Source organism: Cupressus sempervirens, chromosome 3 (genome assembly GCF_028749045.1).
Source record: "Cupressus sempervirens isolate cs-2001-9-10 chromosome 3, ASM2874904v1, whole genome shotgun sequence".
Lineage (NCBI taxonomy): Eukaryota > Viridiplantae > Streptophyta > Pinopsida > Cupressales > Cupressaceae > Cupressus > Cupressus sempervirens.
Window position 1 is genome coordinate 1039611760 of NC_143120.1, and position 144179 is coordinate 1039755938.

A 144179-nucleotide genomic window follows, 5' to 3' on the forward strand; every position below is an offset into this window, starting at 1 on the left:
CCATTCCGATAATTATTCATGCAAGGTCGGCTAAACACAAGTAAACAAAATATAACTAAGTCAGCCAAATGGTAAAATAAACTCGAGTTCTTCAGACAAACTTGATGACCTTCTGATACGTGGCATCCACTATGTTACTCAACATCATCATGCAGTCGGTAGAGGTAGGGGCTCAGTTCATACTAGTCATACAACGTTGCTTGGAACTCAGTAACCATTGGTGACTCGGTAGATATAGTGTCACTTGGTAGAAACTAACTTCTTCGATAACCTCCTGAGCTCGGTTATCACTGAGTGCTTCCTCACTCGGTCATCACTGAGTGCTTCCTCACTTAGTTGATACTATGTGTATCTTCACTCAGTCATTACTGAGTGCTTCCTCACTCGGTCATTACTGAGTGCTTCCTCACTTGGTTAATACTAAGTGCAACTTTACTCGGTTAAAACTGTATCTTGATGCTTGGTTGAACTATGTCTTCAGTGCTCGGTTTGAACTGTGTCTCCAGTGCTCAGTTTGAACTGTATCTCCAATGCTTGGTTTGAACTGTGTTGCCATCATTCGGTCTGCACTGTATTACTCAGTGTGAACTGTATTACTCGATGTGAACTGTATTACTCGGTTAGAACTTTAAGATGAGTGTTGTCACTAATGGCAAATAACTTTATGCCAATAGGCTTGAGCAACAAAAAAGTTTAAAAAAACTTGTCTCTAAGGTAAAATTAAGCCTCATTGAGTTGGATATGGACATGAGGAGGAAGTAGAAAACTACTTAGAGAGCTAGTAAATGAATCCAAATGGAAAAATTTGAGTTCTCCCCTAAATAGGACTTTAGCTAGTAAATGAATCCAAATGGAGAAATTTGAGTCCTCCCCTAAATAGGAATTTATCTCTAAGTCTATCAAGAGTGAGAAAAACCCCACCAAGAGGAAGAGGCCAAACTAGGACACTAGAAAGAAGCCTACCTCTAGCCCACCTAGTCCCTCACACATCTTAGATACCTTGGAAGCCATCAAATCCCCAACTAGAAGTGGGGGGTAGGACATCACCTCCCCAATTAAAGGCACTTCCAAAGGTGGTGGGAAGAAAGGGAAACATAGGCAAGGCCAAAGCCAAAGCAAGGCTTGGCTCAAGAGGCTAGAGCATTTGATGAGCGAGATGGTAGATAACCACATTGGCATTTTCCAAAAATTTTACACCTTAGCTGAATTCTCCATGAAGGTCATGAATTCGGTTGCCACTAATCTCTATTTCCTATAGGTGAATAAGAAGGAGAAGGATTTGGGCAAGGGGAGTGAAACTACTCACTCTATTTATGACTTCTTGTCAAAAGATTGGCTGACGATGCTCTTGGAAAAACCTATCAAAGAGGAGGGAGTGGACTCAAATAGGGAATAGCCTAAGGAGAAGAAGAATGAGGAACTAGGAGAGAATGTGGGCAAATAGCCCTGCCTATGTTTTTTTATAGTTTTTATATTTTGGATGAGCCTAAACTTGGTGCCCTATGAGTTTTTTTATATATGTATATGATTAGGTATTGGGTTGATAGCAAAAATATGTCCCCTTGTTGCATATGCTTTTTCATTTTATTTGTTGGTTAGTAACAAGACTGATGGTAAAGATTTATCTATTTTGGAGCTTTTCTTTATTTATTTTTTGAAGTATAAAACTAGTATCGGTTAGATAAGTGGGAAGTAACCTATGGCTAATCCTCAACCTTTTTGTACTTTGGGGTCAGCCCCCCTTTCTTCTACTTACTATTTAATACTTCAAAAACAAAATTAACTATATTAGTCTACCCTCTAATTTAACCCCAATCTTAAGGATGTCTCTAGATTGGGCTTCCTAGCTCATAGCCACTTCATCCTCTTCCTTGGAGTGCACCCCTTAATATTCTTCTTGGATGGTACTTCCTCTATCCAAGGCCAATTACATATGCATATTTTGACATCATTAGAATATTTTGGCACATGTATATTATCCATTGGTTCTAGGCCATGTTGTTCAAATGGAGATCTTAACATCCCACATACCCCATGCTTTGCATCTCATTAATTTCCATGGCGTTAACTCCATGAGCTAACACAATATTATCCACAAGTATGATTCATTAATATAAATAAATTCATAAATATGATTCAACAAATATAATCTATAAACATACCTTTCTTACCTTCTTCTTTTCTTGGTCCATGTGGCTCTATCCTTAGTTGGCCCTTCAAAGAATTATCCCTTCTAGATTATCTCAAATCCATGGTTACTTTCTAAAATTCTTCATTTTCTAGTTATAAGGAAAGGATAAAATATATTGTTTATTCTTTTCAAAGAGTCACAATCTTACATTATACAAATCCTTTGAAAAGAACCAACACTTCATAGTTGTAATCCTTTCAAAAAGTCACAACACTTCATAACAAAAATACTTTAGAAAAATCTCAATACTTTATAATCACAATATTTTTGAAGAGTTGCAACAATTCATAATTATGACCTTTTCGAATGTTTACATCCTTTCAATGTCATTGATACCCTTTTAGAAAGTCACTTCCTTATTTTTTTCATATTACTTTGTTCTTCCATTTTTTGTTTTTGAACTCTTATCTTCTCCTCTTCATTTTCCTCTCTAAAATAAACTCTCCTCCCTTTTATCTCTTAATATTTAGGAGTCGTGTCTATTTGTTAAACATCTCTTGACTTTTCATCAGATTTAGTTAATCTATAATATTTTATGTTATATTATTTATTTAGTTACGTATTTGTGTTTATTATTATTTTATATTAAATTCTATTTAGAAAGTTAACATACTTTCTAGAAATTTCTCTTGTATTTAATTTTCTTTCTTTATTTACTCATTGAAATTTTATTATTTTTTAATTATTTAAAATATTATACAAAATATTAGTTCAATGATAATATAGATTAAATAATAATTATTTCTTATTTTTATATTTTAGTATTAGTTTAATATAACTTTATTATCATTATTTATTTAATAACATTGTATTATCTAATTATTATTAAAATTCTATCTTAAAATGAGGATATGACAAGAAGAAAACCAGAAGTTGAGAACTTCATCTTCAAAAGGATTCCATGAAATTGAGTTGATCCTCTCATTTAAGAATTGAAACTACCCTTCTTCAATGGTGGGGGAAATTGCACTAGGGACCCTTTAAGAATTGATCCTCTCATTTAAGAACACCTTGAATGGTTTTACTTGCTAAATTTGTGCAACACTAGTTAGGGCGAAGGCCTTGCCTAGTAGCCAAATGGGTCTTTTGTTATATGTTTTCCATACACTTAATCCTATCAAAGTCTAGCAATCAGTCTAAAGACATCATTCAAGATAAAAGTCCAGCAACTGTCTAGAGACATCGTTCAAGTCTTCAAAGGAAGATGGTGAGGGACTAGGTGGCGACGATGCACAAGCCATATGTTTTTGCCAAGAAAAAGTAAAGAATAATAATAATTTGTTTTTTCAACTTATTTAGCATCTTCTTTTCTTTACCTTTTTATGGACTCAAAATTAGCAATTACTTTGGAAACACCCTTTAAGTCTTCAAAAGGAGGAGGAGGAGGTGGTGTAGCACAAGCCATATGTAAATGTGTGCAGCAAGGAGAAGTGAAAGATAATAATAATGTGATTTATTTGCACTTATTTATTGTCTATGTCACTTAACTTTTTTTTGACAACTTGTATAATCTCCAAATATGCATCTTCCGGAAAAAGGAGAAAGGATGGACAATGCATTTACAAACAAAATGTGTGGAATGATGCCAAAGTAGTAGTTCTTTAGTATTTAGTACTTCTTTTGTTAAATTCCTTTCTTATCTCTAGTAAAGCATTGAATTTCGTGTGTTCTTCTTTACTTGTATATCTCAAACTAATTCTCTCATTATGCTAAACAAGGTGGTGGTGTTCTCAATTATATGTCAAAAAACTTCCTCTCAAGCAATTTTCTATTTACTTGTCATGATTTTGTTGTTATTACCCATGTCTACACTAATTATATGCTTTTATTGTCAATTAAGAAAGGAATAAGATAGACATAATAGAAAATGAAAAAGCTAAATAGAATAGTCCTACAAAGGAGAGTCAAGAATAAAGTATTAATGGTTAAATTTAAGATTCATTATTAAGCACAAGTAAGAGAAATTAGAGAGGAATATTAGTATTGTAAAGAAAAACTATTAAGAGGGTGTATATAATTATAAATTAATTTAAATGAAAATAATTTAAGAAGATAATATTACAATAAAGTAGGTATTGAAAATTATTTATATTGAATGAATGAATTTTTTCAAGATTTTATCGAGAGTTAATCATTGCATTCAAAATTCATTTAAGAGTTGGTTGTTGCATTCAAGATAAGATCACTAATTGACAAGGAAAAAATGAAGTGATTATAAAGAGAAACAAAATTGCATCAAAGAGTCATGCATATTCGCATGAATTTTCTATGACATGTGATTTGAGTATATTGATTTTGGAAATGAAATAGTTGAAAAAAATTCTAATAGTTGATAAGATGCACATGAACTTGTCTTTGGACAATCCTTCTCTAATACAAAAGTAGAACAATTCTTCACTATTCAGCTAAATGTCTGTCTAGACAAAAGGTATGGGATGGTGCCCTATGTAAACTAAAGAAATTGGACATCTCATGGTAGTAATATTACTCCCTTTCTTATAGGATCTTGCATTATGTTCTTTACTTGGATATCTAAAATAAATTATTCATTTCATTATGCTAGAGAAGTTAGTTTCATTCTTATAGTTAAATGTCAACAATTTTTTCTCAGGCAATGTGTTGTTCACTTGTGGTGCTTTCCTATTATTACCCATGTCTACACTAGTTGTTCACTTTTGGTGCTTTCATGTTATTACCCATGTCTACACTAATTATATGCTTTTATTGTTAAGGGAGAAAGGAATAAGATAGAAATAATAATCAAAAAAGAAAATGCTAAAGGGAATAGAATAGAATAGTACTATAAAAGATAAAAGCTAAGGAGAATAGAGTAGAATAATACTATAAATGAAAAAAGCTAAAGAGAATAGAATAGAATAGTACTATAAAAGACAATCAAGAACAAAGCATTAATGGTTAGATTAAAGATTCGTTATTAAGAACAAGAAAAAATAGAGAGGAACATAAGTTTTTTGAAGAAAAATATTTTTTTATTAACATGGCATATATAATCATAAACTAATTTAAATTAAAATAAAATTAAGAAGATAATATTATAAGAAGGTAGGTATTTTAAAAAATATTAATACCGAATGGTTTTAATCATTCAAGATTTGATCAAGAGTCAATCATCATATTCAAAATTAAGTTAAGAGTTGGTTATTACTGTTGAAAAGAGATTGTTGAAATGAAGAAGATTGATGAACCTATCATGGAACAATCATTATTTTGTCACTAATGTCAAACCTACTACTTTTTGGTGAGACAATTGCTTACTTTGGTCTGAGTGCTATCATTTGTTTGATTGATGAAGAGGATTTGAAAAGAAAGGATAACAAGAGAACCTAGAGAAAGGTTGATTTATATAGTGTATAATAGCAGCACTAAGACCAAGAAAGACTTTGATGATATAGTGTATTATTTATCTACTAAAGGCTAAGTAAAGAAATGTATTTTCCAAGCTTGACAAAGCAAAAAATGCAAGCTGAGAAAAGCTAGTGCAGGCCGAGCAAAAAATTAGTTGACATTAAGCAAGAGAAATCTAATTGGTGCTAATTGAATAAAGTTAGTAAGTGTCAAGCACTAGTAAAGACTTAGCTGATGCTAAGAAACCCAGTGTTGACCAAGCATCAAAAGACAGTGTTCTCCAAGAAAACATAGTGTTATTGTCGAGTGATAGTAAAATGTGTTAGACCAAAGATTTTAAGAATTTGAGCCAACAAAGTTGATTTCTTGAATTCTGTGAAGCATGTGGAAGATAACTATGATGAGCTAGTGGCACAAAATTTAAGATAAATAATCTTGAGGTGAATTCAAAGAGGATTTAAGAGGAAGTTTCTAGAAGGGAACAAAAAGGAAAGATGGGTAGATTCAATGAAACTGACCTAACCATAGAATGGATGATTGTGGTTAAGTGACAAAAGACCTAAATTATCTATATAAGGAGATAGAAAGCTCGAAGAAATTAGTGTCATGTGCGAGAACCTGAGAAAGATAAGAAGTCTAGAGTGTTGCTTCATATGGTGCCCAAATGAAAGAGTCTACAATTGACATACAAAGAAAGAAAGCTTAAGGTGATGAATGCTTGAATGATGAATAAGTTGTTAGAGACAAAGAGGATGAATACCAAGCAGAATGGGGGACTGAATGTGAGATCTATATTGGAAATGATTGAAAAGCTCATGAATGAAGAGTAATGGAACTGGTAAAGAATATCCTCAATCATTGTTTTTTCATTGATGTCAAACTTGCTACTTGCAGGAATGACAATTACTTTAGTGATCCAAATACTATAAGTTGGTTGATTGACAAGGAGGTGGCAATCAATAAGATGTAACTAGAGTACCTAGACAAACGTTGAAGTTATGATGTTGTAATGAAGTATAAGGATCAGCTAAGACATTGATGAAATGGTGTATTGATGACATACTCTAAGACACAGAGGATGGACACACCAAGACATATCAAAGATGTAAAGCCTAACTAAGTTCATTAGAAAGAGTCGAGCAAGCTAGTTAGTGCCAAACAGATTCTTAGTTGAAGCTGAGCAAGTTCAACTTAGTGTGTGCTGAGTGATCTTCAAGTGCCCGAGCAGTCTTTAGGTGCCAAGTGAAGATTAGGTTTCGAGTAGCAAAAAAGAAATAGGTGTCAAGTAAGTCTTCAAGTGCTGAGCAAGATATAAGTGCCAAGTGATATTGAAGTGCTGAGTTTCACAAAATTTCTTCTAGTGTCGAGCATTAGTAAATTAATAATGCTGAGTTGCTACATTATTTTGAAAATTGAAGATTTGTTAGATTTGAGCTAACATGGTAGTTATCTAGAATTCTATGAATCAGATCGAAGATAAGAATGATGAGCTAGTGGCACAGAACACTATGTAAACCATCTTTGACAAATACAATTGGATTCTAAACAAAGTTTCTAGATAAAAGCAAGATGTGGGATAGATACATTGTATCTTACCTAACCTATTGAAACCCTAAAGTTGGAAAGGGAGAATCGAGTGGAAAAGGTATTCCATATTTCTATTTAAGGAGTCATGAGGTCATGAAGCAAAATGAAGAGGTCAAGCATGAAATTATGAAGTGCTAAAGAAGGTGCTAAGGTAGAAGAGAGCATAGATACTCTGCTTCAATAGGTGACCATAGATATGATTGCAGTGGTATGATGAGTAAGAAGACTCAAGATGATGAAGCTTGAGATGACAAGCTTTCAGAGCTACAGTGATTAAAGCCAAGCAAAGGATTGAACTGAAGTGTGATCTATAAGCTGCAAGATATGTTGTAAGTTGTATTAGATCAAAAGCCATTGTTGTTACTCTTTAGAAATTGTAACAGTTAAGATAAATCCTATGGACTTAGGTTGGTTTAATAGCCATGTTTTAAATCCTTTAATAGGGTGACATTCCAAGTGAATGTTCCAAAGTCCTTTAACCAGACCCATTCCTAACAATATGGTGAAATCCTCTAACAAGGTCACATTTAACAATTTGTTGTAGCCTTTAACAGGGCAGGTCTTTAAGAGGGCAGACCATCAGAAGTGGTTGAAACCAATTGTGCAGTTATTTTGTGGGTATCATCCCCACTCCAATTTTACCTTCTTATTCCTAGAGGCTTTTTGGGTTATCAAATTATTAGTGTTATGGTGTGATGCATGTTTACTTTTCATAGTTGCTTAAATTTTTAAATTGCATGCATGATAGTTTCAGTTATGTGCTATTAAGGATTTGGAGAAAAAAGTGGCATTAGACCTTGGATAACTAATTCACCCCCCTCCCCCCCCCCCACCCCTTAGTTATTCTAAAGAATTATAAAAATTTGTAATTAGCAAGTGAGTTGCTATTTTTATGAAATCAAGTCCTCTAACAAGGTTCACTCCTAACAGGGTAATTGATATCATTTAACTAGGTCACATTTAACAGTGTACATTGTAACCTTTGACAGGGTTGGCTCCTAAAAGAGATCACTTCAAAAGACAAAAAATTGGTAGCATGTTACTAGTGGTTTTTCCCAAATTGGGTTTCCACATAAAATCTTTGTTTCAAAATGTGTGATTGATTTTGTGGTATTCCATGTTTACATTTCTACAAATTTATGTTGACCTAGGACAACAATATGCATATATTTAAGATATGAGTGATCAATGCATGCATAAGTTGAGGTACTAAATTTTCTTTTTGCACATTTAGACCTTGGATAACTAATTCCTTCCCCCCCACCCCAGTTATTCTAAAGTATTCCAACAATTGATTAATTGTATATTATCTTTGATGTTATAGAAAATGTCATATCATTCCTAGTTAGTGTATGTTGAGCTCACTCAAGAATTAAAGGTATTTTTCTATAATTGCTAAGAATTCTTGTGTATGCCAAGTATAGAAGTTAGTGTCTACCGAGATCACTCGGGTGTCAAAGGAAAGTTAATAGAAGTCAAGTGTTAACCAAGCTCACTCACTTAAATGAAATCAGTGTTAACTAAGCTCACTTGGTTACCAAAGGAACTTTGTAGATATGCAGTGTTAACCGGGTTTATTTGGTTAATGAAGGACAATCAATTTTGGTTAGTGTCTACCGAGTAGGGTCAGTTAATGAAGGATTTTCTTGTTTTAGCATATTGAGTTCAATTGATTAATTTGTTGGTTCTAGTTGATAGAGGAGATGAATATTAAGTATTCTAATTTGTATTCAAGCTGACTTGACAATGTGTAAGATATAAATATAAGGTCAAGTTGAGGATTTAATTAGTGCAAAAAAGAGAAGATTTGAAGGATGCTTAGAGAAAGTGAGTTAGAAGGATAAGAAGAATATCCTTGTGGAGCTACAAAGATAAATTTGATAAAAAGGATCAAGTATACAAGCCAAAACAAAGATTTTTAATCAACAAGTCAATTGCATCAAAATCAGGTAATCTCATTGTTACTTTCTAACCATTGCAATAGTGATCTAAATCTCTTAACAAATTTGTCTTAACAGATATTTATAAATCCTCTAACAAGGTGGTATTTCTAGATTGAAGTGTCTAGAGACCTCTAACAAGACCACTCCATATAGGGTGGTCAAATCCTCTACCAGGCTCACACCTAACAGTTGTAACACCCCAAAATTGGCACATTTCCATGCTAAGCCAATTATGGTCTATTTAATCAATCTCAAAGTCCTATTGTACTAGGAAATTCTAATTTTAATAATCTCTAATTGACCTAAGTGTCAAATGTAGAAAGTCCCTAATCTGTATTAATTATGTATTCTATTTAATTCTTAAGTCTAATCAAATTAGCAAAGGTAAACCTATTAATTAGTTTAATTTAATTATGAGTCCTAGCACTTTAATTTAATTAAATTTATCCCTTTTGCTAAAATACACATTAAGGAATTAAATGTATTTAATTTAATTAAATATATCCTCATTTTAATTATTGAGTTTAATTATTTAATTAATTAAGAATATCCATTTATGAGGTCATATTCAATTTTATTAAATTAAATATATTCTCCAAATCCTCTCTTTAGTTTAGAAATTGAAACTCTGAGTTGATTGAAATCAAAAAAGGAATTCAATCAATTAACTCCTTATTCCACTCAAAAGCAATCAGTTAACTCCTTATTCCACTTGAAAGCAATAAGTTAACTTCCTTTTCATAAGGAAACTTTCCATTCTAGCTTAATCTTCTTCAAATCTCAATCATTCATTCAATTTGATCTCAACTGTTGATCAAATTCTTGGATTCTATTTAAGAAGCCCTCAATTCCTCATTTCAAAGGTTGGCAATTGGATAGTATCAAACTTATGCTAAATTGTTGACTCAATTACTCTTGCATTCTTATATTAGTATTCTCATATTTTCAATCTCATATAGATTAATCATTTATTTATCTAGATTAATCTATTCTTTACTTTCTTAGATTTACTTGCATACATCTAGCTTAATCTTGCACATCATATAGCTTAAAATCCTTCATTCTAGATGTCTAGTTGCTAGCTTCTCGGTCTGACAACAATTAGTAAAATCATTCTAGTTAGGAGGAAATAGATCGACCTATTGGTTATTTCAGATGAACAATCCCATGTTCATTATGAGATGATTCATCATATAATGATCATGTTGAAGTGTGTGTGAATACAAAGGCCCACATTTAGCACTCACATTTCTAGTGCCCATTGTGGGCCAAGAAATCAAGTTTATGGGCTCATCTATTCTTTATTCCACAATTTTTTAGTGTTTTGTAGCTGTCGTCCGTACAATACCTCTATTTCTTGCACAAAAAATCTCATTCTCGTGTGAAGAAACTAAGATTTCACTCACTCATCTATACTTCATCACGCCAAAAAGTGTATAATTGCATGGTTTCTCATGTAGTACACACCATTTTCTCATGCGGGTCTATGAAGAATTTCACATGAAATTTGGGATCAGTAAATGTAAAATGTAGTTTTCAAATTATGTTTTTATTATGATGATTTAACTAATGGTGGTTTCTGAAGCTTTTCATTTTTGGTTTCTAATTTTCAACAACTTAATAGTGGTTTATGGAATGCTTGTTGAAGACACCTTATTACAAACCCTTAAGTAGTACTGACAATTTGATTTCAAAACATTTTGTCAAAGATGAGCATGTGAAAGAATATATTCAAACCCAATAAAATGTCATGTCTTCTTTAGTGCTTTCTTACACATAGTTTAATAGGGCTTGTGAACTTCATAGGGCTCTAGAAAAAGGAATAGGGGAGTATGCTCTTTGCTACTTGGAAGTGATGCCCAAGAGTAAAAAAGAAACCTAGCCAACTTTGGAAGATGGTAGCCAAGGGAGGCAAGAAAGTTAGTGGTTCTCCCAAGTAAAGTCTTTGATGAAGAGATGATGATTTTCTTTTAGGGGATTATAGTATTGGAATAGGAAAAGTTGGGATTGATAAGCTAACTCAATGATGAAAATTTTTGTGTGTTTAGGTAAGGTGATGAGGTAGAGGAGTATGCTCTTTCCCCTTGCACGAAATTAGAAACTTAGACCCTTAGATCTAAACCACCAATCCAAGTCAACCTTTAGAGGGTCTAGCAAAGCAATCCAAACTCTAGGAATGACCCAAGTGAGCACACACCTTTTGCTAGTGATTCCAACTCACTATAATAAAGAATCTTTGTAGACTGATAGACTCTAAATCCATGTTAATTTCTTCCTCTTGATTCCTAATATCTCATATCAAGAGGAGGCTCTGTCTATTGCACTAGTCAACACTAGACCCAGTCTTGCTAGTCAAGTGTGTGCACTTTTAGATGCTAGTGTGGGTTTATGGCCTTAACTTCATTCATGAAGCCACTGAGGATTAATATGAATGGAATCCAAGTCAAAACTTTTAGATAGTTTCTACCTAGATCACCTCCGAAAGGGGGCATAATCTTTGTAATAGGAGGGGGAAGAATCTCTCCTATACATACTAACCATAGGCATGTACCTAGATGTTGGAAGGTGGTATACATACTTGACCCCTATGAAAAGGGTGTTCATTTAGTTTATATGTTATTGAGTACTTGGAATACACCAAAAATATTGGTGCCCTCTAGTGGGGTGACATGAAAATGTGAGGTGAACACATGAACATAAGTTGTGAGACAAAGGGTTTTCTTCATCTACCATTTTTTTTTTATAGGGATAAAACATTGCTTTTTCAAGTTTTTAAACTTTTCCAAATCTTTAAAATAAACAAAAGGTTAAGACTCTCATGTCCCTCTAAGTTTCTTTATCCTCTGTTGGATTATTTGCAACTATTGCTTGCTTCCTATGTCTAAAAACAATTGTCTACTTGAAAACCAAAATGATGTCCAAAACTTTAAAACTATACTGGTATCTTGTTGAAACTTGTAAACACAATAAGTCTTCAATTAATAACTATTGAAACCATTGAAAATCTCTTCAAGTTCAGTCAAAAATTGTCAATCTATCCTTTTTCTCGCACCCAATTCTATGAATTTATGTATGAGAAAACTCTCTATCAGCACTTCCTCATGGGGTTCTTTGTTGTTCCTCACATGACTATCTATGAATCTCTATGCAATATTATGCCTTATGTTTTCTTTCTATGCCAAAATTCTATCTTTTTTAGTTAACCTATCAAATCCTCATGCGGTTCTATGCAAGTCCTCGCATGAGAAAACTAGTCCAAATTTGTTCTAAAACTTCTCGTAGTTTTTTGTGCTTTTTCACATGATTCTTGATGAATCTTCATGTGGGATCTTGTCTTGAAATTATCAAAATTGCTCTACCATTTGTATCTACTTGCATGGTTGTCTAGACTTCCTTGCCCCGAAGTCATTTCCTCAAATGAATCTGTAAAAAATAATGAGCTATTTTGAGCTCCTTTTTCATAACCTAATCCAAGTCTAATATTCTCTAGAATGCTTAGTCATTTCTCTATCTACAATATTGTCAAATAGTGACTTCTTTCTTAGTTGATAACTTGTGATCTATACATGAACTAGTCTCCTCACTTTGTTAGATCTTATTATATCCTTTTTTCTTTGTCATACTTTGTATCACGATATAAATCTTGGCTATTCTATCCATTACTCATATGACTTGTACCTAAGTGTACAACACTCTTATCTCACTTTGAGGCTACATTCTAGTGTGGTCCTTATCTAGGCTTTTTCTTTTCATCATTTTCTATGGCTATTGCAACAAGGAGTGGAAACATGTTTCATCCCCATAGACTTAGATGAGGTAGAGCTAGGGGTCATAATCATGATAGAGATCACTTCTTAGTTTATACACACTCTATATCTAGTGAATCTAGTTAGGAATCTTTTTGATCTCTCTCACCTATTAGACTATCTCATGTCCAAAGAACATTTTCCATAAACTTACAGAAAACTAGGAATCCTTTATATCAAGAGGATCCTAAAACTAGCAAAGCACATACATCTCGAAACAACATAGCTGAATTCTTATTTAGGAGACCTTTTCAACCAACATACAATGAAACTTATCGTATTCCTGACATGGTTGATCAAGACCAAGAAAATGGAGAACATAGTAGAGAACAAGATCAACAAAGGAATGAAAGACATAAAGAACCTTTTACTGATTAGCATGAGGAAAATGAAGAGATACTTCTTGAAGATCTTTAAAGATGTCATAAGGATAAAAACTTCCATAAAGTCATAGAAATCTTGCTTAATGAAGAGAAAGAGAAATACTTTCTCACACTCACTCAAGAAGGAGCCAAACTACCTCATCACTTTAATGTTGAAACAATCATTACACCTGAAGAGGAAATTAAAACATCTAGGATGCAAAAATAATTGAAGATCATACAAGAATAGTTAGCCAAAATGATGTGTGATAAGGACAAATATACAAAAATATACACCTTAGACACTCTTTGTCCATTTCCTTTTGATAAGAGTATAGACATGCCTCCTTTTCCAAAAGTAGTTGAGTTACCCAAGTATGACAAATACTTCAGAACTTCCAATCCCCAAGATCATTTGTGGGAATTTGGTGCTTTGTCTATGGAATTTATTCATACTTAGACATATCTCATGCATCTATTCCCATAAAGTCTAGCTGGTCAATCCATGGAATGGTTTTCATGGTTGCCTGTTGGTATCAAAACATTTGATGAGATTACTAACCTATTTGTTCAACAATACTCACACAACATACAATTTCTAGTTAACATATATGACTTGTGTAACCTTAAATAGAAGGTTGGGGAACCTTTCCTCGCATTCCTCCAAAGGAAGTGACAACTTTACACCAAATATTCACGAAAGATTCTTGAAATGGAAAAACATAAAATCTTCATAGATAATCTTTTACCTCACTTTGGGTATAAAGTTAAACTTCAAGGTTCGTACACCTTTGAAGATGTGGTCACACAAGTTATCTAAATAGAGGAATTCATGGTCAAAAAGGGTGAGATAACCCTTCAAAAGGACACTAAACAAGGATCAACCTCTAGTAAGGGTAAGTCCAAGTATGTGGACAAGAATCAAGAAGTAGTACATGATGGAGTCATCAATAACATTACTCCCAAACCTGCTAAAGTATCTTTCAATCTTATAGACAATTTCAAAGAATCTAAGAGTGTTGACAAACCTCCTCCTAACAACAAGACATCTGGAAAAAAAATGAAGAACTCATCTTGGGTTACACACCAAAAATGAGAATATACACCTCTTGTTGAACCTCTAGATGTGGTCTACAAGACCTTGCTACAAATCAAGATCATTTCTCCATTGGATAACTCTCATGCTTATGATTCACAACCACAATCCCCATGGTGGAATGAAATTGCATTTTACAAATACCATCAGAATAAAGGTCAAAAAACTAGCAACTACATCAACCTACATCACAAATTCAAGACTTAATTGATGATGGTGATATTTTTGTGGATTAGACATAATAAGAACTTGGATCACATGGCTTTCAAGGAACCATTCCTATCTTATGAAAAAGGAGAAAACTCTAAACAAAAAGATCATAACAAGGTCAACTATACGTACTCCAATGATGATGATGTGATCAACATGGTTGAACCTATGGATTTTGAGTATTATGAAATCATCACCATCAAGGGAAAATAAGACAACACTAAACCTAAGACACCATTTGTCTTAAGGGGCACTACATCCACTACATCTAACAAAGAACTGTCACAATCTTGTGCCAATGTTGTTACACATTCTCATGCCAAGGTAGTTCTTGAAGGCCCTACACCTTCTATTCCCGAGTTAGAACAACACAAAGATAAACCTCTTGCTGGTCCATTTGGCAAAGGTGCAAAAATTGCAACATCTTATGTGACTACTAGCTATAATATCCTCAATCAATTGCAACAAATAAGTGCTCAAATAATAATCTTTGAATTGCTCAAAATCTTGCCTACTCATAGGTAGATTCTTGACAAAGCCCTCACTAAGGAAAACATACCTCAAGATCTTGATCTTGATAGGTTTCAATCTATGGTAGGTCATCTGACCTCACCTCACTATATGTCCTTCTATGAGGAGGACAACAATTCACTAAGTCATCTACATAACCAACCATACATATTGAAGTCATGATACACTAGAAGCATGTCCATTGTGTGCTTATTGATAATGGAGCTGGTTTAAACATTGTTTCTACTACTATGCTTAGACAGTTGGGCTATTATGAAGAATCTATTGATCCTCATCATAGGATAACCATCATGGAATATGATGAAGTCAAGCATAAATCATTAGGTCTCACTGTGTTTCCTTTCTGATTTGGTCCTATAGAAAGGGATGTCACTTGTCAAGTCCTTGATATCCCATTAGCATACAACATCCTGCTAGGGAATCTATGGATACATAAAATGCAAAATGTGCCTTCAATTGACCATCAATATGTCAAGTTTTCATTTCATAGCTTTGAAGTCACCATACCTGCAAATACTAGTTACACCTATAACATGCTGAAATCTATTGAAATCTTTGTACCTACTACTAGGGAATCTATATACCATCATGATGATAAGCTAAAAAAAATCAAGTAGTCACTCAAGTTGAAAGAAACTAGGATGGGTGAATATCACATAGAAATGGTTTTGTCTTTGACATCTCTTCCTGAGTCTTCTCATCATTATGGGAGACCATCTGAAGCAAAGAGACCTTTTGTGATGTCACCTCAAACTAAATAAAATGGTACCTTTGTTAAAGATACTATACCTCTAGAGGAGGAAGATGAAAATAGAGCCGTTGCTACATGGATATATAAAGAGGAAACTCTAGTTGACCTCACAGAATAGTCTCGTGAGATTACTCCTAAAAAGTATGGTCTAGATCTTAAACTTATGAAATGCTTTGGCTATAAGGGGATTAGTCTAATTGATCCTATCAAAGTGATATCTAGAAGGTCTCGAGATACATTTGGTCTAGGCTTCAAGAAGATTCCCTTCCATCTAGGGATTAACAAGTTTATACTAGAACTTGAAAGTTCATCTGACCATGAGTCACAAGATGATTCAAATGACCATGAGGATGATGTCGATGATGAGGATCCTTATCCTTATCAAATTCCTATTGATCTTGCTAAATTATTTGTAGAACTAGATGGGTTTGTATCATGTGTCAGCATTATGGATGGTGATATTGATTCTCCTAACAACACTATTGATTCTCCCTGTATCCAACAAGAACAAGGAGATTCCAAACATGCTTTAGTCATTGAAAAACTTTGTAAAATCTAGATGATGAAGGAGAATGGGTCCCAATTACTGGTGTGGAATTCTATAATATGCTTCTATGGAGTGCAAATTCTCAAGAATATGAATTTGATTCTATCTCAAAAGAAACTACAAAAAAATATATAGATCAAGTTCATGTTTATGAAAATTAGCTTGAAGTAGGCAAATCATCTAGGGTTAGGTTGGATGAGTCTCATCCAAATAGTGGCATCAAGTCTTGGATTAATGATAGTAGAACTCAAAGTTATTCAAACACACTTGCAGACAAAACTGCTCTAGGTCTTGGATTGCTTGCCCAAGCAATTGATGATTATACTATGAACGCCATCAAACCTGCCACATCTCTTTCACTCACCTTTTCCAAGCTCATAGACTGCAATTCCAATGCATCTAGTAAAGTACCTACATTTAAGAATGGCCATGCTCTTGCTTACTACTTGAGCATTGTTGAACATGTAACATCTTCCACTAGCAAACAAAGCATCAACATGACTGAAGTTGACATTAAATATCTTAGTCACACAATAAAAATGAAAAGAAATAGAAGGTATGATGGTGAAAACCACATAGTCATAGTAAAAATAAAAGATGTATCCAAAGGTGAAAACCTCTCTGAGGCACCTACAGATGAGATATTTGATGCACTTCCTAGTCACTTTCAAGAAACATCATCAGTGTTGATTGAGCCAACACAACCAATCAACTTGGGAATAGAGGATTAGCCTCACGTGATACATCTTGTAGAGTCATTATCTCTAGAAGAATAAGAGGAATTTATTGCCTTCTTCCAAGAGAAAAAGATAAATTTTGCATGGACATACTTAAACATGTGAGGCTTGGATCCTAATCTCATAAGGCACCATTTATATATTACACCAGGAGTTAAACTGGTCAAATAAAAACTTAGAAAATGCATCCTTATGTTGCATTACTTGTTAAAGATGAATTGGAAAAGCTTCTGAAAGTTGGTTTCATTCACACTATCGACTATCAGAATTGTATAGATTTTTGAGATCTAAATTTAGCATGTCCAAAGGATGATTTCCTACTCCCTAACATTGATATGATAGTGGATATGATAGTAGGATATGAAACGTACTCACTCATGGATGGATTTTTTGGTTATAATCAGATCAAAAGTGCACTAGAAGATCAAGAAAAGACTACTTTCACTTGTGCATGGGGAACCTTTTGTTGGAATTTAATGCCATTTGGCCTAAAAAATGTTGGTGCCATCTATCAAAGGGCAGTTACTACAATCTTCCATGATATGATGCATAAGAAAATAGAGGACAATGTCAATGATACTTTGGTTAAGAGCACAAAATGCAACACTCAACTTTAAGATTTGGGACCCATCCTAGATCATATGGAGAAATTTAGTCTGGGACTCAACCCCAAGAAATTTGCATTTGGTGTAACATTTGGGAAATTACTTGGTTACATTATGTCTATAAAAGGAATTGAGGTTGACTCAAAGAAATTTCAAGAAATCATGGACATGCCTCCACCTTATAATATCAGTCAGATGAGGAGCTTATAAGGAAGACTTCAATCCATTTGTAAATTCATCTCATAGCTGGTGGATAGGTCACAACCTTTTACTAAGACTCTACATAAAGGTGTGAAATATAACTGGAGCCAAGATTGTGATTAGAGTCTAACACAGATAAAGCAATACCTTTCTAATCCGTCGATCTTGATGCCTCGTATCTACAGGGAGACTCTTATTTTATACATTTCAGCAACATAGTCATCTCTTGGTATCTTTCTAGCTCAAGAAGACAATGATAACAAGGAATGAGATATCTAATATCTCAATCACATGCTAATTTCTTATGAAATGAATTATAGCATCATTGAGAAAGCTTTTTTGGAAGTCATCTTTTCTTCCCAAAATTTGAGACACTACATGCTTGCTCATACTACATGACTGGTTGCTAAAATTGACCCACTAAAATATTTACTTAGCAAGATAGCTTTGATAGGAAGGTTAGCTAAGTGGGTCATGATACTAAGAAAATTTGATATTCAATATGTTGAAAGAAAGGCTATCAAAGGATAGGAAATTATTGATCAATTAGTAGAAGTGCCAATGTAGAGTCTTCTTCTACTAAACATTGACTTTTCTGATGAATCAATTTTAATGCTAACACACCAAACTTGGGCGATGTTCTTTGATGGCTCTTTTACACAATAGGGATCCAATGTTGGGCTCTTATTCATAATACCACAAAGGTATTTACTGCCTAAGACATACAAGATTCTATTTCCTCATACAAATAATATTGCAGAATATGAAGCCCTTATTCATGGCATGAAGATTTCAATCAAATGGAGAGTGGATGAATTAAAAGCCTTTGGTGATTCACAACTCATAATCAACTAGATCAATGATGTGTGTTAGACAAAAGATGATAAATTGGTACCTTATAAATGCATGGTGGATGACCTAAAGAAATACTTTGCTCATATCACTTTTCAATGAATTCCTTGGGTAGGTAAAAAAGTGGTTGATGCAATAGCTAGTCTCACTTCCATGTTATAGATGCCAGAGAATAATCTTGAAGAAGAGTTCTTTGTGGAGACATTACTCTATCCTACCTATAATTCTCCTGAATCTTGGATGATTTGTTCTATTGTAGGACATGATTCATCCCACTACCATCATATATACTCTTATTTGCATGACCAAACAATTCTAGACAATCTAACTTGGAATAAAAATATCACCTTATCCATAATGCTTCATAGTATGTTATTATTGTTAACAAGTTGTTTAGGAGAGGTCTCAACAGAACACTCCTTAGGTTTCTAGAACTCAATGATTCTAAATGGACATTAATTGATGTACACAAGGGCATTTGTGGATCCCACTCTAATGGCTTGATACTAGCTTGTAAACTTATTAGAATTGGTTACTATTGGACGAATATGGAGCAAGAGACAATCAAATATGCCAAGTCCTACAAAAAATGCTAGCTTCATGGAAATTTTCTCTAGCCAAGGAGCTAATTCTGTCCATCACATTATGGCCATTCCAAAAATGCGCATTTGATCTTGTGGGTTAGACTCACCTATCCTCTTCAAATGGACATAAGTTCATTATTATAGCTACGGACTACTTCACTAAATGGGTAGAGATAGTCCCTCTCTCTATAGAAAATGGAAAAACTATATCTCCATTCATTATGAATTACATCATATGTAGGTATGGTGTACCTTCGTCCATCATTACTGACAATGGAGGATAGTTTAAGAATAAGGATCTTAAAGAATTGTGCAAAAAAATCAAAATCACACATTATTGGTCTTCTATTTATTACCCCTAGGGTAATGGTCAAGCGGAAGCATCCAATAAGGCTATCCTTAAGATCTTGCATCACATAGTTACTAAATCTAGAAGGGACTGACACCTTTAGATTAATCCAACTATATGGGCTTATAGAATTAGTATCAAAACTCCAATGGGTACAATGCCCTTTGCTTTGGTATATGGAGTGGGTGTTGTGCTTCCAATTGAAGTTGAGATTCCTACTTTGAGAATCTCCATGAAGGGCCTCATTACTGATGATGACTACAAAATATCTTAGCTTCAAGAGCTAAAATTTTTAGATGAAAATTGACAAGTGGTGTGTGATCATCTTCAAGCCTATCAGTAGCATATGTCTAGAAGCTACAATAAGAAAGTTAAGCCATGTGACTTCCAATTGGGTGATCTCATTTTGAGAGAAAACCCTAAGAATCAACAACAACGGGTATAGAAAGGGAAGTTTAAAACCAGCTAACCTGGTCCATACATAGTTACCGCAATGTTTGGATCTAGTGCTTACCAACCTTTTACAACTGAGGAAGAGGCACTTAAGGAGCCCATCAACACCCTCCATCTAAAGTGATTCTATGGCTGACCTAATTTTAAAACCTCTTTGTATATACTTAAAATTCCAAAAAAAAAATTATTATCTTGGTGAAAACCTAGCAATAGGTGCCTTGGTAATAACAAAAAAAATATCTAAAAGAGAAAAACATTTTAAAATTGAAAAAATAGAAAAGTGTCATTGATGAAAACCTTGCAAAAAAGCATCATGGTAGCAAAAATAGGCACCTCTTATTTCAAATTCTATATCTCACAACATATCTTATGGCTTCTTCTATAGTTTCTTTATTTAGTTAGTTTTTTACTTTCACTCATGCATCTCTGGATTGAATCTTATCATAAATTAGGGGCAACACCCTACAGTGTCATAAGAATCTCTTCCATGTTAGTCACTAGTTGTTCTAGCTACATCTGCCTACTATCACTTGTGTCACTTTTCAAATTCCTCTCATGGAAGATCTCTTAAGTCAATCACCAGTTATTCTTATAACTACATTTTTGTATTGTTTCTTGTGTCACTTTTGAGATTCCTCTCATAAAATATCTCTCTCATCAGTTAGTAGTTGTTCTAACTATGTCTACCTATTATCTCTTGTGTCACTATTGAGATTCCTCTCATGGAAAATCTCTCTTGTGTTAGTCACCAATTGTTCTAACTAAATCTTCCTATTGTCGCTTGTATCACTTTTGAGATTCCTCTCATAGAAGATCTCTTATTTCAATCACCAGTTGTTCTAACTGCATCTTCCTACTATTTCTTGTGTCACTATTGAGATTCCTCTCATGGACAATCTCTCTCATGTTAGTCACCAATTGTTCTAATTGCATCTATCTACTATCACTCATTTTCCTACTAAGGTTCTTTTTGCTGAAGATTCCTCTTTTACTGTAGTCACCAGTTATTATAACTACATCTATCAACTATCATCACCCTACTAAAGAGATTTCTTTTATGTATGTTCTGAACATTGGCACTTGACATCAATTCTATAACACAAACATTGAAATGATGACATTCATACTAGTTTAAAATATGTTGAGCTTTTCTTTATTTATTTTTTCTTTCATTTTATCATGTTCTTTTGAGCAACTCAATGAGGTCTCTTTCAACTAGAGAAGTGAGGACTAGAGGCATGATATTTTCTTTTCTTTATGTTTGATGGTTTAGCTCCAATGATTTGCAAAACCCATATAAAAGGGGTGTCCACTATAAGAGCTTCTATCTCATATTTGATGGTTGTGTGTACCTTGACTCTTTTTATATGGATAATTTAGTGAGGTCAATTCTTCTCCTTGCTTGTTTGAGTGAATTGTCTATGCTACAGTAAATATTGATACTCATCCTACTAAGTGAACGTACAGGTCACTACAAGTATACCTAGCACACTTTTGTCTTAGGTTATGAATGCAAGGGTTGTTATGGATAGAATACATATTGATTACTTAGCATAAGAAGGATCTCTTATGTGTTTGGTGTGTCTACATATAAGAAACATTCTATTCATCCTAGTGTTTATGTTTTGATGCTTATGTTTGCTTTCTATGTAAAAAGGGATAAATGTTCTGGTCATTCTAGCTTCTTGTGCCTCAAATGCTTACATTTAATCCTAACAAAACTAGAACATGTGTCACATTCATATTCCCATGATTGCAATATTAGTGAGAATTATATGACACTTGGGATTTAGCTAAACACTCAGTGATGATAATTTTATAAGCTTGGTAACCAAACTTAGGGTTGCATCTAGCGTAGGGATGCATTGCATAAGCACATTGTTCAATCACTAATTTACTTACATCCTTTGTGATGTGGGATTGTTGGTTTCTTCAAAGTATCATGTCTCTTTACAACTACACAAGAGTTTGGTTCTTTGGTTCATCCTATCTATCTTCATGCGATACCTACCACTATCAACAAAATGGAACAGTGCATGACATGTTAGTTCATTCACATTTTGCATTTCACATACATACTTTCATGATTCATCTCATCTACACTACATTCATACATCATATCATAAACATCAAATATATGACATACTACAAAAGGCAAAAGATGACACATGTGAAGATACTCGAATCAAAAATCTCATATATGTGTGTGTGTGTGTGTGTGTGTGTGTGTGTGTGTGTGTGTGTGTGAAGTTGACTATGTACATCGGTGCAAAATTGAACACTACTTATGTGCTGCCAATCTCAATATGATATAAATGGTGTTGGCACACCAATCACTACATAGCTAGAATCCAAAAGTTGGAAGTAAGCAGGTCTAACTATTCCCCTCTCCTTCATCCCTAGGTGGAGGAGAAGGAGGAGGGGTATCTAGTCTTGCTAGTCATTAGACACCATTTTATGCTCTCACATACTTAGAAAAATGAAGCATCTGATCTACAACCTCAGGCACTGTTGTGATATATCCTACACAATAGTATGTCACTCTGGCACTCTGTAGTCAAGTCTCCTTACGTTGATGCTCTAAATCTACACAAAGATCCTAGATTTCTCACTCTTGATCTCTGAGATGAAAATCCCCCACTATCAATTGTATCTGCATCTTAGCTTGTTGGCATTGGGCTACTTACATTCGCTCTCTAGTCCTCCTCAAAACATCCTATTGTAGCTCAAGAGTGGGCTGATCTTGCATCTCCTCATCACCCATCTCATGCTCTACCTGCTAAGTTGGCTACTCCTCTATATGAGGCCTTTGTGCCTCTCCATTGATAGCTCCTAGGGTGCCCATCTCACCATGAGGACATCTATGTCTTGTACCACTACCACCAGCATCTGGATCCAACCCCACCCAATGAGGAGTAATAGGCACCTATTATGTCCTTTGTCTCAATTTCTCCTACTATGACTGCTATGGTGGTGGCTATGGTGCCCGCACTGGCTCCACTATTGCTATCATCCATACTAGGTCTGTGAACCATGGAAAAGGGTGACTCATAATGTATGCCTAGTATGCTAGCATCATCCCCCCATCAACTACTTTTGCCATGTAGTCCCACTATATCACCACTAAGGTACACACATCAATCATTGATCAACATTTATCTAACCTAATAGATCACCCACGATCCAAATCTATGGAAAAATGTGCATATGAGTAATACTCCTATGAGATGTCCTAAGGTCAACCATACTATCACCAGACACAAGTCAATGGGAATCTCTCAATAACCTACATGGAGTAACCAATCAGTGGTCAAGAAGTAAACATGTATCCTAGCTTTTTTAGTGCATTGTCCCATACCTCCATCTCTCTCCATGGTCTCCACACCACTACTACTAGATCATTCGGTCAACCTCTCCACTGCTCATTCTTCCCTAGAGTTGTCTAGGTCAACTATCCTCGATATCTACATATGTATGGCTCCAGAGCCTATCTCTCATCAGCAAAAATGGGTCTCGTGATGGTAAAATGCTCCCATGCCCACACCTGAAGAACATAGACCCCTGTGGCCATGCTCTTCCTCTCATGATAAACTATCTTGTGCATCCCATGGAATGTATGTGTGAGCATGCACCAAACCCATCCATAGAGTACGTGCTCATCCAATATCTACTACAACATCCATCCCCATCTGCACTCAAGTCTGTGTTGGCCTTTGTTAGGCATCCAGAAGAAATTAATAAATATTCGTAATATTATTGCCAACCTGTGGATAGGACCATATGTATGCACTACCTCATCCCACGTGATGGATATGCCCATGATGAGGTCCTCCTAGAATATGACCATCAGTGTTATTGTGCCTATCCATGGCACTATGTCATACATTACTCGTAGCCTGTGGAATGGGATCCATAGAATCTTGTAGATGTCCTCTAGGGTAATAGTCATCTCTGCCTAGGGCAAGTGAAATGTGTTCATCTCTGAATGGAAATGCTCAACTAATGCTATTAGTAGGTCATGATTCACCAGCAATGCGGGAATCTAGCATTGATATGATAGACCGAGGGCATTAATGTGTGCCATGTCGACATCATCTAGCTATTGAATCAAAGCTCTGTAGGGTGGATAATGTGATCTAAATCTAACATCAAGAAAGCTAACCTACAAACACAAAAACAACATGGACACAATTAGTCTTAGATAGGAGAAAATGATGAATGAAAGTGAAAAAAATTGTAAGAAATGATAAGATTGACCAAGGAACGAGAAATAATCCAAGTAAGTTAAGTGTGAAACAATGTTACCATGAGATAAGAAAAATCCAAGAGCATACACCAAGATGGTTCAACAATGGAGACAAGGATTTATAAGTGGAAAGCAAAGAAAACCCCTTGTGAGTATTATGAATGAAGGCAAATGCCTAGAGAAGAGAGAGAGAGAGTGTTGGAGCAAAATAGCTCAATACAATAACATCAAAGTGATAAGAGTAAAGAAGAAAGAAGGAGGAGCATCTCTTATAAAGAGATGATAAAGGAGTTGCATGTGTAACTCCCATTTCTATGAATGCCACATTCATAATAGGTGTGTGCAAAGTGTCACAATCCTCTTAAGGAGGATAAACTAGATTCCTTAATAAAGGAATTATAAAAATGAGTTGTCCTCACATGTGGAATAAAGGATAAACAATGACATGTCCTCCACATGTGTACAATAGAACAAACTACATTTAGGGATCCTTGGAATATCCCAATTAAATACATCCAAGGGAAGATTAACCTTTCTAACACCCCCCCTTAATCTTTACTTGGGGAGTTTACATCAACGGGTTGTAAATCCAAATTTTTACAATGGAATTGAAATCTCTCTTTAGAAAGTGGTTTGGTTAAAATATCAGCCACTTGATCTTCACCTTTACAATAAAGAAGAGTAATTTTCTTGTCTTCAACTTGTTCTCGAATGAAGTGATGTTGAAGTGAAATATGTTTGGTCCTTGCATGAAAAACTGGATTTTTTGCCAAGGCAATAGCACTTTGATTGTCACAATGTAGAGGGGTAAGTTCTTGTTGAGGTAGACCCAAATCGTCAAGAAGTCTTCTAATCCATAAAGCTTCCTTAGCTGCATTGGTACAACCTTTGTATTCAGCTTCAGTTGAGCAAAGGGAAATAGAGTGTTCTTTTTTACTTTTCCAAGAAATTGCACCTGAACCAACAAAGAAACAATAGCCACAAGTGGATTTCCCATCATTGGGATCTCCACCTAGATCAGAATCAGTATAGCCATGTAAAATAAATTCATAATTGGCATCATAGAATAATCCCATATTAATAGTTCCTTTAATGTACCTTAAGATTCGTTTAGCAACTTTAAAATGAGTTTTTTGAGGTTTAGACATAAATTGAGAAACTAAACCAACACTATAAGCAATATCAGGTCTAGTAAGAGTTAAATAATTTAAACTTCCTACCAACTATCTATACAAAGTTTCATAAACAAAAGGAGTATTCATATCAGCCATTAATTTAGTTCCTAATTCACACGAAATTGAAACATGGTTAGAATCATTCATCTTAAATTTTTCTAAAAGATCATGAGCATACTTGCTTTGAGAAAGAAAGATACCCTTAGGAGTTTGGCAAATTTGCATACCTAAGAAGTAATGTAAAATACCTAAATTAGTCATCTAAAATTTTTGTTTAAGTTGAAACTTAATATCAGAAATCAAAGCATCTAAACTAGAAGTGAGAATTAGATCATCTACATAAACAATAACAATGATAATATCATCATTTGTATGTTTAATATACAAATTAGGATCATTCTTACTTCTAGAAAAACCTTGAGAAATAAAGAAAGAATTAATTTTAGAATACCATTCTCTAGGTGATTGTTTAAGACCATAAATAGATTTTTTCAATTGGCACCAGATTTCCACTACCTTTCTTAACAAATCTAGGAGGTTGAGCCATATAGATTTCTTCATGTAGATCACCATTTAAGAAGGCACTTTTAACATCCATTTGATGAATGGGCCAATTCATTTTAGATGTTAAAGCAAGAACTAATTTGATAGTAGGCATTTTAGCAACAGGAGCAAAAGTTTCATTATAGTCTAATCCTTCAATTTGTGAAAAACCTCTAGCAACTAGTCTAGCCTTAAATTTACTAATTTCATTATTAGTATTAAATTTTGTTTTGTATAACCATTTACATGAAACTATATTCTTTCCATGAGGTAACTTGACTAAGTCCCAAGTTTGATTAGCAATTAAAGAGTCATATTCCTCTTGCATGGCTTTTTGCCAATGAGGTTGAGAGTTAGCTTGATCAAAAGACTTAGGATCGTTAGAATTCATAATAGTACTCATCAAAGAATAATTACAATAATTAATCCTTCTATGTTTAATTCCACCAAATCTAGAAATGTAGTCATCACCTTCATTGATTAAGTTTTGAGCCCATTTAGGTTTACGTTTAGTTGTAATGGAATTATCACTAGAGGAAGAATCATTAGCAATAAAAGCATCATTAGTAGCTACTTGAATATCATTACTTGTAGGAGCAGAAATAATAGGTGGTTCTTGAGTTGAAGGGTTAAGAGGAGGAGTAGGGTTAAGAGAAGGAGGTTGGTCCTCCACCAGCACAATTTTAGTGCCACTAAATTCTGCATCATGTGTAGTAGAACAATCATGGACTCCATTTTCTGCAATACAAACATCTCTAGCAACTTGAACTTTGTTAGTAGTGGAATAATAAACACGATAACCCTTAGTGTTTTCATCATAACCAACAAACATATAAGGAGATGACTTAGCATCTAATTTATGCCTTTTCTATTTAGGAGTATGAACATAAGCAACAGATCCAAAAATCTGCAAATGATGTAAATTAGGTTTCCTACCAGACCAAGCCTCTTCTGGAGTAATATCCTTGAGAGCTTTGGTAGGAGTCCTATTAAGAATATAAGTTGCACAAAACATGGCTTCAGCCCAAAATTTATAATGCAAATTCTTAGAATGCAACATGCTTCTAGCCATTTCAACAATGGTCTGATGCTTTCTTTTCGCCACACCATTTTGCTGTGGTGTATAAGGAATAGTAATTGGTCTATGTACCATCAATTTTGGAACCGATCTCATTTCTTGATCTATGCTTCATACTTCTAATTTCTTCGAATCAACATGTTGCTTGTATATTTATTCAAAGAGGGGCAAATGTAATACTCCAAAATTGGCGCATTGTCATGCTTAACCAATTCTGGTCTATTTAATCAATCTCAAAGTCCTATTGTACTAGATAATTTTGATTTCAACAATCTCTAATTGACCTAACTATCAAATCCTAAGTCTAATCGAATTAGAAAATGTAAATCTACTAATTAATTTAATTTAATTATGAGTCCTAGCACTTTCATTAAATTAAATTTATCCCTTTTTCTAAAATACACATTAAGGAATCAAATGTATTTAACTTAATTTAATATATCCTCATTTTAATTATTGAGTTTAATTATTCAATTAATTAAGAATATCTATTTATGAGGATAGATTCAATTTTATTACATTAAATATATTCTCCAAATCCTCCCTTAAATTTAGAAATTGAAACTCTAAGTTGACTAAAATCAAAAAAGGAATTAAATCAGTAAACTCCTTATTCCACTCAAAAATTGATTAACTTCCTTTTCATAAGGAAAATTTCCATTCTACCTAAATCTTCTTCAAATCTTAGCCATTTATTCAATTTGATCTCAACCATTGATCAAATTCTTGGATTCTATTTAAGAAGCCCTCAATTTCTCATTTTAGATGTTGGCAATTGGATAGTATCAAAGTTATGTTGAATTTTTGACTTAATTACTCCTACATTCTTAGCTTAGTATTCTCTTATTTGCAATCTCATATATATTAATCATGCATTCATCTAGATTAATCCATTTTTTACATTCTTAGATTTACTTACATAAATCTAGCTTAACCTTGCACATCATATAGCTTAAAATCCATCATTCTAGATGTCTAGTAGTTAGCTTCTCAATCTGAGAGCAATTAGGAAAATCATTCTAGTTAGGAGGCAACAAATTGACCTATTGGTTATTTTAGATGAACAATCTCATGTTCAATATGAGATGATTCTTTAGATAATGATCATGTTGATGTGTGTGTGAATACAAAGGCCCACATTTAGCACTCACAACAGTGTGTTTTGTAACCTTTAATAGGGTTAGCTCCTAATAGGGCTCACTTCAAAAGACTCAAACTCAGTAACTAGTTGTAATTAGTGGTTTTTCCGAAATTGGCTTTCCACATTAAATCTTGGTATCAATTGTGTTCATGCTATTTATTTAATGTGTATGCAACTAAGTTAAATAAGGATAATCACAAATAATATCTTAAGATTTTCATGTCTAGAATTTAATGAGATATTTTAGTATTTACCGAGTTAAAGCATTTGGAAGTGTAAACCAAGTTCGTATGTGTTTTTCGAGTAACAACAGTATTCAATTTAATCAAAGTTTTGATTTGTATTGACATCTAAGGGATCTAGATTTATTTTTTTTGTATTTGATTCACCCCTCCCCTCTAAGTTACTCTTATATTTCCAACAATTGGTATTAGAGCTTCTTGGTGCTTGTAGAAAAAGGTTTCATGGACCTAAGCTAAAGATTAGGATGTCCTATAGAAGGGAGATCCCTAAACTGAATAGAGATAACTTCAAGGCATGGAAATAACTCATGAGGCTACACTTGGCAACCATTGGAGATTCAATGCTAAACTATCTAGATGTCAAATACACTACACCTAATAGAACTATGACTATTGAATAAATTATAAAGAAGAAGAGTCATAACATCATGATGATTGATATTGCTTCATCCCTCAACTATGATGAATTTGATTAGGTCAAAGATGGTGGAACTGCTCATAAAATGTGGATCAAGCTGAAAACCACCTACAAATGAGATGATAATGTAAGAATAGCTAAATCTAAAAGTCTCAGAGGAAAATTTGATAAAATAAAGATGAGAGAAGAAGAGAACATTGCAAAATATAGTGAAAGAATCAAAGCCGGTGTTTGTGTTATCAAATCTTCTGGAGGAAAGATTGAAGATGAAATAGTGGTAAGTAAATTTCTCAAAATAGTTCTTCCTATATATGCAATCAAAGTATCAGCAATTCAAGAAATGAGATACAATCCAAATAATGATATAACATTGGATGCAATAGTTGGAAGATTGATAGCATTTAAGCTAGATAACTATGATAATTATGTTCCTAGTTCTAGCAATCTTGAGTCTGCATTTGAAGCCAAGAGGTCACTCAAGAAGAAAACCAAAAGATCAAAATCAAAACAATCTAAAAGTGAAGAGGAAGATAGTTATGACAGTGATATTGAAACTATTTAGGCATTATTTGCAAAAAAAATCCCAAAGACAAATTAAAATACAAAGGAAAGATTCCTTTAATTTGTTTCTCTTGTGAAGAAGTTGGACACATTGTTGCAAGGTGTCTAAATAGAGAAGACAAAGATGAAAAGAAGCACAACAAGTACAATGGCAAGAAGAATTTCAAAAACAACAAAGACTACAAGGAAAAAGGTAAGAAATATTGTTTTATGGCTAAAAATTCACATAGTAGTGAAGATGATGAAATGGTATTTATTGCAATAAAAGATGAATTTGATGATGAAGGAGAAAAAATGGTACTTACCTCTCATGTTAGCAAAAATGATACATGGATTATTGATAGTGGTTGCTCACATCATATGACTAATGAAAAAACAAAGTTTGAACATATGGAACATTATGATGGTGGTAGTATGATATTTGGAAATAATGAACCTTGTTGCATAAAGGGAAAAGGATGTATCTCACTAATCAATGAGCTTAGATGTGATAGTTCTTATTGGGTTGAAGGACTAAAGCATAATCTACTGAGTGTGACAAATTTGAATAACATTAGATTCAAGGTAGAAGTCATGAGTGGGAAGACCAAATTTTTGGATGGAAAAGGAAATCTAGTTAGGTCTAGCAAACAAATAAAAGGTAACCTATTCTACCTAGATCTCAGTGAAAGTTCATATTTTATTGCTCAAGTAGAAGAAAGATAGTTGTGGCACAAAAGGTCATGTCATGTGAACTTTGATAACCTAATCAAGATAAGCAAGAATAAAAGAGTAAGAGGTATTCCTAGCCAAAGGAAACCTAATATGGGCCTATGCAAAAATTGTCAAATTGGTAAGATGGAAAAGACAGGTGTAAAAAGCAAGAACTATCATTCTAAAGAAGAATTGGAGCTAGTTCATACAAATTTATGTGGACCTATTGGAATCAAGATTTATAGTGGAGATAACTACTTTATTCTTTTTGTTGATGATTTTTCTAGAATGATGATTGTAATGTATCAAAAGGAAAAGTCCGAAGCATTTCAAAAATTTAAATGGTATCTGGCAAGAGTAGAGAAAGAAACTAGAAAGAAGCTGATGTCTTTGAGATCACAAAGAGGTGGTGAATTCAGTTCCAATGAGTTCAATGAATTCTGCATTGAAAGAGGAATTAAAAGACAAGTATTGGCCCCTAGTACACCATAGTAGAATGGTATAGTTAAAAGAAGGAATGGATCCATCATGGATTGTGAAAGATCTTTGATAATAGGAAAGAATGTTGCAATCAAATATTGGAATGAAGTAATCAGCACTACAATGTATACCTTGAACAGAGTATAGTTGAAGAAAGACTCAAATCAAACTCCTTATGAACTATGGTATGGCTACAAACCTAATTTAAGTTACTTGAAATTATTTGGTAGAAAATGTTATATCTTGAAGGAATATATTGAAGGTAAATTTAATGTCAAAGTTGATGAAGGTATATTCCTAGGATACTCCTACAAAAGAAAAGCATATAAATGTTTGAATTCATCCACTCATAAAATCATAGAAAGTGAACATGAAAGAATTGATGAGTTTACTGAAAAGAGTGAAGAAGAAAGCAACAAAGAACTTGAGGATCAAAGAAGGTTTATCTACTATGAACTTGATACATTTCCAAATCTATCTAGAAGTTAGGAAACCTCACCTTCCATGTCCCCAAAATGTCCAAAAGCTACTAAGTTGTAACTACTGCAACCCAAGTCACGTTCTAAAGGACCTATTAGTGCTCAAAAGTGCATCTCCATTTTGCAACATCCAAGAAGGAGAGTTTGACATTGAAGAAGGCTATAGGATCAGCATGAAGGGAAAATCCCATAGAAAAGAAAGAAGGCAAGGTAGCATACAGTTAGGTCTCTATGGCATAAAAAGAGAGAACCCCACACAATGAAGAAATGTCCAAATAGCAGCCCAATTTTGAAGGCAAAACTGAGCATCTACACCAAGGAAGGATCTAATGTGTGGAGGAGTGTAAGACTATGTAGTAAAAAAATGTGCAGTGAAAGGTGGAGTGAACTCCATGCACAGGGTGGCATATGTTAGAGGCCTATCAAAGTTGTTTTATCCCACATTGGGGATGTGGTGATTTAAAACAATATTCAAATAACCCAAGACACAAAGGTTAAGTGTCTTTAAGACATAATGTTTTCTAAGGGACATGGAGGGGCCTGTGTGTGTGGCCAACTAGAATAGAAGTCAACATATTTTGAAAGAGGACGTAGGTTGAAGTATGCCATGTGGTGTTTCTAGGAGCCCCGTCATGAGGTCATAAAACCAAATAAGGAGGATCTACGATCTTACAACCAATCATAGGATCACCAAGAAAAATTTGAAGGGCCCCAATTTTATGACTATTCATAGGGTTAGATGGCCAAAATTGAAGCCCTATGATGTTATGATATGTCATGAGATCAGGGGGCAGTTTTTAAAGGGGCTATGATGCCACGATATTGTCGAGAGATCAGGGAAGGTAGGAGAAAGAGCTCCAATATTACAATTAGTTGTAAGATTAGAGGGGGAATGATGAGGTCCTATGATCTTACGAAAATTGTAAGATTGTAAAGTGATTTTCAATGTTTTGCAATGCTATGACAGGCCTCTTGTCATGTGGTTGTGAGGAGAATTCTTGGGGTCTACAATGCTACAGCTGACATAAGATCAGGAAAGTCAAAAAAGAGGAGTGCTACATGGCAACCATTGTGTGGTCAGAAAGAAAATTCCATGGGGCTAAGATACTACAATGAGTCCCCTTGCCATGATATCATATAAGGTAAGAATGTTGATCTCCAATGTTACAACTAAAGCGCCAATTGCATGATCACAAACCTAAGGATGTGGCCTTACAATCTTACAAAATTGTAAGATTGTGAAGGTCATAATTTGGATGTAAGATGCTATGATAAAAAGAGATAAAAGGAGTTGTCATAGGATCGAAGGCATTTAAAATATTTTGAATTCAAAGTAAATAAGGGGACATATAGAGTTGTGGGGCCTACTTGGGCATTTCAACTAATGGAGAATGGACAAGTGGTAGTGGTTGATTGGAAAAATGAATAAAAATTAAAAGTTCAAAGATATTCAATGTGCAGATGTTGAAAGGATTATAAATGTAATAATATTATATAGTTTTGAGTATATAGTTTTATTTTTCATTTTAAATGCTCTGTTCATAGTCTAGGAGCAAGATTTTTGAATCAGTCTTAGGGGCACAAATTTCATCCAAAATATGAAGTATGATATACCATTGGAATTGACAAACAATGAACTTTTCATTTCTAGTATCAGATTTTGTGCAGGTATTAACTAGAAGTAGCTATAGGGGGGTTTGTAATTTTTAGGGGCTTCTCAGTGAAAAGTGTAGATTTGTTGTTGCAGATGAAATTGCAATCATATATGGCTAGTTTTTCATCAATTTTGATCTCATTAGCAACTTTATGGGTGATGTGATGGTTGCAAATGATGTTTTTTGCCAACAGAATAGATGAACTTCATGACAAAAGTAGATGTGACCAGCTAAATCAAATTTTGAGCCTCCAACTTAGATTTGATTTTTACCTGATATTTTCTCTATTAGATATTTTGTTGATTGCTTTAGTGAGAAATATCAAATATTTGGTTGCATCATTTATGCTTTTAATGGTAGGCAGATGAAGGAAGTTCAATTTTAGCAACTTCAAATTGAAGATATTTTTAGTGGGACACATGTCAAATTCAGCTTCCAAGGCCTAAAAATATCGTCTCTTCTATATTTGCTTCCTCTTTTCTCTTCGTAAAGGTTCCAATTTTTTGGAGATTTTCTGAGGATTGTGAGACCAAATAAGTTCCAAAGTTAGAGAATTTCTTGAGAGTTATGATACCATTTCCTTAGTATTCCTCTATTATGAATAGTAGTATTGTATTTCTTTTGAGACACTTTAGATATACAGTCATTTCTTGGTGTTTTTTTCTAAATTTTGGCATACAGATGATGTATTGGTTTCAAGGAAATTAATGCAAGAGTTTCATTTTCCTTAGTTTCATTTTGATTCTTGTCTCCTTCTTCTATTATCTACAATATTTTTTGTTTAAGAACTAAGAGCTTAAACTCAATTGCAATCCTTTAAGGTTGTATGTCAGGATAAATTTGCTATTGGAACAAAGATCCAAGTAAATACTTGTTTACATTGATAGGATTATGGGTTACACTAGGAGGATATCACCATAAGTATGAGAGTTTTTATGAAGATTGATGTCTATTTGCAAGTCAAATAGATAGATTAGATGTCTAAGTGTATGAGTATATTAAGATGTCCATCTATATGTGAAGGTTTAGTTGATGCCCAATGGACAAGGGACTGGTCAGCTTGGAGTTTATATGTTCTCTATTGTTGCATACCCGGGTTATGCTGAGATATCAAAAATTCAATAGAATATCTTTCCCTTTATGTTTAAGAGTTCAAAGAGTTTTCCCTCACTTAGTTTATTAGGTTCATGTGCTTTGTTATTATCTATTTCACCCATGAATGATTTCATAAACATAGAAGATGAAGAGCTTTTATCAGTTATTGAGATTCAGTTATATGCCTTTACACTAGTACCATATAAGGAATCTGAGGTCCACCTACCTAGGTCTTACAGAGCTTGAAGAATAAGGAATTATCCTTAGAGTTGGCCCAAGACTATAGTCAAGTGCATCCATTATAGGAATTTGATAACCTTAAATGTATTGGTTTGGTTTCTTAGTTATATCAGATGGAATAATGACAAGAAACAAAATGAAAGATACATGTTTACTTGCTAAATTTGAACCTAGAAATGTTAAAGATGCTTTAGATAATAAAATTTGGATTGAAGCTATGAATGAAGAAACTAATTAGATAGAGAGGAATAAGACTTGGACTCTTGTTTCTAGATCCAAGGATAAAAATGTAATTGGCACAAAATGGGTTTTCATAAATAAGCTAAATAAAGATGGAGAAGATTCCAAAAACAAAGCAAGGTTAGTATGTAAAGGTTATTCTCAAGAAGAAGGTATTGATTATGGTGAAAATTTTGCTCCTGTTGCAAGATTAGATGGTGATAGAACTTTTCTTGCTTATGTTGCACATAAAGGATTTAAAGTTTATCAAATGGATGTAAAATCTACATTCTTGAATGGAATTCATGAAGAGGAAGTTTACATAGAACAACTTGAAGGTTTTGTGGATCCTAGCAAAAAGGATATGGTCTATAAATTACACAAAACATTGTATGGTCTCAAGCAAGCTCCCAGAGCTTGGTATGAAAGACTTCATAACTATTTGATAAAGATTGGTTTTTAAAGAACAAATGATAACAACTGTCTATTTATCAAAGAAGTACCAAACAAGAAAATTGCATTGGCAAAAATCTTTGTGGATGGCAATTTACTTATAGGAAATGATGACTTATGCAAGGCATTTTCAAAAGATATGAGTAAAGAATTTGAGGTGTCCATGTTTGGAGAGATAAAATTCTTTGTTGGATTACAGATTCAATAGAAGAAAGATGGTATCTACATTGCTCAATCTAAATATATCAAGGAGATACTAAAGAAGATTGGAATGGAAGATTCAAGACTAGTTGGAACACCTATGTCTACATGACATAAGATTTCCAAAAATGATGATTCTAAAAAGATAGATCAAACCACATATAGATCAATTATTGGAAAATTGCAATATGTATTTCACACAAGGCCTAATATTACATTAGTAGTTGGTATGGTGGCAAGATTCTCAGAAAATCCCAAAGAAAATCATATGATGGCAATCAAGAGAATCTTGAGGTATCTGAAAGGTACTAAAGAATATGGAGTATGGTACAAAAAAGGAGGCAATTTAGATTTAAAAACATTCATAGATGTTGATTGGACAAGAAGTGTCGATGATAGAAAGAGCGCCAATGGTGGAGCCTTCTTTCTTGGTAAAAGGCTAATGCCTTGGACAAGCAAGAAGTAGAATTGTATTCCTCAGTCCACAAAAAAAGAAAAAATATGTGGTAGCAATAGTTAATTTTTTAAATATTATTTGCTTCAAACAATTGTTAGTAGGTATGAAAATAGAAATCAAGGATCTAGTGGTTATATTCTGTGATAACCCCAGTGCAATTAATATATCAAAGAATCTTATCATGCATACCAAAATCAAGCACATTGCTATAAAATATCATTTTTTTGAGAGAATTGGTGCAAGATAAAGAGGTAGGATTGGAATATGTGACTACTAAAGAATAAATTATAGACATATTTAGTAATCCATTACCTAAAGATGCATTTTTGTATCACAGAGGTAAGTTAGGGGTAATTCCCGTATCTAAAATTCACTAAATGTAGTTTAGTGATGCATCAACTAGAACATATTGAAGATCAAATAGTTGATGCAGTATTAAAATGGGCATGTTGCATATGAATCAATATAGAAGGTACACTAATATTATCTAAATATTTTCTTTTGGATGAGATGTCAAAGAGGGAGATTTTACTATCATATAACAGAAATTCTCTAAAGAGGGAGAATATATATTAAACAAAAAAATTATTACTTTCAAAGATGTCAAAGAGGAAGAACTTGGTATAATATCAAAGAAGGAAAGTTTTCTATCAGAATAAGATGATTGAAAGTAGAGTTTTGCTTTCAGTGGGAGAAACTAAAGATAGAGGGAGTTCACACTAATAGAGGCAGTTTTCATGGATGAGAATTAGAATCAAACTAAGAATATGTTCCTTATTTTATTCTTTCTCTAAAAATTTCATTGTATTATGACATGTTGTGTTGCCATCAATGCCAAAGAGGGAGATTGTTGAAAATAATTGTTTAATTGTGTATTGTCTTTGATGTTACACAAAATATCATCTCATTTCCAGTCAGTGTATGCTAAGCTCACTTAGCCATTGAAGGAAATTTCCTATGCCTACTGAGCATTCCTATGTATACCAAATACAATAGTTCACTCAGGTGTCAAGGGAAACTTAACAGAAGTTAAGTGTTAATTGAGCTCACTTGGTTAATAAAGAAAATTTTGGGTGGAACCAATGATAACCGAGCTCACTTGGTTACCAAAGAAACTTTGTACATATGTAGTGTTAATCAAGTTCATTTGGTTAACAAAGGAAAATTATCTTTGGTTATTTTCTATTGAGAAGGGTTGGCTAACAAAGGATTTTCTTGTTTTGGCATATTGAGTCCAATTGATTAATTTGTTGGTTCTAGTCAACTGAGGAGATAAATATTAAGTATTCTAAGTTATATTCATGTTGACTTGACAATGTGTAAGATATAAATATAAGGTGAAGTTGAGGATTGAATTAGTGTGAAAAAGAGAATATTTTAAGGATGCTTAAAGGAAGCAAATTAGAAGGATAAGAAAATATCCTTGTGGAGCTACAAAGATAAATTTAATCATAAAGGATCAAGTATACAAGCCAGAATAGAGATCTATAATGAGCAATTTAGTTGCATCAAAATTAAGTCATCTCATTGCTACTTTCTAACCATTGTAGCAGTGATCTAAATCTCTTAACAAAGTTGGCTTAACAACTATTTGTAAATCCTCTAACAAGGTGACATTTCTAAATTGAAGTGTCTAAATACCTCTAGCAAGGCCACTCCTAACAAGGTTATCAAATCTTCTAATAGGGTGACACTTAATAGTGTATTTTGTAACCTTTAACAAGGTTGGCTCCTAACAGGGCTCACTTCAAAAGAGTGAAAATCAGTAACTAGTTGCAATTAGTGGTTTTTCTCAATTTGGATTTCCATGTTAAATTTTGGTGTCAATTATATTCATGATATTTATTTTATGTGCATGAAAATAAGTTAAATAAGGATAATCACAAATATTATCTTAAGATTTTCATGTTAAGCATTTACTAAGATATTTTAGTATTTATCGTGTTAAAGCATTTGGAAGTGTAAGTTGAGTTCTTGTGTGTTTGCTGAGTAACATCAGTATTCAGTTTAATCAGAGTTTTGATTTGCATTGACATCTAAGGGGTCTAGATTTATTTTGTAGTAATTGATTCACCCCTCCCCTTAGAGTTACTCCTCTTATATTTCCAACGTTGGTATCAAATCACCAAGTGCTTGGGAGAAAATTTGAAGTTACTTAAAGATAAAGATCAAGATGTACAAAAAGGAGATGCCTAAGTTAAACAAAGAAAAATTTCCTACATGGAAAAGTTTCGTGAAGCTACATCTAGAAGGTCTTGGAGATTATGCATAGTCAACTATCACCATTGAGCATGTTGATCCATCTGGAGCCCCAATTGTTGAACAATTAAAATAGAAGGAACACAATCGGACAATGTTGGGGATTGTATCTGCCCTAAGATACTTAGAGTTTGATGACATCAAAGGATGTGACTCTACTAAGAATATGTGGGATGCCCTATAGAAGATCTATGGAGGAGATAAGAATGTGTTGAGAACCAAAGTTGAAAGTCTCAAAGGGAAATTTGATGAAATGAGAATGCAAGAAGGTGAGACTATAGTCCAGTACTGTGCAAGGATCAAAGATATTGTTAATGTAATTCAAGGATATGATGAGCAGATTGATGATGACACTATGATCAACAAAGTATTGAGATCCTTGTTGCCTATCTATGCTATTAGAGCCTCTATTATAGAAGAACTAAAATGTACTCTTGGTAGTAATCTGACCCTTAAAGAACTAGTTGGTGGACTTGCTACTTTTGAACTTTCAAATTTTGATAATTTTAAATCTAAGAACATTGAATCTTCTTTCAAAGCTAAGCTTACACTAAAAGAACCTAAAGATAATAAAAAGAAAAAGCTCAAACATTCTTCTAGTGATAGTGTTATAGATGATGAAGAGCTAGAAGAGCTGGAAGCACTACTAGCTAGGAAATTTTACAGAGGCAAAGGAAAATACAAAGGTAAGTTACCTATCATTTTTTTTTAACTATAATGAGGTTGGTCATATTGTAGCAATATGTCCTGAAAAGTCAAACAACAAGAATGAAGACAAATTTAGAGGTAGAAAAGATGACAATAACAAAGGCTACAAGGACAAGGGAAAGAAGACTTATTACATTTCTAAAGAAGAATCCAATGATGAATCCGAAGATCATGATGATGAAGTTGTCTATGTTGCTATGAAAGATGATTTTGATGAAGATAAGGAAAATCCATTGATATCTTATGTGAAAAAAAGTGATAGATGGATCACTAACAGTGGATGTTCACATCACATGACCGGAGCCAAAAGTAAGTTCATTAACCTCAAGTATAACAATGGAAATAGTGTTAGATTTGGTAATGATGTGCCCTGTCTAATAAAAGGAAAAATAATAAGATTAATAGAAAAGATCATGTGTGATAATGCTTACTATGTGGAAGAACTTAACTATAATATATTGAGTGTGTCACAATTGAATAGTTCAAGATGCAAAGTTGAATTTGATAATAGAAAGGTTAAGATCTATGACACTAATGGAAAACTAATTGCAAGTCAAGATCAAGCTAGAGGTTATCTATATTATCTTGACATGAATGATGCTATTTGTCTTGTATAATTTGATGATGTGTGGCTATGGAACAAAAGGTTATGTCATGTAAATAATGATAATCTGGTCAGTATTAGTAAGATGAAAAGAGTTGAAGGTTTACCAAAAATGAAGAAACCTAATAATGTGATTTGCAAACAATGTCAGTTAGGCAAGATAAAAAAGTCTAGTTTTAAAATTAAGACTCATACTTCAAAAGAAATTATGGAATTAGTTCATATTGATTTATGTGGACCAATTGATGTGCAAATATACAAAGGTGACAAATACATTATCCTATTTGTTGATGATTTTTAAAGAATGATGATAGTAATATTTTTAAAAGAGAAATCTGATGCTTTACAAATGTTTAAGTGGTATCTAGAAAGATTTGAAAAGGAAACTGGTAAAATATTGAAATGCCTAAGATCTGACAAAGGTGGAGAATTTACATCAAATGAATTTGACAACTTCTGCAAAGATGGAGGAATCAAGAGACAAACTTTTGCACCTGGGACTCCTCCACAAAATGGGATTGTTGAAAGGAGGAATAGATCTATAATGAATTTTTCTATAACATTAATGAGAAAGAAGAATGTTGCATTAAAATAATGGAGAGAAGCTATCAATATAACTATTTAGACCTTGAACCGAGTACAAGTCAGGAATGGTACAAATTCCACACATTTTGAATTATGGTATGGATACTCACCCAATGTGAAATATTTTAAGGATATCAGAAATGGTAAACTTGATGCTAAAAGTGAAGAGATTATATTCCTAGGTTATTCCACAAGAAGAAAAGCTTATAAGTGTTTAAATACTAACACTAAAAAAGTTGTGGAAAGTGCAAATGTAAAGTTTGATGAATATACAAAAGTTCATGAAGATCAACTAAAGAAGGAAACTAAAAATTACATAACTTCTATGTACTACTATGAAGACATATAATGGATGCTAAGTTATAGTTAGAAGTTGAGTTGCAGTCAAAATCCAAGGGACATTTTGGTACTGAAATCAGTTTACATGAAAGGAATGTTGAGTTACCTGATAGAGAAGTGCACAACGAATCTGAAATTGAACTTCATGAAAGACCCAATGTAGAAAGGAGAGATGAGCCAAGGTTGTTAAAGTATGTCAGAAGACATCACCTTGCTAGACATATATTGAAGATAAATAAGATATAACAATGACAAGGAATAGGTTGAGAAATGAACCATGTTTATTAAGCATGCATAATCCTAAGTCAGTAAAGGATGATTTAGAAAATGATGATTGGAATCAAGCCATGAAAGAAGAAATTGATCAGATTGAGAAGAAAAAAACATGGACACTTATACCTAAACCAAAGAACAAGAATGTGATTGGAACCAAGTGGGTGTACAAAAACAAATTAGATGAGAATGGTGAAGTCACAAGTGTTGATCTTAGATTGGTTTTGACAATTGAGTGTCAACACACTTAAGAAATTTTCTAAGTTGATGTCGAGTAAAATATAGATGTCAAGTTACAATATGTGTTGAGCTAAAAATTCAACAAGTGTTGATTCATTCAAATGCTAAGCAAATAGACAGTGCCAAGAAAGTTTCAGATGCTGAGTGACTAATACATGTCGAGCAAAGTTTGAGTTTTGAGAAAGAAAAAATTTAATATGTGCCAAACATCATTAACTAGCTAGTGTTGAGTAACATAGAATTAGCATAAGAGTTTGTGCATTCACAAAATAAGATGTAAACCCTTTTTGAGCTAACATATGGATAAATCTCGAAGGATTAAAAGATAAGAATGAATTTATTTGGATTCCCCATGCAATCAACATGCAACCAATCAGAAAAATGGAAAGATTTGAGCAGGAAAGATGGATGAATCTCAATCATAGATTCATACCTAACCCTAAGTCATGAAATCATTTTAAGGAGGTTGAAGCCCCATAATTTAGAGAGAGATAGAGTGTGCAAAAAGAGAATGCAAAAGTTTGAAGGAAGTGAAAGGGATGAATTGACTTGGAAGAAGGAAAAAACTGCAGATCAATTAGAAGAATAGAGTATCAGTATTACAAATAGCTTCATACTAGATTAGTGAGGATCAAATTGGATAGAGCAAGGATCTGAAATCAACAATAGTAGATTGCAAGTAATCAGGTCAAACATTCTACTATACTTTCTAAAAATTGTATTAGCAAAATGAAATCTTATGGAGATAGGTTGGTTTAACAATGATTGTATAAAGCCTTTAATAGGGTGACATTCCAAATGAATGTTTTGTAAATCCTTTAGCTAGGTACACTTTTAATAGAGTGTTAAAATCCTTTAACAAGGTAGGATCTAACAATCCTTGTAAGATTTTAACAAGGCAAGCCTTTCACAGGGTAGATCATGAGAATGGTCAAAATATGTAACCTTAATAGGTGAACTTTATTGTTGTAGTATTAAAGAGTTGTGGGTGTCATCCCCACCCCAATTTTACCTTCTCATTGAAGGGTTTCTAGGTAATCATATCTAGTCTCAAGTGTTTATGTGGATGCATTTATTTTACATGTAATGTTTTAAAGATAAAAGTTTTATTGGTTAAAATTTAGTACTTTTGACTCACCCCCCCCTCTCAGAAGTGTACTTCCCACTTGTTAATTCCCAACAATTGGTATCAAAGCCTAATTCTCATCAAGAGAAGCCTTACAGTTTGGAGAAAAGATCTTGAGATGGAAGTCTACAAGTTGGGAAAAACCATTGAGAATTAGGAGATTGAGATACACCTCTTACTATAACAATTGCATGAAGCTAGAAATGCCTTGAGGAGTTTGCTAAAGAGAAGGAAAGAGATTGCCATAGCTAAGAATGGTACTCAATACAAGGAGATTGACACCACAAAGTTATTTGCAGATGGTAGCTCATGTGAGTTTTCTGCAACAATTGCAGATCTCATGGACAAGAATAGAGCACAAGCTAAAGAGAATAAAAATCTCAAGTAGGAGCAAGAATCACAAGCAATACTGCTATGTGAAGTAACTGAACAAAAGAAGAAAGCCATTGAGGATAAGGTCATGATTGAAGAAGATAAAAGAATTTTGTCAAAAAAAATTGGAAGAAAAATCAGCAAAGTTGTCTAGGATCTCAAACATGCAGTTGGATACTTTGAGCCAAATGATAGATGCCCATCATGAGTTGAATTTCAAGGACATTGAAATAACTACATTGAAATTGCAAAATGAGCAACTATAGAATGACATAAAAGGAGAGAAGGAGTTTGATGAAATCTTCAACAAGCCAAATGATGTCATCAAGTCCTTTGAGAAACTACTGAAATCCCCTAGATCTAGTAAAGACACATTAGGTTTGGGCTACACAAGAATTGAACAAGGAGAGTCATCCAAGACTATTGAACAAAGGAATGACAACGGTAAGAACTCCAAACCTACTTGTCATCATTGTGGTAAGAAAGGACATATAGCTAATGTTTGCAGGAATAAAAATGGCAATCAGAATGTTGAGTCAAACAACATGATCCATTGTTACAAGTGCAAAAAACAAGGTCATCAAGCACACAAATGCAGGACAAGAAACATGCATGCACCAAGATTTGAAGGAGGCTCCTACAATTATCAGAAGTTTGGACACAAAGCCTTTGAGTTTAGATACAATTCCACATGGTTATCAAACAAGGGAAGAAGCCATGAAAATTCCTATAATTGGGATTACAATACAAGACATAGCTATCACTATTGTCAAGAGTATGGACACATCCCTGAGAGTTGCATAAGAACACATTTTAGTGGAAGTTACAGTAGATGGTTGAGCCAAACTACATGCTTTAGTTGTTTAAAGACTAGTCATATCAGCAAACACTATCCAACAAGATCAAAGGCACCTAACTCAAAGTCAAAGAAGGGAAAATACAAAGAAATGGAAAATACTTCATGACCTTGCTATTTATACTAGAGATTCCAATAGTTCTAACAATAAATTTCTTCATAGACTCCCCAACAAAGTCACCATTTTGTTGGTGTTTGAAAATGTTGGAGGGTTTTCAATTATCCCCCTAAGAAAGTCACACATCTAGGGGCAGCTAAATCCCATTTTCAACATGCCATTTCTGACAATAGGCCAACTATAAGGCATGACCCTTCCTTTACTTCAAGCTCTGCTAAACCTAGATGGGTAGACCTGAGATTCAATTAATATCGTACCAGTACAAAACATATCCCTAAATATATTAAGTAGATGAAACCCTTATTTCTCCTAATGGCTTGTGAAATGACATAGATCTATAGTAGCTAAATGCAAGTCTAGAATATTCACAAGCTGAGTGAGGGTTAAACAATTAGGTCCTTTAACATAAAATGTAAAGATGATTTTGATTTTGATTTATGTGGGTGGGGGAAAGTGGATTAAAACCATGCATGGACAACAACTTAATGACCCTGTATCTGACTAGTGCCTAATCCATTGGGCAAATTCATGAATCTCCCTCATGCATTTTGATATCTGATGCTTATTCATATATTCATATATGTGATCTATCCATTAACCTTGCAAACAGGCATCAATGTTCATTTCAAATCTCATTCTTACCTGATATCCTTCTCAATAAACCTACAACCCTGTTGAATCTCTGAAGCATTTACACAATTCCTTGAATCATCAGCAACAATGAAACAACATATAGAATTAAGGGACTACAAAAATGACCTAGGCTCTTTGTTCAAAGATCATAAAACATCACAGATCAACTGAGAATGGAGACAAGATTTAAACTGAAACTAAACCCTTGTTGTTCTTTGTATTTATTTTCTTGAAATAATACATGAAAATGCATGAAATTAACTCACAAATCACCTAATAAACCAGACTGTATAATAACATATGATGTCATACAAGAGAGAAAATGGCAGGAATGAGAAACTGATGGGATTGGAAGGGGTATCACTGCCAAAGCAAGGCTTCATGGTCTGGAACTAGCACATCCCAGATCTTCCATTCAGAATTCATCAATTCCAGGGCCAATTCTACTAAGTGTTTCCATTTAGAGAAATTTTCCAAAAATTCCAGCAACCAATAGAGAAGAAGAAAACATAAATAGAGAGGAAGCAATTCCTGGATTCATTTTGCAACTAACATGTGTCCCTCAGAATTCCCTCCTAAGAAGATCAAAAACCTCTTTCTAACTTCTCCTTCTAACTAAAAATCAAATCCCATGATTCTGGCTCTTAGAAGCATAAAGAATATTAGATATTTGGTGATGAGAACGCAACTGATTTCTAAAGTTAAAATGAGTCACCAGGTAAAAGTAAAAATCAATTCAATATGACTTCAAGAAACCAATAAAACATGTTAGAATTGATTTTCTTCAATTTCACCTTTCACCAAGCTTTCATATCTGTCCTTTTACCAGTTCTGATGATCCACGATGAAAATTGCTAATTCTACTGCCAATGCCCCAAATTTCATAAATTGACTTACAACACAAACTAGTTAAGACCTCTGCATAAACTGACCCCATATTCAGAAAAATCAGGTTCTCTTGATTCCAATGGTATATTGGAGTGCCCATTTTGCCTAAAAAATACTCTAGTTATGGCCTTCTGAAGTTTTCAGTCCTGTTCATGGCTTCCTTTGCATTTTGCAAAAATTTGAACTTTTTCTAAAGTTTAAACTATACAAAAGTTCAAATTTTATTTAAAATTTTTGCTCTGCATGGGAAAGTCTAAGAAGAATAAAATAAGTTTTTATTTGGGACCTTTGAATTTATCCTGCCCTTTCCACCTGGGTCAAACTTGGCTGACCGAGCTTGACATGTGTCATCTTCCAATTCACTCCTTCAATGCATAGTCATTTCCTAGTCACTCATGCCACATCATCATTGCTACCTCGCTATACTAACTTCCTTGCAACTCTCCCATTATGAGTTAACGACAACCCTCAGATCTGCCACCTGGCACGATCTGGTGCACTTTAGAAATTTGATCACCACATCACTGCTTGGTTACATGTATATCCTTGCTGACAGCCACTTGTCAATCTATGATTCATTGTTGCTCCTTCATGAGGGACCCACAATGCTTTACTAACTTCTTTTTGGGTTTGAAATTTTTCGGCTAGTCGCTATGTCACTAGCCAAAATTTCTTAGATTTACTGGCTAGCGCCATAGCGACTAGCCAAAATTTTAGCTTTTCTGGCTTCTCCAACTATTGTTGATGTCATCATCAATCTCTCTCACTACCACTTGGCATTACATGATTCATTGGAAGTGGAACCCATGACCATTTTTGGCTCTCGCCGAATTTTGGAAGATTTCTGGCTAGTCGCTACCTCGCTAGCCAAAATTTCTCAGATTTCTCGGCTAGCACCATAGCGACTAGCCAAATTTTTAGCTTTTTTGGCCACCCTTTGGCAAACTCCTCAGATGCCACATCATCATGCACATTCATTTGTTCAAAGTCTTGCTTTTGGTCAAAGCCGGCTGACATCATCAGGCCCCATGCAGGTGAAACTGCCTTCCAAAAGATGCCTTTCTTCAAGACACAATATGATACGTTTGTTTTTGTATTTAAACTATTTAAAATTCCTATGCACAGAAATGTGGGATAAAAACATAAATGCTTTTCTCTATCTAGCATGAGCTACTCCTCTTCACTGGTGGATTGCTTTTTCTTAGTGTGCGACTTCCTTTTATGATCTGTTGAGCATCTTTATCCTGCAGGCTTCTTCTTCATTTATCCTGCGCTAAAGCCATCTCTTTATTATTGGACAACTTTTCTTTTTTTGCCAGTGTGAGACTCTGATTTCACATCTTGTGCCTTTGATGGCTTCTTAGGCTGGGCATGAGCTTTCATTTTACTGGTCGATGTCCTCCTTTTACTAACATTGGTGACTTTTCCATTAGCGCAGGAAACCAACTCTTTTGTTTTGCTTGCTCTATTCTGCATGAAGCAATCTTCAAATGTTGCCTCCATTTTCATAGGCATGCTTCTTCTTTGGACAGGTGTTTTCCCTTGCATGTGCTGCAGATTTAAATCTTTTCTTGCTTCCTTTCACTTTTACCACAAGCTATGGCTCCCATTGTTCCTGCTCATTTACCTGTGGCTTGGGTGTTTCAACTAGCTTCCTTGTGTATGCCCGCAGCTTTAAAAAAGTGGATCTATGGGTGATACTTCCTTGTCTAGCATGGATTCCACTAGAACTACATCGACTTTATCTTTCAAACATCCTCTGCCCTTCACTGTTCCTTAATGTTTTAACGATTGTGGCTTCATCTTATGCATGGCGTCTTCTTTAAAGATTGCAAGTTTGGCTTTTAACACTGGTCTTCTTGTGCATTGGATGCTTCATATAAAACATCCCCATGCCACAAACAATACCATTGCAGAAATAAGAGAAGATTGTAAAGCAGATTGAGGGTGCATCCAGGAGTGAAAAGCTCACCAAAATGAAATTTGAATATTTGTGCAATTCGAGAAAACTTTTTTGCTTGTTTGAACAAGTTATTTTATCACTCTCCTACAACCTATCAACTTTGTACTAGGAGGTCCATTGACTGGCTTTGAAAACTGACCAAATCAACTAATCATGCCCTGAAATTGAATACACTAAGTCTTTGTTCTGTATTCTTACATCTTGCCAGATCTCATCTCATGACAAAATCCCAGTCAAAAGATATTGACCATCAAAGTTGCTTTCTCATATTTACCTGCAAGAAAAGATGTCAGAAAACAACAAACTGGGTTCAGATTTGGCTCAAAAAATTGGGCAAATGAGCACTTGGAAGAACAAAACTTAGGGTGTTGGTTCTCTATCATGAGGATAGTATGAATATGCCATTTGGGCTCATGATGAATAACAAGACTCAAATGGCGGACATTCAAAGTAGGTTATTTGGATTTTACAAACTAAAAGCATTGACAGAAAACATTTTTTGTGAATGGGATTGACCTCAAAAAGTGTGCAGATGGATTTTTCAGGACCTAAAAATTGGCACACTTAAAGTATTTTCAGAGGAAAACATAGTAGTACAATCCATTCAATCTCACCAATCACGGATCAAAAGTTATAACATCACAAACAGGGGTCCTGACAAATCTGCAAATGCTAACACCAGTAACAAGTTATAAATTGTGTTTGGAATCACGTTCAAAAACATATCAAATGAATTTTTCAAGACTTAAGAATTGAAACATAACAATTCTCTGACATTTAAAATACAATGCAAAAAGAAAATTAGATTTTCGATCAACTGGTCAAAAGTTATAACACATCAAATAGGGCTTCCCAGAAATATGTGCAAATTGCAAAAGCATGAAAACAGTAACTAACCAACTTTGAGGGATTCAAAACCTAGTCAAACGAACTTGAAACGACTCAAAATTTGAAACATAGGTTCTTAGATATGGACACTAGGCACTCCCAAAGCATAAAATCAAAAACATTTCTAGTTGCAAGATATTCACTTGCAAACATGGCTTCCTGTCACTGTTTGACACTTGGGATAAAATGCAGATTTGAAATTTGCTCAAGAGGGGACTTCATAGAATGGTCTGAAACATCAGTTTATCATCATGGAACACATAGACACAATGAGTGGAGGGTACTACAAGCATTAAAACCCTCTTAGGCCTCAAAGGTACAGTCAGGTACATATGCAATTATGGGCATTCATAGGGCTTGGTTTGACTCAAAATTTGAAATGGGACTACAAAATGAAGCATGCAATTTTTTATCGCAACAGTGGCTCTATCTGGGGATGCATGTCCCTTGCAGGCATGGTAAGGATTCATATCTCTAGGAGAAGCAGACCACACACCTAACAGCAAAAACTTCTCTTGAACAGCTTTATTGAAAACAAGGAAACAACTACAACTACCAAGATTATGTACACATGATGGCCCCGAGCCATCGAACTTCAACAAAACTATTTACCTTTATCATAAACATAATTCTTATCTGAACTTTCATGAGGTAAACTAAAATTTCTTCTCCTATCAGTTTCACCAATCATATTATCATCGTATAACAAATCACTTGGCAAGACAAAATCATCACTCTTACTTTCATAATGCATATAAAAACTTGCTTCACTTTTAACCATTAGCTCATTATGAAAGTTTTGATCAGCATGCTTAAACATATCAGACTGAAACTAAAAACTCTCTTCATTCAATGTATCATGCATGCTATCAATCTCAAATATGAATGTATCATATTCAACAAGGGGAAAAGAATCACTCATACCTTGAAAATGTGCATCCTTTTGCATAACCAAATGATAATCAAATGAACAATCTAACTGATACTCACATATGTCATCCATATCAAAATCTGAAACTAATCCATAATCTTTAGATGGTTCTTCACAATCAGCAAACAGATTAGTCTTCGCATTAAAATATTCATCATAAAACTTAGTACAAGGTGCATGCTGATTTTCAAGAACAACTTCGTCAAACACCTTGTCATCTATCTCATTAGAAGCAACATAATCATCAGTTTCATTATCAAACTCAAAAGAAGAACATTCTGATCTCTTACAACAATAGGATAAAGTATCATTATCAAAATCACCCTTAACTAAATCTAAACCGTCCATGTGTTCTTCAAAAAGAGGATTGATAACTCCATGCAATGTGCCTTTGTAGACATTAGGACAAGTGATGTGTTGATCAACATCAAACTCCTCACCATATAACAGATTAGTGAAAACTTTAAAACCATTTCTAACATCACTGTCATGGACACTTTCAACATATGAAGAATAAAAATCAGAATCATCATTCGAAGACATGTCATTAATTCCATCAACGAAGCATGTAGAATATAAATCAAAGTTACTTTCATTATCTTCATGTAAGTGATTCAAATGTCTTGCAAGAAAATCATCATTTATCTTACCAATAGGTGTTGATGCATTAACCTTAGAATCAATAATATACTAATCATCACTGCACACATCCTCAAGATATTCTTCTACATGATTAGGTAATACATCCTTATGGATAACCTCTTTGTCTTCATATTGTGTAGACACATTTTCTTCATAACTTTCAATCTCAAACTTATTTACACAATTTTGAAATGGAAACTCACTTTTAGATTTAGAAATAGTACTCATACCTTTACTAGCAAAAGAGTACTCACTTCCGGCATAACTTTCTTCTTCCCAATCAGCATCTGATTCACATGAAGATGAATATGTACTAGCATTGTCCACTTCTTGACTTGAGTAACAACTCTCGTTGTTATCTTCACATGATGCTTCTTCACAATATGTCAGATCAGCAATTTCATCTTTATCACTTGATACATCACTTCCAGGTTCTTCATCCTCATACTAAGATAAATACTTTTCCTCTTCTTGATTCATCATGTTTTCAACACAATGCAAATCATCAATGGGAAAATGAATGACTAGATTTACATTTTGCATGCATAACTCATCAAGTAAATCAACTCTGTCATTCGATGTTGTAATACCATAAACATGTGCATTCAATTCAGCACGAATGGAATCATTTCTTCTTTGCAACAAAGAGATTTCATGTTCACATGTTTTTATTTCTAAATCTTCAACAAAACTATTTACAACAGCAAGGGTACTTATTTTCTGATCTAAAATTAAACATTCTATATGACATTGATTTTTTCTTTGCACCTCATCTTGCCAAAAAATATTTCTAGAGAAGTGACTCTAGGTTAAGCCATATTTTATGTTATTCTCAATCTCTATCATTCTCATGAATGCTTGATGCAAAGTCTTGGGTTCTTTATCTCTCAACAGATAGCTTATCTTCTTATCAAATGCATCGAGATAAAGTACTAAACACATTTGATCATCCGGCTTGTAACTTTTAGAAATTTCATTTAAAACCTTTGCAAATCTGATATTAAATTCAGGAACTAACTCATCATTCCTAACTTGGATATTCAAAAAATTATCAAAATTATCAGAGATGCTTTCTCTTTCCCCAAACTACATCATGAAGGTTGATAGTAATTCATCCCAAGATGAAATTGAACATCCTGGTAAAAATGAAAACCAATCCCTAGCATCATCTTCTAAAGTTTGAACAAACAACTTCATCTGAATGTCCTCATGAGCAATTTCAAAATCACCAACCAACTCATTGAATAACTGAACATGATGGTTAGCTAACCTTTCATGGTTCCCACCAAACTTAGGAAAATACTTTTTGAGGTTACAAGGGATAGTATTCGGGAAACCATGAATACCATTAAAATTTAATGGCATATAATGCTTGGTAGAAATAGATCTAGAACTTTCACTAATAGGCTGCATACTAGATGAAATGAAACTCGACATTCTTCAAACTCAAGACTCATTCACCATTAGACACTTTCAAAATTTATTAATTGTAGCAGATTTGGAGTTCTTTCTACTAATTCAAAACTTCAAACATACTTTGACATATAAAACACTTTTGCTAAATCTACTTTCCACAAAACATGTTGAACTGTACTGAACCAATCTCCTATTTAATGCTATAAACCATTTGATGGAGAAACCTTTGAAATCTTACTTTCATGTAAATGAGAACACATGAAAGTGGAAAATACCTTTCAATATGGATGCCTGCAACTACTTCAAGGCTGCAAATAACATCAGATTCAAATCTTAACTAGATTTATTAACACTTGCACTGCATCTCGTTTGATTCTTTTACCTAGTGTCAAGAACTTGAAATGAATTCTTCAAATCTGCCTTCCCACTATTGTTCCCTTCATAATACCTTCACACTTACGAAGAACTAGTGTAGAGATTTTACTTTGAGTCACCACTCACTTAGTGAGAAAAGATTAACCATCTTGCAAAACAATACAAGATGGTCTAGAACTTACAACTGGTATTTGCAAACTGTATTCAATAATAGGGGAATTTCACATTCTTGACAAACTAAAAGAACATGACATTAGCTCTAAATTTTGATAGCAACTTATCAAAACTTCAAGTGACTTTGATATTACAAATTATTCAATTCAATTAAACTTCTGCTGTTAATGAATAAGAACACTGGGGGACATGAATCTTCAGCAAAGAAACGGAAAACACTTCATGACCTTGCTATTTATACCAGAGATTCTAGTAGTTCTAACAATGAATTTCTTTATAGACTCCCCAACAGAGTCGCCATTTTGTTGGTGTTTGAAAATGCTAGAGGGTTTTCAAATATCCCACTGAGAAAGTCACACATCTAGGGGCAGCTAAATCTCATTTTCAACATGCCATTTCTGACAACAGGCCAACTATGAGGCATGACCCTTCTTCTACTTCAGGCTCTGTTAAACCTAGATGGGTAGACTTGAGATTCAATCAATATCCTACCAGTGCAAAACATATCCTTGAATCTATTAAGTAGATGAAACCCTTATTTCTCCTAATGGCTTGTGAAATGACACAGATCTGCAGTAGCTAAATGTAAGTCTAGAATATTCACAAGCTGAGTGAGGGTTAAACAATTAGGTCCTTTAACATAAAATGTAAAGATGATTTTGATTTTGATTTTATGTGGGTGCAGGAAAGTGGATGAAAACCATGCATGGACAACAACTTAATGACCCTGTATCTTATCAGTGCCTGATCCATTGGGAAAATTCATGAATCTCCCTCATGCATTTCAATATCTAATACTTATTCATATATTCAAATATGTGATCTATCCATTAACCTTGCAAATAGACATCAATGTTCATTTCAAATCTCATTCTTACTTGATATCCTTCTCAATAAACCTGCAAACCTGTTGAATCTCTAAAGCATTTACACAATTCCTTGAATCATCAGCAACAATGAAACAACATACAGCCTTAAGGGACTGCAAAAATGACCTAGGCTCTTTGTTCAAAGATCATAAAACATCACAGATCAACTGAGAATGGAGACAAGATTTAAACTGAAAATAAACCCTTGTTGTTCTTTTTATTTATTTCATCGAAATAATACATGAAAATGCATGAAATTAACTCACAAATCACCTAATAAACCAGACTGTATAATAACATATGCTGTCATACAAGAGAGAAAATGGAAAGAATGAGAAACTTATGGGATGGGAAGGGGGTATCACTGCCAAAGCAAGGCTTCATGGTTTGGAACTAGCACATCTCGGATCTTCCATCCAGAATTCATCGATTCCAAGGCCAATTCTACTAAGTTTTTCCATTCAAAGAAACTTTCCAAAAATTCCAACAACCAATAGAGAAGAAGAAAGCATAAATAGAAAGGAAGCAATTCTCGGACTCATTTTGCAACTGACATGTGTCCCTCAGAATTCCCTCCTAAGAAGATCAAAAACCTCTTTCTAACTTCTCCTTCTAACTAAAAATCAAATCCCATGATTCTGGCTCTTAGAAGCATAAAGAATATCAAATATTTGGTGATGAGAATGCAACTGATTTCTGATGTTAAAATGAGTCACCACGTAAAAGTAAAAATCATTTCAATATGACTTCAAGAAGCCAATAAAACATGTTAGAATTTATTTTCTTCAATTTCACCTTTCACCAAGCTTTCATATCTATCCTTTTACTAGTTTTGATGATCCATGATGAAAACTACTCATTCTACTACCAATGCCCCAAATTTCACAAATTTACTTGCAGCACGAACTGGTGAAGACTTGTGCATAAACTAACCCCATATTCAAAAATTTTAGGTTCTCCCGATTCCAATGGTATATTGGAGTGCCCATTTTTCCTAGAAAATACTCCAGTTATGGCCTTCTAAATTTTTCAGTCATGTTCATGGCTTCCCTTGCATTTTGCAAAAATTTGAACTTTTACTAAAGTTTAAACTCTACAAAAGTTCAAATTTTATTTAAATTTTTGCTCTACATGGGAAAGTCCAAGAAGAATAAAATAAGTTTTTATTTGGGACCTCTGAATTTATCCTGCCCTTTCCACTCGGGTTAAACTTGGCTGATCGAGCTTGACACGTGTCATCTTCTGATTCGCTCCTTCAATGCATAGTCATTTCCCAATCACTCATGCCATGTCATCATCACTACCTCGATATACTAACTTCCTTGCAACTCTCCCATAGTGAGTTAATGACAACCCTCAGATCTACCACGTCGCACAATCTGGTGCACTTTAGAAATTTGATCACCACATCACTGCTTGGTTACATGTACATCCCTGCTGACAGCCACTTGTCACTCTATGATTCGTCATTGCTCCTGCATGAGGGACCCACAATGCTTTACTAACTTCTCGCCAAGTTTGAAATTTTTTGACTGGTCACTATGTTGCTAGCCAAAATTCTTAGATTTACCGGCTAGCACCATAGTGACTAGCTAAAATTTTAGCTTTTCTGGCTTCTCCAACTATTGCTGATGTCATTGTCAATCTCTCTCACTGCCACTTGGCATTACATGATTCATTGGAAGTGTAACCCACGACCATTTCTAGCTCTCGTCAGATTTTGGAAGTTTTTCGGCTAGTCGCTACCTCAGTAGCCAAAATTTCTGAGATTTCTTAGCTTGCGCCATAGTGACTAGCCAAATTTTTAGCTTTTTCAGTGACCCTTTGGAAAACTCCTCAGATGCCACATCATCATGCACATTCATTTGTTCAAAATATTTCTTTTGGTTGGAGCCGACTGACATCATCAGGCCCCATGCGGGTGAAACTGCCTTCCAAAAGGTTCATGTCTTCAAGACACAATATGATACATTTGTTTTTGTATTTAAACTATTTAAAATTCTTATGCACAAAGAATGTGGGATAAAAACATAAATGCTTTTCTCTATCTGGTGTGAGCTGCTCCTCTTCACTGACGGATTGCTTTTTCTTAGTGTGCGACTTCCTTTTATGATCTGCTGAGCGTCTTTATCCTACAAGCTTCTTCTTCATTTATCCTGCGCTAAAGCCATCTCCTTATTATTGGATGGCTTTTCTTTGTTTGCCAGTGTGAGACTCCGATTTGATGCCTTGTACCTTTGATGGCTTCTTAGGCTGGGTGTGAGCTTTCATTTTACTGGTCTACGTCCTCCTTTTACTAACGTTGGTGACTTTTCCATTAGCGCAGGAAACCAACTATTTTTTTTTGCTTGCTCTGTTCTGCATGAAGCAATCTTCAAATTTTTCCTACATTTTCATAGGTATGCTTCACCTTTAGATAGGTGTTTTCCCTTGCATGCACTACAGATTTGAAGCTTTTCTTGCTTCCTTTCGCTTTTACCACAAGTTGTGGCTCCCGTTGTTCCTGCTCATTTACCTGCGGCTTGGGTGTTTCAATTGACTTCCTTGTGTATGCCCGTGGCTTTAAAAATGTGGATCTGTGGGTGATACTCCCCTATCTAGCATGGATTCCACTAGAACTACAGCAACTTTGTCTTTCAAACTTCCTCTACCCTTCATTGTTCCTTAATGTTTTAATGATTGTGGCTTCATCTTATGAATGGCATCTTCTTTAAAGACTGCAAGTTTGGCTTTTAACACTGGTCTTCTTGTGCATTGGATGCTTCATATAAAACATCCCCGTGCCATAGACAATACCATTGCAGAAATAAGAGAAGATTGTAAAGCAGACTGAGGGTGCATCCAAGAGTGCAAAGCTCGCCAAAATGAAATTTGAACATTTTTGCAATTTGAGAAAACTTTGTTGCTTGTTTGAACAAGTCATTTTATCACTCTCCTGCAACTTGTCGACTTTGTGCTAGGAGGTCCATTGACTGGCTTTGAAAACTAACCAAATCAACTAATCATGCCCTCAAATTGAATACACTAAGTCTTTGTTCTATATTCTTGCATCTTGCTAGATCTCGTCTCATGAAAATATCCCAGTCAAAAGATATTGACCATCAAAGTTGCTTTCTTCGATTTACCTGCAAGAAAAGATGTCAGAAAACAACAAACTGGGTTTGGATTTGGATTAGAAAATTGGGCAAATGAGCACTTGGAAGAACAAAACTTGGGGCATTAGTTCTTTGTCATGGGGATAGTATGAATATGCAATTTGGGCTCATGATGAATAACAGGACAAAAATGGTAGACGTTCAAAGTAGGTTACTTGGATTTTGCAAACTAAAAGCACTGATAGAAAACATTTTTTGCGAATGGAATTGACCTCAAAAAGTGTGCAAATGGATTCGTCAGGACCTAAAAATTGGCACACTTAAAGTATTTTCGAAGGAAAAAATAGTAGTACAATCCATTCAATCTCACCAATCACGGATCAAAAGTTATAACATCACAAACAGGGGTCCCGACAAATCTTCAAATGCTAACACCAGTAACAAGTTATAAATTGTGTTTGGAATCGCATTCAAAAACATATCAAATGAATTTGTCAAGACTTAAGAATTGAAACATAACAAGTCTCTGATGTTTACAATGCAAGACAAAAATAAAATTAGCATTTCGATCAACTAGTCAAAAGTTATAACATATCAAATAGGGCTTTCCAGAAATATGTGCAAATTGCATAAGAATGAAAACAGTAACTGACCAACTTTGAGGGATTCAAAACCTTGTCAAACGAACTTGAAATGACTCAAATTATGAAACATAGGTTCTTAGATATGGACATTAGGCACTTCCAGAGTGGCAAGTTACAAAACATTTCTGGGTGTGAGATATTCACTTGCAAACATGGCTTCCTATCGTTGTTTGACACTTAGGATAAAATGTAGATTTGAAATTTGCTCAAGAGGGGACTTCACAGAATGGTTCGAAACGTCAGTTTATCTTTGGAACACATAGACACAATGAGTGGAGGGTACTAGAAGCATTAAAAACCTCTTAGGCCTCAAAGGTATAGCCGGGTACATATGCAATTATGGGCATTCATAAGGCTTGGTTTGACTCAAAATTTGAAATGGGACTAAAAAATGAAGCATGCAATTTTTTGTCCCAACAGAACAAAAGGGGAATGACAATTGACACAATTAGAGATCCACTTGTAGAATTTGTTGTTAGGGTTATATCACATAAATTCTACCAGTCAAGCTGACTAAATAGTGTGCCATGCATTGCAGTTGATGTGGGATACAAAGATCATACATATGATCTAGAAGAACTGTAACTGCAATAGATTATGGAGAATTTGGGAGCAATAAGGAGATCCCAGAGTGCTCAGTGTAAGTTTGGATTAATTTTGATATCCATATTTTTCTATGTTTATAATGAATTCCCCTCTTTTGGTAAAATAAGTTGGAAAACAAATAGGTCTATAGCAGTACAAGTGAACGAGTATATAGAACAGATGGGAGCCAATTTTGAAACCTTAATGACAAGCTATTTTGAGGACTTTAAAAATTCTATGAAGCAAAGGCTTAGAATACCAATTTCTCTAGTGGATTAACACATCAATGACATTTGTTTCTTAGTTGACATTGATTATACATACATCCAAGCAGCAGTACCTAGGGTGAGATGGCTAAGGCCACTTGGATATGAAATTAACATTGATGAGGCATCAACAACAATCACAACATTGCTTGCAAAAGACATTGATAAAAGTGCAAAACCCTTTGGCTCTTTTTATGTTATGAAATCCAAGATAGATATGGAGTTGAAGAATGCTTCAACCCTAAAGAAGAAGGATAAACTAGTCAAAAAGCTAAAGGCCAAACTTGGTGAAGGGGCATAAGAAGAAGAATAATAAGGCCAAGGGCCACTTTCCTTGACACAAGGCATGGGTGAAGATTTTGAAGAGGAAGAAGGTGTCGAGGAAGAGAAAACCAAGGAAGCACCTACCAAGCAAGAGCCAAAGAAAAGAAAAGCTCCAAAACAACCTGCAACTCATCCCAAAGGCAAAAAGGTAGCCAAGCCAAGACCAGCTAAGCCTACTACAAGGGAAATTACAAGAGCTATAACAAAGGAGGCTAAGGAGCAAGAGAAGAAGAAGGCTACCAAGTAGGAAGGTCCAGCAAAGAAGAAGCTGAGAAGAAAATGCATTGCACCTCCTGAATCGAATGAGGAAAGGACTGAATCTAAAGACACTGGCCAATTTAGAGTGGTAAGTCATGCCACCAAGTCTAACTTAGAAAATATATGTGATAATATTAGAGTTAATGCAGACTTATCTAGCTTGAAAATCATTGATTTTAATAAGTTGAGTAGAGAAGAACAAAACATAGTTGAAGAATTAGTCCACACTATTATGGAAAAGTTCAAGAACACTTGAACTTGATAATTCTATGCCCACAGAGTTGTATACTATTGTTGAAAATAAATGGCATTATTGCCTTAATATAGAAAAAGAAATAAGAGAGTCAATATTGGCTAAAGTAATGCCTAAACTCACAAAAGGGAAAATAACTAAGGCAAATAAGAAGCATGGGAGAAAATTTGTACCAAAATATAGAGCATTCAGTATTCTCTTAAATAAGATTGAGAATGTTGTGGAAAAGTCCACTCAAATTTGGAAATTAATTTATGGCCTCACAACTATAAAAGAAGGAGAGGAAGATCCCTTTGAAGGGAGAAACAATGGAGAAGAGGATGAAAATGAAAAGGAAGGTGAAGGAGAAAAAGAAAAGGCAAATGATATAGTGGAAAAGGAAACACAAAAGGATGATATGGCAACTACTAAAGAGCAAAAAATAGAACAAAGTGTGCAAGACACACAATTGCCACCTCCAAGTCCTCTACATGACACTTCTACACCTGCAAAAACAATAAAAGTAAAGGATGTTCCTAAAAATTCTGGTTAGAACATAAACCCATTGACTTTAGAGGATCTCAAGAAGATACTTAACCAAAGAACTCTACAAGCCTAATTATGTAGCAATCCAAATTTGGTTAGTGTAGATGATTTGTAAAAAGCAATAGCTGACTTGACTAGGGATAAGATGAAAACACAAGAAAAATCTTCTATCATCCCTATAGCTACAAGTGGACAACCTAAACAGCAAGCTGCACAAGATACGTCAACTAAGGTTGACTCCACAACTAAAGTCACTACAACTACCAAGGAGCTAGCAAAGGACTAAACAGGACAGATGGATACTTTTGTTCCTACTGTACAAGTACAAGGTGCACCACCTTAGATAATAGTTATTGATAAATAAAGATTAGATGAGGAGAAGGATACCCCAAAGGAAAAGGAGCAAGAAGTAATTCAAACTTTAGTTAATCTACCAACCTCTAGTACTCCAACAAGAATTCCACAAAAGCTGAGCGCTAAAGCAATACCACTTCAAACTTCAATACTAGGCTCAAGCTCTACAAAGGTTGCAAGGGTACTTCACTATGGAGACCCTACACTAGATGAAGAAATAGTCATTCCTAAGTATGACTATGAAACCATGAAAATTGATCAAATAAATGAAGTGCAAGAGGCATTAGAGATGAAGAAAAAGTAGGAGATACTCAAAAATGAGTATAAATAGAGGCAAGCACTAATTCAAATAAAGGACATCTTTTTAGATGCATTTAGCTTGAAGGCACCTAATGAAACAAAGCCCATTATGGAGCAACTTTCAAACATAGTGGACTAGGTGCAAAGTGAAGACCATGATACTAATGCAAAACTGATGGAATGGTCAAAAAGGAAGTTTCAAACAAAGGTGAATGAAAGAATATCTAGTGAGATAGCACTATCACAGTTAGAACTAGCCAAGAAAATTGAAAAGGTGAAGACAGTACTTGAGAATATCTTCTCATTGTACTCAAAATTATGTGATCCTTTTATCTTCACACAAGAAACTAGCCAGCAAATCATGATCTTGGAGAGGAACTTAAAGATATCAAGCATGCAACTACCTAAAGATCCATCTCAAAGTGAGAAGCACTTTAACACAATGCTTCACACTCAAAATGAACTAGTTGTATTAACAATAGAAGAGGCTAATAGAAGAGCCAAATTGGTGCAAATACAAGCCTCCATAACCCCTCACATGGAAATTTTGCAAAAAGAACTAGCCTATACAGAGAATGTGATAAAGAAAGATCCCAATATTTCCACATTAGAAGGCATAGTTCACCTTGTAGTAGAGACAAACATTCAAAATAAATCCCTAGAAGTTACAATACAAAATTGGGATGCTACTCTGAGAATTGTAATGGAAGTGAACAAGAACTTCTTGGCCAAATATTTAGTCAGTGTCTAGACCCTTTGACATAAGTGTCAAAAAGGGGGAGAAATTAAAGAAAAAGAAAGAGGTAAAAAAAAATAGGAGTAATGGAGAAATTAAAGGCACATTAGGAGAAACTATAAAGCCAGAAGGACACTTAACTGCAAGGGGAAACATGTGGAAGGGGGAGTAATAAAATAAATAGAGAAGGAGCAAAATAGAGCATAAAAAGAACACATCAGATAAAGAGTATCATAATTGAAGACAAGGAGTATCAACTGAGGCACAACAATCTATTCAGAGATATTTTGGTTACAAGGATATGGCACATCAACTTAGGGGGAGATACAAACTTTTGAGGTATTTAGTCCTTCACAAAATTTTGAACAATTTTCAAGTTTTGTATATATGTCGAACAGAATCTATATTATACTCGAGGAGATTAGTTTCATTATGTATGACACTCATGTCAAAGGGGGAGATTGTTGATCTTAGATTGGTTTTTGACAATTGAGTATCAACACACTTAATAAATTTTCTAAGTTGATGCCGAGTATAATATAGATGTTGAGTTAGAATATGTGCCAAGCTAGAAATTCAACAAGTGTCGAGTCATTCAAATGCCAAGCAAACAGACAGTGCTAAGAAAGTTTCAAATGTCGAGTGACTAATAGATGCCAAGCAAAGTTCAAATGCCAAGAAAGATAGAATTTAGTATGTGTCGAGCATCAGTAACTAGTAAGTGTCGAGTAACACAGAATCAACATAAGAGTTTGTGCCTTCACAAACTAAAATGTAAACCATTTTTGAGCTGACATATGGATAAATCTTGAAGGATTAAAAGATAAGAATGAATCTATTTGGATTCCCCATGCAATCAACATGCAACCAATTAGAAAAATGGAAAGATTTGAGTAGGAAAGATGGATGAATCTCAATCGTAGATTCATACCTAACCCTAAGTCATGAAATCCTTTTAAGGAGGTTGAAGCCCCATAATTTAGAGAGAGATAGAGTGTGCAAAAAGATAATGCATGCAATGAGATAAAGCTAGCAAAGTTTGAAGGATGTGAAAGGGGTGAATTGACTTAGAAGAAGGATAGAACTACATATCAGTTAGAAGAACAAAGTATTAGTATTACAAATAGCTTCATACTAAATTAGTGAGGATCAGATTGGATAGAACATGGATCTAAAATCAACAATAGCAGATTGCAAGTAATCAAGTCAAACATTCTACTATACTTTCTAACAATTGTATTAGAAAAATAAAATCCTATGGAGATAGGTTGGTTTAACAACCATTGTATAAAGCCTTTAACAAGGTGACATTCCAAGTGAATGTTTTGTAAATCCTTTAGCCAAGTACACTTCTAATAGAGTGTTAAAATCCTTTAACAAGTTAGGATCTAATAATCCTTGTAAGCTTTTAACAAGGTAGGCCTTTCATAGGGTAGATCATGAGAATGGTCAAAATATGTAACCTTAATAGGTGAACTTTATTACTGTAGTAGAAGAGTTTTGGGTGTCATCCCCAACCCAATTTTATCTTTTCATTGGAGGGTTTCTGGGTAGTCATATCTAGTGTCAAGTGTTTATGTGGATGCATTTACTTTACATATTATTTTCATATGTTTATGCATGCAATGTTTTAAAGATAAATTTTTTATTGGTTAAAGTTTAGTACTTCTGATTCACAACCCCCCCCCCCCCCCGCCACCAAGTATACTTCCCACTTGTTAATTCCAAAAAACAAGAAATAAGGCAAGATTAGTTTGCAAAGGGTATGCACAAGAAGAGGGAATCAACTATGGAGAGACATATGCCCCAATTGCAAGATTGGAAGGAGTAAGAACTCTACTTTCTTACTCTGCTTACAAAAGTTTTAAAGTTTATCAAATGGATGTTAAGTCAGTATTTTTAAATGGTATACTAGAAGAGGAGGTTTACATAGAACAACCTAAAATATTTGTTGATCCAAATAATAAGAACATGGTGTGTAGATTTCACAAAGCTTTATATGGTTTAAAGAAAGATCTCAAAGAATGGTCTAAAATATTACATAATTATCTTGTGAAGATTGGTTTTGAGAAGACTAGTGACAACAACAATATGTACTTGAATTTAGAAGGAGGTAAAGTTATTTTACTAACAGAAATATTTGTTGATGATATCATATTTGGAGGACAAAATGCATTATGTAAGACATTTGCAAATGAAATGATGAAAGAGTTTGAGATGTCTATGTTTGGAGAAATAAAGTTCTTTGTTAGACTATAAGTATATTAGATGAAATATGGTATTAACATCAGTCCATCCAAGTATGTGAAGGAAATCTTTAAAAAATTTGGTATGGAATATTCAAAACCTATTAGTACTCCTATGGTGATAGGACATAAAGTATCCCAAATTGATCATTTTACTAAAGTAAAATCAAGCATTCTATAGGTCTATTTTTGGCAAATTGCAATATGTAGTTCATAGAAGACCTTATATTGCACCAGTTGTTGGGATTTTTGCAAGGTTTTCTACATATCCTTAGGAGAATTATTTAATGGTAATTAATAGGATTATGATATACTTGAAAGGAATAGAATACTCTAGTCTATACTACAAGAGAAATGAAAAGTTTCAATTGAGAGACTATATAGATGTTGATTGGGCTAGAAACATTGATGATAAAAAAAGTACAAGTGGTGGAGCATTTTTCTTAAGAAATATATTGGTCACCTGGACCAGCAAGAAATAAAATTGTGTATCACAATCTATTTTTGAAGCTGAATATGTGGCTACTACAATGAATTGCACAAATGTGGTATGGATCAAACAGTTTCTCAAAGGAATGAAGGGGGAAATTACTGAACCTATGGTACTCTACAATGACAAAACAAGTGCTATAAAAATATCGAAGAACCTTGTGATTCATACAAAGAAAAAATATATTGCAATAAAGTATTATTACTTGAGATATTTGGTTCAAGACAAAGAAGTGAGAATGAAATATGTGAATACAAAAGAATAAATAGTTGATATATATATAGAAAGGCTTTACCTAAGGATGCACATGAATATCTTAGAGGTAAACTAGGGGTGATACCCCTATCCAAAGCTACTTAATAAGTAAGAGTAGTTCCCTACATCAACTAAGTTGAATGACATATCTTACAACTTGATGCATGGATATTACTTTAGGATCTTCTTGAAGTAAAGAAGTAACTAAAACTAAAGATTTACAATTTCATGTAAGGTGGTAGAGGGAGAACCTTAATTGATTATATATGCATGTATAGATGAAAAGTCTTTGTCATTGTTGTCAAAGAGGGAAAAAGATATAGAGTTCGCTAAGAATATATTGAGGGAGATATAAGAGAATCAAGGAGATATCAGAGAGAGATCATATCAGAGAAGTAAGGAGATAGATTTTCAAAGGGAGACAAGCAAGAATAGATGAGATTATCAAAGGGGGACAAACCAAATGAGGAAGAAATTAGAGGAAGGCACACATATCGATAGAGGAAGAGATTTCAATATAAGTTATTAAGTTTCTTTTTGGTATTGTTGTTGGTATTGTTTTGCCATCAATCCCAAAGAGGGAGATTATTGAAAGGAGATTGTTGAAATGAAGAAGATTGATGAACCTATCATGGAACAATAATTAATTTGTAATTGATATAAAACCTACTACATGTTGGTGAGATAATTTCTTACTTTGGTCTGAATGCTATCATTTGTGTGATTGATGAAGAGGATTTGAAAATAAAGGATAAAAAAAGAACCTAGAGAAAGGTTGAGTTATATGGTGTATAAAAGGAGCACTAAGACCAAGCAAGACTTTGATGATATAGTGTATTGTTTATCTACTTAAGGATAAGTAAATAAATATGTCTGCCAAGCCTAGCTCAGAAAACAATGCAAGCCAAGAAAAGTTAGTGCAAGACAAGTAGAAAATTAGTTGAAGCTAACTTGTAAGTTCAGTATGTGTCAAGAAAGAGAAATCTTGTTGGTGTAGAGTGAAGAAAGTTAGTAAGTGTCAAGCACTAGTAAAGACTTGGGGATGCTGAGAAACCTAGTGTTGGCCAAGCATCAAAAGACAGTGTTTGCCAAGAAAATAGAGTGTTATTGCCAAGTGATAGTAAAATGTGTTAGATCAAAGATTTAATTAATCTAAGCTGACAAAGTTGATTTCTTGAATTATGTGAAGTATGTGCAAGATAACTATGATCAGGTGGTGGCACACAATTCAAGATAAACCATTTTAAGGTGAAATCAAAGAGGATTGAAAAGGAATTTTATAGAAGGGAAAAAAATGGAAAGATGGGTAGATTCAATAAATCTGACCTAATTCTAGAATGGACAATTATGGTTAAGTAACAAAAGACCCAAATTCTCTATATAAGAAGATAATAGGCTAGAAGAAACTAGTGTCATTTATGAGAACCTAAGAAAGACAAGAAGTCTAAGGTGTTGCATCATATGGTGGCTAAATGAAAGCGTCTACAATTGGCATACAAAGAAAGAAGGCTTAAGGCAATGAATTCTTGAAGAGTGAACAAGTTATTAGAGATGAAGAGGATGAATTTCAAGTAAAATGGAGGACTAAATGTGCAATATGTAATCGACAACCAAGTTATTATTGTTATCAAATCAAGTCCTATTTTTACTATCTAACAATTGTATCATTCTAGATAAATCCTTTGGACTAAGGTTAACTTAATAGTCATTAGTAAATCCTTTAATGGGGCGACATTCTAATGGAATGTTCTAAAATCCTGTAACAAGGTTCACTCCTAACAAGGTGATTGCAATCCTTTAACCAGGTCACATATAATATTGTGCATTGTAACCTTTAATAGGATTGGCTCCTCATAGGGATTACTTCACAAGACTAAAAATTGGTAGCATGTTACTAGTGTTTTTTTCCAAATTGGGTTTCCATATAAAATCCTTGTGTCAAAATGGTGATTGATTTTGTGGTATTGCATGTTTACATTTCTACAAAGTTATTTTGACCTAAGAAAAAAATATGCATATATTTAAGATATTGAATGATCAATGCATGCATAAGTATAAGTTGAGGCACTAAAAAAAAATATTTCTACATTTGGACCTTGAATAATTGATTCACTCCCAGTCTTAGTTATTCTAAAGTATTCCAATAGTTGCATTCAAGCTAAGATCAATAGTTGACAAGAAAAAATTTGAAGTGATTAAACAACATTACATTAGAGAATCATGTGTATTTGCACAAATTTCCTATGATGTGTGAATTTACTCTATTCATATTAGAAACAAGACATTTGACAAAAACTCTTAACACTTGATAGGATGTACATTGATTTTTCATTGGATTTCAATCTTTATTTTCCCTTTTTTCTTATACCTTCTAATTAAAACCTTCTCCTCACCTTGAAAGCATAGTTTTCACCACCACTCATGGAGCTATTGGAAATTTGATTGAAAAGCTCATTGTTGAAGATCAAAGAGGGAGATTGTTGCAAAGAAGGAAGATTGTTGTTTTCAATCATTGTTTTGTCATTGATGTCAAACCTGCTATTTGTAGGAGTGACATTTGCTTATAAGATCCAAGTACTATCACTTAGTTGATTGATGAAGAGGATTTGATCAACAAGATGTAATAATAGAACCTAAGGGAAAGGTTGAGTTATGATTTTGTAATGAAGTGCAAAATCAGTTAAGACAATGGTTAAATGATGTATTGATAACTTACTCAAAGATATAGATGTTGGTCACACTTAGAAACATTGGATGAAGAAGTTGTAACAAGGTTGACTACAAAGATTAACTAATATTATTAGTGGGTGTCAAGCAAGTTAGTTGAAGCCAAGAAAATTTTTAGTTGGAGCTGAGTAATAGAAAGTTCTTAGTGTGTGCCAAGTGATCTTCAGGTGTTGAGCAAAGTTCAGGTGTTGGGCATAAAAAAAATTTAGTTGGTGTCGAGTGAAGATCAAGTGTCAAGAATTAGAAAAAATTTAGTTGATGCTGAGTAACCTAGTATATATCGAGCACCAGTATTTCAATAGTGTCGAGCTATTGCATTATTTCAAATGATGAAGATACACCAAATCTGAGCTGAAATAGTTGATTTCTTGAATTTTTTGAATGAGTTGGAGGATAAGAATCATGAGCTAGTACCATAGAAATCCATGTAAACCATTTTTGGATGAATTCAAAAGGACTATTCAAGAAGTTTTTAGAGGAAAAAAAATATCGATTAGATGCAATGAGTCCTACCTAATCCATACAAATTGAAATTCAAGGAAAGAAGAATCGAGAGGGAAAGAGAACTCCAAGACTTCTATTTAAGGAGTCATAGACTGAGAAGAAAATGTTGTTGATGTTGCTGATGCTGATGCTGCTAAAAGAGCCAAATTGAGAAGTGGTTAGAATGGTGTCAAGGGGAAGATATTTAGAAGAAAGAAGAGCACAGAGGCTCTACTTCTACAAGTGGTCAAGAGGAGATGATTACACTAGTATATTAAGCATGGAGACTCAAAGAAACTAAGCTTGAAAGGAGGGCACGCTATCAAGAGTTGTAGAGATTGAAGGTCAGGAAATGGTATGAGTTGAGAAATGATCTAAGATCTACAAGTTAAGTTTGATTCTAAAATCAGGTCAAAATCCCTAATTGTTACTCTCTAGCAATTGTATCAGTTAGGATAAAAAGAACATCCTATGGAATTAGGTTGGCCTAACAGCCATTTGTAAATCTTTTAATAGGGTGACATTCCAAGTGAATCTTCTAAGGTCCTTTAACCAGGCCCACTTCTAATAGGGTGGTTAAAGCCTTTAACCAGATCACATTTAACAGTGTGATGTAAGCCTTTGATAGGGTAGGCCTTTCACAAGGCATCACTTCAAAAGAGTGAGAATTGAGTAGCATGTTACTAGTGACTTTTCCAAAATTGGGTTTCCACCTACATCATTGTGTCATGTGTTGATTTCTTATGTGCTATGCTTGAATGCTGATTTACAATAACTTGCTAGTTAGAAAAGTTAAAGCTTGAATGAATGAATGGGCTCACTACACTTAGTGAAAAGTTTGAATAGGACATTTGGACCTTGAATAACTAATTCACCCCCCCCCCCCCCCCCCTCTCAGTTATTCTAAAACAATTTTAACAATTGGGGTATCAGAGCCATCTGTTGATTTTGTTTGAAGGTACTAGAAGTAGGAAGATCAAGATGTTCAAGAGAGAGGTTCCTAAGCTTAACAAGGAGAACTTTATTACATGGTAGAGTCTGATGAAGCTACATCTAAGATTCATAGGAGATTATGCACAAAACTCAATTGCAACTAAACATGTTGACCCAATCGGTGCTCCTACTGTAGATGATTTGAAGAAGAAGCAAGAACACAATCAAGCAATGCTAGAGATTGCCTCTACACTCAACTATGTCAAATTTGATGACATCAAGGGGTGTGACACTACATTCAAGATATGGAAACACCTGTTAGATATCTATGGAGGAGATTAGAATGTACAAAGAGCCAAGAGATAAAGCTTCAGAGGAAAGTTTGATTATATGAGGATGGAAGAAAGTGAGAATGATGCCAAATATGTTGCTAGAATAAAGGAAGTGGTAAGTGCTATAATAATTTTAGGTGGTCAATTGGATGAAGATATTATTAAGAGAAAATATTTAAGAAATCTAATCCCTATCCATGCTATTAGAGTTTTAGCCATCTAAGAGTTGAGATGTGTACCAAGAAATGCATTGACTTTTGAAGGAATAGTAGGAAGACTCATTGCATTTGAATTGTCCAACTTTGACAACTACAAACCTAAGAACATTGAATCTACTTTCAAGGCCAAGCTAACTTTGAAAGACACTAAGGAGGTAACATCAAAGAATAAGAGTAGAAAAGGAAAGCATCCATCTAGTGACAGCAGCATAGATGAGGAAGATGTGGAAGAATTGGAAGCATTATTGGCTAGAAGATTCCATAGAGGCAAAGGTAAATTCAAGGGTAAGTTGCCTATCATTTGTTTTAACTACAATGAAGTAGGTCATATTACTACTAGGTGTACATAGAAGAAGAACTACAAAGAAGGAAACAAGTACAAGAACAAGAGAGAAAATGATAGTAGAGACTACGAGGAAAAAGGAAAAAGATGCTACATTGTTGAAGAAGATTCTGATGAGAATGATGATGAAGTAGTTTATGTGGCCATGAAGGATGAATCAGATGAAGATGAAGCAACAACATTGATTACTTATGTGAACAAGAATTACAAGTGGATCATAGACAGTGGATGCTCACATCACATGATAGGAGATAAAAGTAAGTTCATTACCTTTACTCAATATAATAGAAATAGTGTTAGATTTGGTAATGATGCTCCATGTCAAATCAAGGGGAAAGGGTCTATCAAGCTAATAGGGAAAATCTCATGTGATAATGCATACTATGTTGAAGGATTGAATTACAACTTGTTGAGTGTATCACAATTAGGCAATGTAGGTTGCAAAGTTGAATTTGGAAAAAAATCTACTAAGATCTATGACACTAATGGAAATCTGATAGGAAAAGGTAAAAAAACTAGGAGTAATCTATTTTACCTAGATATGGAAGATGCAACATGTCTTTTTGTTAGACTTGATGATGTGTGGTTGTGGCATAAAAGGTTGTGTCATGTTAACTTTGATAATTTGATTAGCATCAACAAAAAGAAGAAAGTTAGAGGATTGCCAAATCTGAAGAAACCTGAAAACACAATGTGCAAGCAATGTCAACTAGGGAAGATGACTATGTCTAGTTTCAAGAGCAAAACATACACTTCCAAAGAAGTACTAGAGCTAGTCCATACAGACTTATGTGGCCCAACAGAAGTAAAAAGCTACCTAGGAGATAGATACGCAATGCTACTTGTAGATGATTATTCCAGGATGATGACTCTTATGTTTCTAAAGAAAAAATTTGATGCATTTCAAATGTTCAAGTGGTATGTGGCTAGAGTAGAGAAGGAAATAGGAAAGAGTTTGAAATGCCTAAGGTCAGATAGAGGAGGTGAGTTCACATCAAAAGAATTTGAAATATTTTTTAATGATAAAGGTATCAAAAGGAAAACATCAGCACCAAGGATGGTATTGTTGAAAGAAGGAATAGGTCAGTGATTGACTGTGTAAGAACTTTGATGATGGAGAAAAATGTTGCACTAAAGTAGTAGAGAGAAGCTATAAGCACTGTTGTTTACAACCTGAATAGAGTTCAAGTCAAGAAACGTACAAATGCAACACTTTTTGAATTATGGTATGGTCATTCACCTAATGTCAAACATTTCAAAGTATTTGGTTGTAGATGCTATATTCTTAAATCTACTAGAAATGGAAAGTTTGATGCAAAGAGTGATGAAGGTATATTCCTTAGATACTCCACTAGAAGTAAAGCATATAAATGTTTGAATGCTAACACTAACAAGATTGTGGAGAGTGCAAATATAAATTTTGATGAGCATACAAAAGTCCAAGTTGATGAGTCCAAGCAATTAGAGGATGATCGATCCTTTGTATACTTCTATGAAGGAATGACTGTTGAAGACAATGTTGCAAATCAAGTTGGGAATTAGCAACAAATTTTAGTAGTTGCTAAGTCATAGCCAGTGAATGTTGACCTGCATTCAAAAGTTGAGTTGTAGAATGTAGAAAATGCACATTCTAATTCTGAAAATAGTATACATGAGAGGAATGATGAAGTGCTAGATGAAGAAGAACAAAATGACTCTGAAGCTAAAGGATCAAACATGGAAAGAAGGACAGAACTAAGGTTAGCCAAGTATGTGAGAAGACATCACCATATAGATCAAATCATTGGTGACAAGGATGCCAGACCAATGAAAAGGAAGAGAGTGAGGAAATAATCATGTCTACTGAGCAAGGTTGAACCTAAGACTGTGAATGATGCACTACAAGATGATGACTAGTATAAAGCCATGGAAGAGGAGAGATCAAATTGAGAAAAACAAACATGGACCTTAGTTCCTAGACCATCTAACAAGAATGTGATTGGTACCAAATGGGTGTTTAGAAAAAAACTTGATGAGAATGGTGACATAACAAGAAACACAGTCAGATTAGTTTGCAAAGGCTATTCACAAGAAGAAGGACTAGATTATGGGGTAACATTTGCCCCTGTTACAAGAATGGAAGGAGTAAGAACATTACTTGCATATGTTGCATACAAAGGTTTTAAAGTCTACCAAATAGATGTTAAGTTTTCTTTTCTAAATGGTATATTGGAAGACGAAGTCTACATAGAACAACCTTAGGGATTTTTTGATGAGAAGAATAAGAACATGGTCTACAAACTGCATAAAGTACTTTATGGATTGAAGCAAGCCCCTAGAGCATGGTATGAGAGACTGTACAAATATCTTGTGAAGATAGGATTTGAGAAAATAGATGACAATAGAAACTTGTATATCAAAGCTGAAAAAGGTAAAGACATTTTGATATCAAAAATCTTTGTTGATGATATAATATTTGGACGAAAAGATGTTCTATGCAAAGATTTTTCTGATCAAATGAAGCATGAATTTGAGATGTCAATGTTTGGAGAAATCAAATTCTTTGTTGGATTACAAGTACATCAATTAAAACATGGCATATTTGATACCCAATCAAAATACATTAAGGAGATACTCAAGACATTTGGATTAGAAGACTCAGACCTTGTCAACACACCAATGACAACTGGACATAAGCTATCTAAGAATGATGAGTCTGCTGAAGTTAATCAAACATTGTATAGATTCATGATTGGTAAGCTACAATATGTTGTACATATTAGACCAGACATTACATTAGTTGTTGGCATTGTGGCAAGATTTTCTTCAAATCCAAGAGAAAATCACTTAATGATAGTAAAGAGAATACTAAGGTATCTAAAAGGAACTAATGACTTTTATTTGTACTACAAGAGAAGTGAAAAATCTGAACTGAGAGCCTACACTGATGCATATTGGGGAGGTAACATTGATGATAGAAAAAGCACCAGTGGAGGAGCAATTTTCTTTAGAAAAAGGTTGATTACATGGACCAATAAAAAGAAAAGTTGTATCTCAAAGTCCACTACTGAAGCTGAATATGTTGCAACTACTATCAATTGCACAACTATTGTATGGATCAAACATTTGCTACAAGGTATGAAGGAAGAGGTAAATGATCTCATGATACTTTATTTTGATAATACAAGAGCTATCAACATATCAAAGAACCCTGTAATGCATGCTAAAACCAAGCATATTGCAATCAAGTATCACTATGTAAGAGAGTTGGTGGAAGACAAGCAAGTGAAGATGGAATATGTTAGCTCAAAGGAACAGATTGCTGACATCTTCACAAAAGCACTACCTAAAGATGCTTTTGAGTATCTTAGAGGTAAGTTAGGGGTGATACCCCTAGCTAAGGCTACTTAAGCAAAAGCAAGAATGCCCTGCATCAAATGAGTTGATTGTTGAATATTTTATACATTGATGTAGAGGATGTTTACTTTAGGATTCATGCCTAAAGTAGTAGAAGTGCTAAAGTTCCAATTCATTCACAAGAAAGGTGATAGAGGGAGAAATTAAATGAACCTACATATGCTACACCTACATGATAAGATGCTAATATGTCTTTGGCATTTTTGTTAAAGAGGGAAAAGTTGAGAGAAACTAATCAATAGTAGTATGTAATCAAATGAAGATAGATGGAGAGGTTGATCAAAAAAGTAGAAGATGAGCAATACAAAACAAAGATCAAGGGTACAATAGCTAAGATGGAGAAGTAGAAATGAAGCAATCAAGATAAGTAAAAGAGTTGTGAAAATTGATGGTAATACAATTAATTTTTGGCATTTGACTTACTATTCTAACCTAGCCTATGGTTAAATAGTTTAGTCTAATGGTTGATCTATTTGGTTTGCCATCAATGCCAAAGAGGGAGATTGTTGGAAATTTGATTGAAAAGCTCATTGTTGAAGATCAAAGAGGGAGATTGTTGCAAAGAAGGAAGATTTTTGTTTTCAATCATTGTTTCATCATTCATGTCAAACCTGCTATTTGTAGGAATGCCATTTTCTTATAAGATCCAAGTACTATCACTTAGTTAATTGATGAAGAGGATTTGATCAACAAGATGTAACAAGAGAACCTAAGGGAAAGGTTGAGTTATGAAATTGTAATGAAGTGCAAGGATCAGTTAAGACAATGGTTAAATGATGTATTGATAACTTACTTAAAGATACAAAGGTTTGTCACACTTAGAAACATTGGAAGAAGAAGTTGTAACAAGGTTGACTACAAAGCTTAACTAAGATTATTAGTAGGTGTCGAGCAAGTTAGTTGAAGCCAAGAAAATTCTTAGATAGAGTCGAGTAATAGAAATTTCTTAGTGTGTGTTGAGTGATATTCAGGTTCCAATTAAAGTTTACATGCCAAGAATCAAAAAAAAAAATTTTGGTGCTGAGTGAAGATCAGGTGTCAAGCATCAAAAAAAATTTAGTTGATGCCGAGTAACCCAGTATGTGTCGAGCACCAGTATTTCAATAGTGCCAAGTTGTTGCATTATTTCAAATGATGAAGATTTGCCAAATTTGAGCTAACATAGTTGTTTTCTTGAATTTTGTGAACAAGTTGGAGGATAAGGATGATGAGTTGGTGGCACAAAAATCTATGTAAACCATTTTTGGGTGAATTCAAAAGTACTATTCAAGAAGTTTCTAGAGGAAACAAAATATGGGTTAGCTGCAATGAATCCTACCTAATCCATATGAATTGAAAGTAAAAGAAAGAAGAATCAAGAGGGAAAGAGAACTCCAAGACTTCTATTTAAGGAGTCATCGACCAAGAAGCAAATTTTGTTGATGTTGCTAATGTTGCTTCTACCAAAAGAGCCGAATTGAGAAGTTGTTAGAAGGGTGTCAAGGAGAAGGTATTTAGAAGAAGAAAGAGCACAGAGGCTCTACTTCTCCAAGTGGTCAAGAGGAGATGATTGCACTGGTATATTGAGCATGGAGACTCAAAGAGACTAAGCTTGAAAGGAGGGAAAGTTGTCAAGAGTTGTAGAGATTGAAGGCCAGGCAATCGTATGAGCTAAGAAGTGATCTAAGATCTGCAAATTAAGTTGTATTCTACAATTAGGTCAAAATCCCTAATTGTTACTCTCTAGCAATTGTATCAGTTAGGATAGAAGGAAAATCCTATTGACTTAGGTTGGCCTACTAGCCATCTGTAAATCCTTTAACAAGGTGACATTTCAAGTGAATGTTCTAAATTCCTTTAACCAGGACCACTTCTAACAAGGTGGTTAAATCTTTTAACTAGGTCACATTTAACAGTGTGTTGTAAGCCTTTAATAGGGCAGGTCTTTCATAGGGCATCACTTCAGAAGAGTGAGAATTGAGTAGCATGTTACTGGTGGTTTTTCCCAAATTGGGTTTCTACGTAAATCATTTTGTCATGTGTTGATTTCTTATGTGTTATGCTTGCATGTTGATTTATGATAACTTGTTGGTTAGAAAAGTTAAAGCTTGAATGAATGAATGGGCTCACTACACTTAGCAAAAAGTTTGAATAGGACATTTGAACCTTGAATAACTGATTCACCCCCCCTCTGAATTATTCTAAAACAATTCTAATAGGAGCTTATCCTTATTTCTAATGTCAATAGAGGAAGCACTACTTTCTCAAGGTTTAACTTCAAAGAAGTAATATTCATTGGTATGCCAATAAATTTGGAAAGAATATAGAAATGTTATGTATTTAAAATAATGAACTTAAAATGTTTTTAAAATCCTTGTTAATATTTGATAACTAAATTTCAATCACATATTCCTAAAGTTTCTAACTATCTTCCTCTAAAAATATTATTTATAGGGGATTCGAGATAAATATTCTCTATTTTTTCTAAAATTATTGTGTTGCATTTTCATTAGAGACATTCAACAAAGTTGAATCAATAAGCCACATTCTAATAATGCTCCCTACTTTATTATCAAATTTTTTGCAATCATATCTATTAATACTAAAGAATTAGTCAAAAAATAATACACATTCATCTCTTTCAGCCAACAAATATTTCATCTTTAAGATACATAAAGGACATTGATGGCCATTAAATTTTCAATGTCCATTTTATGTGTACTTAATATGCTTCCTACTAATCTAAAAATAAGGAACAAAATGCCTCTTGATGAAACCATTAATTTCATACCACTAGTGTCATTTCTCAAGAACTAGTTACAACCAAGCTCTACTACTAATTATTGAGAGAAATATATAAACAATTTAATTCAGGAGTTTTTCTTTTATTTTATGTCAAATTTATAGAAATATTATTGACACTTCATTTTCTTTGTTGTAAGTCGAATAAAATTGCAAGGCCTAGGTGATACAACATTAATAAGTGATTCAGGGATCTGATCTTTATGTTGGTTTCTTCTACCTCTTTTTCAATACTTGTTAATGGATCTCCTACCCCTTTCTTCAAAGCATCTAGAGGTCTCAAATAGGGGGACCCAATCTCTCCTATTCTCTTTATTATCTTGGCTAAATGCTTGGGGAGATTTGTGGAAAATATGGTGAGGAGGGGGGACTTTGTGGGCCTAAATCCATCCTCTACTGCTATGATTTTCTCTCATCAAAAATTTTTTGATGACTCTATTGTGATGGGAGAGGCCTTAGTTAGAAATGAAAGGAATATTAAATTAGCCTTGGAGGATTATGGGCAAGCCTCAGGACAAGTTATTAACTAGAACAAAAGTGTGATTTATTTCATTAATTTCAATGAGGTAAGGGAAAATAAAATCAAAAGGATTATTGGCTATCAAATTAGTTCTCTTACTGGCTCTTATTTGGGTCTACCTCTATGTCTGGACCCCTTAGAAAGCTTTTGGAGTTCGCTGATTGATAACATTCACATGAAACTTGTTGGATGGAAAGGTTCCCTTCTTAGTTAGGCTGGAAATATTATTGTTTTAAAATCTATCCTTCAGAATATTCTGCTTTATGCCTTAAGTATATTCAAAATTCCTCAAAAGTTTGCTCTTGCTATTGAAAAAATTTAGAAGCTCTTCTTATGGATAGTAACAAAGATTAAAAAAAGGTTACCTCTAATTTCTTGGGAGAAAGTATGCACGCCCCTTAATATGGGAGGACTTGGATTGAGAAGAGTTACTACTATGAATGAATTCTTATTGGCTAAATTATTATGGAGATGGTATAAGGAGGAAGGGGAATGGAGGAACATTTGGGTTGATAAATATAATAGGGAGGATAATAATTTTAATCAATTCCTTCATGATTATTTAGGTCAAGGGGGATCCATGATCTGGAAAAATGTTCAGAAATATAAACACATAATAAAGAAAGGGGTTAGATGGAAGCTGGGCAATGGAAGGATAGTTCCTTTTTGGGAAGACACTTGGATCTTTGATCATCCACTTTGTGTGGATCCAAGATGGAGCAGCTATATGGATAAATGGAAGAATCTTATTGGTATTTTTCTGGTGGATTATTGGAAGAATGATATGTGGTTGGACCTCAAAAGGGTGAATGACAATTTGGCTGACCTTAACAAGTGTTTGAATGTTGTCTTTTTGAATCAAAATTATGAGGATGATTTGATATGGAAGTTTGATTCTAGTGGAATGTTCTCTGTCTCCTTGGCCTATGCTAATTCTTCTGTTGTGGACCATGAACCATGTTGTTCTAAGGCTTGGATGAAAGGTATGACACCTAAAATCAATATTTTATTTTGGATTCTTTTGCAAGATAAGATTTTGATTGTTGATAATTTAGTGAAGAAAGGATTCATTATTATCAATAGGTGTGTTATGTGCAAGAATAATTGTGAATTAGTCAACCATATTACTTTGCATTTCTCTTTTACCAAAAGACTCTATTATAAGGTGTGTGTGACCTATTGAATATGGTCTGGGTCTTTCCAGCCACAATCTAAATGTTTTTCACTAGTTGGATTCCCCCTTCCAAGAATGTTTTGATCTTAAGACTATGGGATTTTATTCTTCCTTACCTTTATTGGGGGATATGGAAGGAGCATAATGATAGGATCTTTAGAGATGTGGATTCTTGTGTTGATCAAGTCTTTTATAAAGTTAAGGCTTTAATTATAGAAAAAATTAAAGCCAGTGGTTCTAGCCAGCAACCTTAGAATGAGTGGGAAGATAGGGTGATCCAAGATTGGAACCTTAGAAGATTGTGTAAAGACCAACAAGGCCCTAATTCGAGGAATAATGCTAGATGGGATAGCCCACCAGAGAACTGGTATAAGATAAATTTTGATGAGGCCTCTAAAGGGAACCTAGGTATTGTTGGTTGTGGTATCGTTATCAAGAATTCCTTTGGTGAGAAAGTGGGATGTATGGCTATACCTATTAGCATTCAAACTAATCATGTGGTTGAATTTTGTGCCACCCTTCATGGTCTTATCTATGCTAAGAATTTGAATTTGAGGAAGGTTTAGGTGGAAGGAGACTCACTTAATATCAATAAAATTACTAAGCCTTCATGGACTATTAGCAATATTATTTTTTAGACTATTAACATTATCAATTCTTTTGATAAATGTGTTGTCACCCATAACTTTAGGGAAGCAAACTGTGTTGCTAATTGGGCAGCCAACTTGGCCTATTTAAGTGATCATAAAGTTACTTGGGATTATAATAATCCTTTACTTATGGAAGGTTGCCAAGTTATCGATTATGATAAAGTGAGGTGTAAGCAAAGATGTTTTAACGATGATGATGTCAGAGATTTGTAATTATGATTTGATTATACTTGGAAAAAGGTGGGTGATGATTTTTAGATCTCCTAGCTTTATTACATAGGGATTGTGGGTTGGTAATACCATTATGTACTTCAACTATGGAATCCATATTGCTAACAGTTTGCATAGGGTTTTTTAGAGAAATCTTTTCGACGACATTAAAGGGAAGAAAATGAGAGGGAAAAGGAAGAGAGTGGAACCTACAAGCTACAAGGAGTGGAAGAAGAAAGAGGAAGTATGGGACATATTGATGAGTGGGAATTTCATGGGCTACATGGAAAGGCTCAAAGGAAATAATCCTATCATTACACAACAATTTATCAAAACATGGAGGGACAGCTCTATCCTTGTCAAAAATTAGAGAATGAAGGTAACTAAAGAGGTGATTATGGAAGTGACGAAGCTAGATATGGAAGGCATCAACTTCTATCAGGATAGGAAGCTGTATTATAGAGCTATTGATGAATTTGCGGATTCAACAAAAGAGCAAAATTGACTAATGAAAATTGGTAACTCTTATTTCAACCCTTCCTTTGTTTCTCAACCCTAGAGATTCATGTTATTTTTTATAATGGAATACCTTACTCTGGATGGTTAGTTCACAAAGCTTTATGGTTACCACTTTAGGCATGGTATAAGGATCAATTTCCCTTTTTATTTGAGGTAATCACTAGGTTTCTCTATTCAAGCAATTCAAAATGACCTAAATGGGGAACATGTGTGTCATTAGGGACTTATGTTTCTTATTATGAATGTTTTAAAATCCAAAAAGGCTGAAAAACATAGGGGCAATCTAAAGGGGGTGGAGTATGAAATGGAGGGTAGTATTTTGAAGAAAGGCTATGATAAGGACACTGAGGATGAAGAGGAGGGGAGAACTAGGAGTTTGGAAGGGGGTATTGAGTGTAGCTCTTAGAAGAAGAAAAGGAAAGTTGAGGTGAGTGACTCTAACTGTGGTAGTGACTGGGGTGAGGAAAAGATGAGAGGTTCCCAGGAGAAGGGGAGTGGTGGAAAGGGGTTGGATATTAAGGGTCACAAGGATGATAGGGTTTCCACCCCATCAAATGATGAAATTCTTTCTCATAGAATGGAGAGGAAGAGAAAATTGATGAGGTTTGAGGGGAAGGGGGTTGAGAACCATATGAAGAAGGTAGCATTGGGAAAAGAGGATTTTGGGGATCAAGGGAAAATTCTAGATTTTGACAAGGAGGAGGGTGAGGCTGAAATTTCTAAAGGACCCTTAGGAAGCCCTGGGACCATTATGTAGGATTTTGGAAATTTGGAACAATAAATGCATTTTATTGCTAAGGAAGTGGAGTTGGTTAGTAAACTGGTCAGAGGGGAGCGTACTTTAGGTCAACATATTGATAGGCTTTCAGAGGTTATTGGAAATGCTGAAGAGGTTAAAGACCTTATGAAAAAGATTCCACAGATTGAAGAATGGAGAGGAAGAGAAAATTGATGAGGTTTGAGGGGAAGGGGGTTGAGAACCATATGAAGAAGGTAGCATTGGGAAAAGAGGATTTCGGGGATCAAGGGAAAATTCTAGATTTTGACAAGGAGGAGGGTGAGGCTGACATTTCTAAAGGACCCTTAGGAAGCCCTAGGACCATTATGTAGGATTTTGGAAATTTGGAACAATAAATGCATTTTATTGCTAAGGAAGTGGAGTTGGTTAGTAAACTGGTCAAAGGGGAGCGTACTATAGGTCAACATATTGATAGGCTTTTAGAGGTTATTGGAAATGCTGAAGAGGTTAAAGACCTTATGAAAAAGATTCCACAGATTGAAGTCAAAAATAGGGTGTTGGAGAAGGCTAATAGTGATAATCTAAAGAAGGTGACAAGCCTCGAGGCCAAGATGAATAATATGGAAAAGATGATAAAGAAAATTATTGATAATAATAGTTGTGCTTTAAAGACTATGGCAGATAATGTGAGAAATTTCCTTAGTAAGCATGAGCAAGATAAAGGATAGGATTCCCCTACTGTTGTTGAGAACCAAGGACCTAGTAAATGCACTTGGGCTCATTCTAAGAAGAATGAGGAGAAGAACATGATGGAAGAGGTGAAGGCCATTGTAGAGAATATGCACATCTTGGCAGATCAAGCTACTGACTTGCTAAAGATGATGTAGTTGTTCAAGTGTTGATTTTTTGTTGTTCCTTTACTATCTTTTCAACTCTATTTCTGGTTGGCCTCCTGTTTTCTTGTTTTTCTATGCTCTTTCTGGAGGTCTATTTTTTAGTGAACTATGATTTTAGACTTAGCTAGTAGCTTTATGCTTTTTTATGTTGACTTTTGGTTACTTTGTAAAAGGTTTTGGGTCCTTTAAAACCTATTTTTACTTAATCAAAACATTACCAATTATTTGAATTCATATCAACAAGAAAATTAATTTTCACCAGAAATGAGTTTGAGAAAATTGAACAAACTTTGTATGTTTTAAAGGCACAACTCCCTTCTACAATAATTTATCAAAGCAACTCTTATTGTAAATGAATTATAATAGTCATTCTTTTAACCTGAAAGAACTTAAGGAAAATGAAAACATTCTCTCATTACCATAAAATAATGTTACAAATTGAACAATTAACATTTAAATACATGTCAAATCAACACATAGCTTAAAATTCAAAACTCATAAACAAGCTCACCAAACCAAACAAAATAAAAAATAATCTCAGCGCAGTTAATGAAACAACATCTATGTAGGAATGAATTTCACATGAACTCCATCACCCAGCAAGACAACCACATGATTATCAAAAGATGCACTAGAAATAACCATACAATTAGGGTATGTGCAGGATTGTGGTCAACCAAACTATGCTCTTAAGTGGTGATAAAAAATCAGAAAATAAAGGTTATGTCAACTTGACATGCAATTTTATACTTGTTTTAAACTTTATATCAAAACCTTGAGACAAAAGAATCTCTAGAAAATTGAATTTAGTTTCTAAAGTACTAGGCCTTATCTAAAATTAAATAAAAATTGATTAGTCCAAATTTTGAATTTTAATGCAATAGTACAAAAATAAGTAGGCATATCTCTAACCACCTTAATCAAAATCAAGTGATAATATTCTTAAATAATATTCTAGATAGAAGAAGTAGACTCATGCCTGGATGTGACCTATATTTTTGTGTATTTTTATTCTAAATAAATATATTATTATTAATTTTCTACATTAGTATTTTTGGAATAAAAAAAACTCTTGTGTCTAACCACCTTAACTAATTCAAAACTCTACAAAAATTAATTTTTATTTTTATTTTCATTATAGTAGAAGCATAGAATGTGATGCATCTTTCGAATTTCAAAAATGTTGTGTCATTTGAATGTTATAGTTGTTTTTCAAGCAATGTGTCAATCAACACCTTATATGTAACTCCATTAAAAAATAATTAATAATTACTTACTAAACATGTAATTTTTCAAACCTTACATTTATGGAAAGATAAGAACATTCTTCATAAACCCTTTTGACTTCATCAAATTTTGATGAAAAAAAATTGTCAGCTACATGTTTGAAGTAAAAAATACACAAGCATAGGCCAAAAACACATTTTTAGGATGTTTTCAAAATTGAGCATATAGGGTCGGTATCAAAAGATATAGTAGGACTTATAAAGGTATTAATTTTTTTTTCTTAGTATTAGGATGGGTGGGAAAAAATTTGGAATAGATTTTTTAATGCTTTGAGGCATTTTAGGACAACATATTTTTTAGATTGCCACTTTTTGGCAAACCATGATCATGCACATACCCATCAATTCTATTATCATTAACTTTATTGTTCATCAACAAAAGGGAAATAACTAAAATTACTAGAAAAAATGAAAAATGTACTAAGACTAGAGAGCCAACCCTTTAGATCAATTAAAACATTACATATATAGCCACATAGGGCTTTTCTAATTCTTTCAAAAAGTAGCTCCTTTAAGGAATTCAAAATGCCTTTCAATGAATAGAGTCTTAAAAAAAAGCTAAGTAAAAATAAGGAAATGATGTAGTAAACTCTTCAATCCTCTCTTAAGATCCAACTATATCATTGGTATTGGCATGAGGTTCTTGGGCATCAAAGCAACTGCCACCATTTTTTTTCCAAACTTTGTGCGCAATGAGAAACCAGCCAACTCCTGCTATTGCAAGACACCTAGCTGCTCCAGGCAAAGTTTCTACATCTTCATAATTTGTAAAATATGATTGAACATTTTGTCTTTTACATCCAAGTGATCAATACAGATAATCATCATGGAGTCTGCCCTAGCAACGATGGTTAAATCTTGGATTGAGACTTTGCTCATTTCTTTCAATAGCTTAATCTGGAGAAAAAGGTTGTTTCCACTTCCTTCAAGGGATTTTTATTTTGATCTTCATTTCCCATAATCTTGACATCAATGCATTTTATATCAGCCACTTGGATTTCCTTTAGAAATCCTACTTCCTTTTTAAGTTCAAAGCATTCTTCTAACCCTTATTTCATCACTATCTTTCTACATTCTAGGTTAGCTCAAGTGATGAATAGAAAATTAGTGTCAAACTTGCCTTCTGAATTTTCTTTCAAGAAATTGTCTATGTCATATTCCTAAACCTTATAAATATTGATGATATACTCATCCCATTTGATCTTTTTAGATTCATAGACGTGTATCTTTAATTCTAGGGCTATTGTCAATTTATCAACTCTTGCATTGGTACTTGTAAAATGAGAGAAATAATTGGTTGCCTAAGCATGAACAACATTCAACCACTCATAATAGGCTTGGGCAATGTAGCAATCCCTTTTAACCTATTCAATAAATCTCTTATTCAATGGAGACTCAACATTGATGATAGAAATAGTAGTTGGAAGAGCTTCTACATTTGGGCTCTAAATTTCATGGATATACTTGGCCATTTTCTACAGTGATTTCTTTAGCTCTTGCTTATCCCTCTAATCCTTCCATATACATTGGGCAATCCTGGTCTTCCCTATGTTCCATATCTTCATATTAGTTTCCCTAGAGGTAGGGCCAAGGATGGTTTTCTCAGCTATATAATCTTGGGGTTGTATTACATCTATACCTTTTTCGATCGTTGGCTTCATTACTTCTGCAACCCACTTCCTTGTATTCTCATCAATATTCAGCATAGTTTTGATCTTTTCCCTTTTGGTCTTAGGATTATTTCCAATGCATTTTCTTACCATATCACCCACTAGGAGAGTTGTTAGCACTATGCTCCTCTTCTTACTCACTGATAACTCAAACCAATTAGAGATAGAAGAATTCTCTTTAGGGGGGGTAGTTTGTAGTACAAGTGATGAACTAAGTTCCATCGCACTCAATTTGTTATCCCCTTCTATTACTTCTTGACTTCTCTATTCAACCTTGCCAATTGGAGATTCCCTTGTTCCTTCTATCTCTTCTCTTAAGTTGAACTCTATCATTACTGATTTTTCACAAGTCTCCTTCAAGTTGTTTGTCTACTCTTGCTTCTTCCTACTATGAGAATGGATCCACTTGATGGAAAGAGGGAGATGAACTGAACCTTGAATAGAGTGTTTAGGTTCAACACTTGACTTTATATTTCCTACATTGGGATAAGGAACAACTTCATTAGTACCGAGAATAAGTAAAGGTGAACTGGAACTAGCATGAACCCTTTGAATACTATGAGCCAGTGATTGTGACTGGTTCTTGCTTATGAGCCATTGATTTATTCTAGTTCAGATAGGTAGGGTTCTTGTATGTAGGTCACCCTCCTCTGACATTGTCTAGTCAATCCTTGGCAATGGGTAAGCTTCCACTTTCTCAATGTAATTTGATTCAACAACTTCTTCATCTATTTCCTCAATTACCCTAGAAGTATCTAGTAGGAGATTGAAATGTTTGATTCATGCTAGTGACAACCTAGAGCATAGCCTCCTCCTAACTTCATAATCATCCTAATAGTTAGCCTAGAAATCTTCTAAATGGGGTACATGGAGAGAAGAGGAACCTAGCTTGGAGTATTTTAGGGAAAACTCCTGACTATCAAAGTTAGGTCTAGAAGAATAGGTTAACAAGTTCATGGATTTAATCTTAGCTTTAAGCTTAAGGGCATCTTTAATTGTCCTACATTTGTAATGTCCAAGTTCAATAGGGAAGGTGTAACTAGAACCTTTCCAAGTTTTATAATTCTTGTCAACATCTGTCAATTGTCTATATATCTCAATCAACACAAAATGATCTAGGTAATGATAGGGTAACCTTAGAGGCTTTCATTCATATCCATCAATCCTAAGGTAGATGAACTTGGGGAATTGATTACTACCATAAATACCAATCAATTGAGTGGCTTTCTCTTTCAACCTCATATTCTCTTTCCCTTGTAATTCAGACACCAGTTTAGCTAGGAAGGTATCTTGAACTATTTTGAAACCCTTAGGATTTTTATTCTTCTACAAGAAAGGATAGTACTCATAAACAGGCATGCTTGGATTCCATTCTGAGTGTGGTAAACCCATACACTCTATTGCACAAGCCAAGATATAAAACAAGTAGGAAGTCATATAAAATCTAGAAATTCTAGAAGCCTGGGAGAGCTCTTCTTGTAGTATTGGAGCTATGATATCTGTCCAATCGATGAATTTATTATTGTCACAAAATTTTGCACCCTTGTCCAAAGTTTTTACCTAAGGACAACGTTGTGAAAAATGGAAACAACCTCCAAGCTATGGGACTTGAACTATGAGGTTGAGTCTCTAGAGAAGGTTGACTTCCTTTGCTATCAAGATGCACCTAACTACATTAAAGAAAAAAAGGGAGAAGGAATGCATGGGAGAAAACTACCTAATCTAATTTAAGGAGGTGATGCACCAAAATAGAGGGTTTGATCTTATATTTGCCCATAAATACATAGTTGACCAGTTATAAACTTAAAGAATACAAATTTAGACTTTTCTTAATTCAACAACCACATGTAGATCATACAACAAAAGAATGATTTAGGAAGAAACTTCACTTAATATCATTCAAATGCCAAAAGTAGATACAATCATGCAAATTGTAGAATTTGAAAGGGATATGATAGAGAATTACAATATCTCAAAGGCACAAGAAATTATAGTAGTATGCAAAGAAAGAAATACTAGATAATTAGAGAAAGATCAACAACAACCCTTCAAAGGGTACAAAACTTGCTTTTATAGTTGAAGCATAATTGAGAAACTTCTACTAGAAGCCAAGGTACAACTGCCATCATTAATATTTATAGGGAATAACCATAAATATTGAGAAAATATGATCTTGGAATAGACCCAAATGCAAGAAAATCCAATATTTGGAAAAAAGAATGACCCTAAGAAGATAGAAGTGGTGGTCATTAATGTATAACTGGGTAGATGGATAACCAGATGATGAGTACATGCTCCTTTTGCATTTACTAGGCATGGGAAATGTTGAAAGCAATCTATAGATGATCAAAAGATCTAATTTTCCATTAAAGAGTTGTTTCTTCCTCACTATCAACATGTCAAGTCAGACATATTAGTAGGTCATTAATATTCAACATTCATCTTGTACCTTTCTTGTAATTCTATTGGTCGAAGAACCTTCTCTTTTCTAGCTTGGACAGGTGAAACACCCTTAGTATGGTCAACTCACAATCGTCAACTAATCTTATGGTTAGAGGAATTCTTAATAATCTCTATGATCTTATTATCATTAGCTTATCTCAACATCGGGCCCTCCTTTTACCCTCTTTATGATCCTATGCTTGCCTCAATGCTACAATGAACCCTTGTCTTTGTGTCTTTAGAAGACTCTTCAGTTGCACCTATGATCTTATGACAACCACATATCATGAGATCGTAAACCTCCCTAGCATCTCTTGTGAACATATGCTTCTACAATGTTATGATAGTTAAATATCATAAAATTTCTAGCTCTGGGAATTAGCTTCATGATCTTACGCTAGATTGTAAGATCATGGCACAAGAACTTGGTCATATCATCATAGTTCTAATCTTTGACCCTTGTGATCTCGAAATGGGGACTGAAGAAAATGGGCCCACTAGGGACATGTGTCAGGACCTGAGCATGTTGCTATAACTAAAGATTGATCATTTTCTAATAGCGACATAATGAGAGACATTGATCTTCCTCCATCTAACAGCCCAGACACATGCAACAAATTTACTAACCATGCTAGAATCCAAACCAATTAGGACTCATTTGTGTGCCAACCTATCAGAAAAGTTTGTGCTTTTGTTGCCCACCAAGGGAAAGATGTCACTAGATCCACACATCACAATGTCACTATGTCACCTTCCATAAGACCGTTGTAAATTCATAAGGTGACAAGGTGGTGACTATAGATCTAGGAAGATCTAATGATAGGAAAAGTTGTGCCCCCATAGAAATATTAGAACATGACTTAACCTTGGGACTTAGGATATAACACATATAAACAAAGTATTCTCACGTGCCCTAATATTTAAATTTTCAAATATATGAATGTTAGGGTATGCTTAGGTCTTGAAATCAATTTTTTGGCAAGCAAGCATTTTTGGATAACATTTATCTTCTCCCAAGATTGTCTAGAGGAAAAAGTACATCCAATTCTCTGAATGAAAATCATGTGGGTTCCCCTTCACACTGTTTAGCAATGTAATGACATCCTTAATCTCAAGGATTATGTTTTCTCTAGTCAATGGATGCAGAAGTCAGGAAACCCCCTCTCGTGGATTTAAAAAGCTAGCTTTTTGTAATGGTATTGTTGAATTCAATGACATCCATAGAGAATTGGGTGTAGGAAGAGCTAATAGTCCAATCTTCATAGATTTCACGTGGAGGGATCCTTAGTGCATGCATGATAGCAACTCGGCTAACGTACACCAAGACTTTTCCATTAAAGGCATGGATCCACTTTTTGACTATGTCATACCTATATGTACATGCTAGGACTAATTAGGGATAGGGGAAGGCTTTGGGGAAAGTAGATGCTTGCAATAGACCATTAACTAAGCCTTTCTAGGATATGGAACCAGTTTTTGGGTTTGCAAATCTAGCAAATAATTTACACATATCTTCTTTTTCCAAGAAGCTATCTTCAATGTTAGGCAAGACACTACTTATAATAGACTCCTTAACCTTTCATAGGTAGCAATAGAGATGCAAAATATACTAAGATCTATATGCTACCTATTTTCCTTCATCATAAAGCTAAAAACTACTCGACCCAAATGAATTTGAACAAACACAAGAATCAAGCATGAATATTCTAAATTAGATTATAAAAATATTTATAGAAAATATCATTGACAAACATATTTTTCAGAGTATTTCTCTATTTCCTTGACCATATATCCAATCCTATGAATAAACTAATCATACCATAGAATTCTAAAGTTAAAAATATTCTAGAGGCATATTTCAAGCCTCTAAAAAGAGGTGGAGGAGGAAGTTGCAGCCATATAGAAATATGCACCAAGGAAGAGTGAAGCATAATAATGTGGTTTATTTATATTCATTTATATTCATATGTTCCACTTAATATTTTTTAGCAACTTTAATAATTTCTAAATTTGAAATGATAAACTTTATAAATGCAACTTGTCAATAGAAAGATAATTCCTCCATCATACAAAAGTATAATTCTTTTTTACCATCCAACTAAATGCATTTCTAGAAGAAATATATAGTGTGATTGAATGAGTGGATGGTTAAAGTAAAGTAATCTGACATCTCACCATAGCAATAATTGTCCATTTCTTCTTTCCTATGGGAGTGCCATTGTCTCTAATGAAGTATAGGATTATGTGACCTCTTCATTTTTGGTCATTGATATAGAAAGTGGTGTTGCCTTCAATTATATCTCAAAAAAATTCTTCTTAGATGAAGTAAAGATTTATTTTCAAGGAAGAAAGGAAAAAAACATAGAGAGATAATGATGCAAATTGTAAAATCTAAAGAGCATAGTGTAAGAAATAGTCAGAGAACAAAGGATTATTGATAAGATTGGAATTTTATGGTTAAGAACAAGAAAGAAAAACTATAAGAGTAGTTAAGAAAAAATATTATTGATTAGATTAAATTTTTAAAATTAAAAAAAAACAAGAAAAACTATTAAAAATAGTTTAGAATGAAGAATTGTTGACTAGATTAAAGAATCCTCATTAAGAACAACCAATATAAACTATTGTATCATCTTTATAAAAAATGTACACTTTCTTTGCAATGCCTTTTATTACACATTTTAGTGGTCTCCTATATGCATGGGCTCATTTATGATAGAACCACTATCTTTTCATTAGTGTTTACCCTTCTTTCTACATCCTTGAGAAGTAAAAAGCCATCTTGAGGTTGTAAAACCCTCAAGTAAGGGTTAGGGTTGTCCCTTTCCCTAAGGTAGAGGATGATGGTTTCCATCAACTAAGTTGTTTTACCTTGGATCGTGGTCTTATTGAAGGGTTTTCAATTTTTCCTCGTTTGAATTAGGTTGGAACCTTTTGAATTTGATTCCAAATTTGGTACAAAAGGAGGCTATTTAACTTTATTTGGTAAGGGAATCCAATTTTAATTTATCATCATATACCTTATGCTATCAGTTTCAAAATAAATATCTATTCAATTCATCATCTATTTAAGCAAGCTTTAAATGTACATTCAAGGAGTTTATGCCAAGAGAGAAAGTATGCATTGAAGGCTCTCATTCCATGTCATAAATAATGCATTTCTCTCTCAAGCTCTATATTCTTTCTTCATTGGAGAGTGTGAACTTATCCATCTAGGAATGATAAATTTGCATTCATCAACCTTGCACAAGCATTCAAGTGTTTAACCCTTCAAGTGTTCAAGATCATACTTACATCTATAGATTTATTATTGGTACCACTAGATCTATATCATTTATGGTGACATCTTGCATTATCATTCTACATCTTACATACATCTACATACAAGAATTTTTACATCTCTATGGATAGAAGATTTGGATATATCCATGGAGATTTGACAAGAAAAGTGAACATTTATGTCTTTTTGTTTTATGATTTCTCATTTCAAGGTTAATTAATAAATGAGATTTCAATAAGGGAAACCATGCTCCCCAAAAAAATCTTTTTTTTTAATATCTAAAAATATGTATAGATTTATTATTTTTTTAGAGTAATGAGTTTTAATCTAGAGCCTAGATTTACATTTTTCTATGTCAAACAAGTTGAGCTTGACCTCAACCCCAATCCACATCATCCTTCACTTGGAATCAACCTAGATCCTCCACATGGTACCTTACAAGAGGCTTCTATGTTTTTAAAAATGAATAATTTTTAGTTTAACACCCTAGATCAATCTCTAGTTCAATTTGTGTCACTATTTGTAAGACAATATTTTGATTTGAATTATTCCCCCTTTTGCATAGGTAGTTTTGAAATAAGAAAAATAATAGATGCCCTTTTTGTTCATCAGACCAGTCATACACCTTAGCACAGAGGATCAAAGGGACACATACATTGACATTGGTGTGTATAAATTTGAAGGGGTTGCATTTTTAAGGAGGGAAGTGAATAAATAGACGGGGGTCCATCACAATAGTGGCCCTTTTTTCCAAACTACTATTTAAAACTTTGCAATAATATATTGCATTATGATCTTTTCATCAAAGGGTGGAATTTCAATTATAAAAGGGTTTTTTGAATTAATGTTATCTTAACTATATCAAAAGTTTGGTGTTAGCTCACCTAGATTGCCATAATGGTGTATTGAAGATGTAGATAAAAGTAAATTATAATGATGTTGACTTTAGTAGAAAAGGCATAGCCCAAAAAATGAATACGAAGATCAAGCTAACATACAAAAGAAATGCATAGGGAGCTTTTTGTTGGAGATCCATATTAGCACATTGGAGAACTTTCTCAACATGTATGGCATTTCTTTATTTTAGTTGTCCATAGAGAGGGCACGATAATAGTGGAATTCTTCACCACTATCCTTACAAAAATTGTAGAATCTCTATAGAGGTATTATTTATAAATGAAGCCCATGTTGTGGCATTAACTGCTATTGTTGACCAAGGAGCCTGATCTTTTCTAGTAGTGCATGTTAATAAGAGATGTTGAGATCAGAAATTTTAAAAAAACTTTCAGTTTATTATTCTTGAATAATAGATGCATATTTATACAATGGATTGACTCACCAATATCCTTAAATTATTATTAAATAGATTGACAAAAAACTACTTCATGATTGACAACACACAAATGAACTTGACAACTAACTAGATATGAGAGACATATCTACAACATCTTCAACTAGTCATTGTTTACAACTCAAACTCTTTGTCACATATACAACACACATAATCAGATTTTATTTATTCACTATAGTTGGAGCATTAACTCCAACACCCTCACTTAATGTGATAACTAAAAAATATGATGTAGAAATTTTTTCTTCAAAAGATAGTTCATAGACTAGTAAGACTTCCTCAAGTTGCTCCCAACTACTAGTATAGTCATACAACTATTATCCAACTTCAAAATACTATTGGACACCATTTCCACATGAAATGTCTCATTACCCTTATAAAGGTATGATGACAAGCTTCCATAATTTTAGATCTCCCTGAACTATTGCACACTAATCCACACATGTATATCTCATAATCTCAATGAGGTATAGTTTATCTGATTCATTAGCACCTCAAACTATTGAGCATCTATCTATCCTGCACTATATCCTTTCTTATTTTTCACAACAATGACCTTCTTCAAAATATAATAAAACCTTTAATGAAATCATAATCACCATCAAGTTATGGTGGTTCTTATATAGGCCCCATCTTATAGATAGGATTTTCTCTAACACACACAATTTAATAGGAACTAGGCTCTAATACCATATTAGAAAACTAGAACAACATGTATAAAATAGTAAAAAGAAGGAACTTCTATCTTGTTATTCTTTAATTATAGATGCATATTTATACAATATATTAACTCATTAATATTCCTAAATTTATGCTAAATAGATTGACAACAAACTACTTCATGATTGACAACACATGCATGAACTTGACACCTAACTTGATATGAGAGACACAACTACAACATCTACAAAAGGTCATTATTTAAAACTCAAACTCTTTCCCACATAAGCAACACACATAATCATATTTGGTTTATTCACTATAGTTTGAACATTAACTCCAACACATCTTTGTGATCGCAAGAGGATATTCTATTTTGTTTTCCCTTTGGAAGATATGAATATAGGTGATATATGAGTTGAGATGTCACACAACTTAGAATTTATGATGAAATGAAATGGAGGTGTCTACAATTTGTGACATAAACAAATCTAGGGATGGGGCCCGATTAGTGTAGATTTCTTGGATTTATTATAGGGGCAGCATCTAGATTAACATAGAGATATACCATTTTTAGCTAGTACAAATCGATAGTGTAGATTTAAGTTTTGATGTCTCCAATTCATTTTTTAGTGCAGAGAGAGATCAATCAAGTCAATACAGAGGAAACACAAATTTTGATTGGTTAAAGAAGAGGGAAAAAGAATAAATATCATGATAAAAGGGGACAATTGGATTTTTAATTGCAAAGGGTTGTGTAGACTAAAGAAAAAATGAAGTGGGTTTATCCCATATTGATGGTGGGGGAAATAGTTTATATGTTTTTATATTCTACAACAAAATGGTCTAGTCTTTTAAGCACTCAGTGCCTTATGACAAGGAGGTTGTTTGTATGGTAGGCCTAAGTTAGCCTGTTGGTAGAGGTACATTAATTTTCAGCAATCAAGCACACATGTGCAAATGACTAGGCAACCAAATAGAGAAGTATGTAGTTTCCATATGGTACACAAATCAATGTGTGAGATGCAAATAGAGGACACATGGATGGGCATCATGCTTTCATAAGAGGGAAATGTTAGAAAAAAAAAATGTGATAGCATGCCACATGGTAGGAAGGACCTGGTAGTGGTGATGAAGAAAAGGTACCACATGACACAATAGTGTTTTTTCATGAGAGCCTATCATGTGGAAAAGCAAGCCCTAAAGAGAACATAGGCTAAGTAGTGAGGTGCCAACTAGGTGGTAGTGCTAGCAAATGTGTGAGCAACATGTGGCAAGTGATAATGTTATTGAAGTGGATAGGTGGACCAATGGCATGTTTTCTTTAGTGTGACACCAAGGAACACAAAAATATGAGATTGGGCCATGTGGCACTGATGAGCCTATCAAGTGCTCAATAGATAAGGTGAGACATAGATGACAAGGATCTGGGGGTGAATAGGGTAGTGGTAGTGCCAAATTTCACTAATGTGGTGGGATTCCTAAATGAAGTGACACTAATTAGGTGGTGATGCAAACAAGGGAGCCAATCACAAGAAGACACATGGCACTCAAGTTTGACCTATTGAGAGATTGTTGGAAGATTGGTTGGAAGCATGAATATTGATGATATTCCTATGGGGGAGTACTACTATGATGATATGTTACATTTGTGACTGAGTTTTTCATTGATGTCAACATAGAAAGTTTTATGTGGTATTTGACAGAAGAACAATAGAAAGATCAATTTGTTATGGATAGCTAGTTGAGCTTGGTAACCACCTGAGGTTATGGGAGATACTTTTGAGTATCTAGTAGATGTAGTTAATGTTAGAAGAAGAAAGGACAAGTCTAGAAGAAGTTATGTATGTCTTGGTGATGTCTGCTCTGAGATAAAGTTTACCTAGGCATGTTTTGGTAAACTTGTTATATCTCTTAGCGGAGTTGATATCTTGAGGATCAAGGTTGAGGACATAAAGAAGACATGTTGGTGATGATGTGGCTAAGATTTCTTATCATTATATTGTGTGTACAAAAAGTTATTCAAGTTGAAATGTGGAAGATTTGTGTCATCACTAAGTGTAACATGTTCTTAATGTGGTCCTATAATAATTAATTGAGAAGGACTAATAGCCAACTCAAAGAATTATTTTATAGACTCGATATAAAGGAAGGATATTTTCCTTCATCAAGAGAGATGTGGATATGAGTTTTGAATGTTCAATGAGCAGTAGAGAGTGTAGAATGAAAAGTTGAGAAGAGCAGTGCAAAAGTGAAGGAAACTTCATTGTCGAGGTTTTGTTGAGTGATCTGAGGTTTGGTATTTGGATTTAAGGTTCATGACCTAGTCTACAAGGTTTGATATTGGTTAGTCTAGTTGATAGGATAGAGGAAAGAAGGAGATAATAGTAAATTACTTGTTTGAGTAGTGAGCTCCTCTTGTAGTTGAAATTGTATGTTTAGGCAATGGGCTCCTCTTGTATACATTATACCACAACTCCTAACAGAGTGGAATCTCCTAACAAGGACTCAAAGTATCCTAATAGGGACTCATTATACTAAATATTGTAATAGAATCCTAACAAGGTCGATCCTCTATCATGGAATATTTATATTAGTACATCATCTTGTGGGAATTATTCCCACCAAGGTTTTCCCTCTAACCCAGGGTTTCCCTAGTCAACATATCTAGTGTAATTATCTATGTGCACTTTATTATGGTTGTTGTTTACTTTGGTTGAATGGTTAAGTTTTTTTAAAGAAGGTAAATATTTTAATTATTAGATAACTAATTCACCCCTCTCCCCCCTCTCAGTTATCTCGATGGACTATTGTTTCTAATAATTGGTATCAAAGCATCAAGTCCTTGAAGAAAAAGTTTAACAACTTTAGGAGATCCATGGTGAATATGTTTAGGAGAGATAGTCTAAAGTTTGATGGAAGAAACTATGACAGCTGGAAAGAAAAGATGAAGACACATTTGTTGTGTATGGGTCTAGGATATTGGATCTTGACAAAATCAATGAACACTATCATTGAAGAAAAGGATTTGGAAATTTTCACTAAGGCAGAAAGAGATCTTTTCATGTATGACGTAAGAGCTAGAGAAAAACTATTGGCTACACTTCCTAAAATTGAGTACAATCAAGAAAAATCACTTTCTACTTCACATTTGATTTGGAAAGCTTTCGAAAATATTTTTGAAGGTGATACACATTCTAAGAAGTTGAGGCTACAAAGTTGTATTTGTATGTTTCAAGATGCTAAGATGATGAAACATGAATCTGTAAGAACATATATAGCCAGGATATTAGAAATTACTATAGGTATTAAAGCTCAAAGAGGAACCAAATAAGATGATGAGTTTATATGGAAGATATTGAAGACTCTAACACCACCATTCAAGTTAGTAGTTTAGATGATATAGTTTTTGATATCATGTACCAAAGATTTCACTAAGGAGACATTTCTTAGAAGACTTGAAGTAATTGAGAATGAACTTAAATAGTCTAGAGAATTGAATAGAAAAAAGATAACCTTTAGTGCCTTGAATATTCAACCTAACTTATCAAGGAGCACAAGTTCTAGAGGAGATTTTTCTAGCAGCAACAGATTTGAGGAAGATAGAAAGATTGAAGAAGTAGTAGCCCTTTTGATAAGAAGAGAAAAAGGAGGTAAGAAAATCTTTAAGTGTTGGACTTGTGATGAATATAGTGATTATGCATCTAAGTTTCCTAAAAGGGAGAAAAAATATAAGGGAAGTTACAAGCCTAGAAAATATAGAGAATATTTGTATGCAAATGAAGATGATGATTCTGATGAACAAGCATTAAGTGCTAGTGATGATGAAATTGGATTTGAGAAAATTAAAGAAGAAATTCTAGAGAAGATAGCTTTGGTATCATAGGTTGAGAAGAAATCTAATTGGATAATTGATAGTGGTTGTTCACATCATATGACTGATGACACGAACAAGTTTGTTGACTGCAAAAGTCAAGATGGAGGAATTGTTAGAGTTGGAAACAATCTAGCATGTCAAGTAAAAGGTATTGGATCTATAACTCTTGATGGTAAAACTAATACTAAGGATGTATATTTTTTTGATGGTTTAAAAGACAATCTTTTGAGTGTTGGACAAATAGTAGACAAAGGGTATCAGTTGCAATTCACAGAAAAGGCATGCATGATCAAAGATAAAGATGGAAAGGTAATTGGAATAGGAACCAAATCTAGGGGTAATGTATTTCAATTGAATCCTACTAAAATGAAATGTTTGGTTGCAAAGGTAGATGATAGTTGGTTATGACATAAGAGATTCTATCATATAAACTTTGATAGCATTGTGAGGACTAGTAGATTTTTTTTTGTTAGAGATTTTCCAAAGATTGTAAAGCCTACTAACATAATTTGCAAGGAGTGTGTTTTGGCAAAGCATAACAGAACTTATTTTCCCAGCAAGAAGTTTACTACTATAGTGAAGTTGGAGATTATACACATAGATCTTAGTGGTCCTATAAAGACTAGAGGATTCTAGGGTGAACGGTATTATATGATTCTAGATGATGATTTTTCTAGAATGATGTGGGTTGCATTTCTTAAAGAAAAATCTGAGGCATTTGACAAGTTTAAGATATTCAAGAATAGAGTTGAGAATGAATCTGGTATGAAGATTAAATGTTTAAGATTAGATATAGGAGGAGAATTTACTTCGAATGAGTTTAACTTGTTTTGTGAAGAAAATGGAATTAAGAGATAGCTATCAGCTCCAAGAACCTCTAGACATAATTGCATTATAGAGATAAGGAACAAGTCTATTACAAAAGCTGCAAGAGATATGTTAGCAGAGAATGATGTATCCAAGACATTTTGGAGAGGAGGTTTGAATACAATAGTCTACACTATGAACAGAGTGTGAGTGAGGAAGTACACAAACAAGGCACCTTATGAACTGTGGTTTGGTCACTCACTTATAGTTAAGTATTTCATAATTTTTGGAAGTGTTACATAAAGAGAGATGATGACATTGGTAAGTTTGATGCTCGAAGTAATGAAGGTATGTTTCTTAGTTATTCATTGAAAATTAAGGCTTATAGATGTTATAATCAAAGAACTAAGACTATTATGGAAAGTACAAATATGAGAATTGATGAGAAATTGAGAATTCAAGAGAAAATAATTGATTTAGTTGATGATGTTACTAAGCCAGGGAATGTTGAGGTATTTCTTAAGACTAACAATGATTTGTAGAATGAAGGAGAGCCAAGGCAAGAACAAAGCTTAGAACCTTCAATAGATCCAAGAGTTGAGATAGCAACTCCTACTTCAGAAAAGAATATGATAAAGAATCACCCATCCAAATAGATCATCAAAAGCAAGGACAAAGGTGTGATGAAAAGAAGCAAAGTAAATGAAGAACTATGTTTGATATCTCAAGTTTAACCTAAGAATGTAGATGAAGCATGCAAAGATGATTACTAGAAACAAGCTTTGAAAGAGGAATTGGATCATATAGTAATGAGACATGGGAATTGGTCCCCAGACTAGCAAAGGAGAATGTGATAGGAACCAAATGGGTATTCAGGAACAAGATGAATGAGCAAGGAGAAGTTGTAAGAAAAAAAGAAAGATTGGTATGTAAAGGTTACTCATAGAAAGAAGGAATAGATTATGAGGAGACTTATGCTCCAACGGCTAGCATACAAGAAATAAGATTATTCTTAGCCTATGTAACACAGAAGAAATTCAAAGTATATCAGATGGATGTCAAGTCAGCATTTCTAAATGGAGAACTTGAAGAAGAGCTATACATTGAGTAGCCTAAAGGATGTCCTTAGAAAAATGACAAGGACATAGTATGCAAACTAAGGAAAGCACTATATGGATTGAAGAAAGCACCCAAAACCTAGTATGCAAGGTTGGACAAGCATTTGACAAAAGTTGGATATAGCAAAGGTATGATAGATAGCAATCTATATTGGAAAGAAACTGATGATGGTTTGATGATTTTGGTAATATTTGTTGATGACATTATATTTGGAGGAAATGATGAAGAAAGTAAAAAGTTTGCAGAAGAAATGAAGAAAGAATTTGAAATGAGTATGATAGGAGAGATGAAATATTTCCTAGGATTGTAGATTGTACTAGATAAAGAAGGAATCTTTATTTCTTAGACTAATTCCTTGAAGGAGTTATTGAGAAAGTTTGGTTTGAAAACATGCAAACCTATTGGAACACCTATGGTAACTAGACACAAGTTATCTATGAAGGATAAGACACCTAATATTGAGTAGAAGAAGTAAAGATCTATGATCAAAGGATTGCAATATCTGACTCACACAAGGCCATATATAGCAAATGTAGTTGGAATTATTGCAAGATTCGAGGCTGATCCCAGAGAAGAACATTATGCAGTAGTGAAAAGGATATTTAGATATATGAAGGGAGCATTTGAGTTTGGATTATAGTATGATAGATCTAATGATTTGACTCTAAGTGTTTATACTGATGTAGATTGGGTAGGTAGTATGGATGAAAGAAAGAGCACCAATGGAGGAGCTTTCTTTCTTGGAGGAAGATTTTTTTATTGGTTAAGAAAGAAGTGGTATTGTACATCTCAAAGTACAACACAAGTAAAGTATGTTCTAGCAAAAAATAATTACAATCAAGTCATTTGGATGAAGCAGATGCTAAAGGATATAAGGATAGAAATTAGTGAACCTATTGTCATACATTGTGAGAACACAAGCATAGTAAATATATCTAAGAATCTAGTGTTGCATTTGAGGACTAAGCACATTTATATTAAGTATCATATGTTGAGAGAAAAAGTTATAGAAAAGGAAATGAGATTGGAGTATGTGAGCACTAAAGAGCAGATTGTAGATATATTCACTAAGCCTCTTCCCAAAGAGACTTTTGAGTATTTATGTGGTATGCTTAGGGTTATGCCCCTTCCTACATTAGATTAGAAGATGCAAGAGTGCATTAGTCTAGGGTAACATAGCACCATCTTTGTTTGGACTAGATGTTGATGCTTCCTGTATGGGAGAGTATCTGTAATGGAAAAGAGTCATCTAGGACTCTTATTGATGTTGGTGATATTATTTTGAATAGTGCCTTTTGACACTTGAGCTAGTAATTTGTTGTAGAGTTTGATGTAGAGATTTTGGTTGTAGAAACTTTTGACATTGATGTCAATGAAGGAGAAGTTTGGCATGGAAAACATCATACTAAGGGGAGAAGTTTGGTAGTATGTTGAGGGAGAAGTTTAGCATAAGCATAGTATGCAGAATGATAGTTTGGTATAAAGTACATTGAGTTATATCAATGGGGGAGTATGATTAATGAAGAGGATTTGAAGATGAAAAAACCTTTATTGGTATTCTTGGAACTAGATGTTTTTCATTTATGTTTCCATCGATGCCAAAGGGAGAGATTGTTGAGAGATTTTTGGAAGATTGGTTGGAAGCATGAATGTTGATTATATTCCTATGGGGGAGTACTACTATGATTATATGTTACATTTGTGACTAAGTTTGTCATTGATGTCAACATAGCAAGTTTTCTATGGTATCTAATAGAATAATAGTGCAAAGATCAAGTTGGTACTAACATCTAGTTGAGCTTGATAACTACTCAAGGTTATGGGAGATACTTCTAAGTATTTGGTTTATGTATTTAACATGAAAAGAAGAAAGGACAAGTCTAGAAGAATTTATTTAAGTTTTGGTGATGTTTGTTTTCAGATAAAGTTTACGGAGGCATGTTCTAGTAAACTTGTTATATCTCTTAGTAGAATTGATATCTTGAGGATCGAGGTTGAGGAAATAAAGAAGACATGTTGAAATGTCCCTTTTCTGATTTTTCATGGTATTTCAAGCCTCAAATTAGATCTTTAAAATCAAACAATTAATATCCCAAAGATCCACCAAATTCCTCAAGAAACCCCAAATCGGGTGTGCTAAAAATAGTGCTAAAAGCTTCACAACTTCACAAATTATTAATAAATCTGAAAATGGAAATTTTTACAGAAATTTCAGCAGAATAACAGCCTACAAATTGAAATTTTCAGATCCATATAGCCTTTACACAACAGCTCAAAAATGTAGGACAAAAACTATGCTCATCGGGCTTCCGAAATTAACACAAAAATGCCCGAAAACACCACAAAACACTACTAATCTATCTCAGAAGTTTAATCACATCCCAATACATATATTTAGCTCTATTTTAACACCTTAAAGTCTGAAATAGAGCAGCAACCCAAACTGATATGAAATACTCAACTGAAAACACCAAACTCATACAAAAAACACACCCAAAAACCCACAAATCTGCACTGTTTAGCACAAAGGCAAACTCTGTATGAGCATGCACATGGAATGGCTTCAAACTCCCATCCTTAGCCTTCCTAGAAACTTTCAAACTCCCATTCTTCGGTCTCCCTGGAAACTTGCAAACTCCCGTTCTTGGGTCTCCTTCTCCACAGGTTTGGCAGCCTCTGAAGAATAACAAAGAATGAGCAAAAATCAAGTTCTGGAATCTGCCCAAAATGCCTCCAAACCCCTTAAAAGAGGCCATAACCATAACTCACATCCAAGAGAGGTTAATGAAACATATTTTAATAATAATTTCATTTATTACTCCAATGGTTTCCAAAGATTAACCCCCCTTTTTCTGAAACTTCACTTTCTTGGGCCTGCCTGCCTTAGCAAAGATTATTATTTTTTTATTATTTGAAAAGGGGACATGACAAGTCCTCCCCTCTCAAACATTGCTTGTCCTCAAGAAATGGCTGAACAATAAACCAATCAATCCACCTAGATCCCAAATGTAGTCATGAACTATACTACTACCAATTAACACAGGCTCCTGCAATATCCTCTGCAATATGACCAAGAGGAATCCATAATCAAACTGACAATTATAGCTCAACCAAACTCCAAAATCACCACCACCATAGTCAAAAACCCATGAGACACAAACTCTTAGAACATCAGAACCCAAGTAAAGTGGATAAATCAAACTACTAACATAGTAAATACCATCAACGCATCCCACTGGCCTATACGGAATGTACAATCCAACTCTGCAACAATGGTGAACGCTCTCGAATGAAACTGTACCAAGTATGGAGAATCCACACACTGTACAACTCTTTTAGTCAACACAACTTTGCAAATCACCAGCCACTATCTCATAACCATAACTCCCATGCACTACTGATGGTGAAAAGAAATTACAAGATAAAGAGTAAGAAATGAAATCCAAACCAAATTTGCTTGCCATCAACTCCTCAAAACAAGGATCAAATGCTAACTGATGTACATACCCTGCAATATAATGTTGATTAAAAAAACCAACCTCAATCAACAGCTCACCATGAACAAGTGATACAACCCACTGTGACTGATCACTAGCTAAGTCAGGAGATGGCATAGCCAAAGGAGTAGAATCAATAACAACACCCACTAAAGCATCACTCCCAAACTCCTGCTCTAAGTCACATATTATCAAGCTATCAACTGCAGAACCTATCACCATGTCATGCCCATCACAACTCTCATCTTGAGGCATCAAATTGTCCCATAACTAATGATAAGCACTAGGAACCAAAGTACATCTCTGTATCATTATCTCATCAACATGGTCATCAAAGGTAAATTGATGAGCGTACCTCACAGTGTAATGCCGATAGAATGCACCACTCTCAGTTAGTGGCTTAGACTGTAATCCAGATGAAACTAACTGCAATTGATCATTAACCATGTTGGAACTGACTACTACCTCTGAAGATATCACCAAGGGAGTAGTATTACTAGTAGGAACCATGCCAACTGTCGACTCACCAACATTACACATGATCTTTGATACATCTCTAGTCTCTATGCCATCAATACTAGAGGCCACCACCATGTCATGCATACAACAATCTGCTACAACACCCAACTCAACTGAACTTGACTCTAGTGAGAATGAACCTGATATGCCAATGTTAGTATCAAGAATGGATGCATCCCCATCTCCACTGTCTCTGATAATCTCGGCCATGGACATCCTTGGATCACCAAACACCACAGCTTGTGACTATATAGAATCAGGTAAAGACTGTAGTCGCTCTAACTCCATGGTCACCTTAGCCAAATGAAACTGTGACTCCTTGAAAGCCAACTGTGTACTCTCAAAAATCTCAGAAGTCACCTCAAGCTGCTCAGTAAGCTCACTCACCTCATCTTCCTTGGCTAACAATGCATCATATGTTGTACTACCCCACTTCATAAGATAATCTCTGTCGGCTACCAATTGCATATAATCTTGTCTCAGAATCTGGATAGCCTCCCATAAAGAGTGGAACTCTGTCAAGGAAAGATAACTGCCTCCCTTCTCATCACTAGTAGGAGAACCCCATCCATAAACTGCTAACAACTAACGAGCAGCATCAAAATGCTGGCAAGTGATAGCAATGTCTCAGTCACTAACTCTCAACTGATTAGACACATGATGGCACTGGCTTGACTGTCTCCTACAAACCTCCTCTGATGCACTGTCTAAAGGAGTATCCTCAAAGTTACTAGTCTCTAGAGTATTACCATACATATCATGTGAATCAAATCTAAAACTCATAACAACATACAGAGTATCAAAAACATTAGCATTGCTGTCCAAATCCTCTATACCCAAGGAAACTAAGTCTTCAAAATTGCCCACTACATCCTCCTGGATGTCATCAATGCCAATATGATCCTGGGACTCATCTATACACACTGCCAAATATGAAATATCATCAACACATTCCAGCAAGTATGGTCGACTGGATATATGAACAAAGCCCAACGTCGGTGTATAAAAACTAATACCAACATCAGACAAGATACTGGCACAAGAAAAGACAACACCACGTAATCTGCTAATCAAATCCATGATAGCACCCAAACAAACACTACTACCAAAAAGCGTTAAAGATCTCCAGTCAACTGAATCCCAAATGCCAATATAACAATCTCGAGTCCATATCCATAAACTAGAATCAACTGGTAACTCAAGAAAACTCCTCACCTGAGTAATATGACCAATACCAACTAACTCCACATACCTGTCATGATGAGATAATGAAGTCACAATACTATCTTTGTTCACCTTCAGCTGGCTGGACAAATCATGTGAAGTACTACCAACCTCAACCTCATGTGATGAAGTATCTAACTGTGCCTGGTACTCTTTCTTAGCAAAGTCATGAATGCTCAATGTCTGCTCATCTTTACTAGGTATCTCACCATCCTGCACAACAACATCCTCATAATCATCATCTGAACCCACTACATTGTAGTCACTGCCTGTTGTAACTATACCATCCTGAATACCTGCGGCATCACCCTTTGACGACCTGTAAACAATTGTCTCAATTTGAGTATCAAGTTGACTGTTACTATCAATCTGTGTAATATCCTTTCCCACCACCTCCTATGGCAGAGTAGAATCTGAGACCTCTACCTGGCTATCAGTTAGTTTCTCAAACTCCTCATGCAAGTTCTTGGGAATTGTGTCATCTGTCCTGTGAGAAAATTTGCCAAATAGAAATCCAGTCAACTTATCCACCTTAGCTGGGTCGGACAACATGTCATTCATTATACGGTGGTGCTCAACCAACTGTTCAGACATGTCATGGCTTATTTTCATAAGTTTATCTCAAATGTCTAAATAACCATCCTTTCTACTGTTTTGACTCTGGATATCAATTGTCCAAGATCGTGTCCTCTGAGACTCTGTACTATACCTGTCCATTCTGGATAAAGTAGAGTGTAACCCCAATAGGATATAACTTCTTCAAACACCAAGAACTAACATGCAAATGATTAGAAGTAGCATGAAACCATAGATTTTGACATGCAACTGATTAGAAGCAACATGCAACCACCAAATTCACCAAGAACTAACATGCAAATGATTAGAAGTAGTGTGCAACCATATATTTTGACATGTAGCTGATTAGAAGCAACATGCAATCATAAATTATGACATGCAAGATCTGGGTAGTTATAAAACTGACATGCAAGATCTGGGTAGTTGTCAAAACTGACATGCAAGATCTGGGTAGTTGTCAAAACTGACATGCAAACTTCTACAACCACCAAATTCACCAAGAAATAACATGAAAATGATTAGAAGTATCATGCAACCATAAATTTTGACATGCATCTGATTAGAAGCAACATGCAACCATAAATTATGACATGCAAGATTTGGGTAGTTCTCAAAACTGAAATGCAAGATCTGGGTAGTTGTCAAAACTGACATGCAAACTTTTACAAACCCTCAGGCTGGCAAGATCATCGCTCTGATACCACTGAAATGTCCCTTTTCTGATTTTTCATGATATTTCAAGCCTCAAATCAGATCTTTAAAATCAAACAACTAATATCCCAAAGATCCACCAAATTCCTCAAGAAACCCCAAATCGGGTGTGCTGAAAATAGTGCTAAAAGCTTCACAACTTCACAAATTATTAATAAATCTGAAAATGGAAATTTTTACAGAAATTTCAGCATCATAACAGCCTAAAAATTGAAATTTCCAGATCCGTATAGCCTTTACACAATAGCTCAAAAATGTAGGACAAAAACTATGCTCATCGGGCTCCCGAAATTAACACAAAAATGCCCGAAAACACCACAAAACACTAATAATCTATCTCAGAAGTTTAATCACATCCCAATACATATATTCAGCTCTATTTTAACACCTTAAAGTCTAAAATACAGCAGCAACCCAAACTGATATGAAATACTCAACTAAAAACACCAAACTCATACAAAAAACACACCCAAAAACTCACAAATCTGCACTGTTTAGCACAAAGGCAAACTCTGTATGAGCATGCACATGGAATGGCTTCAAACTCCCATCCTTAGCCTTTCTGGAAACCTAAAAACTCCCGTTCTTGGGTCTCCCTGGAAACCTGCAAACTCCCGTTCTTGGGTCTCCTTCTCCAAAGGTTTGGCAGCCTCTGAAGAATAACAAAGAATGAGCAAAAATCAAGTTCTGGAATCTGCCCAAAATGCCTCCAAACCCCTTAAAAGAGGCCATAACCATAACTCACGTCCAAGAGAGGTTAATGAAACATATTTTAATAATAATTTCATTTATTACTCCAACGGTTTCCAAAGATTAACCCCCCTTTTTCCGAAACTTCACTTTCTTGGGCCTGCCTGCCTTAGCAAAGATTATTATTTTTTTATTATTTGAAAAGGGGACATGACACATGTTGGTGATGACATGGCTAAGCTTGCTTATTATTATATTGTGTGTACAAAAAGTTATTCAAGTTGCAAGGTGGAAGATTTGTGTTATCACTAAGTGTAATGTTTTCTTAATGTGATCCTATAATAATTAATTGAGGACTAACAACTAGCTCAAGGAATTATTTTATAGACTCAATATAAAGGAAGGACATTTTCCTTTATCATGAGAGATGTGGATGCGAATAGTGAATGTTCAATAAGTAGTAGAGAGTGCAGAATACAAAGTTGAGCAAAGCAGTGTGGAAATGAAGGAAACTTCATTGCCAAGGTTTTGTTGAGTGATCCACGATTTGGTATTTGGATATTAGGTTCATGACCTAGTCTACAAGGTCTAATAGTGATTGGCCTAGTTGATAGGATAGAGGAAAGAAGAAAATAATAGTAAATTACTTGTTTGAGTAGTGAGCTCTTCTTGTAGTTGAAATTGCATGTTTGGGCAGTGGGCTCTTCTTGCATACATTATACCACAACTCTTAACAGGGTTGGCACAACTCCTAACAGGGACTCATTGTATTAAATATTGTAATAGACTCCTAACAAGGTTCATCCTCTAACAAGGAATATTTATATTAGTACATCATCTTGTGGGCATCATTCCCACTAGGTTTTTTCCTCTAATCAAGGGTTTCCCTTGTCAACATATCTGGTGTATTTGTCTATGTGCACTTTATTATGGTTTTTGTTTACTTTAGTTGAATGATTAGGTTTGTTTAAATAAGGTAAGTATTTTAATTTGGATAATTGGTTCACCCCCCCTCCTCTTCTCAGTTATCTTGGTGGACTATTATTTGTAACATGACCGCCATTAGAAAATAGAAAGAAAAGTAAAGTTAAAAGCTCCAAATTAAAAATTGAATAAACTTTTTTGTGGAGTCTGATCAATCTCCAAGTGGAAAAATTGTTGTAATGTGGAGTGTAATAGACTTGGAGGTTCATTCAGCGTGGTTTCCCCCATATTATTTCTATGGGTTCAAGGGGTAGTGCCCCTTGTTAGGTCTTGGGGCAATGCCCCAGGTGCACTCCCTATTGTAGTATAGGGTGGGGTTAAGGGGCAATGCCCCCACAGGAGTTTTCAAGGGTAATACCCCCAAAGCCAAAAATGACTCACTATTGTAAAAGGCATCGTATGCTATTTTTCTATTGGATGACTTATTTTAGCCCTAATTTGTAAGCAACAAAAGCTTGTATAAAATGGATTAGGATTAGGGATTTGATAATGTATGATGATTTGTAGCTTCTTGTGGTGGTATTTAGCTGTAAAGCATTACAGATTGTAATCAGATAATAATAATATTGGACTTGTTTTTGGTCGATGTAACCTAGGGATTGGGTGAACTGCATTAAATCCTTATGTCTTGTATTCTCTTCTGTGTGATTTATTATTTTCTGATATTAGTTACCTTTCCATGTAACTATTATTTATGTCTATGGTTAATCCTAATAAAATACATAGGTTGAGCAGTGAGGTGGCAACCTATAGGCAACCAGGTGGTAGTCCCAATGAATGTGTGAGCAATATGTCATAGGTGATAGTTCCATTGAAGTAGATAGGTGGATCAAATGGGGTGTTTTCTAGAGTGTGACACCAAGGAACAAAAAAATATGAGATTAGGTCATGTGACACTGACGAGCCTAGCAAGCACTCAGTAGATGAGGTGAGATGTTTATGACAAAGCGAAGGGTGAACCAAGTAGCGCCACATGGCACTAATGTGATGGGATCCCTAGATGAAGTGGCATTGATAGGGTGGTCATGCAAACAAGTGAGCCAACCACAAGAAGACAAGTGGCACTCAAGTTTGACCGCCATAAGAAAATGGAAGGAAAAGTAAAGTTAAAAGCTCCTAATTAAAAATTGACTAAACTTGGAATGAGTGCATAGATTAGAAAAAAGTTCCTTTTATATAGTTTTGAACTATCTATTAAAATAAATTATTTTATATCATGGAAAGGCCTGCATTTCTTATTGTGTTATTTAGAGGGGCATATTTGGTGTGAATTGAGACCACATATAGGAGTATCATATAGCATTGGAAAGCTCTCAGAATGAACTATTCATTTTTGCTAGTGAAAAGAGCCCAAACCTAGCTGTATAAGATATATTCAAGGTTTTATTTTAGGAGGGCATTTTCTCATCTGAATCTTCTTGGCAGTTTCATGACTAATCAGTGATAGTTCGAGAAATCATTTTGCAAATTTTCCATCTAGGTATTGGCCAAACTTGGTGAAGATTATCTCAACTTATTATTTCTATTCTAACACTTTGGTGTGATTTTTGTTAGAAGTTTTAGCAACAGTTTGGAGTTTTCTTCCAATAAATGGTTTTCATCATTTTGGAGATATTTTGCATGTTTCATGTGTAAAATGACAAAAAAAATGATTCTTTAATTAGGGGAGGAGAAAGGCAGATGTTTTCTTTCTCTAAGTGGAGGAGATTCAAGTGGACAAATGGTATTATCTGATCACATTCATGATTTCTTCCTCTCTTCTTACTGTTCTTCTCTCTCATTGTATAGGGTTAGTTTCAACTTTTTGAGCAAGTCTCACAATTTTTGTTTCCACCATTCTTCATCATTTTTCATGTTTTCAACAATAGATTGCATAGTTTTCATTTGAGAAAATAATGGATCTGGTGTTAGATCTTTGGAAATTGTTGAGTTTTCTTGAGTATTCTTCATTTTAAATCAGAAGTAGCATTATTTTATAATGAAAAGAGGGTTCCACCTTTTTTCTCTCCATTTTTTACAAATCTGTGGGATTTGACTAGAATCAAACAAAGTTTTGTTATCTTTCAGTATCTTGTTGTAGGATACATCATCTTTCTCCCATGTTTCAATCTAGATGGTTAATTTATTTTCTTGATAGAAGCTATCGATTCATTGATTCTACAAGTGGATTTCATAAGAATGTTAGGTTCAACTCACTATTATGAAAGGGTTATGAGGTAGCACTTTATAGATATCAACCTATTTCACATGTTTATTTTACTTTATTGTCTTCCTCATTACTCAAAGGCCCAATGGATTAGACATTTTTTGTTGGAATTACAATATGAAAGGTAAACTCTGAGGGGGGGTGGGTGAATTAGTGCTTTAAACTTTAACCCAAAGAATATTCACCATATATCCATCTCACATATTCAATAAGTAAATTGAAATACCATGTAAAGAATATACATCTAAAGTATGTAAACAAGTAAGCATTCACACATATATGGCACAAGATATGATTAACCAAAAACCCTCCAATGAGAAGGTAAAACTAGGGTGGGGTGACACCCACAAATCTTTACTACTGTAGTAATAAAGTGTATCCAGTAAAGGTTACAATGTTTGATCATGAAATATGATCTACCCTGTGAAAGGTTTTCCCTGTTAAAAGCTCACAAAGACTAGTAGGTCTTACCCTATTAAATGATTTCAACACTCTATTAGAAGTGTTCCTAATTAAAGGACTTTAACTCACAATTAAGTAAGCACCTTGTTAGAGGATTTCAATATAGCCTGTGAGGACTACTCTGTTAAGAGATTTAACTGACTTATCTATTAGAATGTCTCACCAATGGTCCTATGATTAGCACTATGTTGCTTGATAAAAAATCACCTCTATATTCATGTATAATTAAACCTTCTTGATCAAATGTATCTCTGGTGTTCATTGTTTCCTTCCTCTGTTCTCCTTTAACTGATTCTGTAGTGCAATTTAGATCATAATACCTTGATCACCATGAATGTCTTGGTTTGTGCATGCAAAACTCTCCTTGATCAATCATTCATTCCCTCTTTTTTCATAAGAATTTTAGGGTTTGTCCTCCTTAAGAAGACCTAGGTGACTTAGGGTTAGGTATGAACCAACAATTATGATTCATCCATATTGCTGCTTAAACCTTCCCTTTATCTGATTTGGTGCATGTAATACATAGGGATTCCCACTTCAGATTCATCCTTATCAACAAAATATCATAATTTAGTACTTAAGTCATCCCAAAATTAGTTTACATAGTAGTTTGTGCCAATACAAACAACTATGACAAAATTATGTTACTTAGCATTTGAATTCCCTGATGCTCAACATCAACTGTGACTTCAATACTATTACTCGACATGCATAACTTGCTCAACTCTTGAATCACTTAGAACATACTATCTGATTGGAACTTGAGTGACTTGGCATATGAGTGACTTGGCACTCATTGTTTACTTGGCATGCTCTAACTTGTGTGTCATTGTGCTCTACATATGTTACTTGTTTGGCATTAATGAAGTAAATGACTTAAGTGTATAGACACTCACTTGTCAAAACCAATTTGAGATTAAAACTGATCTCAGATGTAGAATCTCTTTTTCCTTTTTGTTTTACTCATGGGTTTTTTTTTTTAACTTTCAAATCCGAATATCAAAAATCCATATCCCTTTCATGTTTTAATAGTTGAAAATAAACTCTCACTTAACTTGTAGATTGATAGGTTATGTATCCAACTATTGCATACCTATTTTTTTGCATAAGTGTAGAAGATTCAACAATTATTATCTTTTTTTATTATTCAAATCTATGTTCTTGCACTAGTTATATTGATGAATCTAAGGTAAATTGGCCTAAATCTTGTAGATTTTAAAGCAAAGAAGGAATTGTTTCGTTGCTAGTTGGTCCAGGTTCTATCCAAGTGTGTTGATAATGAAAATTAGCTATCCTTAGGAAAAAAAAATAGCTTCCTAGTCATTTAAACATTGTTAAATCATGAGCCAATAGTTTGTACCATTAAAAATGCAACCATTCAACTATTATACCAGAAGCTACCCCCCTCAAACCATAATTATTATGGTCCACTATATGTTCGTATTTTTCTTTTAGTAGTCAATAATGTGAAGACATTCATATTGATCTAGGAAATTAGTATAACATATGATTAGAATAGTTTTATATAACTAAAACACTTCGCATCAAATCATTATTAAAAAATACATGTTGATGTAAACATAAGCACTAATACTTTGGGGAGCATCACCTTTTTTATGAATGCTTGGAAAGTTTTATTGGACATCATCAATGAAATTCATTATGAATATAAGAGTAAGGAACACAAACTTAATGTTTCTTATGAGCACCAATCTTGAATTTATTAATTTTACCAAATGAATTTCTATGTAAAAAAACTAATAAAATATAAAACAAGGAGAAAATAAAGTCATATCCATTGCCTCCAAATGTTGCCAAGCATAACAACTATTTTATAGTACTTGTTCTCTACCAATTAAGCATAATAAATATAGTTTTGATTACTCCTAAGATAGTTTTGTACCTTTATTCGAACCTCATTTTTACATGCAATTCATCATTGTTTTCCTCTCATAGACCACTTTAGTGAGTCATCTCACAACTTGGATATGTCTTTATTCTTTCACCTAATATTTAACAATTCCTATTAGGAATTTCTACTAGTCTTTCACAATTAGTAAGGAGTAAATATATAGAAATTAAGAATAGAAATTGGAAATAAAATAAATCATAATATCCAACCTTTAATTTGAGAAAACTTTAAATGAAAAGAAAAAATAAATCTCTCAAATGAAAAGGAAAAGTACATCTCACAAATATAAAGTAATTTTTTTTGTTCTTGGAAAATGTAAATTTTGTTTGTATGGTGAGATAATATAGTGTGTTCAAAATGTGCAATGTATTTCAAAACATAGCATGCTTCAAAATATATTTTTTTCTATTATTTCTTACTAAATTCAACCAATTTCCCACTTAAGGGATCAATATTCATTAATGCACATATTGTTTCGTTGGCATGAGAGTTATGTAGGGCTTAATAGATTTAGTGGGTTTAAAAGGGTTTAAATGTTCAAACAATAGGATTTTATTGGGTTTTTTTGAATTGCAGAATCATAGATGGGTTGGATAACAAATGTGAACTATTTTTTTTTTTTTTGAAATTTAGTTCTCAAATTTAGGGATGAAATTTTTTGCAATGTGAAAAAACATAGAGAAAGAAGACATAATGCAGGTAAAGGTGAAAGATAGTAGAGTCCATTTTTAGTTGTGTCACAATCAGTAGGAGATGCAATAAAAATACTATTCTATCAACTAAGGAATAATATATCTAGTTCAAATTGGAACATCATATTAACAATAAAATCCCATCAATCTAACAAAAATATAAAATGAGGATGGGGTACACATATATTTGTTTTGAATGTATATGTTATTTATATGGTGAGCAATTTCAAATATTAACAATGTTTGTTTTCTATAGGTACTTCTTTTACATTAAATTTTAAATTTTGGAATAAATATGAACATATATTTTATAACCAAAAAATAGCACTCATCAGACAACCTCTATAGACATGGGTTTCCACAATTTACATAAATGTGATTTGATTTTTTACTCTTTTGCAATCACGTCTTAAGATCCTTTTTCCCAATTTATATTTCTAATGACACAACAATCCAAATATCTATAGGTTTCAATCTATGACCTTTGGTTCTTAATATTTTCTTATTAACCAATTGACCAAAAGAGGATGCATATCATTTTTTATGTTTCTATCATCCTAATAAAGTTTGGGTTTCAAAATCTTCATCTTTAAATTAAAAATACTAAATATGTACATTGCATAAGATTTGTAAATACTAAATATGTACATTGCATAAGATTTGAGATGCCGTCTACATGATCTAGGCCAATTGAAATTTTTTACCTTAAGAAGAAGGTTCATAATATCTTTCCTTTAATTGGGAAACAATACATCAAATGAGATCTTACAAACCATGAACTTTTCTTTTTTGAATAAAAAACATACTTGAATTTGGGGATGTGATATTTTTTGGAAGATGAGATAATACAACAAATGATAAATGGATAAAGTAAAAAAATTATGAGAGAAAAAAAAAATCAAACAAGAGTGCATGCGAACTTGTGTTGTATTTACCATAATAAGACGAATTCATTTTTTCCATTGTTAACTTGGGCATGATGAAAACGTAGGATGAAGGGGTAGAGAAAATGAGACAAAATAATAATCACAACTAAATTAGAATTATGAGTCATAGAAGCCATTTATTTAAATAAATAATGTTATGAATCTTAAATATCTACATCTAAGAAGATTAATTTATATAATGTTTCTAACATAGATGGTGTTCAAATAAGAAATGTCAATAAATGTGTTGCACATTAGTAAGTTACACATCGAGTTTTCAAATATTATTTATGCATACATTAAATTTATTAAAATATTTGGAGCACAACTAAGCATTCAGTTGGTCTATGATTTTTTCATATGGGCTCCTATGATTTTTTCATATGGGCTTGAATGATTTATATAGGGTTTATCTTACATACAATATGTTTATCTCTAAGCCTTGTTGCCTATTAGTGTCTAACACTTGGTCATTTTCTAGGCAACATTGGTCAGTCATTACTAGAACCAAGTCATCTAATAAAGCCTGAGCTACATGGACTTGTCTATATTTGACTACATCTTAAACAAATCAAAGGTTGCCAATCACCCTAGTATAGACTAAGTCACAGTACATGTCAAGTAAAACATATGGTGATTAGGAAATATAAATTAAGTTTATGCTAAGTAAGTTAGTAAATGTCAAGTATATAGAAGTTGAGAGACATGGTGAATATTAGTTATGGTTAAGCGTCAGGATATTCAATTGTTGAGTAAACCAATTTTCGCATATGTGTTTGTAATGGCACAAACACTTATGTAAAATATTTTGGTCCACTTCAATGTGATATTTATAGATAGTAGAGACATGCAAGGATCTAATTACACATTTTTTCAAAGGATATCAATCCATACAAAGGAAGAGTAACCAATCAAAAAATAGAAGTACTAAGAGGAAAAAGAATGAGTTCTAGATCGTTGATTATTATCTAAAATCTTTCATTTTTGTCTATTTAAGAAGGAATAAAACCCTAAATCAATGTGTGTGAGAAGGAAGATCATGAATATGCAAAAAGGCTAAGGAAAAAGCAAGGAAGGCTAAGCTTGATCAAGTGATCAAATAGAGAAACCTAGCAGTAAAGGGTAGAATAGAGAAAATTTGATAATGAGATCAGATCTAGACATTGAAGAGAGATGGTTTGTAATCATTTTGATGAGAGAAAACTGAAGGATTAGGTATTAAGACATTATAACCAGTTTATCAGGGTGAATCCCTTAAGAGACTAGTTCTAATAGACCTAGTTAAATCTCCTAACAAAGTGTTTACTTCATTGTAAGTTTAAATCTTTTAATCAAGGTAGACTTAACAGTATTGTAATACTTCTAACCAAGAAGACCCATAATAGGGTAGATCACTAGAAGTGGTCAAAATTGTGGCTCTAATAGGAAAAAATTATTACTGTAGTAGTGGAGATTTGTGGATTTCATCCCTACCCTAGTTTTACCTTCATCATGGAGGATTTTTGGGTAACCAAAATCTTTGTGTTATTTGTTTACATTTTCATGCTGATGGATGTCATGCATAGTTAGATTTATTTTATTTTTATAGTACATAGTTATATGGTAAATCATTTGGATATGAGATGGTTTAGGAGTGAATCTAGTTAATCAATTATTTTATTCAAGATGTGAAAAGTTTTATAGATCCTTATTCACCCCCACCCCCCTCCCCATTAGTATTGTGCTTCCCAATAAGACTTCTAACAATTGATATAAGAGCCAAGTTCTCTTTGAAGAAGTCTAACAACTTGAGAGTTTAGATTTTAGAGATGGAGGCTCATAAATTGGGAAAGACTTTTGAGGATTAGATGATTGACATCCAACTCATACTACAGAAACTTGAACCAGCAAGAGAGAAATTGAGAAAGGCCTTACAGAAAAGAAGAGAAATGGTCATCCAACAGAATGACACACTTTATCAAGAAGTTGACACTAAAGGATTGTTTGAAAATGGAATTTCCAATGAAAGTGATGCAGCAATAGAATACCTACTAAAAAAAAATATTATGAATGAAGAAGTCAAAGGATTTAAGAGAGAGCATGAATTTCAATTAGTAAGGCTATGTGAAATAACCAAACAAAAGAAGAAAGATGAAGAAGAAAAATTCATGGCTAAAGAAGACAAAATAAAAATGGCTATCAAACTTGAAGAAAGGTCATTTGATGTGCAAAAACTTATAAATACTCAGTTAGACACGATGAACCAATTGTTATTTGAATCCATGACCTAAACATAAAGGACATGGAGATTACAAATCTAAGATCACAAAGTGGCCAACTGAGAAATGAGTTAAGATTTGAGAAATAAGTACTAGAAAGAATGAATAAACCAAGTGTTGCTAAATAGATTTTCTTTTTGATTCTGACTCTTAAATACCCAAATTATGAATAATATATGATTACAAACAATTGAAAAGCTATTTCTAAAAAGACTAACTTTTCTCTGAATTAATAGGTATAACTCTCTATTGTGGATTTGCATTGAATTATGTTTTATTCCTAAAACTTATATGGGGGTGTGTTCTTGACCCAAGAATAGGAGAGGTAAAACCAAGTAAGGCCTAAACAGGATCTAACTTAGGCAGAAAGTGATTTCTGAAGAATTGATTAAGTTCATGAACCCACACATCTTATGAACTCATGAAGCTTAACAACTTAAAATAGCATAACTACTAATACTAAATTGATTCAGCTAGAATCTAAGGTATATAGAAGGAAAGGTTAACTGAAGGGAAAAAAATCTAAGAGATTTCTCTTTGAACATGCAATGACACTACTTATCACATCTATTCACTACTTTGAAATAGGGGAATGAAACTCCATTCTTTCTTTACTTAAATTTAGGTAAAAGAGATAACATGTAATTAACAACTACAGAAATGGAATAGAAAATAATTGATACAAAATACCATTCAATTGACTCTGCAACATAAATACTTCACACCAAAAATTAGCTAACCTTTTATTAATCTTTCAATTTCATACATATAGGATTCTGAGATGACCGTTATAATAGAATTTCAATCGGTTCATCTTCTCAAAAGGATGACAAATGGAAAAAAACCAATTTTTCATATTACAATGATTACATAAGAAAGTGAAAAGGGGTTAGAATATGAATCACTTCACCTTCTTTCCCTTTTCTACTTTTCTTCTATAATCCTTAGTAGCAATAATGATTGGGATTAGCTCTTCATGCCTAGGCACGTGTATGTTGGTGTATCTTAAGAGCCACTTAGAATGCTCCCTGGCCAACTCCTTCATATCATTCAATTGATCTTGCAATTCCTCTGTGGCTACGTGTATGTATCTACTAAGTTTTTGGAGTTTCACAACTCTATTTTAATTACTAGGGGATACATCTGTCAGACTATCTATGAATTTGGAGAAATTCTCCTGCATTATGGTTATTCCAATAAGTCCTTTCCCTTGGCCACTAGTTTGCAAATCTGTATGGAGTCCCCTCATGAGTTCAAAACCCCTGTCTTGGTCCTTCTTCACTTTATCCTCTGTCTCCTTAAGTCCTTTCTCTACTAACAAGATCATTTTTTATTTGAACTACATGCTCTAAAGCCATTCGAACAAAGGTTCATCTCCCTTTGGAAAGATCTTTACTTTGACAGATTCTATTACCTTCATTTGAATAATCATCTTTAGAAGAGAGATACAATCATCACTCTTCACTCTTTCTCTAGCCAAAGTATTTCTATTTGTTGAGATGTTATCCTTCTCTATTTCTAATCTTAAGATAACATTGCCAATTTTCTCTATAATAGAGACTCCCTCCAATTTGAGCTTCCCAGTCCAATCTTTACCAATTTGGCCAAAGTTCCTATCTTCTTGAAGCTGAGAGATAAGTGCTTAAACTTTGGCAGCAGTAGGATTACTTGTTACTAATATTCTAAAGATACTTGCCAATGGAGTGACCAATTGTCTAATAAATCTATTTAGCTCTTCTATCTTAGCCTTCATCCTAACCTTTGACAACTTGAGGCTTTATAGTTGCCCTTCAATTACTTCATTGGTTGAATTCCACAAGCCAACCTTTGTGTCATGTCTATCCTCTCCAAGATCCATTGAGTGTAGAGTGAAATCATCTGCAGTCATATCTTCCATTCATTCATCCTTGGTGGGCTTCGCAATCTTTATTGTTAGGTGCCCAATTTCAAGATCTTGTCCAAGGAAAGACAAGGACTTTTGCTTCTTAACCTTACTCAAACTAGACCCAGAGAAAACTACAAGAGATAAGGCATCCTTGTTTGGAGCACCTTCATCCTTCCTCTTTCTCTTCTTCTCTAAAGTTTCCTCCAACCAAGAATCCATGCCTATCACCTTGGAGGCTGTCCCAAGTGAGTCTATGCTAAAAATATTCTTCTTAACTAGAGTAATTGGCATCATAGTCGAAGAGAAAAAGTTCTTTGGGGCCTAAGAAATGAGCTTGGAAGAGCTCTGGCCTTTCTCCACCTCTGAGGTTTTCTTAGTGTCCTCTTTAGATTTAGTAGATTCACTACTACTACTCCTTCTATCTCCCAAATCCACTATCTGCATTAGGGAGCTACTTGGTTACAGAAGTGTAGCACTTACTTACAGAACTAGGCTATGATGAGGTGAGGAAATTGGGGTGACATGAGGAGAGGGAACTAGGGTAATAGCACTATCCTTTGGCTCCTCTATCTTCTTCTTCTCAGCATCAGTTTAGGTTCCAATAACTAGGAGGGAGCTATCATGACAAGTCTTAGCTATAGGGATATTTTAGGAGGTTGGTCACCTCCTCCTGATGGTTGAGATGATCCTTGAGTAATGGCCAAGGTTACACCTATTGTGCCACCTTGAGAGGAGGAAGGAGCTACAATAGCTGGAGAATCTATAGTTGATGTGCTTTTACTTCTACTCCTCCTCGAAGTAGTCCATTCAACCCACTTTCTAGTTCTTTTGATGATTCAGGCCATCATGATATCTAAGTCCTCCTCAACATCCTCGTAAGGCTCCAAATTGATAGGAGTGTTTCTTAACTTAGTCAGATATGTATTACTATACATATGTTTCCCATCATCCTCCAATCCTTCAACATCAAGATTGATATTATATGTTTTTATTTTCTCCATTGTGAGCCTAGCAAAAGCATGATCTCGACTTTCAAATTCATCTCTACAATCTGCCCAATAACCCTCCATAGTGATAATGTGTTTGATCACACTCCCAATCTATAACACCTCCCAGGCATATCCATTCAGATCAAACATAGGTCTCAAGACCTCATACATCTCCAATTTGTACCTCATCTCAAATACTTTAACCATATTCTTTGCATCAAATTAGGACTCACAACTAAAAGCTCCAACTTTCATAGGGAACTCATCTCACTTCTTCTTCAAGCTTTCACTTAGCATGTTCACCTAGATTTCCTACCTCACAATCATGTTGCTTAGATACCTAGGCAACTTCAAGGGGAATCCATTGAAAGATACAAGGTGCAAATATGAGAAAGATGAGAATTGGATAAAATAACTTTCGAGCTAGTTAATAGCCACCATTGCTTCCAGGCTAAATCTCCTCTCTGGGCATCCTTGGAACTCCCTACAAATTCTCATAGTGAATACATCATTAACTTTGACATACTCCACATAACTATTTTGCAATTGAAAACATGGATAGAACTCATAACACTTCACATCATCAGGAGAATTTTCTATTCTTGGGAGGCCTAACCATAACTATAGAGATGCTAGCATGTAAATCAAAGAGGAAGACATATAGAAAGTTTTGTAGAACATCGCAGCGCTGAGAGCATTGGAAATATTTTCACTTACCTCATGAGCCCAATTAATATATTGTGTATTTGAGAAAATAACTTAAACTAGAAAGAAATATTGTTCAAAAAAATTTAGAGCTTATACCTCACCTTTCAATCTGTGCAGGAGAACCAAAATGTCTACGATCTTGGGTTTGAGATTAGTACCAAATAGAGTTTTGGGGACCTTACTCTTGGCATTCCATAGCTCTTGAAACCAGGACTGCATAATCTCCTTCCTCCGAACCATCTTCTTTGCAGAGAACTTAGAGACTGCTCCTCCCATTGTCAAATCCAAAAACTCCTCCCATTTTGGAACTTGGAGGCAATTCACCACAATTTTCCTATTAATGGAGATCAATACTATATTATCTGGTAACACAATCTATCTGGTATCTAGATTGTAGTGATATATGCATTCATAAATCAATTCTAGAGCTTGGATTGCCACTAGGAAACTAGTTGCTTCCACTAGTCCACATCCTCAGAGCTTCTCATTTATGAGATGAATCAGCTCTGATTTCAGCCTCTTTTGGAAATCTTGCATATCATAAAAACGGAGTGAAGTGTCTATGAAATTTTGCAATGTGGACTTGATTCTATTCAGCCCATCAAAACTTGCAAACCTAGTTGCCATTCTATTTGAGAATGAAATGAATTGAAATTTTGAATCTAGAAGAAGAATAGGATATTGAATTTGCAAATACAAGCTATTTGAAAAAGTTGTGCAATTTAATAGAATAACAATTCAAAAAAAAGTGGTAGTTTGAATAACTATTATGTTTCCATCTATATAGGAGTCTCAATTCATCCGTTGATCTTTAGGATTTGTGCTACAGGAATGAATTAAAGGATAAATCCATTGAAATAGTAAATGCGGGAGCTCTAACAAATATTTTGGTGTCTTTTCACTATTTCTATTGGACCAACAATAACTTTCCATTCTTTCATACTTACTTTCCCATTTCCCATTAAGTTTCAAAAAATTATGAATAGAGTACGCTGTAAGGAAATATCTACCCAATCAAATTCTACTCAATATACCTTTCTTGCAATGGTTAGATTATTTCCATTATCATCTTAAGGTGTTCTGTGTATAATTTGTGGGTCCAACCCACTTACAAAGTTGATTTTCTTTTGAATGCAAAGTCGTCCTCATGGGTTGAAAACCCACCAAGGAGAAGACAATTTTCATTTCTCTGCCTAGGCTTTCCTTTAAAATTTATCTTTTGAGTTAATATTTCCTTTGGGTTTAGAGAAGTTTAAAAGGACTGTGAAATTCAAAAGGGACCCACTTCCTTGTTTCTTTTCCTTTACAATTAGCCTTTGGTGGAAAACGGACTTCATGGGTTGAAAACTTGCCGAGGAGAAGTTAGTTTTGAGTTTTTTGCTTAAGATGATTTTGAGCATTGGGATAAATCTTGAATGTTTCCCAAGGTAGTATATCATAGTGAAAATAGGAATTTTTCATAAGATATCTCATTATCTTCTTACATAGATCTATGAGCATCATTTGTTTCTCTTCGCAAGAAATCACCTTCATGGGTTGAAAACCCATCAAAGATAAGTCAATTTTCAATTTTTTGCAAGCTTATTCTTTTCATTGAAAATATGATAAGCCACAAGAAAGCTCAGCTTTGTGAATATTTTTTTCATGTTTCAAGAATCTCCATTAGATTAGGTACTAAGCTACCTATAAGACTCACAACATAAAGGAAAACCACTCAGCCGTGAAATGTGGAAGAAGGGAAAGATGAAAAATCTGATGAAGACTCTTTTCATGTAAGGGAACTTAAAACTAGACTCAGACTTACCTAGGCTTAACTAAGACACAAAATTCTCCACTTTTACAAAATGGTTACAAGGTGAAAAGTGAGGCAACACCAAGTGAAGCTATGAGATACTTTGAAGAACTAATGAGATCACCAAGGTCATCTAGTGACATGGCTAGATTAAGACATATCAAGCACTACGCATCTATTGAAGAAGGTGAGTCCTCTAAGACTTGAGAGCAAAGAAATGCAAAACCTAAAGGAAAATCTACATGTCATCATTGTGTCAATTAGGATGCATAGAAAACATTTTCAAGAGCAAGATTGGTAAGAAAAATCCTAAACCTAGGTTTACTGGTAACTATTTGAACTACAAGAAACAAAGGCACCAAGCACATGAGTGTAGGAAAAAGACAAGTGAAGTGCCTATTGCACCTAGATTTGAAGGACATTGCTACACTAGTCATAAATATGGACATAGAGCTTGAGAATGAAGATCCAAGACAAAATCCAAATGGATATCTAAGAAGCAAGAACATGTACCTAAGAAAGATAACTCTTATAATTGGGATTAGAACCCATGGTATAATTGTCACTATTGTGGAGATTATGGTCACATTTCAAAAAATTGCATTATGACACATTTAAGAGGAAATTATAAGAAATAGTTGAATGGAAGCATAGTTTGTTTTAGCTATCACAAGGTTCGACATGTTAGTAATTACTGAAGGACCTGAGCACTAGTACCAAGTAATGTAAACATCAAAGGAGAAGGTAAAGCTAGCATAGAACAAACAAATTAAGAAATAGATGAAGCTAACCTAGAAAATGAAAGTAGAAGCTGAATGTAGTCAATCCAATGAATTTGAGATCAACCAATCCAATGGATCAAGTGATCACATCACATCCAACTAAGTAGAAAAGGTATGTAAGGAACTGTACACTTGAGTGAAAATTTAGATATCGATTCCAACAAGAAATATGATTAAAAGTCCAGGTTTGCATGAATCAAGATGCACTAGGATAGATCTAAGGGAAGAATCGAGCAAAGTAATTCACATTCATAATAGATATTGATTATTAGTGTTATGATCTATAGAGACCAAGCAATGTCATATGAATTGAGTGTTCATACATAAATAAGGTTAGTTATCAAGTATTGAAAGGGAAAGAAGTGCAAACACAATGCTATGTGAAGATCGAGACAACTGTAATGCACCTACCTTAGTATAGTGCATTTATTGCAGACCTAATTTGACAGATTGAAGGTATATATCAAATTTTTATGTTCATTTTCATTTACCAAGATATTTCAATGTATATAGATTATTCAAAGGACATTAAGGAAATTTGAGAAAAAGAACAAGTGAATCATAGTGTGCCATCAATAATATTTGGTGAACTAAGAAAGTAACATTTATAGTCTCGAGTTAAGTTGATTTTGAAATTATTGAAGTGAAGTTGTTTAAACCCATAGTTTCAAAATACAATCCACTACATCTATATATGGGAAAGAGATGTTATAGGTAAATAACATAGAGATAGTGAGGAACGACCAATGTCCTCCACCCAAATTTATGGTGTACCCTAATAGTGTAATGATTGGCGATGCATCTAATTCTCTATCATCGATTACACCTAGAGTCTTAATGGTTCACAATGTATGATTGTGCTAAAATATTGTAGAGATTGGAGACTATGAATTACAAGCTTCTTATAACAAGCTAATAATGAAATGTTGAAAGATTAAAATAAGTTTGTTTTTGAGAAAGGGCTTACTTGTATTCTAGCATTTCCTAAGGTATTCAAAGTAGAATGGATAAATATTGTATTGAGTTGAGCACATGACATGAAATTGTGGTTGGAAGGTGGACTAATAAACATCAAAAAACTAATCATTCCCTGACTTAATGGTTATCCCAAACTAGAAAGAGTTAAGACAATGCGATGCATAGAAAAGAATGTTGTCAAGGAGTAGACAAAGGTCAAGTAGAACAACTAAGGAATGTCCACTGATGGAATTGAAGATACATTATTGAGTTTGTAGTGCATGTAATTGCACATAAACTATATCAATCAAGCCAACTAAACAATGTGCCATGCATTGCACTCAACCTAGGTTACAAAATCCTAAAGAAATATCACAGTTATGACCTAGTTGAGCTACAATTACAACAACTATCAAAAAATCTTGGAGAAATTTGGAAGGCCTAAAACACTTCATGTAAGTTTGGATCTTTGCTAGTCTATATATTTTTCTATGTGCAAAATTCATTTCCTGCTATTGGCATGATTGTATGGGATAGGAATAGACTACTTATTGAGAAAATCAATGTTTTCACTGAACAATTAGGTGAAAACTTTGGAACAATTATGGATAATTTTTTTGATGAGTTTAAGGGGAAAATGAAGAATAGAATAAGGACCCTAAAATCAGTGGTGGATCAAGCATTTTGATCTTGGATCCCATGAATAGTAACTATAACTATAGGATTCCTAGGGTTAGAATATTTAGGTACAGTTAATTTCTCCAGCTTTAAGTCAGACAACTTTCCTAGGACATGAATGGTTTTTGGATCTTTCTTCTTCCTACTTGGTTCTTTAATACATACTTCCTTAATAGCTTTGGTATAGGTAGGGACTTCCTTAATAACATCCAGCAATGGTATTTTTATAGTCATATGCTTTAGCTAATTAAGAAAATCAATGATTGTATTGTTCTCTATGTGTTGGCCTTGCTCTATCAACGTATGGGGAAATGGAGGTTCTTTGGCTACATGAGAGGTCTATTGATTTGACTCATATGTATGCTCAGTTAGAGGATCAAATTTAGTTATTATTGGCTTTTGGGGTGTAGGAAGAGTGGTGTCTAACTTTCAGTGAATATCATTCAATGAGATAGCATAGCTATGTTGTTGAGCATGTTGTTTAGTATTATTCAGATTAGGATGAGGTTGAACTAGTAGTTGGTTCTTCTTGGATGGAGTATTAGTGGCTACAAAAGGAGGCATTAAAGCTTGTTGCTAAGGTGGTGGCAATCAGGTTGGCTGACTAGATTGGGTATTCCAATTATGAGGTTGTTGCCAACCCTGTTGAGGTTGTTGCCAACTATGATTTCCACTAAAACCAATATTTTGAAAAAAAATCCATTGATTATTATTATTATAACTTTGAAGAGGATCTTGTAGCATACCTTGTCTTTGAGCCCATGGCCTTCTTTGAGCGACATAAAGTACCTCTCCATTTTCATCAATGGCTTTGAACTCCATTGGCATTGGTTATGTCTCCATACATGCAAAAAACTTACATCTACAATGCTTTTTTTTTTCTCTATAATGTGAACAATTTTCAGTCAACATGGCATCAACTTCATCTTTCTTTCTTTGGGCTTGCATGGTGTCTAGCTAAGTGGCTACATCGTTAATGATGTCTTGCTTGAAATTTGATAGCAAATTAGATAATTCCATCTTGGATACTCTTGAACTACCATTGGACCTATATGGTAGATCCCTAAGTCCTCTACCTTTCTTCATTGTAGCTCTAGAATAATTTAGGCATATACTCTATATTTCAATCCAAGTCTTTTGAGTGATATCCCCTCCTACCATAAGGTCTAGATCTTCAATGCTTCCATCATTTACACCTCTCAGAAAAAGATGTTTCTTTGGTTCCTCATTCAATTGATGTTGTGTATTACACTGTAGGTTGAACATGAACTGTGAAATATAATCTTCTAGGGTTTCATCATCCTTTTGAGACATTTTCAAAATGGCATCCCCTTTTAAATCTTGACCCCTACAATATTCCTTATACTTTGTGAGAAAAAAATTGATCATTATATGCCAATCTACTATAGCATTGGCACCAAACCCCATGAACTATTTCAGAGCAACTTATTTAAGGGTAGAAGCAAACAAATTTAGTTTTTGGGCATCAGTTGTATAGACATAACTTCTACATAGTATGTCAAACTCAAAGAGAAAGGTTTTAGGGTCTTTAGTGAGAAAGCCATAAAACTTGGGGAGTGTAGAAACAAATATGTTCTAAAAATTTTGGTTACCTTGTTAAGGAGGGATAGGAAAAGCAAATGTTGGTTGAGACCAAGGCAGAGCCATTCTTGGAGGGGTTACTGGTAGTGGGGCTTGATAGATGACAAGGGCAAGTGGAATATCTTGGTATTCAAGTTCATTAAAGAGATCATTTGGATACAAGGATTCATCAAAGGATGAGGGTATTCATTCTTGAGCAGCAATGAATAGATTTTCAAAAGGTTCTTCTTCATTCTCACTATGAGGTTCTTCAGGTTTAGGATTAAAAATGGCTTCTTGAATATTATGAGGAAGAAATCTCCCAAAGGGGTCTCTTATTCTATTCATGCAAGATAATGTGAAATCTAATCTAACATAATGACTTAAGGGTTGAATTAGATTGACACCTTCCCTAGCAACGGTGCCAAAAATGGTCAATCAACTAAATACCTCAGTAAAAAAGGATTGGACATCCTTTCACATTGACTCTATGATTAGACAAAATTATGTGTTTTCCTAAGAATAGCATGTTGATCTCAGATTGGTTTTGACAATTAAGTATGAACACACTTAAGACATTTACTTAGTTAATGTCAAACTATTAACGCATGTTGAGTAACACATGTAAATATTAGACCATGCTGAGTTGCAATGAGTGTCAAGCAAGATAGACCATGCCAAGTGATCCAAGTGCTGAGTGAACAATAGATGCCAAGAAGTTCAGGTGCCGAGTCAGAAGTAGAATTATAGTGTATGTTAAGCATCAGTAACTACATATGCCAAGTAACATAGATTGGACATAAAAAAAAATTTATGGCACAAATAACTATGTAAACCATTTTTTAGCTGACCTAAGGTTAGATTTTGATTCTTTAGAGATAAGGATGAATCTACATGCAGATTGCCTATGCAATTACATGTAGCCAATCAAAAAATGGGAAGGATGAAGTAGAAAAATGGATGAATCTCAGTTGTAGATCCATACCTAACCCTAAGTCTTCTAGTCTTTTTAAGGAGGACAAAACCCTAAACTTTATAATGAGTGTGAAAGGGATTGAAGGAAGAAAATAGAGAAGTTTGCATGCACAAACAAAACATTCATGGAAATTTAGAAGTTATAGAGAGTGAATTGCAAAATCAATTTGAGAAGAACAGAGGATAGCAGATATAGCATTGATACATCTGATCGTAAAGGATTAAGAAGGACTTTGTGCAGAGTTGATATATTATTAGGCAAGCAAGTGCCAATTACAAGATTTGTGCTCAAACATTTTGATAGGTGATTTCAATTAAATCTCCTAGACAGAGTAGTCCAAATAGGCTTTACCAAATCCTTTAACTTTTGGGTGGTATTCCATGTGAATGACTAGATGTCTTCTAACCAAGCACACTTCTAACAACATGTTGAAATCCTCTAACAAGGTGGGACTTAACAGTCTTTGTAAGCCTTTAACAAGGCAGGCCTTTCATAGGGTAGATCATGATTCATGGTCAAACTATTGTAACCTTAATTGGATACACTTTATTGCTATAGTAGTGAAGATTTGTGGGTGTCATCCCCACCTCAGTTTTACCTTCTCATTTGGAGGGTTTCTAGGTAATCATATCTAGTGTTAAATGTGTGATTTCTTATATTTTTACATGATTTAGATGTATTTTCTTTACATTTTATTACAATTTATCTATTAAATGCATGAAATAGATCAATGGTGAAAGTTTTATGGGCTCCTGTTTAAACTATTGATTCACCCCCCACCCTCAAAAGTTTACCTTTTCTACTTGTGATTCCAAAAATTGGTATCAGAGCTAAGTTCTCAGAAGGAGAAGCTTTGCAACTTGGAGGAAAGATCTTGAAATGGAAGTCTACAAGTTGGGAAAGACCATTGAGAACCAGGAGATTGAGATACATCTTATACTAGATCAATTGAATGAAGCCAGAGATGCTTTGTAGAGTTACTTGAAGAGAAGGAAAGAAATTTTCATTACAGAGAATGACACATAATACAATGAGATTGACACCACAAAGCTATTTGTAGATGGTAACTCTAGTGAATTTGATGCAGCAATTGCAGATCTAATGGAAAAGAATAGAGCACAAGTTGAAGAAATTAGAAATCCTAAGTTGGAGCAAGAATCACAAGCTATACTACTATGTGAGGTGACTAAACAAAAGAAGAAAGTCATGGAAGACAAGACCACAATTGAAGAAGACAAAAGAATCTTGAGCAATAGAGTGGAAGAGAAGTCAATAGAGCTAACTAGGATCTCAAACATGCAATTGGATACCTTAAGCCAAATGATGAATTCTCATTATGAATTGAATGTCAAGGACATTGAGATAACTACATTGAAGTTGTAGAATGAACAACTATAGAATGACTTGAAAAGAGAGAAGGAAATTGCTAAAAGTTTCAACAAGCCAAATGAAGCCATAAAGTACTTTGAAAAATTGCTAAAATCCCTTAGATCCAACAATGATGTAGCAGGATTAGGCTACACAAGCACTAAAGCAGGAGAATCATCAAAAGTTGCTAAAGAAAGGAACATTAAAGGTAATAATTCCAAACCTACTTGTCATGATTGTGGTAAGAAAGGACATATTGCTAATGTGTGTAGGAGCAAGAATACAAATTAGAATGCTAAGCCAAAGAGCATGGTTCATTGTCACAAATGCAACAAGGAAGGTCATCAGGCACATGAATGCAGAACCAAGACCATGAACACATAAAGATTTGAAGGTTATTGCTACAACTATTGGAAGTATGGACATAGAGATTTTGAATGCAGATCCAAGTCCATGTGGTCATCAAACAAGAAAACAAAGGTAAGGAATAATGGCAACTCTTATTATTGGGATTATAATACAAGGTATAGCTGACATTATTGTCAATAATATGGACATGTTCCTAAAAATTGTATTAGAACACACTTTAGTGGTAACTACAAAAGGTGGTTGAGTCAAACCACATGCTTTACTTGTTTGAAGACTAATCATATTAGCAAGCATTGTCCACTTAGGTCAAAGGCACCAAGTTGTGAATTTGATAAAGGGAAAGGCAAGGCAGATATTGAACACATCAGGAATGAGATGAATAAGACATGGAAGAAGAAGAGATCACTTCACCCAATGGGTCAAGTGATCACACCTCATCAAACTAAGCAAATAAGAGGTATGTAGGACTGATACTTAGAGTATTATATCATACATAAGTTCCAAAAGAAGTTAGTACTAAAAGGACTACATTAGCATAAATAAAGATGCAAGAAGTTAAAAATTCAAGATTAAATTTTTTAGTTTTCATGTTGTCACCGAGCATGAAAAGTTTTCAATGGATGCTGAGTGGAATACTAGTTAGTGTCAAGCTGCCAGACTATCTAGTTGATGTCGAGTCTGTAGTGGATGTCAAATGAATCTAAAATCATGTTGATGCCAAGTTTATAGTTGTACAAGCACTAAGAATTAATTGCAAGGGTTTTTGAAGGGTATATGGTCATTTTTATTCACTCATTTCTCATTATTTCAAATTTGAGAAAGAGCTAAAAGAGCATAGGGTGACTCACAATTTCTTTTTAAGCAATCACAAAGATCTCAGCAACAATTTTGCACGAGTTCATCATATTTTTCAAGGTATTTAACATAAGTTGAGCTACACTATTTACATTTACAAAAACCCTAGTTTGTCACAATAGTGTCTAGCTCAAGAATTGTAGAAGGGAAAGAAGTCTTGAATGTTCAATTAGTTAGTAATGAGGTAAAAAAACCCAATTTCAAAGCAATTCCAAATGTTTTTTATAAGTAAGATCCCTCAACCACATTGTCCATGATTCCACAAAAAGTCATTATGGTTCAAGATGTTAGAAATACTACAACTACAAGATAGGAGGAATAGATGACATGGAAATAACAGAAGCCTATGATAGATGATGTGAAAACAATGTTTTGAAAGAAGAATTCAAAATTGTTGAAAATAAGGGTTTGACATGTGCCCTAAAATTTCCTACTATATTCAAGACTGAATGGATAAGAATAGTGTTGAGCCAAATTCACAATGGATCCCTATGGTTAGAAGGAGGACCAATAAAGATATCTAAGAGGATAATTTACAGGGTGATTGGATACCCAACCCTAGATTGGCCAAAGACTTTGCAGAGTGATTCCAAAGAGGTAATAGAGAAGAATACATGAGTAAAGTGGAACAAACGAGGAATGAAAATTGACACCATCACTGATCCACTACTAAAAAAATTTGTTAGGGTAATTTCTCACAAGTTTTATCAATCTAGTAGATTAAATAGTGTAGCCTGTATTACAGTAGATGTGGGATACAAAATTTTGAAGAAAGATCACACTTATGATCTAGCTAAGCTTCAATTGCAACAAATGATGCAAAAGCTTGGAGTAGTAAGAAAGACCAAGAGTGTATACTGAAAATTTGGATCAATTCTAGTATGCATATTTTTATATGTATAGAATACATTCCCATCTTTTGGCAATATAGGATGGAAGACAAATAGGTTAGTTGTTTCTCACATAAATGAGTGTATTGACCAGATGGGTGAAAATTTTGAAACACTAATGATTCGTTATTTTGAAGACTTTAAGAAGTCTATGAAGCAAAGGATGAGGATACCAATTTCTTTAGTTGACACACTTAAAATATTTACTTATTTCATGTTGAACTAGTAATGCATGTCGAGTACAACATGTAAATATTAGACTATGTCAAGTTGCAATGAGTGTTGAGTTGCTCAAGTGCCGAGCAAGATAGACCATGCTGAGTGATCCAAGTGTTGGGTGAATAGTAGATGCCGAGCAGTTCAGGTGCTAAGTTAGATGTAGAACTATAGTGTATGCCAAGCATTAGTAACTACATATGTTGAGTAACACAGATTGGACATATTTGTTTGTTATGGCACAAACAACTATGTAAACCATTTTTCAGCTAACCTAAGGTTAGATTTTGGTTCTTTAGAGATAAGAATGGATCAACATGCGAATTCCCTATGCAATTACATGCAACCAATTAGAAAATAGGAAGGATTAAGCAAAAAAATAGATGAATCTTAGACATATATTCATACCTAACCCAAATTCTTCTAGTCCTTTTAAGGAGGATGAAACCCTAAACTTCATAATGAGTCTGAAAGGGATTGAAGGAAGAGAATAGAGAAGTTTGCATGCACAAAAAAAGCATTCATGGAGACTTAGAAGTTATAGAGAGTGAATTGTGGAATTAATTTGAGAAGAACAGAGGATAGAGGATACAACATTGATACATGAGCATACAACATTGATACATCTGATCGTAAAGGATTAAGAAGGACTTTGTATAGAGTTGATATGTTATCAGGCAAGCATGGACAATTACAAGATCTATGCTAAGAAATTTTGACAGGTGATTTTAGTTAAATCTCCTAGGTGGAGTAGTCCTAACAAGCTTTACCAAATCCTTTAATAGGGTGGCATTCCAAGTGAATGACCAGATGACCTCTAACCAAGCACACTTCTAACAAAGTGTTGAAATCCTCTAACAAGGTGGGACTAAATAGTCTTTGTAAGCCTTTAACAAGGCGAGCCTTTCATAGGGAAGATCATGATTCATGGTCAAACTATTGTAACCTTAATTGGCTACATTTTATTACTATAGTAGTGAAGATTTGTGGGTATCATCCCCACCCTAGTTTTACCTTCTCATTTGGAGGGTTTTGGGGTAATCATATCTAGTGTTAAATGTGTGATTGCTTATATGTTTACATGATTTAGATGTATGTACTTTACATGTTATTACAGTTTATCTATTGAATGCATGAAATAAATGAATGGTGAAAGTTTTATGGGCCCATGTTTAAACTATTGATTCACCCCCCTTCAAAAGTTCACCTTTTCTACTTGTAATTCCAACATAACATTCTGACTTCATTTTATTTTATCAACCCAAGATTGTAAGCTTGAGAGGGTGGCTACAGAGTATATGCTCTTAGTCCTCTTTAAGTCATTACAACTAAAGTAGAAAAGAAATTCTGAAGGAAACTGTTGTCACTTAGGTTTGTACACTTCTCCAAGGCCTATGCGCGAGGACAACCTAGTGAAACATGGAAACAACCTCCAAGCTGTGGGACTTGAATTGTGAGGTTGAGTCTCCAGAGAAGGTCGGTTCCTCTTACTATCAAGGTGCACCTAACTACTCTCAGAAGGAAAAGGGGAAGAAGGAGATGCAGAAAACAACTCTACCCTACCTAAACTACGGAGGTGATGCACCAAAATAGAGTGTTCAGACCCATTTCTGCCTATATATGCACTATTGAACCAGAATGAAACTAAGGATATATACATACAGGCTTGTTTTGATCTAATAACCTCATGCAGATCAAGAAGCACAACTGAATAACACAAGGAAAGGGGAATCTCACTTATATATTATCCAGTAAGCAAGAAATAGATACAATATGCAGGTTACAGATCTCGACAATACACCAATGAGAGGCAAAAGGGATGCACATACACATCAACGGCTGAAGGAGATAAAATAGAGAATCATTCAGTTCAAAGGCACAGGGAATGTTACACTGAGAGTTGCAGAGAAATATCAGAGAAATCAGAAAGAGTCGACCCTTGGAAAAGATTACAAAATTGCCTTTATAGTTCAGGCATAACTGAGGGAAAATGATTCGATATTAACTGCACAACTACTGCCATTGAACCCCAAACTATCTGATCAAAGATCACACTCGAGCATGGTTCTCAAGTACAAAATTAGATTTTTGACTGAAGGAACACCTCGAGTAGACAGAAGCGGCGCCAATGAATGATCCTAACATAGTAGATGGATCGACTGAGATGGTGGAGTGTTTCTTTATGCCTTGCATTCATTTCAGGTAAGTCGGCATTGATTGCGAAGATCAGATCGCAAGATAACCCTGATCACCTTCACTTCCTGGTTCATGAATCAACAGGGTTGAAACAAGTCAAATAGGCTATAGGAGCCAGCTGGGTCATGCGGGCCAACTACCTTCCTTTGTTCTGCCACCTGGGGAAGTCTTCGTGGTTGACCTTCCGTCATCAGACTAACCGTGCCACCCTTGCAAATATTCATATTAACTATGACAATTATAGTAACTGCCAGCCACTGACCATCCTTTCTAACTGGACCAGCGAGACACGTGTCAACAAGGCGTTGTGTCACCAACATAAACCTTGAGCGACTTACCCATAGCGAGGTGGCGATGACCATCGATTGGCCTAAATCCGACGATCACGAAGACTCGTCATACTCTATGTTGTCCTTACCCCAGGCCCATTATATTTGGCACCACCTCTGCAACCTTGTTGTATCCAACCGATACCTAGCAATACCTCAATGACTGCACCCTAGCGAGACCTAGCCCCACTAATACGTGGCGACCTATCACTATGTCGCTATGGTAAAGATCGCACATCTTCACCATTTCGATATGGTGACAGTTGTTGATCCTCTCAGATCTAACAGTCACGAAGACCCACCTCCCTGCAACCTTCCTCCCTCGTAATTTGTTGGGCCTATGGTACATGTGGCACTTCCCTGTTGGTTCGTCGGTCATTTAATCCCTACTGCACTGGTGGGATGAAATACGGTCCCACCAGGACACGTGGCACCCTGTCGCTACATTTCCATCGTTATCTCTCGAGCAGTTTCTAATGGCGAGATAGTGCCAGCCGTAGATCTCTGTAGATCTGACGATCATAAAGACTCGCCTCTTGACTGTGCTGGCTAAACTGAAGATCTAGCACACGTGGCCCCCTTTGATTCGCCGTTGTGACATCGAACTCTACCAACTGGGCAGATGGAGTACCTGACGCAACCCAACCGCTTACCTGAAACCTCACCGTTATCTTCTCCGACCTGCCAAACCTTGCCGCCGAACATGTTGACTCACCGTCATCGGCACACCTTTTTCGATGGGCGCTATGTTACTATGGAAATTTTTGGGCCAATGCGTGATAGCAACATAGCACCTTGTCACCACAGAACATTTTTGACCCGTGCCACCCTCTGTCTTGCAAGCTGGACCCACCGGACACGTGGTGCCCTATCACTATGTCACCATGGTAACCTTCGCACAACTTCATCATAACGAGATGGCGATAGTGGTTGATCGACCTTGATCTGATGGCAGAGAACTTGCGAGGCGTAAAAATATCATAAGGTTCAAAACTGAGGTAATTTTGATATCTTCATGGGTATTAAAATATTAGTAATTGGGGAGGTGACCGTTGGGCGAGATAACATTCAAATTTTGAAACTTGGCAGGGCAAAAAAAATGTGGTAACATTCTAGCGACTCACAGGGGCATGAGCCTGCTCGATGCATAAGACCAGTGCCTGTAACCAATCCATTGGGCTATGGAGTCAAAAATGGGTTTGAAGGTACAAATCTGAGAACTGCAAAACCCTAACCCTTTTTGCAAGGAAATCAAAACATTAAAAACCCTAGATTTGCCTCAGTTACTGAAGCAAAACAAAACTTCCTCTGCAACTTGAGACTGTCAAAACTTCGGAAGCTGGCAATTCAAAAGGAGAACCCTGTGCACACGCACTTCTTGAAAGGCAGGAAATAATAGAAAAGGAACTAGACTAACTATGTACATGGATTCACAATCTTCATCAAAAGCAAGCTTTAAGATAAATCCCATTGACTGGGATAGGCAGAACTTCACCGTTGGGTCTGCTCAGTTGGAATGCATTAGCTTGTTTACAACTGGCGATTAGGTAAGGGCCACTCCACAATGCATCAAACTTAGAATGTCTTCCCAGTTTCGCTCTGTCTGAGTCCCACTTGAGGACTAAATCTCCTTCTCTGAAGGTTCTAGCCCTTGCATTCTTATCAAAACTCCTTTTCATCTGCTGCTGATGCAACTCCAAGGTCTTCATAGCTTTATTCTTTTTTTCTTCTAGCTCCATCAACTCTGCCATTCTTACTGACATGGCACTATCTTCAATCAATTCCAGCTGATGATCCAACTCCAAGGAAGGGAATTCCAGTGAAATTGGGAGTCTAGCCTCCCTACCATATACCAGCACAAAAGGTGAATTCCCGATAGATCTCTTGGGTGTTATCCTATCAGCCCACAGAGCAATTCTTAATTTCTTATGCCAGACCCTTTGATTTTCTTCTATTGTCTTCTTCATGATTCTGATCATATTCTTGTTGGAAGACTCAGCCAAACCATTGCCCTAGGGATAATAATTTGATGATGTGCTTAGGTAGATATTGTGATTCATGGCCCATGCACAAATTTGGGTTCCAACAAAAGATTTAGCATTATCTGAGATGATAGTAGAAGGAGCACCAAACCTAGATACAATCCCATCAAGGAACTCAACCACTGATGGTTCTGTGGCATCCTTCAAGGCAACTGCCTCTGTCCATCTAGTGAAATAATCAGTAGCAACCAAAATCCATTTATGACCTACACTAGATGGAGGATTAATAGGGCCTATAAAATCCAACCCCCACTAGGTAAATGGCTGATCCACCTGAATAGGATGAAGGGGGAGAGCTGCAAGCCTTTGTTTGCCTGAAAAGAAAGCACATTTCTCACATTTTCTCACATACCTATAACAATCATGGAACAGAGATGGCCAATAATAACCAGCCCTCATGATCTTCATAGTAGTTGTTCTTGCAGAGAAGTGGCTGCCATCCGAGCCATCATGAAGTTCTTTAATCATCCTTTCAGCCTGATCCTCATCAATGCATCTCAACAGGGTCCCATTAAAATCCCTCTTGAATAAGATACTATCAATCACAACGTAGGGAATGGACTATAGTCTATATTGTCTCCTTTTAGCTCTGTCTAATCCCTGAGGGTATCCATCCCCTGATAAGAAGCTCTTCATATTATTTATCCAGCTCTTTGGGTTGTTAACATTTCCTTCCTCCTGCTGCTCTGTTAATACCATAGCGGCCTCTTCATCAAAATCTTGACCTGATAACATTTCCTCGCACAATCCTCTCCCTCTTACCAGCTTGGTAACCTGAATATCAACATCATATTCCATTACCCTAGTGATCCATCCAGCTCTCTTTTCACTGATATCTTTGTTTAATAGAAAATCTTTTACACTGGCATGGGGCACCAACAAATGGATCCTATTGTGGGATAAGAGGTGCTTGAATTTCTTCAAAGCTTTGATGATTGCAAGGGCTTGCTTCTCAACAAAGCTATACTTATCTTCATATTCTTTGAGCCCTTCACTAAAGAAAGCTATGGGCTGCTCCTCATTCTTTCCATTTGTCTGAGTCAAGACAGCAGAGATACTCGACTCACCACCTAAAGTGTAGAGGATGAAATCTTTCTCAAAATTTGGGTTCATGAGAGTAGGGGCTGAGGCTATGGCTATCTTGATCTCTTTAAAACTCTCCTTCCCCTCCTTGGTCCATGAGAAAACCATGTCCTTCTTAAGCATTGATGTAAGAGGTTTCACCGTGGTAGCAAGATTAGGGATAAACCTTCTCACAAAGTTTATTCTACCAAGGAAACTTTGCAGCCCCTTCTTGTGTCTAGGAAGAGGAAGGGCAAGCATTGCCTTTGTTCTTTCTAGATCAATGGTCAGACCATCCTCAGATACAATGTGTCCCAATAATTTTCCTTGGCTTGTAGCAAAGACACACTTGGTTGGGTTGAGGGAAACCCCAAACTCTCTACATCTTAGAAATACCTGCCTTAGATGATCAAAATGATCTTCTACATCTTTTGAATATACAGTTATATCATCAAGGTATACTAAGACAAACCTATCAATTAATTTTTTGAAGGCCATCTCCATTGCTTTCTGAAATGTGGCACCTGCATTTGTTAGTCCAAATGGCATCTTGTAGTAAGCATAGGTGCCCCATTTAGTGGTAAATGTTGTTTTATGTCTATCAGATTCTTTAACCAGCACTTGGTTGTAACCAGAGAATCCATCAAGAAAAGAGAATCTCCTTGACCCACTGACCTTGGATAGAATTTTCTCCATGGAAGGGAGAGGGTGGTGGTCTTTAAGAGAAGCCTGATTAAGATCCCTAAAGTCCACACACAATCTGATTTCCCCATTCTTCTTCCTTACAGGGACAAGGTTAGCTACCCATGATGAGTGTTTGACAGGAAATATTATATTGGCCTCTATCAATTTGGATAATTCTTTTCTCATTAGGGGCTCAATCTTAGGATTCACTGGCCTCTATTTTTGCCTTACTGGTTTGGCCTTATCAACTAGATCTATGGTATGCTGAAAAAAACTAGGGTCAAACCCTTTTAAGTCATCATATGTCCAAGAAAATACGTCATTAAATTCTTGACATAAATGAATGAAGTTTTCTTGCTCAGTTTCAGAACATACCTTCCCCATATACAGAGATTTTCCATCAGCAATTGTAACTGGGGCATAATCATTCCTTTCTGCAGCCAGATTCATTCTTTTGCCTCTTGTTTGATCATCAGGATTAAAAACACTCTCCAAAGTAATGAGACCCTTGGGCAACTTGTTAGAACTAAGGTGAATGATCTGATCACCATACTGATCTTGCAGCCTTAACTGGTTTCTATCTGATAATTCTACCTCATTCTGCAAGAAACTCACAATTTTCTCAGCAGAGTCAAACACTTGCCAATGAGTCTTGTTGTTAGGGATGGTAGGCCTCACTACCACCCTAATTTGTTGCTTCTTCTCCTCCTCAAGATTCCCTAGTACATCATAAGCTGCACCCACCATTGCAAGTCTATCAGCATGTTTATTTTCTTTCCTAGGAATGCTCTGAATATTAAATGCATTGAAACCCTCAAGCAAATCCTAGACTCTATGTTTGTAAGACTTGAGCAGGCCATTTTTGGTGATATTCTGGCCTCTCATCTGATTGACTACCAACTCACTATCTCCATATACTTTCAAGGCTTGTATTCCCCTCTTTTGGGAAAGTAAGAGACCTTGAATCAAGGATTCATACTCGGCCACATTATTGGCGCAACTGAATTGGAGCCTAAAGGAAAAGTAGTATCTTATTTGAGTAGGAGAGACCAACATAACACCGGCCCCTGATCGATTTCTATTCCTTGAGCCATCAAAGTACATACCCCATATTCTATTTATACCATCATTAGTCCCAACAAGATCAGGAACTTGAGCCTCTTTCTCTATTATGCAATATGTACTAAGGCCTGTCTCAAGAATTTCCGACATAGGTTCAAATTGATATGTATTTTCCCACTCATCCAAGAAGAAATCAGGAATCCCTGCTATGGAAGTGACAGGCTCATTTACTATGTCATTTTCATCCATCTCTAGAATAGGGCAATTCATATTGATGAAGTTGGGGGTGTAAGATTCAGTGTGATGAAGGGCTTGAGGTTCTGCTCTAATTGAGGCATTGGCTCCATATCTGGTCTTAAATGACATATATGACCAATCAGTAGATATGAATCCACCAATTTGAGTGGTGAAGTCTCTTGAAAGACAGATGGCAAAATAGGGCTTAACTTCAGCAACAGATATATCTTGAATCACAGTGCAACCGGGGCATGCATGTAGGGCCATCTCTACATTCCTAAGGATACCTATGGTTTTAACAGTACTACCATCTAGTTGTAACACATCCCTAACAATGGGCTCATATTTCATCCCTAAAGCATCATCAACACACCTAGGCATTACTGAGCTACTAGCCCCTGAATCTATCATGCAATTGTGGACTAATTTGCCTCCTATAATCAGGGAAACATAGAATGGGGGAGGTCTAACCCTTTTATTTGTCTCCACATCCCCTGCTGGTTGTACTAGACTCGTGGCATTCTCCATGATAGATGGTTGATCCTTGAGTTCAATCTTCTCTAATTCTTGCTGCAGCATCCTCTTCTGCATTGGTATGGTAGCAACAGCATCCCACATAGAGATATTCACATTGGTTTTCTTCATTTGCTCTACCAGACTGAAAGGTGCATTGGGAACTTTGGTAGAAACTTTGGGAGCTATACTTATAAGAGGTTGAGGTGGGGCAACATAAGGGCCACCTGCATCTTTCTTTCTTGGATCTTGCTCTTGCTATTGTGAAGTACTTGCTTGTTTATTTGTTGCTTGCATATGAGGTGTAGCACTCGAAGTTGAGGCCTGCTTAGGAGAAAGAGGGGCAGCATGTTCCATAGCTCTCTTCCTGCTCCTTGTGTTATGAGCAATGGAATCCTGGTTTATATTACAATGCTCCCCATCCTAATGATTCATGAAAGAGAAATCATCACATCCTTGAATATATGATGCCTCCTTGGGATGATCCTCCTTGTATGATTGCTTTGCTGCAGGTTCTTAAACAGTTAGGGCCATATAAGATTCTACCTTCTGGCACATGCAATAGGTATAAGAATAGTTGCAAGAAGGGCATAAATCTTGATCTTGGGCCAAGTTATTTTGAGGGACTATAGCTCTATTCTAATTTGAGCTTGAAGCAGAAGCATGACTATTTTGCCTACCCTGATCAAAGGAGCTATTCCACTGATTAGGAAGCCTACCACCACTTGGAGCTTGATATTGCAGTTGGGGAGGCTTGCCACTTTGAGCTTGCTGCCTTTCTAAGGCCACTACCTTGTTACTCATCTTTTGTATCATAGAGAGACTATCCTCTAATCTCTTCCCCTGGTCCTTCAACTCCCTCCCCTGCTCTTGCAATTTTTTATCCAGGGTCTTCTCTCTTTCATCTATATTTAGCACTAGACCTTGGAGCATTTCTTTGAGCTCATCAATCCCATTTGAGGACGTAGAAGCTTGAGGGACTAGAGTAAGGGTTTGTGATGTAGAAGTTGTAGGAAGAGGGGCCATTGCTGGTTGGAGATTAGGAACTTCAGGAAAGAAAGGCATAGGGGGCCTTGGAGCCAATTTTCCTCCTTGTATTAGGATGTTCTCATCTTTTATGGCTACCTCATAAGCATTAGGCAAGGTATCTCCTCCCATGGTTTGGATTGTAGTGGCAATGTCACTGTTAAAAGCTCTAAGGTAATGCAAGACGGCATTACCAAGGGTAGGTTTCACTGCAATAGGTATTCTATCCCATGTCTTTTGGAATCTATAATTAAAATCAGTCATACACTCATGGGGGGTTCTTTTTATTGTAGTCAGCTGCTCTAATAGTGACAAATGGTCACTCTTATCCTCAAAATGTTTGCATAATCCTGCTCCTAGTTCATCCCAATTAGTTATAGAACCATGAGCTAAGCCTCTATACCACTGTAATTCTTTTCCTTTTAAAGATGAGGCTAGAAGTCTGATAGCAACATCATCCTCTGTAATACGCTACTTCTTGGATATGCTCTAAAGGGGAGATAGAAGTCTCACCAGTAAAATCAGGTATGCTTTTTAGTGCAGATACTAGTATATCATGTCTTTGGGCTAACAACAGAGGACTTCCACCATTAAAGGTGGCAAAAGCATGAACTCTTGGCTGTGCCATATAAACAAGTGTTCTATTGATGAGCGTTGATGGCAATCTAGGCTGAGTTCGAGCAGTAGGAGGAGTAGAGGCAGACCTTACAGGTACATTAACTATTTCTTCACCCCTAACTGGTGATAATGAAATTCTAGTCCTCCTTCTAGGATTTGAAAGGGAAAGCTCTTGATATTGAAATTTACCTCTAGAAGACGCCCTTGTTTCAGCTCTGGGCATGAATCACTGCAACTTGGCTTGGAACCAGGTTGGGTTGATGTTCAGAGTCACCAAGTACTTTGAAGGACCAACCTCTCGAAGGCTTGAATACTAAAGCCAGCACTACCTCTTCAGCATTAATCTCTGAAATTCTTCCTTCTTTGACACCAGTAGACTTTAAATCTTCAATAGGATTGTCCCACCGGGCATGCCAAAAACTGTTGTCACTTAGGTTTGCACCCTTGTCCAAGGCCTATACGCGAGGACAACCTAGTGAAACATGGAAACAACCTCCAAGCTGTGGGACTTGAACTATGAGGTTGAGTCTCTGGAGAAGGTCGGCTTCCTCTTACTATCAGGGCGCACCTAACTACTCTCGAAAGGAAAAGGGGAAGAAGGAGATGCAGAAAACAACTCTACCCTACCTAAACTACGGAGGTGATGCACCAAAATAGAGTGTTCAAACCCATTTTTTCCCATATATGCACTATTGAACCAGAATGAAACTAAGGATATATACGTACAGACTTGTTTTCATCTAACAACCTCATGCAGATCAAGAAGCACAACTGAATAACACAAGGAAAGAGGAATCTCACTTATATATCATCTAGTAGGCAAGAAACAAATATAATATGCAAGTTACAGATCTCGACAATACACCAATGAGAGGCAAAAGGAATGCACATACACATCAATGGCTGAAGGAGATAAAACAGAGAATCATTCAATTCAAAGGCATAGGGAATGTTACACTGAGAGTTGCAGAGAAATATCAGAGAAATCAGAAAGAGTCGACCCTTGGAAAAGATTACAAAATTGCCTTTATAGTTCAGGCATAACTGAGGGAAAATGATTCAGTATTAACTCCTCAACTACTGCCATTGAACCCCAAAATATCTGATCAAAGATCACACTCGAGCATGGTTCTCAAGTACAAAATCAGATTTTTGACTGAAGGAACACCTCGAGTAGATAGAAGCAGTGCCAATGAATGATCTTGACATAGTAGATGGATCGACTGAGACGGTGGAGTGTTTCTCTATGCCTTGCATTCATTTCAGGTAAGTTGGCATTGATCATGAAGATCATATTACAAGATAACCCTGATCACCTTCGCTTCCTGGTTCATGAATCAACAGGGTTGAAACAAGTCAAACAGGCTATACGAGCCAGCTGGGTCATGCGGGCCAACTACCTTCCTTCGTTCTGCCACCTGGGGAAGTCCTTGTGGTTGACCTTTCATCATCGAACTAACTGTGCCACCCTTGCAGATATTCATATTAACTGTGACGATTACAGTAACCGCCAGTCATCGACCGTCCTTTCTGACTGGACTAGCGAGACACGTGTCAACAAGGCGTTGTGTCACCAACATAAACCTCAAGTGACTTACCCATAGCGAGGTGGCGACGACCATCGATCGGCCTAGATCTGACGATCATGAAGACTTGTCATACTGTATGCTATCCTTACCCCAGGCCCATTATATTTGGCACCACCTCTGCAACCTTGTTGTATCCAACTGACACCTAGAAATACCTCAGTGATCGTACCTTATCGAGACCTGGCCCCACTGACACGTGGCGACCTGTCGCTATGTCGCTATGGTAAAGATCGCACATCTTCACCATGGCGATATGGCGACAGTCGTTGACCCTCTCAAATCTAATGGTCACGAAGACCCACATCCCTGCAACCTTCCTCCCTCGTAATTCGTTGGGCCCGTGGTACATGTGGCACTTCCCTGTTGGTTCATCGGTCATTTAATCCCTACTGCACTGGCAGGATGAAATACAGTCCCACCAGGACACGTGGTACCTTGTCGCTACATCACCATCATTATCTCTCGAGCAGTTTCTAATGGCGAGATAGCGCCAGCCGTAGATCTCTACAGATCTAACAATCATAAAGACTCGCCTCTTGACTGTGCTGGCTGAACTGAAGATCTGGCGCACGTGGCCCCCTCTGATTCGCCACCGTGACACCAAACTCTGCCAACTGGGCAGATGGAGTACCTGACGCAACCCAACCGCTTGCCTGAAACCTCGCCATTATCTTCTTTGGTCTGCCAAACCTTGTCACCGAACATGTTGACTCACCGTCATCAGCACACCTTTTTTGACGGGCGCTATGTCGCTATGGAAATTTTTGGGCCAACGCGTGATAGCGACATAGCACCTTGTCACCGCAAAACATTTCTGACCCACGCCACCCTCTGCCTTGCAAGTTGGACACACTAGACACATGGCACCCTATCGCTATGTCGCCATGGTAACCTTCGCACAACTTCATCATAATGAGATGGTGACAGTCGTTGATCGGCCTTGATCTGACGGCGGAGAACTTGCGAGGCGTAAAAATATCATAAGGTTCGGAACTAAGGTAATTTTGATATCTTCGTGGGTATTAAAATATTAGTAATTGGGGAGGTGACCGTTGGGCAGGATAACATTCAAATTTTGAAACTTGGCAGGGCAAACAAAATGTGGTAACAAAAACTAAGCTAGGAATTGAAATGACATCTTGCCTTAAAGCTTAAATTAATGATGCAAATAGTAATTATATCTATGCACCTATCTTGTAGGAATAGTTCAATGATTCTGTCATCAATGGCTACAAGAATAGCAGAAGTATACTTTGCAAAAAAAAAAACAAGGAAATGAAATCTATTCTAACAAAGTAGTTCACTCACCAAGTGGGGCCTCTTAGATGAGTGAACAAAAAACATGGTCAGGACAGAAGGTGGAAAATTAAACTTTGTATTCTATTCATTCATGATAAGAGATTTCATCTAATTGAAAACAAGATTACACATTATTGATATAAACAAACAATTTATTCTATCTTCCTCTCTAAAAACTTCTTTCAAAGCTACCATGGGCATTATTTAAAGGAAAACTATAACAACTTCCTACTTCTACGATCACTCCATCAATGAGGATCAATTACAGATCATAAAGTTTACAACAAAAATATCATTAAATGTGATTTAAATCCTCCAAGAATATAGTAAGTTGAGGAAGTTATATTTGTGCGCTACCATAATAGAAATCACATAATAATCTGCTTATTTTGATGATTCATCAATTTGGTTGGCTTTGACTTAGCATTGAAATGTTGACTTTGAATATGCATGGCAAGTACCTACAAAACATTGAATGCAACAACTTCCACATACATATATATTTATTTCATCATCAATGTTAGAAAAGGTATAGTTTTCAAACTATCACTCTTTACAAATCCTATGGCTACAGAAAGGAATCTACCCAAACATAGCATGGATAAGGAAACATTGATTGGTATGTAATATTCCTTCATTAAACCATAGAAGTCCATAGATTCAATAGCATATAAAAACTATCTATACTTCAATCTTCATTTCTTAACATATAGATAACATATTCATAAAAATATAAGTTCTTTTGCTTAAATCATAGAGTCGTAAAATGTTTCTATAGGATAATTGTCTAAAAACAAGATACTTACACATTCTATTGATAGGGAAGGAGAAGAGAAATGTAAAGTATATCAATCTGCTCATGACACCACAAAGGGAGAAAAGAAGGTAGAACCATCCAAACTAGCAAAGACAAAGAAGCATAAGGACAAGAGGTTATCCAAGCTCTTATTCAACTATGAAGTGTTGTTCATATTGATTGTTACACTTGCACAACAAGTTACATCAACTCAATGGGAACATACCCCCATTGAAAAATGTACACCTGGACTTAGTGAAAGGGGGAAACAATTGCAAATATCACTACCTAGTGACAACACCCCTTGATTAGAGTTGTTGGCATAGAAGTTTAACACATTTGAGACTCCAATAAGTTTAGAGAGGTCATTTCTTTACCCAAGTATGATCTTGACAATATGGCATTGGAGAAAATGCAATATCTACAAACTTTGTTGAGTCACAAGACAAAGCAAGAAAAACTAAGGAGACAATTCAAGCAAAAGAAGGTACTCTATGATATTAAAGAAATTTTGTAGATGCTTTTGATATTCATGATGTAAATGAGAAAAATCCAATTTTGGAACAATTCGTGTATATGGTTGAGAAAATGAATAATGAAGATATATAGACCAACGATAAGATGATGAGCTGGTCTAAAAAAATAGTTTGAGCACAAAGTTTTGTAGAAAGACTCAATAGAACTTACAATAAGGTTGAGGTTTCTAACCTTGCAACTAGTTGGGAAGGGATTTTGACGACTATTCATTCATTTTATATAAAAATTTCTGATGTTGATTTCTTCACTATGGAGAAACAATGCTCCATTGATCAACTACAAGTAGATTTGAAGGCTTGTGCTAATTCTTTGAGGGAGAAAGGAAGTTCAAGCTCACATTGATTTAACAAATTCACATTTGGTCAAGGTAGATTAGCCAAGCTAATGGCTAAAGACAATGTCATAAGGACAAAGTTGATTACCATACAAACCATGTTTCTAGCTCATATGGAGGTCATTCAAAAAGAACTATTAGTCGCATAAGATTTAGCTAAGAGAGACCCTCCTCTCTCAACTGTAGATAGTTTAGTTGATTTAGCTACTCTGCTAGAAATCCATATCCAAGTCCTAAAATTAGCTAGATCAATATGGAATCAAGGATTAGAGGTGATTTTATCAAATCACAAAACATTTTTGGACAAATATCAGCTAACCCCTGCTAACCGCAAGCCATAGAGTATCAAAAACAAGGGGGAAATCAGCCATGACACTACAACAATCAAGACAATCATAGAAGTTAAAAGGGTTATTATTCATAACATCATAGGGGAAATAAAATTCGAATCACTAAAGGAAAATAAGATGTATCAACATTAGATATCATAGGTGTACAAAGATATGTACATATATTGTGTATAAAAGAGTCAAGTTTTCAGAGATTGAATCACACTCTAAGGGGGAGTGCTAATCTCACTATTTTGTAATTTTGTATGGATTGCTAAGTCGCGATAAAGTTTTTTGCCACTAATGTCAAAAGGGGGAGATTGTTTCTCTCTAAGCCTTGTTGTATATTAGTGTCCAATATATAGTCATTTTCTAGGTAGTATTGGTCAGTCACCACTAAGACTGAGCCATCCAATAAAGGTCAAGGTACATGGACTTGTCTATATTTTGCTACATGCCAAACAAGTCAACAGTTTCTAAGCACCCCAATATAGACCGAATGACAATAAATGCTGAGTGAAACATATGGTGACTAGGCAATGTAAAGGTATTTATGCCAAAAAAGTGAGTACATGTTGAGTCTATAGAAGTTGGCGGGCAACATGAATATTAGTTATTACCGAGCTTTAGGATATTCAATTGTTGAGTAAACCAGTTTTGACATATGTGTTTGTAAGGGCACAAAAACTTGTGTTTGGAAGAATTCTATGCAATATTTATGGATTGTACAGACAACTAAGGAGCCAATTACACACTTTGTCAAAGGATATCAATCCTTAGAAAAGAATGAACAATCAAAAAATAGAAGGACTAAGTGGAAAAGGAATAATTTTTGGATCATTGATTGTGATCTAGAATATTCTACTATTGTGTATTTAAGAACAAAACAAACCCTAAATCATGGTGTGGGAGAAGGAAGATCATGAATGTGCAAAAAGGAAAAGGACAAAGAAAGGAAGGCTAAGTTTGATCAAGTGATCAAATAGAGAAACCTAGCAGTGAAGGGTAGAACAGAGAAAATCAAATAAGGAGATAAGATTTAGACATAGAAGAGAGAAGATATGTAATCAACTTGATGACAGTGAACTAAAGGATCAGATACTAAGACATTATAATCACTATTTCAGGGTAAATCTCTTAACATAGTGGTTTTAATAGACCTGGTTAAATTTCCTAATAGAGTGATTACTTCATTATAAGTTTAAATCATTTAATCAAGGTAGACTTAATAGTCTTGTAATGCTTCTAACTAAGCAGAGCCCTCACAAGGTAGATCATTAGAAGTGATCAATATTGTAGCCCTAACAGATGAACTTTATTATTGCAGTAGTAGAGATTTGTGGGTGTCATCCCCACCCTATTCTTACCTTCACCTTGGAGGGTTTCTAGATAACCAAAATCTTTTTGTTATGTCTCTACATTATCATGTTGATAGATGTCATGCATAGGTAGATTTAATTGAGTTTTACAGTAGATGGTTATATGCTATATGATTTGGATATGAGATGGTTTAGGAGTGAATCTAGTTAATCACTTATTTTATTCAAGAAGTGAAAATTTTTACACATGGGTAAGTGCAAGAAGTTGAGTCTCGCTTTTGGGCAAAGAGTGGAAGTGTTTTTCCAATTTTTAAAATCTCTCATCAATTGATGTCAAAGTTTGAGGCATATATATATTGAAAATAAAAAAACTTCAAAAATAAAAATTGTAGTGTTCAGAATCAACTTTTTGAATATGTAATTTATTTGTGTACCCATATGATAGATTTTGTTTTGGTATGGATCTTTCAAAACTACTTTTTAAACATGTTTGTTTTAGGACCATACCACACTCATGTATGGACACCATAATTTGACTTAAATAAATGATTTTTTGTAAATCCTTTTAAAAGAAGTTACCAAACACACCAAATATTGATTATAATAATTTTACTCAATTTTTTTTTGAATAACTTTATTATTATTAATTTTTAATTGGCTATAAAGGTAAATTTTAAAACATCTTGTGTACAAACACTATAATTTCATCAAAATTTCACTTTTTTCAAAAAAATTATTTTGACTTCAAAAGAATTGTATGTGTATCGATGACATTTAAATTAATTTAAGAAAAATCATACAATAAAAAGTTATTAAAGTTTTAGTGAACCTCGCTATTTTACATTTAGGTACCACTTTTGATTAAAATATAATACAAAAATAGTAAATAAAATCATAGCACTGTAAAATTTCTATTTCTGAAATCAGGATAGTGAGAACTCTAATGGGTTTTTGTTTCATAAAATAATTTGATCGGGAAGACCCTCAAAAAACTATGGTAAGGTGTGAATTTGTCAATTCAATGCCTTAGCCAAAACTTGAGAGGTCAAAGCATAGTCTTGCTCTCAACAAGCCTATCCCAAACCAAAATCTGAGGCAAGAGAAAAAAAGCATGCCCCTTGTAAGAAATGGACACCCATTATTTGAAATTCAAAAAATGGGTGCCCATTTTGAAAAAGTAAAATCAGTAATTAAAAAGCATTTAAAATCTCCCCAAGAAAAATAAAAATTGATTTTTTTTTAAAAAGGGCACCCTATTTTTATTTTTAAAAAATGGGTGTTCATTTTTTTTAAAACCAAATTTTTAATCTTTTCAAAAATGGGTACCCAATTATTTTTTTAAATGGGTGCCCATTTTTTGAATTTTGGATCAGGCACCCAAGCCAAATACAAGTACCTGTTTCTAAAAGATCATGATCTCATTACGTGGACTTCCACAGTTTTGAGACCCAACTTCTTGCTTCTGCCCAGATCCTGATGCACCTGCCTCCTCCCTCTTAGTATCTTGCTTCCCAATACAACTTCCAACATGATATAATGGCTATACAAAAATGTCACGCTTTCTTTATCATATGTGTTGTTCATTATACATTGTGAGTGGTGCCAAACAAATATTTATGTGTAAGTTGGATATAGTTTTACATTTTCTAATAATGTTTTAAAAATTTGTATGTGTATAGACTAGATAATATTAATTGTATGGGTCATCCACATAAACATGTTGCATTGTCAAATATTTTGATATGAGGAATTCTTTGAGAAAAATATGACTCCTATTCAAATGTAGATCAAATGATAATGCCTTCGGAAATAATGTAGATAACTCATTTATAGAAAGGGTCAACTCCATGACTTGACAATTGGCCCTATAATTTTAGAGATAGCTCTAGATAAGAAAAGAATCAATCTAAATAATTAACAAGTAAATTAAAATAAATGTGTCAATACTTGTACTCAATAAAAAATCTAAGTACATATATCATGATAAGTCAAATTTAAACAAGGTAGAAGATAAATGATATTCTATTAAAACAATGCTCCCAAATCAAAATAGTGTCAATATGCAAACTTTACCATTATGTAATTGTACTAATTACATGAATGTGATGTAATAAAACAATGGGGTAACACATTAAGTGAGCTCATTCTTAGTGGAAACTCCATAGTTAAGAGTGCTTGAGTTGGAGTTGTACTAGGATGTGTGACCTCGATAGGAGGTCCAATGCTTCACATTTACATGCATCACCTAGATGCAATGAATATTCACTCTAATGAGAAACAAGATTCTTTTGAAACATTACTAACCAAACATAGATCAAATAAATTTAACTTTAAAACTACATAATTAAATCATAATAATAATATGATAATAAAACAATGATACTTTTTTCCTCCTAACATTAAAAAGAGTGGTAGACCCCTCAAAGTCAATGAATCCCAAGTAGGATTTTTGAAGAAAGAAAGAGGTGAATTCACACCTAGGTAATGAAATTCCTCAAAATCTCACGAGGGTTTGGAATTCCTCAACAATGTTAATGTTGTACCTCCCCACACTAACTCACATGTCATTCATGAAATAGATAATCAATTTTTTGTAGAGGTGAAGATTGAAGAGATGTGCGCATTTGGGGTTGAGAATGCATGTACACCCAGCTTTGCGGGATTTGAAATCAAGACCATAGACAATTTTGATGGTGATTTATTGTTGTTTCACCCAGAATTTGGGCTTCCCCCATTGAACGTCTTTGACGAAGACGTGTAAGCAAACAAAAATGGTCACCTTGACTATGTGCCCCGGTTTCATAATTTATGTCAAGCTTGAATCAATATTTGCATCATCATTTCCTTTGATCAAATTAAATTATTTGAATTATTCAAGTTATTTGAATTATTTGAATTATTTAATTAATCATTATTATTTTACATCAATTTCCTTGATTAAATTAGAATTTATT